The 111,624-nt window shown below is 40.0% G+C and overlaps 2 protein-coding genes across 24 annotated transcripts in view; both read left to right on the top strand.

Moving 5' to 3' along the window:
- The first annotated feature begins 3,353 nt into the window (after window positions 1–3,353).
- CCDC15 (coiled-coil domain containing 15) lies at window positions 3,354–83,611 on the top strand. 19 transcript variants are annotated; one of them, XM_025465073.3, is made up of 17 exons: window positions 3,355–3,574; window positions 3,833–4,021; window positions 8,805–8,954; window positions 9,463–9,654; window positions 15,808–15,921; window positions 20,522–20,644; window positions 21,124–21,729; window positions 22,292–22,414; window positions 22,662–22,784; window positions 24,379–24,453; window positions 24,773–24,895; window positions 25,349–25,471; window positions 31,947–32,039; window positions 33,754–33,857; window positions 81,026–81,199; window positions 81,346–81,494; window positions 82,883–83,611. In XM_025465073.3, exons 2-17 carry the CDS (start codon window positions 3,842–3,844, stop codon window positions 83,002–83,004), a joined length of 2,574 nt encoding a protein of 857 aa, XP_025320858.2. In that variant the 5' UTR covers window positions 3,355–3,574; window positions 3,833–3,841; the 3' UTR covers window positions 83,005–83,611. The 19 variants fall into 19 exon arrangements, 16 of the variants coding, with proteins under 16 accessions (XP_025320856.2, XP_048965761.1, XP_025320863.3 ...); XM_025465067.3 differs by having other exon boundaries at window positions 3,355–3,609; XM_025465072.3 differs by having other exon boundaries at window positions 3,358–3,471.
- An 18,596-nt stretch (window positions 83,612–102,207) lies between these two features.
- SLC37A2 (solute carrier family 37 member 2) overlaps window positions 102,208–111,624 on the top strand; it is a 22,553-nt gene continuing 13,136 nt past the window's right edge. Inside the window, exon 1 of one of the 5 annotated variants that reach the window (XM_025465063.3) lies at window positions 102,208–102,254. In XM_025465063.3, coding sequence (XP_025320848.1) covers window positions 102,223–102,254 — 32 coding nt within the window. In that variant the 5' untranslated portion in view covers window positions 102,208–102,222. Of the gene's footprint in view, window positions 102,255–102,824; window positions 102,982–108,241; window positions 108,286–110,396 lie in introns of those variants that run through there. The other 4 variants (XM_025465062.3, XM_049109790.1, XM_025465060.3 and 1 more) reach the window with 4 other exon arrangements.

Raw genomic sequence — 111,624 nt, 5'->3', positions numbered from 1 at the left:
TTTCCACCTACTTTATGCTATAAGCATGCAACTGAAGAAAAATGCTCAACCATGCTGACTAGTCTCAGTTGAAATTCACAGTCATGAATTTTATATGGGTCCTTACTCTTCCAGACAACTATTTTTTGTACATTATCTTCCTTCCTCAGACTGAACATCTCTTCCTCTATATTATTAATTGATTCCTACTTGTATTAGTTATCATTTTTCTGTGTAATGGATTATCTCCGAATTTAGTATGTTAGAACAACAAACATTATCCCACATAGTTGCTGGGTGCGGAGTCTGGCTCGGGGTCTCTTATGGTTGCAGTCAAGCTGTTGGTTGCAGTCAAGCTGTTGGCCAAGACAACAGTTTCTGAAGATTTGACTGGGGCTGGAGGATCTACTTTCAAGATCATTCAAAGGGCTGTTGGCAGAAGTTTTCAGTACTCAGTCATGTGGGCCTTTTGATAGGGCTACTTGTGACATAAATGGCCTCAGAGCAAGTGATCTGAGTGATAGTGAGAGCAAGAGCAAGAAAAATGACAGAGAGAGAGAGAGAACTCAGCATCTTTTACAACCTAATCTCTGATGGGATATACCATTTCTTCTGCCATATTCTATTGGTTACACAGACCAACACTGGTACAAAGTAAAAGGGGACTACACAGGGTGTGAAGACCAGGAGACCATGAGAGGCCATCTTGTAGGCTGGCTACAATACAATTTTATAGAGAAAATGCAGCAGTCGGAAGAGAACTTCCACAAGTTGTCACCACTATATTACCCAATTACCAGTGTATAGTCTACTTCACTGGAATTGTTATAATGAACCTTTCTTCCTGCTATCTGAGGCCAATCCTTCCCCTTGTTCACTAGATCCCTTTCCTTCTGGTCCACTTAAGTTCATAGTGCAAACGGTCTCCCATCTCTCTCTTGCATTGTCAGTTTTCTCCTGTCTACTGGATAATTCCCAACAACCAAAACCATGTGCTGCATTCTTAAAGAAAAGAATCATCCTGTGATCCTATCTTTCTTTTCAGCTACCCATTTCCCTATGTCCCTTCACAACAAAACTCATTGGAAAGGCTGCCTAAAATTGCTGTCTCCAATTCCTCCTCCCCTCTTTCTTAAGTGCACCCCATCAGGCTTTCACTTTCCAACTACTTCAAAAACACTGCTCTTTTAAAAGTCATCAATGACCACTTTGTTAACCCAATAAGCCAATTCTTAGTCCTTATCCAATTTGAGCTATCAGCAGGATTTAACATGAATGGTCTCTTCTCTTCGATGAAACATTTCCTTGATTTGGCTCTCAAGCTATCACACATTCCTCGTTTTTTCCCTTAGCTTACTAGCTGATCCTTCCTCCTTCTCAGCCTCTTTACTGTTGGAATTCCCCACAGCTCAGTCCTTGGTCCTCTTTTCTTATCTGTCTATAATTCAGTGGCTTGATTTAATTTCATCTCCTGGCTTTAAGCCTATAACCTAACAACTCCCAAACTCTTATTTCTAGACCAGAACTCTCTGCAGATACTTTTATCATATTATGTTCTTGGATGTCAATTCGAAAAACAAAATCTGTCTCAAACTGAATTCCTGATCTTCCTCCCAAACTTATTCTATCCACCATTTTCCCCATCTCAGGAAATGGCAATAGCGACTCCATCCTCTCAATTGCTCAGAACAAAATCGCTAGAATTTTTCTGGACTCCTCTCTCTCTCTCTCTCTCTCTCTCCACACACACATATACACACACACACACTCCATATCCAACTTTCAACAGGTCCTGAAAGTCCTGCTTTCCAAATATATCCAGAATCCAACGACTTCTCACCATCTTTACCACTACTTCTCTGATCCAAGACATCATAATCTCCTATTGGAATTATTGTAATAAATAGTCTCTTACTTGGCCTACTACTTATTTATACTCCTGCCTCATGCAGTCTATTCTCAATACAGCATCCACAGTGATTTTTTTTTTAACAATTTAAGTCACATTATGGCATTCCTTTGCTCAAAACCCTCCAGTGGTTCCCCATCTCAATGCCTTTCCATGGCTTGCAATGCTTTATGTGATTGCCCACCCCCTAACTTTCGACTGCCTACCCCAATACTCTCTCCTTCTCTCACTCCACCAGTCACACCAGCCTCCCTGCTGTTTCTCAGCTACTTTGGAGCAATTGTGCTTGCTGTCCTCGCTACCTGGAACCCTTAACTCTCCTTTGAAGGTGACAGTAGCTTGTTCCATTGTATCATGGGAGTTTGCCTCGAAGCCTTTGCTCAAAGGGACCTCAGTGGGGGCGCCTGGGTGGCTCAGTTGGTTAAGCCACTGCCTTTGGCTCAGGTCATGATCTCAGGGTCCTGGGACTGAGCCGGGGGCTCCCTGCTCAGCGGGGTGTCTGCTTCTCCCTCTGCTCCTCCCCCCAGCTTGGGCACTCTCCCTCAAACAAATAAAATCTTTTTTTTTTAAGTACTTCAATGAAATCTTCTCTAGTCATCCTATCTACACATTCATTGCCTCTCCCCACACTTCTTTTCTTGCTATCGTAGATCACGCTTTTCTTGGGTGCTCAATAAACACAGAAAGACGCCCACAACGCTATCTTCCTTCTTTGCTTATATCAACGATATTCATCAGCACCAAGACACATTTACTTATTCATGTGTTTATTTGCTTACTTCTTCTCGTTAGACTGCAAATTCCACTAACAAGGGCTGTTTGTTTTGTTCACTGGTGTCGATTTCCAGCGCCCAGAACAGTACCGGTATGTTAAAAAGCTCCCAATTATATGTGAAATGAATGAATGCATGGGTATTTCACAGGGATAAGGAGGTGTCCCCAGAATCCCAGTAGAGCTTGGAGCAGAGAGGGTGACCTCTCACGATGCTGCGATATTCGAATTCAAGAAACTAGTAAACAGTCTCATAAAGGGAACGAGGTGTCCCCAGGAGCCGCAGCATCCACGGTTAGCTCGTTCCTCCAGGACGCCCGGCCAGGGCCACCCTTTCCCATCCTTTTCTCCTGCTTCCCTCCACCGGGACCCCCGCCCCTCCCGGTCTGCGCTCCTCAGCTCCCCCCAACCCTCTCCGGAGGGATTTTCGGGCTGGTCCCTGCGCCAGGACCACAAAGGCACCTGCAGCCGGCCACGCCCCGGGCCCCGTTACCCAGCAGCCCCGCGAGCCCACTCGTTCCCGCCCAGTCTCCCGCGCCTTCACAGGCCCCGCCCCTTCAGCCGGCCACCAAGCGGAAGTGACGTCCATGCGGAGCCCGGAGTCCCGCCCCGCACGCTTTCCCAGCCCCGGGGCGGGGACTCAAGACCGGAAGGGGAGGCTACAAGGCCGCCCGGAAGGGCAGGGCAGGGCGGGGCGGGGCGGGGCGGGACCGGGCGGCCCTCCCGAAAGTGGCGGTTTGCTGGAGGCGGTTACCGTAGTGTCCGGAATAGTTGGAATCGGTGGCGCGCTTCCCCCCGTAGCGGGACACCGGTTATTTGGGCCCTGCCTCAGACTCCGGTTGCCGGCCCCGTTCCCTCGGGCTGCTGCGGCCCGTCCTCCCTCTCCGGGCGGGGCCACCCGTGGGCCGCTCTAGGTTCTCTCCCCTCCGATCGCCATTCCTTCCCGGAGGCAGGCTTTACACTCTCCCTCTTAATTTCTTCCTACTCCTCTTTCCCGTCCTTCCTTCCTTCCTTCTCCGGGATTGTTCTTCCACCGCCGCCTCTCGAAGGCTTCTCTGCTTTCCTGGCGCCTCCGCAGCAGGCTTGCGGCGGGGGGCGGGGGGCGGGGGGCGGGGTGGAGCTTTCCACGCCGTCCTCGGAGGGTTTTAAGCGTTAACTTTCTGCTTGCCCAGGAGTCGCAGATGCCGGGAAGTATGGCCCCCCTCCAGAAGCCTCGCCACGCCACGAGGATGCCCCTGGCCCTAAACCCCCTGAAGAGCAAGGACGTGCTGGCGGTGCTGGCCGAGAGGAACCAGGCTGTAATGCCGGTTGGGGCCTGGGTGGAAGCGGCCTCGCCAGATAGTTCGGAAGTCCCCGCGTATGTGAGTGTCAGTTCGATGCAGGTGTAGTGGGGCCTCCCCCCCGACCCCCCCCCCCATATTAGCCCTCTCTAATCGGTGCTTAGATAAACATGAACAGTCCTTTCCCTTCTGTTGTAAAATGAGTATGTTCCTGAATTAGGATTGCAGAACGCACAGGTGTCTGCCAAAACTGTCTAATTCACAAAGTGTAGACTGCTTGCTAGGCACAAGACGGAGGCACTGGCTGTATCTTGCAGACGCCCTCCAAGGTAGTAGGGATGACAGTTGCCACAGTTGCCACACTTAGTGTGTGTAAGTAACATTAATGGGTTCTTTTTTTTTTTTTTTTTACATTAGTTGATTCTTAAAGTTACAGTAAGTGTGTAGAATCAATAAGACTCAGACGCAGTAAGAGAGTAAGGGAAGAAATATTAATTCTGACTGGGGTTATTCTGAGAAAGTTTTGTTTTTTGTTTTTTTAAAGATATTATTTGTTTATTCATGAGAGACAGAGAGAGAGAGGCAGAGACACAGGCAGAGGGAGAAGCAGGCTCCCTGCAAGGTCCCCGATGTGGGACTCGATCCCAGGACCCCAGGATCACGACCTGAGCCAAAGGCAGACCCTCAACCACTGAGCCGCGGAGGCGCCCAGAGAACGTTTAACTATAAGGTCCAAAAGAAAAGGGACCTTTATTTTTTGTTCATTTCTATCCTGTCATATAGTAAGTCTTTAAGGAAACACTCGTTGAATGAATGAATGAGTGAATAGATGTAGAATAGACGTAGAAATACAGTCTATGATAGTCCTTAAAAATGGAAATGTTATAAGTACAGACGGTAGGGAAGAGCATTTCAGATGAAGGGAAACTTCTGCAAAGTTTACCTGTGTGCCTGTTTACCTAGTAACTCCCATATGTCACCATTAACACAGGAGGACAATTTTGTAAAGAAGATTGTTGATAGTCTTTCACTATACTGTGCCCCTTAGCTCTTTGTTGGAATTTTGTTGTGGCATTTACCATGTTATATTCATAGTAAGTTGTTTACATATCTGCCTTTCCTGATGGAGTGTGAGCTTCCAGAGCACAAGGAAAAAATCTTATTTATTAACCTGCCCCCAACTTCATTTTAGTGTCTAATAAGTGGAATGCGCAAATTGTGTGATTGTCTTCAGGATGTGTAGACAAAATATTGAACATAAGATGAAAAATATGAGTGGTCCTTGATCTCAGAGAAGAAATGAGACCTGTTTAAAGTAAATCTTAAGTAGCAAAGCAATGTCATATGTCCATTTTATTTTTTTGTATACACACACACATTCATTTATTCCTCTTCTGCCTATTTCCAAAAAAGGGTATTGTCTAAGTAGTATATGATTAAGTGCTATGACTATGATACTTAAAGAAGAAAGATAGGACTTTGGGTTGATGTGATACAGGCAAGTTAATGAAGAATTTAGATGGTCAGAGAAGGAGGATGATTCTCCCAATTAAGGAGAATGGGGAGAGTGGGAAGTGAGCAAAATGTTTTCTGGATTCTAAGGGTAGATTAGATGAATTGGAGTGGGAAGCTTCATAGGGATATGGTGGTTGATAGGATTGTAAAAAAATAGGAGCAATAGGAACCACAGGAAATTTTGGATAAGGGATTGATCTCATTGTTTAATATTTGCAGATGAATTTAATGATAAAACAGTGTTCTGATTAGGTTAGTTGCTTCAATTCCTTTTTTTTTTGTTTTGTTTTTTGTTTTTTGTTTTGTTTGTTTTGTTTTGTTTTGTTTTGAGGTAAGGGATAGATTGGCTCATGGGAGACAAATTAGGATGTAATTATAACAATTTAGCCATGAAGTATGTATGGCATCGAGACTTATTTAATGGTAAAGAATAAAGAGGGAAAGCCCTAAAAAAGGGAGGTTGAAGTAGGAATGAAGAGGAGTAAAGGTAAGAAATAAGCCAGAAGAATTGATAAGATTTGGTACAAAGATATTTTGATGTTTAAGTTAGTGACACTTCTTTTTCATTGCTCAAATTATGACACCTTGATCATGTAGTAGCAAAATGCCTAAAAACCACCAAAATTTTCTTTTTCTATGTTAGACAATTGAATCTCATGTTCCCAAATATTAACTCAAAATATTAGTCTTGGAAAAAAATATAAACATGTCTCTTTTCCCTCATTTAAAAAATTCTGATCAGTACCAGTCAAAGGCAGTTTGATCAAGCATCTCATAGAACTCTACTGATTTAGCACATACTGTCTTGGGAATCAACCCTTATTAACAGATGCAGCTCTTGTCAGCTCAGAATAAATGCTGAATAGTTACTTCTAGAGCATGGTAGACCTAATATGGTTATTCTAAAGGGAAACTCCTAATCATTTTGTCCCGTTTCAGAGCCATCAAGATTCCTAAAAGTACTATAGTTTCAGACCTCCCCTTCCATTAAGTAAATTAGCATCAAAAGACACTGCAGTTCTATCAGCATTTTATGGCTATTGCATTATTTTATATTTTATCTGTTTGTGTAACAAACCTGGATCCTAGTGGCATAAAGCAAAAGATACTGTGTGTCAGGATTTCAAGCAGTTGTCTGCAACATTGCATCTGAAGCCTCACTTGGGACAGCTAAAATAGTTGGAGATGTCTGGGACAAGCTTACTGGGTTCTGGCTGTTTGTTGGTTTTCTTGGTTCTTCTTCATTTGGCATCTACTGGGCTGTAATGTCCAAGATGGCTTTCTTATTCACATACCTGGCACTTGGGCTAGGATGACTAGAATGGCTAGGGGCTTGCTGGATGCTTTCTTTTTCCACACGATCTCTCTACTTGGCTAGCTTGGGCTTCCTCTCAGCATGGTGTCTAAGGGTAGAATTCTTACATGGTGGCTGGTTTCCCCAAGGGTGAGCGCTCTAAGGCGGTGGAAGTGGAAGTTGCTTTATGACCTTGCTGGAGAAGTCATGGAGCCAATTCTTCCTCATTCTGTTGGCTATTCAGAGCCCGACTACAGTCAGTATGGGAGATTACTTCACAAGAGCATAAATACTGGGAGGTTTGGTTCACTGTGGGGAGAAGGGAAGATCATCTTTGGAGACTACTGCAAAATCTAAGTATCAGTTCCATCATATGTGAATTAGGCAAAAATGTCCTTTGGTTGTTGTGAGAAACACTTCATCCTTTATTGTCCCCTTGGATAGTCCTTAGGATTCAAAAGGTCTATGAGGAGTTAGTTGTACAATTGAAACAGTATGTATTTTTGCTTAACTCAGTATTCCTCAAATTTATTTGACTCTGGGAATCTCCTAACATTCCAAACATGGGACAATGTTCTTGGGTTTTGGTGGCCTTATACAATGGTGTTTGCTAAGAAAAGTATGTTTCTAAAATGTGGTATACTCTTATCTTTGGTTTACAGTTGAGATTCACAGTTAAAATCAGTCATATACTTCAGTAAGATGTTTGATAATCAAACAGCATGGGGTTAAAAGAGGGAGCTGACAGATAATGAAAGTAAAAGAAGCAGGATGGCTTTAATTTTCTGGGACTTGAGTTACTTTCGGTCAGTTGTTCAGGCTTTACTACCTGTATCTTTCCTTTGGAATTATTTTACCTATAATTGTTCTTTGATATTTGTTTTATACACTCCTAGATATATACTTGTGTAAAATATGAGGTAGATTCCTTAGAAAATTTAATTTCTAAGGAAATTAAATAATTTAATTTAATTAGAAAATAATTTAATTTTAATTGGAATTTAAGTTCATTTGATTTTGAGAGTTAATGACTTGTGATATATTTGAGCACCTTCTAAACTAGAATTTGGAATCACTGTGTCAGAAGAAGGACTCAATAGGAGTATGATTTATTTAATTTGAAGATTCTTTTTGAAAGAGAAACATAGTCAAGAGAAAAACAGTACAGTATAGGGCATACGTATTGGAGTCAGAAACTTCTAGCTCTATTACTTGCCAGCATTAGGATCTCGGGCTACTACTGAAGATGAATCTTTCTGAGCCCCAGTTTCCTCTTCTTTAATATAGGACAGAGAATGCTTTCTATTGGAGGTAGTTTCCAGGATTCAGTGATATAATGTAGTTAAAAGTGTTTGTCTTGTAACAGATCTTTAGTAATGGTAACTGCTTTTAATTATGATGTACATGGTTGTTATTCAGGGCACTCAGAGGAAGGGAGTAGTGATCAGGGACTCAAATGGGATAAAATTTCTGGATTGTTTTGACTATGTTTTGTGATTGAGCATTACATAAATATCGAGTACCTTTATATTCAAGGCTCTCTGTTATATACTGTAGAGGCAACAAAGGAGAATTAAATACATTTCCTGCCTTCAAAGTATACCTAATCTACTGGGGGAGTTAAGAAGTTTTGCTCTCAATTAACATTAATAAGAGTGAGAGATACTACAGCATGGGAGAGCTCAGAAGAAGAATGGATTGTGGAAGGTCCTAGGTGGTTGGGTATTAGATGATCTTAAAGAGTGAAAAGGCCTTTACCTTACTAGATGGAGATGACAGGAAGGGCATGCTAGGTTAAAAATGGAGCATAAATCTGAGCGCGAAGCTATTTTACAATAGGACATATTTAGTGAGTGATGAACAATCTACTGGATTTGGACTATTTTACTCATTTTAGAAAATGTGTGATATAAGATAGGTTTGAATTGGTTCATTAAGAATTAATGAAGACAACTTTAGTTGTCAGTTCAATGAAAAATTAAGATTTGATTTGAGTGCCCCAATGGGCAAAAACTGCTGACATTTACATTTATTTTCTATCTTTCATCTTTTAAGACTTCAGCATATATAATTGAAGAAGAACTAAAGGAGCAGCTAAGAAAAAAACAAGAAGCTCTGAAGCATTTTCAGAGACAAGTCAAACAGCGAGTAAATCAGCAAATCAGGCTGAGAAAAAAGCAACAGCTTCAGAGATCTTATGAAGCAGTAAGTTCAAAAGTGAACCTGAGTAACGATCGAATGGAAACTGTGTGTTATGAGATAAGCTATTAGGCAGTAACAGAATCACTTTCTTTGGATTCTATGCTTTGTATAATTGTTAGGGAGGGCAGTAGATTTGTATGTAGAGAAACTTGTGTTTCTGTGTTATTCTGACTCACAATTTTTTTTTTTTTTTTTTTGCTTTCACCAAATAGTTAAAAACAATGTCAGAATTTTGGATTGGGTTGAATTTTGGCTTTGCTGCGTGGATTGTAGTTTCTTCATCTATAAAATGGGGCCATGATAGTTGTCTCATAGCATTATGAGAATTAGATATGTAAGTTATTAGCAAATAGTAAGTACCTGGCAAATGGTAGTTTCTTTGCTTGCTGAAGCTTTCTTCTTTCTACCCTGACTCTGATTTAAAATCTTTGGGGCTGCTTATGGGCGTTATTTGATTGTGCTGGCTTGGAGTAGAATCTCACTAGAAGAATCTCATTCTTCCTTTGTGTAGGCAGAAAAAGAAAGCTCTATAGCCATGCAGTCTTCAGATCCAGCACATTTAACTCCTAAAAAAACAAGTGTTTTTTCAAACAACTTGAATGCTGCTATTGGAAGTGCTAGGTTACCTCCTTCTCAGATGCTTGGAGATGGAATAGATGATAGAGAGAATCAGAATGAATTATTCCAACAACAAGCCCAGGCGGTAAGTATATACTCATTTTATGTCTATGATTTTTTTTACTTATATCTAAGGTATGAAGTAGCGATTAGGAGGTATCACATTCAATTTCACTTTTAATTACCTTTGTAAAGTGGTGAATAGTGAAATGATGTTTATTTTTTTATAGATATTTTTAATTTATTTATTTTTGGTAAGACAGTTTAGAATCATCTAAAGGAAGGTGCCAAAATGTTAGAGTCAAACCTTATGAGAAAGAGCTTTAGGTCAAGATCAAAGATTCCCCCCCCCCCCAATTATACTGTAATTTTGTTATGGGTAAATTATTCTGTTTGTAGCATATGGACAGAACTGATTTCTAACCTCTGTTGCAGAAAAGTACAGTACATAGGGCATATCATTCATCATTTTTTTTTCATTCATCATTTTTGTCTCATTTTTGTCTTTCCTGTCTTTTAATCTGATTATCATAATAAATCTATAGGTCAAGTAATAATAAATCCTCAACATAATCAGAATTTTTTTAAAAAGTAACCTATCTAGAAATTGATTTTACATGTTACTTATTAATTTATCAAACATTTATTTTTTTGTTTTAGAGAAAGAGCTGGGAGGAGGACAAAGGGAAAGAGGGAGAGAGAATCTCAAGCAGACTCTGTGCTGAGCTTGGAGCCTGGTGCAGAGCTGATGTGGAGCTTGATCTCATGACCCTGAGATTGTAACCTGAGCTGAAACTAAGAGTTGGACACTTAACTGTCTGAACCACCCAGATGCTCCTTACATATCTGTTATTTAAAAATTTGCATAAATGATGAATTTTTGAAAACTACATCTGAAACTAATGTACTGTATGTTGGCAAATTGAATTTAAATATAAATAAATAAATAGATGGATGGATGAATGAATGAAATTAACTACCATGAGTAGGTTTATCCACTCAAATCATTTGGCATCATACATTCAATTCTCCTTAGTGTACATGAGCTTTTTTGTCCAGTTGATACCATATTCTTCAACTCTGCTCTGGGAATTATACTTCCTCTTATTTAAAATGTATTTCTAGGAATAGTGAGAGAAGAGCAAAAATGTAGAAGTAGTGGTAGTGCCCGGGTGGCTCAATTGATTGAGAGTCTAATTTTTGGTTTTGGCTCAAGTCATGATCTCACTGATCGTGGGATCACACCCTGTGTGGAGCTCTGTGCTCTGGGGAATCTGCTTGAAGATTCTCTCCCTCTATCCCTTCCCCTGCTTTGGCTTACTCTCTCTCTCTCTAAAATAAATAAATCTTTAAAGAAAAAAAAAAAACGATTATGTGAAAATAAAAGCTTTGCAACTGCTTACATGATCAGTCATAAGTATGAAGCAAATCTAATTGTGTTGTTAGTATCAATAGGGAAAGCTTTATACAAGCACGTGTTATATTGAGAAACTTAAAACAACTTTTTTCCCTTTGCCCCAAACTATGACTCTATGACTTTTTCCTGCCATTGCTTGGTTTGTAGTAATCATTTTATAAATCGTTTTTATTTTCCTTTTTAAGATTATGAACAATTTCTTGAGCAAGTATTTATTGAGCTAGATACTGCATAAAGTATAAGGGATAGAACATTGATGAAGACAGACACAGCTGTTGCCTTCATGGTGCTTCTAGCTGTAACCTCACTGTAGTGTGGATTTTACTTCCATCTGTACAGTACATGAATAGAATACATCAGTTCACAGATCTTTGAATATCCTGTGTTTGTTAAACATTATACGGATACCAGTGAAATGTGAAATAGGACCCTTTATGGGTTTATATTTCCAAGTAGAGATATAAAGCTAACAGATCCCAAACTATTAGATATTAATATAGAGACATTTGCTCTATTTGATTGTAAAGTTGTGCTATTGGATTTCAAAAATTTTTAAATCCAAGGAAACGATCGTGAGAGAGTTCCTGGAAGATGTGGAATTGATCTGTATATTTTGAAATGATAAGGTAAATTGACTGGTTATATTCAAAAGAATTTTGAGATGGGGGAACAGAGTATATGTAATGAGCTTGGTATATTTGGGAATAAGTGATGGAACCATTCTAATTGATAGTTTACAGAGGAGAGCATAATAGAAAATGAGGTTAGATAGGTAGAAGGAAATCAAGTTATGAAAAGCCTGAAATGTCACAAAATTTTTAAAAAGTTTTTTTAAGGATTTTATTTATTCCTGAGAGATACAGAGAGAGAGGCAGAGATATAGGCAGAGGGAGAAGCAGGCTCCTTGCAGGGAGCCTGATGCAGGATTCGATCCCAGACTGGGATCACTCCCTGAGCCAGAGGCTGACAGATGCTCAACTGCTGAACCACCTAGGCTTCCCTAAAAAGTTTTTATACCCTGCTTTTTTTTTCTTTAAAAGATGAATTAGATGAGCAACCTGGGTCGCTCAGCGGTTTAGCGCCACCTTCCGCCCAGGGCATGATCCTGGAGTCCCGGGATCAAGTCCCACATCGGACTCCCTGCATGGAGCCTGCTTCTCCCTCTGCCTGTGTCTCTGCCTCTCTCTCTCTGTGTCTCTCATGAATAAATAAATAAAATCTTAAGAAATGAAAGAAAGAAAGAAAGAAAGAAAGAAAGAAAGAAAGAAAGAAAGAAAGAAAGAGGAAGAAAGAAAGAGAAAGAAAGAGGAAGGAAAGAAGGAAGAAAGAAAAAGAAAGAAGAAAAGAAAGAAAGAAAGAAAGAGAAAGAAAGAAAGAAAGTACTGAAGAATGTTCAGTGAACTAAACTACTTTTAAGCCTATAAACTTTTGCCCATACAACATCATGACAATAGATGCTTTTTAATTTTGCAATTTCTGTTGCAGTTTTTATCCACTAGATGTCACTAAGAACTAGACAGTGAGATATTGTTCAAGCACTAACTCCCTTGGTTTATCTAGAAGTGGTTGAGTCAATGATGAATGCAATTCACTTTCTGAATGTTCGTGGACTTTTCAATTTTCTTGTATTGCAGAGTGATAGAAACATAGAATCCTGGTGTTGGAGGGTTTTAAATGTTCATCTGATATATTGAAATACTTAAGGATGAAATGACTTGACATCTGGCATATACTTCAAAATAACATAAGGGTGAGGTGAAGTAGGGCATTATAGATAAAACAAGATTGCCCAGGAATTGATAATGTTAAAACTGGTTCATATATATATATATATATATGCTGGTTGATCCATGTGTGTATTATAGCTTCTACTTCTCTGTATGTGTGAAGTTTCCAATATGCTTGAATTTACTCACATTTTTAATTAAATGTTGCAAAACCAAAGACATTGTCTAGTCTAACCTTTCTTTCTTTAAGGAGTTCTTTTTATAACCTCTCTTATATAAATGGCCATCTAGTTTTCTGTTAGAACATTGCCACTGCTGAGCAACTGAATGCTTCTTAGACTATTTCATTTTTAGAACTCTTGAAATTACTATAAGTATTGTTTCAATGGGGGGATCCATGGGGGGATCCCTATCTCAGCGATTTAGCTCAGTGTGTGATCCTGGAGTCCCGGGATTGGGTCTCATGTCAGGCTCCTTGCATGGAGCTTGCTTCTCCCTCTGCCTATGTCTCTGCCTCTCTTTGTATATGTCTCATGAATAAATAAATAAAATCAGCTTTTTATTTGTTTCTCGCTGAATCTTTTATTATCTTGTTTTTTACTTTTTTTCTCTCTATAATGCATGTTTTCCAGCTTTTTCAACCCTGGAAATAACAATTCATTTTGGCAGTTAAGAAAGGTTTAAGCAGTATGAAATAACCTGTTAAGTTTTCTGTAATCTATCATTGGCAAACTATTGTTTGAATTAGGCTCTTTGACTGCAAGAATTCCTTTTATTTTAAGAATATGTGTGGACCCCCAGTCCCCAGTCAGGTGGTCAGGACTACCACTCATGCAGCTCTTGGGGAACCAAAAACCAGCACTTAAAATAAAGCTGAATGACGGAGAAAAAAAAAAAAAAAGAATATGTGTGGAATAATAAAGGCAGAATCAGAAACACACAAATCTAACCTCTTTTAAGGAGTCTGTGGCTGGATAGTTTTTCTGAATCTGAGGTAGCTCTGGTGATCACACAGCATAGGATCTTTGATCTTCACACTATTATTTAATCATTAACAGTTGATTCAGTTGTTCTCATAGGGTGACACACCTTCCCTTCTCTGATGATCCGAGACCTCCAGTGCTAAAGCTGGGCAGTTCTAGGCAAAGTGGGAGACTCAACTACTGAATCACCCAGGTGCCTCACAAAATCAGTTTCACTGAGCTGAAATCAAGGTGTCAGCAGGGCCCCTTCCACAAATTCTAGGAGAAAATTTGATCGTTGACTCTTTAGTTTTTGGTGTCTGTTGGCATTTCTTTGCTTTTGGCTATATCATACCAATCCCTGCTTCCATCTTTACATCACCTTCTCTTCTTCTGTATGCCAAATCTTCCTCTCTTTCTCTCTCATAAGGACAATTGGGATGGCATTTAGGGCCAATGTGGATAATCTAAAATTATCTCAAGATAATATCTCTAAAGGCTTGATATCTGCAAAGGCCTTTTTTCCCTATAAAGTAGCATTTACAGTTTTCAGGGATTAGGACCTGGTCTTTGAGTGTATATTATTATTCAGCCTATTACAGTCCTCATGGCTGGTCTTTGAAAGGGTCTTTAGGTTGAGGTTTGATGAAGGGTTATGGTAATGATAGAGAAATTGAAAAACTATAATGTATATTTCAGCCGTTGGACCAGTTGAAATATTTTGTTTATGGGACTAAAATCAATCTGTGACTCTAATAGAGTTTTGGAGTTGATGGGAGAAGAAGATTATCCTTATTTCAGATCTGTTACAATGGGTATTTTGAATCCTTAGTCACATTTTGCAAGCAATAACATTTACCATACTTGGTAATGAGTAAGACCAGACATATGTGTGGCTCTGTATTTTCCATAACCTCAGCTGCACATGTATCTCTTTTTGCAATAAGATTATCTCTATCTGGACCCCTTTAGCCACTCTGCTAACCCAATTTAGAGGTCCTCCTTTTAGCAGAATAAAGAGTAATGTTTCAGGCTGATTTTTCTGCCTGGAGATGTAGACCTTTAGAAGCAAGAATGAAACAGAGGTGATACACTGTAAGTAAACTGCACTGGTAGTGAGAGTGTTTTTATCCCTAGCTCACTATTAGTAAAAATCAAGGTGTTTATTATTTATAGTTGTAAATCATGGTTATGATTTGCCTTCAAGGGAGAATTGGTATCATTAAACTTTTACTGGATGGGTTAGAACTGGTCCTGGTTTTGCCATAATTTTACTGAATAGTATAGTAGGGATATGCTTTTCTTCCACATGATATAGAGCTCAGCCTAAAAAAAAAAAAAATCATACTTTGTTCATTTCTGTATTTTCTTTAAGGGAACATTTCGTGCAGATTTGTGAAAAATAGGTAGGCTATGATTCTCTGAAAAAATCAAAATAGGTGCTTACTAAAATTACTAGATAGAAGGAATGAACACAAAGTCAATGTATTTAATATTAATACTTATTATCAGCTGTTACTTGGAGTACTTGAAACAAATGGGGTGAGATGTTTGAATTTGTGTTCTGAATTAACTTAGAAAGGCTTTCTGGAAGAAGGGGGATTTGAAAAAAGACTTAAGAGCTACAGTCTTCCAGTTAGGGGTGAAGAAGGGATTCTTGTAAATAGGAAAAAAGAATTTAGAGGGACTGGGAATGGAGTCTTCTGGCAAGGAGTGACCAAAGTGATTAGGCATGCAAGGACTAGTTGAAGAAATAACTCCTTATTGAGAGCATGAATGGAAGGTAAGGAATGTATCTGCTCAATCATTTCTAAGTTTATTAATTCAGACTTTTTATCCTGATAAAGGTTCTGATATTTTTGTGTATACTCTTAATACAAAGTGTATGTTGTTAAAAAAATTTTTGAATAACAGAACTTAAATCAAGTTATGAAATACAGTATTTTAGAGTAATGAAAATCATGTTGTAAAAATACTATCAGCAGACAAAGTCTCCTTTGCAGATAATCCTCTTGTCTTAGGTCTGGCTTTTTTTAATAATAGGGGCCTGTTTTCCTGTTGGAACACTTGGTGAATTTGGTATTAAAACTTTAGCCTGTTTTTGTTTGCTCTTTCTTCCCTTTGCCTGGCAGCTTAGTCAAACCATGAAACAGGCCCGTCACCGGCTGGCATCCTTTAAGACTGTGAATAAAAAAAATGCATCAATGTTCCCAGATGGTAGAAGGAAAACCTTTCCCCCTCAAGAGGTAAATTCATTTCTAATAAATTGTTTTAAAAAGTACAGATAAAGATTTATTTATATCTCGACAGTATTGAGAACTGTAAAAATTGTTGGAAATAACCTGAAATATCCAAATAGTAGGGAATGGTTAAAAAATTACAGTGTATCTATGTATACCCATTTTAAAAATTATCATGCTTCAGAGAATATATGAAAACAAGGGAAAGTGTGGTACAAAGTTAAGTGAAAAAAGTAGGATACAAGATTATATACAGTATATTCTCAATTGAAAAAACTTTATTCGGCCAATATTTATGGAATGTCTATAGTTGCCAGGCATTGTTCTAGAAGCAGGACTTTTAGAATGGAGAAAAGATAGACAAAGATCGCTCAAGGAGCTTCTGTGCTAGTAGGGAAGCAAATAATAAGCAAATAAATGTAGAATATAATTTCAAATGATAAATGCTATAAAAAAATAAAGCTAAATAAAGAGATAGGGACTGATGCTATGTGCAGAGATGAAAGCCTGGAAAGAAATGGACCCAGAAGTTAATACTGATTATTTCTTGTTAGCACTAATTCAAAATACAAGGTTAGAATGAATAATTGGAACCTAAATGTGGAACTAGACTTAAAAGGATATTTAAGGGTATACTTGTAAAATGCCATTGTTCTGTGCCTGTTTATTTCAGTGTTCACAAATTTGGATGCTAAAAACAAACTCCTGTATTTTCTTTTTTTTTTTTTTTTTAAGGATTTTATTTATTTGAGAGAGAAAGAGCACAAGCATAGTGTGGGGGGTGAGGGGGAGGGAGAGGCAGAAGGAGAGGGAGAAGCACAGAGTAGGGAGCCAATATGGGGCTCAGTCCCAGGATCCTGATATCATGACTCAAGCCGAAGGCAGATGGCAGACACCTAACTGCCTGAGCTACCCAGGCACCCCCAAACTCATGTATTTTCCCGTGGTTACTCATTTTGGCATTAATTTCAAGTTTTGATAACATCTAGTAAAATGGACCATTTCATCCTTTTTGCTCTTTTTTTTTTTTTTTTTGGCCATTATCACCTCTGTCTCTTATTTACTTCTTTCTTAGTTTTGCTTCCTAAATATGTATATATATAGTTATATATATACATACATATGTAACTATATATATATAGTTTTTTCCTTACGTGTCTCAACAGAACCATCAAAAACATTTGTCTCTTATATGTTTGCAGTTTGTAGAATACTAACCTATAATGCTTCCCTCTTCAGTGATAATTAAGACATTTATAGTTAAATATAAAAAACAAGCGGGCATGGGTGTATATTACATATGGCATTTCATCCTAGATGCATTTAGTATGGTTACCTTTTTCTAGCATTGCCTTGTTATGATTCTCAAGATAGAGTTTCTTTTGTACCTAAATTCTTCTAAATGGCTTAGTTTTTTTTTTTTTTTTTTTACAATTTTCATACCTGTGGTTTTGGCAACTACATTTTGTGCCATTGGACTGACTCCAGAGTATGGTTAGATGAAGTGATTGGACACATTCTAGTAAACCAGAAAAAAAAGGGTTATCAGATCCTAGACACTCCTATTTTATATTGTGTGGAACATTTTCAAACCTTTCAGTTGATGTTTTTCCAGAAAAAGTACTGTTTACAGGTCTGACTGAAATAATCATTCAGTAGAAGGGAAAAGGATTAAGTCTAAGATAACATCCTGTTTAAACCAGTTTTGTATGACAAAGATGCCATTTAAATGTAGTTCATTATGATGATGGTGATGATCAATTCAGACTCACTGCAGCTTCCAAAGAATGCATGTGTATTTTTCAGCTAACACATTGGAAACAAATCTATTCCATAGAAATGAGAATGATCTTATTTCTTATATCATGTATGTGGTCTTTCCCTTAAATCTGAATAGTTTTCTAGCCCCTCAGTTGTGTGAAGTGGAAATCTGCCAGTCAGAAAGGACACAATCAATAACCTGGTTGAACTCTGGTTTCATTTCCTTGTTAGACTTATTTTTACTGACCTTAGAATCTGTCTGGTTGTTATTGTTATTCCAGATTTAGAGATACAAATAGAAGATACAGTTGCTTGCATACTGTTAGGTCACCAAGACAAAATCATAAGCCTCCTAAAATTGTCATTGGTGGGGATAGGCATAAATTGTCATTTATAAAGTTAATATATTCTCTTACCAGTCTATTTTACTCCATGTTTGATGTGTGAGTGATTTGTTTGTAAATCTGAAGTAGACCTCACTATTTGTTTTTCTTTATTCTTTATTCAACCACTATAATCTGCTAAAATCATTCCAGATCTTCCTAAAAACTCAACTTAGTATCATGAGCATATTACTTTCTCTAGACCATTTATATTTGTATTAATTTTTTTTCCAGAAAGCACTTTGTAGTAAACCATCACCCCTCAAATATAGGAACAAGAGGACAGTTGACCTTTAGGTCCATCAAGATCTTTGGTCTTTTCACTACTTTGTATTACCAGAAATTTGTAGAAAATCAGGAAAGGAAATGTAAAGAATAGAGGGGAAAGATAATGGCTTGTTAGAGCCATCTACAGCTAATTAAGTTTGGGTTTAAGGGTTAAGATTGGTTTTTTTTTATGATTTTATTTATTTAAGAGAGAGAACATGTGCAAGAGAGCGAGATCAGGAGCAGGGACAGAGAGGGAGAAGCAGACTCCTCACTGTGCAGGGAGCCCCAATGCAGGGCTCAATCCCAGGACCCAGGGATCATGACTTGAGCTGGAGGCAGATGCTTAACTGACTGAGCCACCCAGGCACCGCTAAGGGTTAAGATTCTAATGTCCAGTATTGGTTTTTTTCTAAGTTTTGAGATATAATTTATATATCACACAATTCATTCATTTAAAGTAATACATTTCAGTGATTTTTTTGGTATATTCACAGGTTTATACAACTGTCCACATAATCTAATTTAGAACAATTTCTTCACCTCTAAAAGAAACCCTATCCCCATTAGCTATCACTTCCCATACCCTCCTTTCCCTACTCCTAGTCCTAAGCAACCACTCATCTACTTTCTGTCTCTATAGATTTGCTTATTCTAAACATTTCATCTAAATGGAAACATATAACATATAATATATATTTGAGACATTTTGCCTGGACACTTCCCTCGTCTCCATTAATTATTTCATTAATAATATATATAATAAATCATATAATGGTCATTTGTGACTGGCTTCTTTCACTTTGCATAATGTTTTATGTTGTCGAATATATCAGTACTTCATTCCTTTTTATTGCTGAATAATGTTCCTTTTATGGCTATATCACATTTGGTATATCCATCCATCAGTTGATGGCTTGGCTTTTATGAATAACTGCTACAAACAGTTGTGTACATGTTTTTGTGTGGATATTCATTTCTTTAGTAATAGAATTTTGGGGTCATAGGCTAACTATGGTTAGTATTTTGAGGAACTGCCAGGCTATTTCCCATCAGCAATATATGTGGGCTCCGATTTCTTCACATCCTCTCCAATACTTATTATTGTCCATATTTTTTATTATAACTGTCCTACTGATGTGAAGTGATATCTCACTGTATTTTTTTTCTTAAAGATTGTATTTATTTATTCATGAGAAACACAGAGAGAGAGGCAGAGACACAGGCAGAGGGAGAAGCAGGCTCCATGCAGGGAGCCGGATGTGGGACTCGATCCCGGGTCTCCAGGATCATGCCCTCGGCTGAAGGCGGCGCTAAACCGCTGGGCCACCAGGGCTGCCCTCTCACTGTATTTTTGATTTGTGTTTCCCTGATGACTTATGATCTTGAGTATCTTTTCACATGCTTATTGCCCATTTACATGTCTCTTAGGGAGAAAATGTCTATTCATATGTGGTGCTGATTTTTTAATTGGGTTATTTGATTTTTACTGAGTTATAAGGGTTCTTTATATATTTTGGATACATGTCTTATCAGATAGATGATTTGCAAGTATTTTCTTCCATTCTGTAGGTTGTCATTTCACTTTCTTAATGCTATCATTTCTGAAAAATTTTTAATTTTGGTGTAGTTCAACTTACCTATTTTTCTTTTGTTGCTTGTGCTTTTGATCTAGTATCTGATAAACCATTGCTTAATCCAAAGTCATCAATATTTTCTACTATGTGTCCTTCTAAAACTTATAATTTTAGTCCTTAAACTAAGGTCTAAAACCTATTTTGAGTGAATTTTTGTATGCGGTACTGAGGAAGTATTTTAATTCTTTTGCATGTGGATATCCACTTGTCGCAGTACCATTTGTTGGAAAACTTCTTTCTCTGTTGGATTTTCTTGGCACTCTTGTTGAAAACCAGTTGACTGAGGGTTTTTTGATGTCTTAGTATTATCTTCTGAGACCCATAAACATGGGATGCCTTTCCATTTATTTAGATCTTTTTAAATTTCTTTCAACTGTTTTATAGTTTTCATTATATAGTCTTAATGCTTCTTTTGTAATGTCATGTTTTTATAATACTTGATTATATTGACCTACTAAATTATCCTAATAGTGTGCTGAAGCCTAAGATTTTATTGTAATCACATTGTTTCTACCTATAATAGATACTTTTTTACTGTTGTTGATTGTGTGTTTGTAGGAACCTGACTCTGAGGAATCTTCATCTACTACGGTAGATAAGAGAGAGAAAGAAAATTTGTTTTGGGGACAGCAGCAGGATCTCCTTTCTGAAGACAGGGAGAAACCTTTCAGCAGAGTTCAGGTAAAGCAGAGTGAAAGGAGATAGTATAATAGAAATTAAACTAAGTGTGATTTAGACTAGGGATGCCATATTGTTGTACTGGTTTGGGATTATAGATTTAGGTTCTGTTAAGTCAAGCAAAGATTGTATTTTCCCATTTTATTTTAGTAATTTGTTTGACTATCATATTTTTTTTTTAGATTTTATTTATCTATTTGAGAGAATGAGCACAAGAGTGAGAGAGAAAGCACAAGCAAGGGGAGGGGCAGAGAGAGAGGGAGAAGCAGACTCCCCACTGAGCAGGGAGCCCAATGTGGGGCACAATCCTAGGAACCTGGGATCGTGACCTGAGCTGAATGAAGGTAGACACTTAACCGACTGAGCCACCCAGGTGCCCCTGACTACCATATCTCTTTGAGATTATTTTAGTAATCTTATGGAGAACCTATAGTATGGCTACTACCTGGCTTTCTATATCTGGTGTTTATGTTCACTTTTAGAAAGTACAGTTCAAAAATCCATTATTTGCTGTGATGAAAGAGGAAGAGCAAAAGCAATTAGATCTTCAGGACCTTCAGGATATTCTGCCGGAAGCCCAGGATTATCTTGCAGAAGCCCAAGGTGATCTGCTGGAAACCCAGAGTGATTTGACAGGAGTCCAGAATGTTGAGCTAGAAGCTGAGAGTGTTGAACCAAGGCTCAGTATCCAGCCTATTGATCCAGAAAACCAAGCTGTTGAGCCCGAGGCCCAGGCCATTGAGCCTAAAGTCCAGGATGTTAAGATAGAAACTCAGGGTATTTTGCCAGAAGCCCAGAATATTGAACTAGAAGATGAGAGTATTATGTCCAAAGTCCAGGATTTGCTACCCAAAGAACAGTCTGTTCTTCCCAAAGACCAGAATATTCTACCCAGATGTCAGGACCAGGACTTTCTACTTAAAGACCGGGATTTTCTACCCAAGGACCAGAATATTCTACCCAGATGTCGGGACCAGGACTTCCTACCTAAAGACCAGGATTTTCTACCTAAAGACAAGAATATTGAATCCATATTTCAGGACCAGGATTTATTACCCAAAGACCAGCATTTTCTACCCAGGGATCAGGTAAAATAGAGTGGAAAGGAGATAAAACAAAAAGAAATAGCTACTTAAATTTTGGAGTGGGGTTTGCAAGCACTAAATTACAGCTGATTTGGAGTCATAGTTGGGAAAAATAGTTTCCTCATTAATTTCTCAGAAGTCTAGGGTTCTTATTAATTGTTAAAGTATTATCAGTAGCACATTACCCCTGGCCATTTACTTTTTTTTTTTTTTTTTTGACCTTTATTAGAAAAATATTTCTGGCAGCCATTATCTGCTTTGACAGCTGAAAGATGGAAAAAGGAGTGGCCCACAAGTGTGGGGCAGTATTTTTTACTATTCAGGTTCCAAGGCCAGCCCTCCACCAGAGATCAGCTAGGCCAAAAATAAGAACCAAGGGATCAGCAGGAAGTAAATTATGGGCTTATGTGAAAAGGAGTCTACTGTTTTCTTTTCTTTTTATATCATGTTCAGTTGTATTCTGACCTCAGTTAATGCCAGAATTCTCACTGCAGCCTCAAGTATTACTGGTTAACCTGTATTTCTTAACTGAACAATTGATATCTTGTGTTTGTTCTTTCTTTAGAAAGCAGGTTTGAAGCAGGGAGCATCAATTTTGTTAGGCCCAAGAGAGAGAGAGGCATTTCCTCTGGCTGTCCATCAGGACCTTCAACACAGGCATCAAGATCAGGCCTCCATCATGGACAAGGTAGAACAGAAAAAGGAGAGAGACCAGCAGGAACTGAATTGTTCAGGGTTTAGTTGGGAACTTGCAAAGGTTGTTCTCAGCTAGACTTTGGAAATGACAAAAAGTATGGCTTTCGGTTTTATTCCATATTTCACATTATCTCGAGTTAAAAAAATTACTGTAAGGCTCTCAATAAAGCCTATAGCACTATTACTATCGTATTATTGCTGCTGGACAATTTACAGTCCGTGTTTTTGTTTTCTTTCAGAAAGTACGCTTCAAGGAGTCATACTCTGATATGTCAAGTGAGGAAGAGAGGGAAGGCTTTTCTGTGGCAGGTCATCAGTATCTGCCTCCCAACCTCCAGGACCAGACCTTCATCAGAGATCAGGTAAAGCAGAATAAAAAGGAAATAAACACGAAATAAAATAACTGGATTGTACATATTCTCGGTAATAGGTAAAGTGTAGGGACAGGTGCAAAGACCCTGGTCTGATGACCTATACCAGTCAAATCAATTCTGTCATTCAGAAGGTTGATAAATCACATTCGTATTCTCTTATGGAATCAGACTATTTTAGCTTACTAAGATTATGCTACAACTTCTGCTGGAGCCCACAGTATTACCACAAACCCACTGTCCCCACACGAGCAGTGTAGGAAGATGTGGCAAATCTTAAATTACGAAACATATGGGGAGTTTGTTAAGACTGTTCTGTACATGGCTTAGGAGTAAAAATTCAGGTCTACAGAGTTGGGCTAAAAGTGTTACATCCTTAAAAAAATAGCATAAAATAAAAACATTATATCCTTGTTCAAGTTAAAATGTATCAGAATATCTCACCTGGTACCATTTCCCTGGAGTTGTCATTGAGACCTACAGTATCCTAGGTAGTATGTTGCCCTGGTCAGACAGTTTGGTTTCTATTTTTATTCCTTTAGAACTTGTTTTTCAAGCAAATGGCATCTTTTATGAGAGCAGAGGGAATAAGTGATGAATTGGCTCTGGAGTATCAGCAGTGTGCTAAACCTAAAACCCAGGACCGAGCCTCCCTTAGAGAGGAGGTAGAGCAGAATACAGGGGGAACACTGTCTCCTTCATAAAAGAGTAACGGAGGTGAAAGTACTTAAGATTCGGGTTGGAGCTTATCAAGCTAGTTTACATGTAGGCTACATAGAATTAGAGCTGCCAGAGTGAGGCTAAGAGCAGAACATCTTCAGTTATTTCAAAATGTGCCTGAACCTAAAGTCTGTCCAGGTGGGAAAGCATATATCTGTCCTTTGGGTTGACCAAGAGGCAGGGTTTGTGTAATACTAATTGGTTAACAGCAAATCGTTCTGCATAAATTCACATCCTGGAGCATACTTGGCTTTCTGCATTTAGTCTTATGAATACTGAAGGGCTTCTAATCTTGGCCAACTGAAGCGATACACCAAAACCAGATATGTAGTTTGCAAACCAGTTATGAGGAAGGATAAAACAAGCTGTTGACCACCTCAGAACTGCCTCAACTCTACCACCTTTAGTGTTCGTGTATGGAATTATTGGGGACATTTCATAGGATCCATGTGGAAATGACATAAGCTTGTTTCCTGGCTGTACCTTGGGAAAATGCTAGCAACATGATAAAAATACTACTTTGCTGCCTTACTTCTTCCAAACATACTATTGAATAAAAGTTACCCTATACAAAAGAAAAAAAAAAAAGTACCAGAATAATCTGGGATTTGCTTTAAAATAGTCCAGGAAAAATTGGGAAAAGAGACAGATGGAAAAAAGTGTTACTAATTATTGAAGTTGGGGCATGTGTATCTTGGGATTCACTATATTTTCTTTCCTACTTTGCTTTATATTTGGGGATTTTGTATTAACACATGCAAGCACACATGCACGCCAACTCTGTTATGTTACCCTCCTATAGTAGTATTTTGGAGTTGTCACTAATCATTTCTGCTTAGACAGTTTTGTATTTTGTTGTTCCTAGAGCAAGTATATCAAGCAACCCTCATCTTTTGAGAAATGGGAGATTGAAAGAAGACTGGCTTTTGGAGTACCACCGGTATGTTTCACCCAGTGTTTAAGATCTTGCCTCTCTTGGGGAATAAGTAGAGCAGAGTATAGTGAGGAATAAGTACCCCAGAATAAATTGCTTAGGTTTTGGCTCAAGTTTAACAGGGAAATATAGTAACTACTTAAGGGTTTAGTGTTAAGGCCAGTAAATAGTGAGCAAAACTATCCTGTTCTCCAGTTCTGTGATGTATCATACCATTCTGACCTGTTGAAACTCCTTCAGGCCTCTTCACTGAAGCTCTTACCATTGCCCTGGCATGATGCTCCTGCTTCAACAATTGTTATTCAATGTTTATGTTGTCTTTTAGCACAAGAACTATGGGCAGGCCTTACATAATATGACAGAGGAGAGATGGAGAAAGGAGTTATTTCTGGAGCCTCATGAATATGTTTTACGTGATACCCATGATCCAGGTTCTGCTGGACAGCAGGTAGATCAGAGTGTAGTAAACAGTAAATAGCAGAAAGTAAATTAGTTGGAGTTTGATCTGGGCTTGCTTCTAACAACAGTGCTACAGCTGTTAGTGTTATCTCTTGTTAATACTGTTAATAATATGAAAGCTTGCGTTCATTAGGCACTTTCTATAACCAAAGTTCTAGAACTTTGTATTCATTGTCTCATTTCTCATTCTCACAATATCTGGGGAGATAGACACTATAATTATCCTTGTTTTAGAAATGAAGAAACTTATGATTGCTTTGTGGATACAGCTAAGATCCCTAATAGTGGCAAGGAGTGTAAAGTCTTTTTTTATGCCATGATGTATCAGACTATTCTAATAGACCTGTATAGAGTATGTCAGGGCTGTCACTGCAGCCTATAGTATTTTTACTAGCATTATGTCACTGCTCACACCTTGGTGATTGCTTTTGTATTTTTTTAGAGCTTATGCTTCAGGCAGCAGCCATCTGTTGGGACATCTGAAAGATGGCAAGAGGATTTGCGTCTGGATGACCATCAGCATCTGCCACCCAAGCACCAAAGAGAGGCTTCCAGCAGAAGACAGGTAGGGTATGGGTAATGGAATTTATTTATTTATTTGTTTTTTTTGTGTGTTTTTTTTAATTTTTTAAAAAAGTTGAATTTGCCAACATATAGCATATAACACCCAGTGCTCATCCTGCCAAGTGCACTCCTCAGTGCCCATCACCCAGTCACCCCAACCCCCCACCCACCTCCCCTTTCACTACCCCTTGTTCATTTCCCAGAGTTAGGTGTCTCTCATGTTTTGTCTGGGTAATGGAATTTAGACAGGATTTTTGGCACCTACTGAGCTGGGAGTGGTAAGGCTGAGCAAAAAGCAGATTTCTTATTTTATGTCATAGTGTGTAAGATTTACCCTGACCTAAGATTACTTTAGTGCTTTCACTGAAACCTAGGATATTGTTAGGAGCACTTGCTGCCTGTTGGAAAATGTATGTTCTTTTGTAAGAGGTATATTTCTGATGGCCGGTGTCTTTTATGGCATGAGGGAAGAAGAAATGAGTGGTTTCTATGGGAGAGGGGTCAGGAAGATCTTCCACCCAATGGCCAGGCCTAGATCTCCGTCTGTAAGCTGGTAGAGCATAACATGGGATCACCAAGAAATAAACTGTTCAGAGTGTAGCCTGGAGCTTATTAGGGTTATATTGCCTAAGCTTTGATGTACTGAGCTAAGATCTATAGTTTTTCAAGAAAATGTTATAATAATGTGGCCCTCTGAGATTCCTCCATGGCTTAACTGAAGTCTAGTTTATTCCCACTAGGATTTATCACTGTCTGGATAATTTCTATCTTATGATTTTATGTTATTTTAACAACAGAGTCTTCAGGCAACCAGTGTTGTTAGGATATATAAAAGAGCTAAAGAGACATTTCCTCTTGGCTCTTTTAAGAGAGCAGAAGAAAAGGAGCATCAAGACAGAAAGTAGGATTTGGGCTGAGGTTTTCAGGACTGAACTGTAGCTCTCTGTCATTTTTAGCTTGTCTTTATGAGGCTGGCCTGAAGGTATGCTGTCATACATTGTCACTTAGATATCCTGGAGTATGCCAAATCTGTTGCATATGTCTTTTCCTTTCCCTGGATAGCCTTCTGTTTTTTAGTTCACAAAGCCAGTCCCTTCTCATCCTTCAGATTTCAGCATAAATGTTACGTCCTTGGAAAAGATTGTCCTGACCACCTTATCAAAAATAGGTCTCCTCTCTTCTGTTTTTCTCTATCCTTACATTCTCTTTCCTTCTCAGTGCACAAACCAATTTGTAATAATTTATTTATTTAACATGTTTTTCCACTGGTCTATAAGCTTTATGAAGAGAGATACCTCACCTAACGTGTTTACCAGTATGTGGGCAGCCTGTAGAGTACCTGATAGTCTGGTGCCTGGTACCTGTTAGTCTCTTCTTAAATATGTTTTGAATGAATTAATCAGACATTTATTCAACACCTTGTTAGGTGTTAGCCATTGTTTAGGCACTAAATATCAAAGATACAATTGTAAATCAGCCATAGAACTCAAATTTCAGAACTCAAATTTTTTTTTAAGTCTACAGAAGAGGGACTGATACATAAGCAGATAATTATGAAGCAACATAATTAATGGTAGAGGATGCATAGGGCATTAACTGAGCACAGAAGAGGCGTACCTAACTGTGATTGAGGGTGCTGCCTTGGTGGTTGGAACCTCTTCTTGTTCTTCCACCATACAAGCCCTGATTTCCTGGGTCAGTACTTTCCCTTTTTAGGCTCCTGAAATAACCCAGCCTTATCAGGAAAAACACGTCAATAGTATAGATTTAGATCATAGTCATACTCGGTTTACAGTCACAACTGCTTAGTCCCCTGTGCTGCTCCTTATCCTATGGCCCACACTAATGATTGTAAAGCTTAGATACCTTGTAAAGTTCTTGCTGCATCCTCATACTCAGACTTTCATGAAAAAAATAGAAGCCATCATGTGCTAATTCCCTCAGCCATTTGCTTTTTTGGCATTCTTACATATTCCTACTATCTCAGAAGAAGAGTTGTCTGTCTTTGGACCACATTCTGGATTCTCTTGCCATCCTTTCTTCTGTGTCCAATTTTGAATATTGTGAGACTCTGGCCTCTCTTGAAATCCTCTAAAGAATGTTACACTTTTTGTTTTGTTTGTCCTAGCAGGCAATCAACCTGGTTAAGTTTATATTATAAGGTCTTTCTCATCTTCTCTGAACAGTGGCTTGAATGTTAGTTCAATTTTCAAAGCCTTCATTATACTCCATTAGGTCCATCTTATGCAAGAGCAACTCCGAGGTGATTTGGGATTTTAAGCCAATTCATACACAGAGTTAAGGTATCCACTTTTCTAGCTCATTCCTCTTCAGGACACTCCACCCCTACGCTCTCCACTTAACTGCAGGCCACATTTCCTGGAATCTTTAGTTAGAATCAATGAGACAGACAGGCCCATAGTGAGCTTACTCCTTGCCCAGTGCTGAAAGTCCAGTTTCCCTTACTTTTTTGAAAGCAGAAAATGTTTTCATTTTTATTGTAGCAAAAGTAAACACAAAAAAATAACCCAAAATTCCAGAAAAAAACTACCATCTGTCTCTGCTATGTATCATTTTCAGATTTTATCTATAACAAATAATTTTAAAAATGAGGTATGCAGTCAATTCTTGTTATTTGTAGTAGTATATAAAGTTGCTACAAACACTGAATTGGTGAATACTAAACCATTGTTCCTAGGGGAGATACAGAGTTAGGATTTTGTGAGCCTCTGATCATGTTTTGGTCATTGACTAATACCTGACTTTATTTTATGTGAATTTCTGTTTTGTTTTTGTTTTTTTTTTTAAAGATTTTGTTTATTCATGAGAGACACAGAAAGAGAGGCAGGGACACAGACAGAAGGAGAAGCAGGCTGCTCAAGGGGAGCCCAATGCGGGACTTGATCCAGGTACTCCAGGATCACCATGCCAGAGCCAAAGGTGGATGCGCCCAACCACTGAGCCACCTAGGCGTCCCTGTGAATTTCTGTTTAAAGACATCTTATTGAATATATAATGTTGATTCATTAACATGGACTCTGAGCCAATAACACTATAGATTATTCCTGAATGAGCTTATTTAATATAAATATTTTATCTATAAAACACATCATAACCTTTTTATGCTTAGGAATACTAGATAGTACTTCAACACTGTGCTTGGGAGCCATTTTATCTTATTATATTTTTTATTTTTATTTGTTTTAAAAGATTATTTATTTTAGAAAGAGAGTAAGAGACCAAGCTGGGAGAAGGGCAGAGGGAGAGGGAGAGAAAACCTCAAACAGACTCCCTCCTTGAGCAGACTCCCCATTGAGCTTGGAGCCCAATTCGATGTGCGGCTTGATCCCAGGACCCTGAGATCATGACCTGAGCCAAAATCAAGAGTAGACTCTCATCTGACTGAGGTGCCCTGGAAGCCATTTTAAGTAGTGAGTGAAATCACCAACAAAAAAAGAGCACAAAAATGCAAAAACTTTGGCACTAAATAGACCTTGGAAAGAATACTTGGTTACAGTATGAAAGCTGAAACAAAAAGAGCAGAGCATCACTTTGTTCAGCCTCAGCTGGCAACATTCTTATCTGGTGACTCAAATTTCTCACAGCTCTGTACATGTCTATAAATGACCATAAAAGCATCACAAGTGTTAATTTTGGGATTACAAATAAATTTTGGTGAATAGGCAAATTCACAGATAAGGAACATAGAATGTTGAGGATTGACTCCGAATGATATAATCTATTTAAGTGTAAAAAGCAGTATTTTTGTATATTCAAAGTGTTGTGTAGAGTTTGCCACAATGAGTTTTAGAACAGTTTCATCATACCCTAAAAGTCCTTACTCATTAGCAGCCAATTCCTTTTTCCTCCACCCCTCAACCCTATGCAAACTACTAACCAATTTCTCTATAGTTGCCTTTTCTGGACATTTCATATAAACGGGACCACGGAATATATGGCCTTTTGTGACTGGCTTTTTTCACTTAGTGTAATGTTTTCAAAGTTCATTGACCTTGTAGCATATAGCAGTACTTTATCCCTATCATTAGATAACATTCCATGTTATACGTATAGCACATTTTATTTATCCACTCATCAATTAATGGACATTTGGATTGTTTCTACTTCTTGGCTATTATGAATAATGTTGCTTTGAATATTTGCGTACAAGTTTTTCTGTGGATATGTGTTTTCATTTCTCTTGAATATACTAAGGGGTGGAATTGCTGGGACATATGGTGACTCTATACTTAACCTTCTGAGGAACTGCCAAACTGTTTTCCAAAGCGGCTGCACTATTTTTCATTCCTTCCAACAATGTATGAGGGTTCTAATTTCTTCACATCCTCACTAGCACTTATTATCTGCCTTTTTATTTTATTTTTTATTTTTTTTTATCTGCCTTTTTAATTATGGCTATATTAATGAGTGTGAAGTGGTATCTCATGGTTTTGATTTACATTTCCCTGATGGTTAATGGTGAGCATCTTTTCATGTGCACATTGGCTATTTGTATATTTTTTCTTTGGAAAACTGCTTATTAGATTATCTGCCCAATTTGTAATTGAGTTATTTGTCTTTTGTGAATTCTTACTAGATTTTACATGATTTGCAAATGTTGTCTCCCATTTGGTAGACTTTTTGTTTTCTTGATGGTTTCCTTTGTAGCACAAAAGTTTTTAGTTTTAAAGAAGTCTAAGTTTACTTTTTCTTTTGTGGATTGTGCTTTTGATGTCATATCTAATAAACCACCTAATCCAGGATCATGAATATTTACTCTTTAAGAATTTTATATCTCTTATATTTAGGTCTGTGATCCATTTGGAGTTGATTTTCATATATGTATATGGTAGGAATCAAATTTTATTCTCTTACAAGTGGACATCCAGTTGTCCCAACATCATTTGTTAAAATGATTCTTCTTACCCATTGAGCACTCTTGCCAAAAATCAGTTGATTGTAAATATAATGGTTTATTTCTGAACTATCACTTCTGTTCCATTGATCTATAAGTCTATTCTTTTTTATTTTTTAAGCCTGTTTTTATGCCAGTACCATACCATCTTGATTACTGTAGTTTTGTAGTAAGTTTTGAGATTGGGAAGAGTGATTCCTCCAACTGTGTTCTGTTTCAAAACCATTTTAGCTATTCTGGGTCTCTTGCATTTGAATTTAAGGATCACTCTGTCAACTTCTATAAAAAAGTCATCTGAAATTTCAGTGGAGATTGCATTAAATCCGTTGATCAATTTGGAGAGTACTGCCATTCTATCAAGTCTTCCAACCCATGAACAGATGTCTTTTCATTCATTTAGACCTCCTTTAATTTCTTCCAACAATGTTTTGTAGGCGTCAGAGTATAAAATTTACACTAACTTTGTTAACTTTAAGTAATTTTTTTATGGCATTTTAAATGGATTTTTCCATTAATTTTATTTTCAAGTATAAAGAAGTACAATTGATTATTGTATGCTGATCTTATATCCTGCCACTTTGCTATAAGATACATAACTTTAAACTAAACAAAAAGTAATATTAAGGGCAACCTGGGTTGCTCAGTGATTTAGTGCCGCCTTCAGCCCAGGGTGTGATCCTGGAGTCCTGGGATCGAGTCCCATGTCAGGCTCCCTGCATGGAGCCTGTTTCTCCCTCTGCCTGTGTCTGTGCCTCTCTCTCATTCTCTCTCTCTCTCTCTCTCTCTCTCTCATGAATAAATAAATAAAATCTTTTTAAAAAAGTAATATTAAGCTTACATTTCTAAAAGTTAGAGGTCATACTTTGACCAATAACAAAGTAGGTGTACCAAGTTATGTCATAAGGCTTTTCTAGTAACATGGGGGGCGGAAATTAGCTAGTTTTAATCACTTGATGTTATAATATTTTCAGATTCTTATTTGAACTCATACCCACCAAAAGAGTTATATAAATTGAAAATGATTAGATTTGAGATAATAAGGAATCTGGCTTTATATCCTGGATTCAATCCTAGGCAAACTCAGATTTCAAGTGGCCACTTTAGAAGAACTTTTATTCTGAACTTTTTTTTTTTTCCTAATTTATTTGTGAGAGACACACAGAGAGAGGCAGACATAAGCAGAGGGAGCAACAGGCTCCCTGCAGGGAGCATGATGTAAAACTTGATCCTGGGACCCTGAGATCATGACCTGAGCCAAAGGGAGACACTCAACCACTGAGCCTAGGTGCCCCTCATTCTGAACATTTTGATTTGTTATTAATTGATCCATGTTTTTGACCTGAGTCATTTTCTTTAGTTTATTGGTTTTTATTTGGTTTATTCCTTCTGAATCTGTTTCTTTCATTCTTTTAGAATTTATTTTATTTTATTGATTTTTTATTTGTTTTTATCCAATTGAGGTTAAGGTTGAGGGAGAAAATCAATTGGTGAAGATATCAAAAGCATGTATAGGACTAACTTTTGGCAGTTTAGTCACTTTGTGTGACTGGACTTCTAACAGGTTTATGATGAATATCAATCAAGATTGAACACTGAATTCCAAACTCCCCTGACATTTCAGTCTGGAGTAGATCAAGAAGAAGACAAGAAAGAGGTATGTAATGATAATCGCTCTTGGACACCAATATTTCTACTATAATAGTACATGTGAAATTGGGAATAATTTCTTGTGTTCTTGCACATTAAGAGCTAATACTGCAAATTCCATGGATAAAGGCAAAGAAGTTACTTGAATCATTGTAATGTGTTGAACTTTTTTTTTTCAGGCTTCTAGGATTTAGGATACCTTAATGTAAGATCAGAGATCTGATCCTAGCGAATTTTTCCCATTAGTATGTATTTATCACAATAACTTAAAGGAAGAGTTTTAACTTATGACTTCCTTTTCATTTTTAAGATTTTATTTATTTATTCATGAGAGACACACAGAGACACAGGCAGAGGGAGAAGCAGGTTCCCTGAAGGGAGCCTGATGCAGGACTTGATCTCAGGACCCCGGGATCACACCCTGAGCCAAAGGCAAATAAATGCTCAGCCGCTGAGCCACCCAGGCATCCTGACTTCCTTTTTTTCCTCCTCAATCTAAAGTTAGTTAAACCAGCAGTTTTTAACACTGCCCACATGCCAGAATCAGATGTGGAGCTTTTTTCGAAATACAAATGCCTGGACCCAAACAGATCTATTAGATCCGTATGTGCAAAGGTAGGTTTGGGGCATCTTGTGTTTTTAAAAAACACCACTGATGCTTGTGTTGGCCTCAGAATTAAGAATCAGCTATTATACTTTTAATAATTTTTACCAGAAGGACATAAGCTACTCAGAGGGCAAAACCATGTCTGTATGTACACTAGTGCCCTTTGAGTAGCTCGTGTCCTGCGAATGTATAAACCCACAGGGCAATAGCACTTGCTTTTATTATATTTGTTCCTCCGCCCTTTTTTTAGAAGTGGGACAGAGGGAGAGGGAGAGAGAGAATCCCAAGCAGGTTCACGCCCAGCATGAGCCCAACATGGGGCTTGATCTTACAACTCTGAGATCATGACCTGAGCTATAATCACAGAGTAAGTCATTTAACCACTTAAACTATACAGAAGCCCCTATACTTGTTCCCTTTTAAAGTATGGTGCTCAGATATTCCTCAGTCCTTCTTCCTTCTTACTATATTAAGCTAGGCTTAGAGTTTACTTTTGTGTTGTAGTTTCAATTTTGAGAGGCACCTGGGTGGCTCAGTGGTTTGAGTGTCTGCCTTTGGCTCAGGTCATGATCCCAGAGTTCTGGGATCGAGTGCCACATCCGGCTCCCTGCAGGGAGCCTGTTTCTCTCTCTGCCTATGTCTCTGCTTCTCTCTCTTTGTCTCTCATGAATAAATAAATAAAATATTTTTTAAAAATTTCTTTTTGAAAATTTAAAGTGACTATTGTTTTTTTATAAAATACCTGTCACATTCTTTCCTTGGCCCTGCTTCTTTGGTACAGATTACTTGGGAACACAGAGTAAATATAGTAACATATCGTATCAAATACAGTTATTTCCTCAAGTGCTCTTGACAAAGGACTATAGTGAGGGCAAACTAAATTAGTACTTCTTTCTCTGATTTGTCTGTAATGTTTAATAGCTATGTGCTTGAGAATATAAAGCTCTTGCTGTATGTGATATTATCCTAGGTCACCATAAAATGGAAGGAAGTTAAGGACTTAATTTCATGTGACTTTTGTATCACATAGTATGTCTGTGGCACAGGCGTATTGTCCTTCCTGGGAAAGTCCTCTGAGAGCCGAATCTTAACAATTTTAACCTCTTTTCTTTAGCGTCAAAAGCAATACCTGAGATATAGACGACTTTTCATGGATATTGAGAGAGAACAAGTAAAAGAACAACAAAGGCAAAAAGAACATCAGAAGAAAGTTGAAAAGTAAGTTCTTTGATCCTTATTGTGAGCCTTAAATTACTAATTAGGATGATTATGAAAGCTAAGTTTTAAAAATAATCAGGCAAAAATAAATAAAAATAAAAACAATCAGGCAGTGGTTTTGTCTTTTGATCCTTAGTAGAAACAACTTTTTTCATATGGATAGAAGTATGAAAAGGTAATAAAGGTCTATGGTTTTTTTTTTTTTAAGATTTTATTTATTTATTCATGAGAGACACAGAGAGAGAGAGGCAGGGACACAGGCAGAGGGATAAGCGGACTCCATGCAGGGAGCCTGACGTGGGACTCGATCCCGGGTCTCCAGGATCACACCTTGGGCTGAAGGCGGCGCTAAACCGCTGAGCCACCTGGGCTGCCCAGGGCTATGTTTTTTTAATAGACTTTTTTTTTTTTTTAACTGTTGTAAGTTTATAACAAAATTAAGCAGAAAGTACAGAGATTTTTATTTACCCCCTTGCAGTATACATGGTCTGCCCCCTCCACTGTCAACATCCTGCATCACAATGGTACAATTGTTACAACTGATAAACCTCCATTAGCACATTATAATCCATATTTTACTTTAGGATGCACTCTTGTTGTTATACATTCTTGTAGATTCTGACAAATATATAATGACATATCCACATAATATAATATCATACAGATAAGTTTTACTGCCCTAAAAATGTTTTGTGTTCCAGCTATTCATTTTTCTTCTTCCCTCCCCCCCCAGCCCATGTCAACTACTGATCTTTTTGCTGTCTCCATTGTTTTTGCCATTTCCAGAATGTCATACAGTTGTTATACAATATGTAGTCTTCTCAAATTGTTTATCTTCCACTCACTAATATACATTTAAGTTTCCTCTAATACCTTTTCATGGTTTGACAGCTCATTTCTTTTTAGTTCTGAGTAATATTCTATTATCTGGTTGTACCACAGTTTATCCAGTTACCTTCTGAAGGACTTCTTGTTTCTTTTCAAAGATATGGCAGTTATAAATAAAGATGTTTTAAATATCTATGTGCAAGATTCATGTGGGTGTATGTTTTCATGTCATTTTGGTAAATACCAAGTAGTATGTTTGCTGGATTATATGGTAAGAGTATGTTTACTTATGAAAGAAACTACCAAACTTTATTCCAAAGTACCATTTTGCATTTCTGTCAGCAATGAACAAAAGCTCCTGTTGCTTCAGATCCTCTCCAGCATTTGGTGTTAGTGTTTTGGATTTCAGCCATTCTAACAGTTGTGTAGTAGTATCTCATTGTTGTTTTAGTGTGCAATTCCCTAATAACATGATGTGGAACATGTTTTCATATGCATTTTCTTTGGTGAGGTGTCTATTTAGGTCTTTGGCTCATTTTTTAATTGGGTTGTTCTCTTATTCTTGAGTTTTAAGAGTTTTTTGTAGTTCTGGATAATTGTCCTTTACCATTTTTTTTTTCATAAGTATTTCCCCTCATCTGTGGCTTTAATTCACATTCTTTTGACACTGTCTTTTGGAAAGCAGAAGGTTTTAATTTTAATGAAGTCCAGCTTGTAATTTTTTTTTATGTATCATGCCTTAGGTATATTATCTAAAAAATTATTGCCATACTCAAAGTCACCTAGATTTTTCTTTTTTTTCCTTAAGATTTTACTTATTTATTTGAGAGAGAGCATTGGGGTGGTAGAGGGAAGGTCAGAGGGAGAAGGACAAGCAGGCTGCCCCCTGAACAGGGAGTCCAATGTGGCTGTGTCCCAGGACTCTGAGATCATGACCTGAGCCGAGGGCAGGCGCTTAACCGACGGAGCCACCTAGGCACCCCTCACCTAGATTTTTTTGTGTGTTGTCTCTTAAGAGTTTTATCATTTTGTGTTTTACACGTAGCTCTATGATCCATTTTGAGTTAATTTTTATAAGGGGTATAAGGTCTGTGTCTGGATTCATTTTTCTGCACATATTCATTTGTTCCTACCCCATTTGTTGAAAAGACTATCTCTGCTCTATTGTATTGCATTTGCTCCTTTTTCAAAGATCAGTTAACTATATTTATGTAGGTCTATTTCTGGGCTCTCTGTTCTATTCCACTGACCTATTTGTCAATTCTTTTGCCAATACCACACTGTCTTAAAAGAGAAGTGATGCATGAGAGACTCACTTTAGCTTTAAGGACACATACAGGCTGAAAGTGAAGGGATGGAAAAAGATACTCCATGCAAATGAGCACCAAAATAGAGTGGGAGTGTCTATCCTTATATCAGACAAAATAGATTTTCAGTTGAAAGAGTCACAATAGACAAAGGAGGTCGTGTATAAAGGGGTAAATTAATCAAGATGATATAACAATTATAAATATTTATGCACTCAATATCAGAGTATCTAAATGCAGTGCTCACTTTGGCAGCACATGTAGAGAGTACCTAAGCAACAACAAATCCAAATAGAACTGAAAGTTTCATACCTTAAACAATGGATAGATCATCCAGACAGAAAATTAATAAGGAAACATATGTTTTGAACAGCCCTATAGACCAAATGGGCCTAACAGACATATGCAGAGCAATCTATTTAATAGCAGTAGAATACACATTCAAGAACATTCTTCAAGATTGATCATATGCCACTTTGGCCATGACACAAGTACTTTTTTTTTTTTTTTTTTTTTTAATTCATAGAGACACAGAAAGAGAGAGAGGCAGAGACACAGGCAGAGGGAGAAATAGGCTCCACGCAGGGAGCCCGACATGGGATTCGATCCCAGGTCCTCAAGATCACACCCTGGGCTGCAGGCGGCACTAAACCGCTGCACTACCAGGGCTGCCCCCATGACACAAGTCTTAACAAATTCAGTGATACATTGAGTATAATACTCAATCAGTGTATCATACTGATTGAGTTGTAGTTGTTGAACCTTCCTTGCATCCTTGGAATAAATCCCACTTGATTCCAGTATAAGATCCTTTTAATGTAGTGTTGAATTCAGTTTGTTAGTATTTTGTTGAGACTTTTCACATCGATATTTGTCAGGGATACTGGACTGTAATTTTATTTTCTTATGGTGACCCCATCTGGTTTTTGTATCAGGGTAGACCTTGCAATGAGTTGGAAAGTATTCCTTCCTCTTCAGTTTTTGGAAGAATTTGGAAAGGACTGGTATTAATTTTTTAAACGTTTAGTAGAATTCACCAGTGAAGCCAGGTCCAGGGTTTTTGTTTAATGGGAAGTTTTTGATTACTGATTCAGTCTCCTTACCTGCAGTTGGTCTGTTTAGATTTTTTATTTCTTCACATTTCAGTCTGGATATGTTGCATGTTTTTAGAAATTTATTTATTTGAGTCCTCTTTTTTTTTTCTCCTGGTTAAAATAACTAAGCATTTCAATTCTGTTTATCTTTTCAAAGAATCAACTCTTAGTATCATTGATCTCTACTTTTTTCCTGTTCTCTATATCATTTATTTCTGCTCTGATATTTATTATTTCCTTTCTTCTGGCTAACTTTGAGCTTAGATTGAAATTATATCCAGTTTCTTCCAAACACATTGGTATGTAAGTAGAAATTAGTAACGAGGAAAATTGGAAAATTCACAAATATATGAAAGTCCTGCATTAACAAAATGGAAGATAAAAATCATGTGATCATCTTAATAGATGCAGAAAAAGCATTTAACAAAATTCAATGTCCATTTTGATGAAAACTCTCAAGAAACTGATATAGAGGGAATGTACCTCAACACAATAAATCCCTACATGACAAGCCTACAGCTATTACACTCCACGGTGAAAAGCTGAAATCATGGGGTGCCTGGGTGGCTCAGTTGGTCAAGTATCCAACTCTTAGTTTTGGCTCAGTTCATGATTTCATGGCTCTTGAGATTGAGCCCCTGTAGGGCCCCACACTCACTGGGGATCTGCTTGAAGATTCTCTCTTTTTGCCCCCCCCCCCTTACTCGCCCCTGTGCTCTTGTTCTCTCTCAAATATTTTTTAAAAAAAATAAAAGCTGAAATCTTTTCTTTTAAGATTGGGAACAAGACAAGGATGCCCACTCTCCCTACTTATATTCAACTTCGTACTGGAAGTCCTAGCCAGAGCATTTAGGCAAGAAAAAGAAATAAAAGACATCCAAATTGGAAAGGAATAATCAAACTGTAACCATTTGCAGATTACAATATTATATATGGAAAATCTTAATAACTCTACAAAAACTTGTCCGAACTAATAAATGAATTTAGTAACTCCTGTATTTTGTAGGATACAAAATCAATTTACAAAAATCAGTTGTGTTTCTATATACTAACAATGAACTATCAGAAAGAGAAACTAAGAAAATAATCCTTTTTAAAAAAATTTTATTTAGTTATTCATGAAAGACAGAGAAAGAGGCAGGGACACACACAGGCGGAGGGAGAAGCAGGCTCCATGCAGGGAGCCCAACGTGGGACTCGATCCCGGGTCTCCAAGATCGCTCCCTGGGCTGCAGGCAGGGAGCCATCCAGGCTAAACCGCTGAGCCACCCAGGGATCCCCAAAAATAATCCTATTTACAAAACTTCAAAAAGAATAAAATACTTAGGAAAAAATTTAACCAAGGAAGTGAAAGATCTATATACTAAAAGCTGAAACATTGATGAAAGAAAGCAAAGATGACGCAAATAAATGGAAAGATATTCCTATCTCATAAATTGGAAGAAATAATATTGGTAAAATGTTCATACTTTCTAAAGCAATATACAGAGTTAATGCAGTTCCTATCAAAGTTCTAGAGCAGAAACAGAAAAGACCATGCCAAATCTAAAATCTGCATGGAGCCACAAAAGACCTTGAATAGTGAAAGAAATCTTTTTTCTTTGAAGATTTATTGGTTTATTTTAGAGAGAGAGAAAGAGCACATATGCATGTAAAGGGTAAGGGGCAGAGGGAGAGAAAGAATCTCTAGCAGACTCCCCACTGAGTGCACCCCCGCCCCCAACATGGAGCTGGATCCCATAACCCTGAGATCATGACCTGAGCTGAAATCACAAGTTGGATACTCAACTGCATGAGCCACCCCGGTGACCCAGTGAAAGAAGTCTTGAGAAAGGAGAACAAAACTGGAAGTATTACACTTGCTGATTTAAAGCTGTATTACAAAGCTGTAGTAGTCCAAACAGTATGGTAGTGACATAAAACAGATACACAGATCAATGGGACAGAATAAAGAGCCCAGAAATAAATCAGTAAATTTACGGCCAAGCAGTCTGGCACATTTCCCTTACAATGGCAAAAGGATAGTCTCTTCAATAAGTGGTGTTGGCAAAACTAGATATCCACATGCAAAAGAATGCCCATAACTTACACCATCAAAAGTCAACTCAGAATCAATTAAAGACTTGACTATAAAACCTGAAACTATAAGACTCCTGGAAGAAAACATAGGGGTATGCTTCTTGACATTAATCTTGGCAACGATTTTTGAATATGACATTGTAGTAAGTACAGCACCAAAGCTAAAAGAATCAGGTGGAACTGTATCAAACTAAAAGACTTCACTCAGTATAGCAAAGGAGATAGTCAACAAAATGAAAAGGTTACCTGTGGAATAGAAGAAAATGTTTGGAAAGTATGTACCTGATAAAATGTTCATATCTAGGTTGATGAGGAACTTACAGTTCAATAGACCCAATTAAAAAATGGTCAAAGGACCTAAATAGACATTTTTTCAAGAAGACATACAAATGACCAATAAGTACTTAAAAAAGTGCTCAACATTACTAATCAAGGAAGTGCAAATCAAAAACATAATGAGATATCACATCATTTGAATGGCTGTTCTCAAAAAGATAAGAGATAAGTGCTAGCAAGGATGTGGAGAAAAAGGAAACTTGTACACTATTGGTGAGAATGTAAATTGGTGCAGTCACTATGGAAAAATAATATGGAAGTTCCTCAAAAAAGTAAAAATAGAACTACTGTATGACCCAGCGATCCCACTTCTGGGTATATACCTGAAGGAAATCAAGTCACTGTCTCACAGAGGTATTTGCACCCCCATGTTCATTGCAAGATTATGCCCAATAGCTAGGACATGGAAAACTTTTTAAGTGTCAACAGATGAATGGATAAAATGTGGTACATATAAATTGGAATATTATTCAGCCATGAAAAAGGGAAATATTGCTGTTTCTGCCATGGATGAACCTTGAGGCTTTATGCTAAGTGAAATAAATCAGAGAAAGAAATATGTTATGACCTTACTTATGTGGGAAACCTAAAAAAATGAACTCATAGAAACAGAGATAGATTGGTGTTTGCCAGGACCTGGGGAGTGGGGGAAATGAGATGGTGGTGAAAGGCTGCAGACTTTCAGTTATAAAGGAATTCAGGGATCCAATAATGTACAGTACTATATCATATACTTGACATTTGCTAAGAGAGTAGATTTTATATGTTCTTATCACACACACAAAAGGTAAGTGTGAAGTGAGAAAAGTTTTAACTAATACCGTGGTAATCAGTCCACACTTTATATGTACATGAAATCATTGATATATATTGTACACCTTAAAGTTATACAATGGTTTTGCCAATTATTTCTCAATAAAGCTGTGGGGGAAAATGTGAATTCCAGAGCAAAGACCTCACTTCTGATCCATCCCTGAGAGTGATTCTGCATTTATTCAGCAAACATTAATGTGGCATTTTTCATATCATGGGACTGTCCTAGGCATAGGCAGTACAAAGATAAATATAATGTAGTTCCTCTTCTTGAGGAATCTAAGGTGGATGGGGGAATAATTGTATATAAACAAGTAGTATAATTATTACAATAGAAGAATTAGGAAAAAAAATAGAAGAACTAGGTACAGAGTCCCTGTGAATACAGAAGAGGGATTACTGATTCCATCTGGAAAGTCAGAGAAATTACTACATTTCTGTTGGCCTAGATGGATAAATATGTGTTCATTGGGGAAGCAGATAAGGATGGTGAAGTAGAAAAATAACCATAAACTGAGAGTGGAAGCAAATAATCGTATTCATACAGAGTTTTATAATTTAGAAGGGCTTTCATACATTATTTCATTTGGTATTTTCCAACAATCAAACATTTATTAAGAGTATGGCACATACCGGGTAGTGCATTATATGCTGAGAATATTAAATACGAATATGTGGTAGGATAGTGGTTCATAGCATAGTCTTGGAATCAAATAGCCCTAGGGTTAAATTTACAACTTGTTAGCTGTATAACCTTCAAAATGTTTCTTTCTTTTTTTTTTTTTTTAAGATTTTATTTATTTATTCATGAGAGACACACAGAGAGGCAGAGACACAGGCAGAGAGGGAAGCAGGCCCCGTGCAGGGAGCCCGATGCGGGACTCATCCGGGGACTCCAGGATCACACCCTGGGCTACAGGCGGCGCTAAACCATTGCAGCCACAGGGGCTGCCCTGTTTCTTTATTTCTGAGATTCAGTATTTTTAATTATAAAATGAGGATTATAATCCCTGGCTCCTAGGTTGTTGCTAGAATTAAATGGAGAAATACATGTAAAATACTTAACATTGTATTTGGCACTTAATAAAAACATGATAAATAGTACCTTTTATGGCCATGATGATGATAGTGGTGGTGGTGGTGATGATGATGATGATAATGATGGTGATAGTGATGATAATGGTGGTAAATAGGATGATCACCAAAGGAGGCCAGACAAACAGAAAAGAGATGAAAATAATAATTATAATGCTACATGAGAAGTAAGGCAGAGACAGTCTCAGGAGGTCAAGAAAGGCTTTATATATAGATAGGTTAATACTCAAGCTGGATCTTGAATCATGAACTGGAATTTGCTAGATGGTTATAGAAATTAGTATGAAGTATAAGATATGTGTGGCAAATGGTATGAAAACTGGGGGAGGCTAAATTGGTGGAAGTAAAGGGGCAGAGGGGCTATCAAAAGGCTGTTGGAAGATTTTAAGACTAAGTCTTTTGTCAGATTTGTGTTTTAGAAAGATCATTCTGGTCAGGAGAGGACAGAAAACTAAGGCAGAGTCTAGTTAGTAAGTTATTTTAGTAGTTAAGGTAGGATATGATGGAGACATTGGGAACAGAGTCATATATTTAATAAAATTAAAGAAATAGAATCCATAGGACTCAATGACCAGTTGGGTTTGGTGTTGAGAGGAGTCAAGGGTAGTTTCTCACTTTATTCTTGGATAACTAAATGGTAGGATCATTAACAGGTATGCAATGGCCACAGAAGAACTAGATTTGACAGAAAGCTAGCAAGTTCAGTTTAGGACATTGAATGTGAGAAGCCTGTGGAACATTAAGGGAGGGCTGACTTACACACATTTGGGAATAAGGAACTAGAGTTCTGGCAGCAATGAGAACTTAAGATTTCTTTAGGAATTTTCAATATTTGTTTCAACATGAATTGGGACTAAGCACAGAGCTACTTCTGAGGGACAGATAACCAAGAGGAGCTTTCGTTGGTCTTTGGGCACTGAATTAGCAAAATTGGAAACTTTGAGGAGTCTCAGACACTTGGTTAGTTTTCTCCTCAAGACATTTGCCAAATCTAAATATGTGCAGTAAAGAAGACTAAAGGTCTAAGTTGAAAACTTCTGGGAAGCAGAGAAAAATTTTCTATAATGTTATAGTACATCTGGAGTTCAGGACCCACCAGGGTGAAAAAGGGGAGCTTGGACCCAGTGAATATCCCAGTTTTCAATCAAAAAGAGACTGAATAGTGGGCAGCCCAGGTGGCTCAGCAGTTTAGCACTGCCTTCGGCCCAGGGCGTGATCCTGGAGACTCCGGATCGAGTCCCACGTCGGGCTCCCTGCATGAGCCTGCCTCTCCCTCTGCCTGTGTCTCTGCCTCTGTCTTTCTCTCTGTGTGTCTCTCATGAATAAATGAATAAAATCTTTTTAAAAAAAGAGAGACTGAAGAGTTCTACAGGAACATGGAGAGTTCTACACTAACAAGATGGTCTAATGGTTCTAACCAACTGTAGAATAAGCCTTACCTAAACTCTAAAGCAGCCTTGATTCTGCTGAGTGCCTGACTGGAATAAGGTGATGAACCCCGCATTCTCTGCCTAGCAGAGATAAGGGTGAGCTTTTTCTGGTCATAGATAACATCATTTGGAGTTTCTAAATTTTTTTTTTTAAGATTCTATTTATTCATGAGAGAGAGAGAGAGAGAGAGAGAAGCAGAGACACAGGCAGAGGAAGAGGCAGGCTCCATGCAGGGAGCCCGATGTGGGACTCAATCCTGGGACTCCAGGATCATGCCCTGCATTGAACACAGGTGCTAAACCACTGAGCCACCAAGGGATCCCCTCTAAATTTGTTTTAAAACAACATTCAGCATTCAATCAGAATTTTTTAGGCATGTCAAGAGATAATACCAGATGACCAAAAGCCAAAAGGAAAAGAAACAACAGAAGCAGACTCACAGATGATTCTGTATTGGTATTAGCAGACAAGGACTTTAAAACTGTTGACTAATATACTCAAGTAAATAAAGGAAAAGATGAAGAAAAGAGATGAAGATATGCAGAATTTCACAAAAGAACTGGAATCTATAAAATAGAATAAAATAGAAAGTCTGGAGTTGACAAATATAATCTTAAAATAGGAACTCAGTAGGTACACAATGAGATACCACTTCATTCTCATTGGAATAGCTTTAAAAAAAAAAAAAAGAACAACGAACTTAACAGTACCAGATATTGGCAAGGATATAGACTAGTTATAACTGATGTATTGTTTATGAAAGTGGAAAAGAGCATAACCCCTTTGGAAAACCATTTAGTATTTTATATAGTGCAACATACATCTACTACTAGATATTTCCTCAAGGAAAATGAAAACATTTATGAAAACACTGAACAATGATAAGAATATATTCTTTTTATGTGTCCATGGCACACTTACCAATATTGATTATTTCCTGGGTTATTTTTCAGAGTATATTCTCTGACTATAGTGATGTTAAGTTAGAAATTAATGAGCAGTACGTTTTAAAAGAATTCTGAGTCAAAGATAAAGTTACAATGGAAATTATTAGGAAATGCTTTGAAGGGCAGCCCCGGTGGCGCAGCAGTTTAGCGCCGCCTGCAGTCTGGGGTGTGATCCTGGAGACCCGGGATCGAGTCCCACATCGGGCTTCCTGTATGGAGCCTGCTTCTCCCTCTGCCTGTGTCTCTGCCCCTCTCTCTGTTTCTATGAATAAATAAAATCTTAAAAAAAAAAAAAAGAAAAGAAAAAACGCTATTTAAAAAAAAAAAAGGAAATGCTTTGAAGAGAATAATAAGGAAGGTAAAACATATCAAAACTTGTCAGATGTAGCTAAAGCAGTGCTTAGAAGGAATGTTGGAGCCTTTAATTGCAATTATCAGAAAAAGTAAAAAGACTAAAAATCAATGTTTTAACTTTCCATCTCTAAAAAGCTAAGAATAATAGCAAATCATACAGGAAGAAAGAAGTCATAAAGAGCAGGAATCAGGGGCACCTGGGTGGCTCACTTCGTTAAGAGTCTGCCTTTGGCTGGGGTCATGATCCCAGGGTCCTGGGATTGAGCCCTGCATCAGGCTCCCTGCTGCTCCCTGCTCAGCAGGGAGCCTGCTTCCCCCTCTCCCTCTGTCTGTCACACCACCCTCCCCCCCCCCGCTTGTGCTCTCTCTCTCTCTCTCACTCTGTCAAATAAATATATTAAATATTTTTAAAAAGTGTTTTTTTTTAAAAGAATGGAAATCAATGAAATAGAAAACAAATGTACAATAGAGAAAATCAGCAAAGCCAAAAACTGGTTCTTTGAAAATTTAGTTTTGCCAGGGATATACCACCTTTACTAATCAGTGAAAAAGAAAAGATGGGAAATACTACCAATATTAGGAATGGAAAAGGAATCATTGCTACAGAGCCTAGAAACATTAGATGATAATAAGAAGACATATGAACAATTCCATGCTAAAAAAAATTTGATCATTTTGTTGAACTAGACAAACTCCTTTAAAAATAAAAAACCAAACATGGATGCAAGAAGAAATAGAAATCTGACTCATCCCATATCACTTAAAGAAGAAATCAGGGACGCCTGAATGACTTAGTGGTCGAGCTTCTGCCTTTGGCTCAGGTTGTGATCCCAGGGTTCTGGGATCGAGTCCTGCATCGAGCTTGCCTCAGGGCATGCTTCTCCCTCTGCCTATGTCTCTGCCTCTTTCTGGGTCTCTCGTGAATAAATAAATAAAATCTTTTTTAAAAAAAGAAAGGAAATGAGTTATTTTTTAAAAAAGATTTTATTTATGGGACGGCTGGTTGGCTTAGTGGTTGAGCATCAGCCTTCAGCTCAGGGCATGATCCTGGTTTCCCAGGATCAAGTCCCACATTGGGCTCCCTGCATGAAGCCTGCTTCTCCTTCTGCCTATGTCTCTGCCTCTCTCTTTGTGTGTCTCTCATGAATAAGTAAAGTTTTTTACATAAAATATTTATTTTTTTGAGAGATAGGGAGAGCTCACATGCATGTGAAGGGAGGGACAGAGGGAGAGGGAGAGAGAGAATCCCAAGCAGATGCTTTGCTGAGCAAGGAGCCTGATGCAGAGCTCAGTCTCATCACCCTGAGATCATGACCTGAGCCAAAATCAAGAGTCAGACTGAGCCACCAAGTGCTCCCAAAATTAAATCAATTATTATAAGATCTGTCCAAAAAGAAAAATTGATGTTCACATCCAGGCTCAGATATCTTCACTGGGGGATCCTTGCCAAATATTTAAGGGAAAAAACAAGTTTTACATAAACTATTCTAGAGAATGGAAATGGAGAATTCTTCCCAAATAATTGTAGAAGGCAGCATGATCTTAATACCAGTCTGACAAGGACATTACAAGAAAGCAACATTACAGACTGATTTCTCTCATGTACAGAAATGTAAAATTACAAGTGAAATAGTAGCCTACTCTCCTTCCAGGGGCCCTCTTGTGTTCTCCTGCCCTTGGAACTTCTCCCTGGGCTCCTGCCTCCTGTCCCAGAACAGCTTCTTGAATACCCCTGAACTTTTCCCAAGCCATGGATCCAATGGAAACAAAGCTTTTTATAATACCAATGATGATGAAAAAAATGTCTAAAATAAAACATTCCAAGATGTTTAAGAATTATCTTTGAATACTGGAAATATTTTTTTTCTGTTCTTTATGTATTTCATAATTTTTCAAATTTTTTATCATTAATATATTTGACTTTGAATGCCAAAGCAATATCTGCAGCAGCCCCCTACTAGTGAATATACTGTTTATTTTCTAATAGAGGACTTCTGAAATGTTTATGTGGCAGTACACTGGTGAGAATGGTTTCCTTTGAGGTGTTTAATAGTTTCTTTTTTTTTTTTTAATTTTTATTTATTTGTGATAGTCACAGAGAGAGAGAGAGAATAAGGCAGAGACACAGGCAGAGGGAGAAGCAGGCTCCATGCACCGGGAGCCCGACGTGGGATTCGATCCTGGGTCTCCAGGATCGCGCCCTGGGCCAAAGGCAGGCGCCAAACCGCTGCGCCACCCAGGGATCCCTAATAGTTTCTTTAGTATGTTTTTATTCTCACATGCTTTTTCTCCCCCTGAGATATAATATTATTGTCTTAAAAACAATTTGACAAAAATGACTGCAATGAAAAAGTGTGTGTATGTGTTTTGAATTGAGGTAGAAGCTTGGAAAAATCCCCATGATGTTGTCTAGGATAACTTTCAGCAGGATTCTTTTTAAATATTTCAAGGATCTTTTCTTAATGTTCATTAGGACCATAATTACATAATCTCCCTGGATAACAATTTCAGAATCTAAGGACGTTGGCTCTCAGGAAGTTAATTCTTATATGTAGGCCAGATTTGTCTTACTATAACCTAGTCATTTAGCCATAATTAGGATCTGATCTGCATCAAAAATTCTTTCAGTTTTCTAGTGCCCATGTATGTGTTTTACCAATTCATCAAGCAAAAGAACAGAAATTTAGTTCAGTTTATATAACTGAAGCGAAGACATCCCTGCTGTGGGTGTTTTATGTCTAACCTAAATCTTCTTATGACATGCCTACCACATGGCATAGTCAGTGGGGAATTCTTCTTTAGCTATATGCTGACCTTCTTTGAAAGCTTTTCTGCTTAAGGCTTTTGTTTTATTGCCATTTTCTCACTGGATAATCTTTTTCTTCTTTGATTTATACTCTTGACTCCAGAAAAAATAGGAAGGCCTCTGTCTTACAGATGGCATCAGAAAATTAAATCTGCTGTCAGTCGTTTGCAAATAATTAAAAATTATTTTTTTGCCTTTTCCTTGTTGAAGAAACTAAATCATATATGCCTTTTTTGCATGGAGGATATGATTTAACTTAAGGACAAAACCACTTTAACAGCATTCTAAAATGAACATACATCTGTTTTCTAAGCAGGAATTAATAATAACTGCTTTACCTCACTCAGTTGTTATAAAAATCAAATGATAATGTTTTCATTCATTAATTTAGCAGCAATTTATTGAGTATATTATTTTTTTGAATATATTTATTGAGTATATTATTATTTAGCAGCAAATTATTGAGTATATTATTATTTAGCAGCAAATTATTGAGTATATTATTTTTTTTAATTTTTATTTATTTATGATAGTCACAGAGAGAGAGAGAGAGAGAGAGAGAGGCAGAGACATAGGCAGAGGGAGAAGCAGGCTCCATGCACCGGGAGCCCGACGTGGGATTCGATCCCGGGTCTCCAGGATCGCGACCTGGGCCAAAGGCAGGCGCTAAACCACTGCGCCACCCAGGGACCCCCTATTGAGTATATTATTAATTGATATACTTGATGGCTAGACTTAGGGTTGTAAAAAATGAAAGTCTGCTCTTCAAAGATCTTACTAGATAGATTTCACTCATGAGTGAGGAAGCAGATAAAAGGATAGATAAAAGGATAATAATAATACCATATTTTAAGTATTACAAGACAACATAGCATGTTGTTAAGAACATTCAGAGATATGTGTTCAAGTCCCACCTCTGCTACTTACCAGCTGTGTGACTTTGGGAAAGTTACCTCAATAAGCCTCAGTTTCTTCTAAGACAGGGATAATAGTGTCATAAACCTCATAAAGTTGCTGTGAGGATTAAATGAGGTAACATGTAAATGTGTGTAATCTGGCACAGTGGCTGCTCCATAAATGTTAGTTGCCAAGTGTTTAAGGAAAAAATAACACCAAGTTTTACATCATTCCAGAGAATGAAAAACCGGGAATACTCCCTAAATAATTATAGACACCAGTATATCCTTACTGCCAGCCTGTTAAAGACATTACAAGAAAGCAGTGTTACAGACTAATTTCTCTTATCAACACAGGTATATCATTAGAAGAAAGAATTGCAAGAAAATATTGGATTGTAGAGACTGTTTTGAACTCAGAATTGGGGATATGGTTGTAGCAGAAGGCTACAACCTGGGCTGAGTTTTGAAGGATTAGAAGCAGTAGTATGAGACAAAATTGTAATTGGGTTGGAGAAAAGAGTGGATGGGAATCTTAGGTAAAAGGAATAACATTGTAAACGCAGTGACTTGAGAGAATATGATACTTCTGAGATGGATATGATTAGAACTAAAAGAATGGCAAGAGGTGAGTCTTAAGAAATAAAGACAAGATCATAAACAGCTTTGTATGTCACAGAAGGGATTTGGAGTTTATCCTGAAAACAGGAGCCACTTAGGGCATTTTGGGGAATAGATAAGGTGACTCAGACTAAGTGTTAGGAGATTATTAATAGGGTAATATACTTGGGCAGCCCGGGTGGCTCAGCAGTTTAGCGCTGCCTTTGGCCCAGGACGTGATCCTGGAGACCCAGGATCCAGTCCCACATCAGGCTCCCTGCATGGAGCCTGCTTCTCTGTCTGCCTCTCTTTCTCTCGGATAAATAAAATCTTTAAAAACAAAAAACAAAAAACGGTAATATACTTAGAAGATGAGAGGTGAAATTGTTTGTTTTTTTTAATTATTATATAAAGTCCTTACTTTGTGTCAAGTGCTTTACAAAGATTATTGCCTCATTTAATTGATACACAGTTCGGCAGGATAACGGTAGCTGCCATTCATTGAGTGTTTATAATGTGCCAGGCACAGTGTTGTTTTAGAGGCGTTAGCCCATTTATACTCACCTCAGTAACCTTATGAGGCAAATAGTATTATTCTATAGAAAATGAGCCCTAGAGAGGTTGAGTAATTTGCCTAAGATTAAGATCACACTTAGCAATGGCAGAACTGGAATTCAATCTCCCATTTATTGGATTCTATCACCTAACCTCTTTGAAGCCTGTAACACCACCTTTCATATAAGCCAGGGCCAGCGAGGCAATACAGAGGAGGCAATTTTAAGAGCATATGATAGATAAGATTTTGTCAGCAGAGAATTCAGGGTTAAGCCCAAGGTTTATGGCTTAGGTCACCAGATAAAATCTAAAATAGATCTGCCTGGAAGGAGGTAGATGTGGAGAGGATAAGTTTAGTTTGGGGGCATACTGGGTTTGAGGTGCTTAAAGGAAATCCAACTAGAGAACCCAGTAGGAAGTATTATGTTATTTTTAATAATGATTTCAGAAATCACTAAGGAAGAATTCGTATCAGAATCAGGAAGTGAGCAGACAGAAAGGTTGAACAGAATAACAGGATCAACAAGCAAAGATTTAGACCTGCTAGATTAGACTTTAATCCTGTTGTTCTAAAGAGGAAGATTTCTTTCATGTCTTTGAGATCTAACAGGGCACCTCTTTAACCCCTGAGATAAACCTGTACTTTAATCTTACAAGCAGAATTCCTTTTATTTGAACATATTGGGGTTGACAGATTTCTGGTTTGGGAAGACAAGAGTCCATAGAGCCAAAAAGATAGGCCTCATTTTTAGTTTAAGTCTGTATTTTAGTTTTAACTTTGTAAAGGATTAGCGGTGTGGCCTTATCATATGGAAGGTGACTGAGTGACGAGTTTTTGAGTTGTTGCAATTATAAGACTTTTTAAATGCAGTTTGCCTGTTATATTATCTTTAGGATTCTTCCCAGGATATAAATGTTGACCTATACTTGTTATTTAGTTGTGCCAACACATAGCATAGCAAATTTGCCAATAGCATAGCAAATTTACCAACCAATTTGCAATGGTTGGTATGTTTTGTTTTTCCTCTCTTTTATTGAAAGTCTGTACTAGTTTCAGAATATCTTTTGGCATAACTGCTTATAGCTGCATTCACTTCAGTGCTCTGGAAAAAAACAGTACATTGATATGTTGATTTCTGACCTAGTTTAGTTTCTATTGTGTATCAACTGAAAGTTATATTTACACAAAGTTATATATATATTTTTAATTTTTATCTATTTATGATAGTCACACAGAGAGAGAGAGAGAGAGAGAGAGGCAGAGACACAGGCAGAGGGAGAAGCAGGCTCCATGCACCGGGAACCCGACGTGGGACTCCATCCTGGGTCTCCAGGATCGCGCCCTGGGCCAAAGGCAGGCGCTAAACCGCTGCGCCACCCAGGGATCCCCCACAAAGTTATATTAACACAAGTTGTATTTACAGCTTCTTAAAAGTGTCAGAGAAGAATGAGAGCTTGTTTATAGAATAATTGTTTATATCAATTTTGTAAGTTAGCTTTGTCATTTTTGATTTTATGAACCTTTCTGAAACTACTATATGGCAGTAGTCCTTAACCTGAGAATCTGACCAAAGCTGTGGGTTCTTTTCCCAGAAAAATGCCTTTGAGACATTCAAATGGAGTTGTCAGACTGGCAGGTAGTTAATAGGTTTAAACCTCAGAGGAACTGTGATGGAGTTGTAGCTTTTACAAGGTACAGGTATTAGTGGGTGGTAACTGATGCAGATGGCATACATAAAGTCACCTGGGGAGAAGTTATAGCACCAGAAGTGGAGAATGCCTAGGTATATTGCATTTCTGCTTATGTACTATGACTTTTGGAGGGCCACAGACTATTTTTAATATCTAATATTTTTTGCTCTCTCAAATCCGTTTTTGCTACCTTGGGTACAATATTGCTCTCATTGAGAATGAATGTGCTAGATGGATTAAATGACCTGTAGGCCACTATTGACCTTTGAGAGAGTTGTTTTGGTGGAGTGATTGATGGGCCTCAAAGCCACATTGGAGTAGGTGAGGTGATCAGGAAATAGAGACAAAAAGTCCAGACAACTCTTACAAGATGTTTGACGTAAGGAATAACTAGGGAGGTGAAGGTGCTGAGTCCATCATTTCTAGTAACTTCTGTTACCAGATCTAAAGTGTCAACATTTGCTGCTGACGTGTTTCCTTAGTTCTTAGTTTACTTGTTTAGAGAATAATTGGTATAGACAATTATACCAGTAACTAAGCTTTTCCATTGTCATTCTCTTGGTTCCATTTAAATTTCACCATTGAAAACCTCAATTTGATTCATTACTTACAGAAAAATCTTTTACCACTTGCCATTTTCACAGCATAAGGAGTTATTGAACTAAGCAAATATAAATGTCCTCAAAATATCACTTTTCTTTACTGGCTGTCTTTGGAATCCAATCTCTATGTAGATCCCTAGCCAGGACCACCTTCATGATCTTAGGCTCATCTTTTAACTTTTGTACTCTTCTAATCTTTTCCTGTTATTCTCTTGCTTATTTCACACATTATATTTTAAGTGAGCAAGTTGACATCTATTTTAAGGTCAGTTGTGAATGATGAGTATGTGCTTGTTTTGGCCTTCCACATACTATCTTTCTCATATTCTCATTACCTTTCTCCTAATCCTGCTACACTGTCTTACATGCCTTTAAATCTTCATTTTCACTGATATGAAAACGTCTCTCTACCCAAGTTGCAATATTGAGACTTCTTGCTTAATAACTCTATTATGGTTTTATTTTGCATTTGAGTTTGAATCATATGATAAAGAAAGATATGTTTATATTTCATACTTGAGGGATATTCAATTTAGACCTACAGTTAGAGCTCAGCAAAGAATGGCAAGTGTGGGAGAACACTTGTAAGAAAATCCTTTTTTTCACTCTGCTAGAGATGGCCATGATTAGTGGTCAGAATCTGGATGGATTGAGTTCCATATACAGTACGACTAGAATCTCTTGTACTTTTCCAATGCCTGATCTTTTGGCCTTTGTAGGATGGTTTCCTGGTTTTTAATACATACCTGTGTTAATCTAACTAAAAGGAAGGCCATAATAACTCCTGGAGTAAATAGCTTGCCACAAATGGATAGAAGCCCAGAATTTTCAGCAGTCCTTGTATGAGTGTGAACTGGCCTCATACTACTATTCAGAAAACAATAGTTCTTTGTTTCAGAGTAATTTTTAGCAATTGACATCAGCATGTATTTAAAAGTTTTAGTCTTGAATCAGTCCTATATTTTAACAAATGCTCATTACTTAGGTTTTCTGATATTTTTCTCCATGAGCTACTTATTTATTTCCTCTCTACTTGTTAGGTGGGCTTTTAAAAAAATAAATACAATTAGTGTTCAATAAACTACACATATTTAAAGTATAAACTGTGATGTTTTCATATGTGTGTGTGCATGTGTGTGTGTATATATATATATACCATAGTCAATATACTGAACATATCTATCATCCCCAAGAGCTTATACTCATGCCCTTAGTAACCTCACGTTTTTCTCCCTCCCTGTCTCCACTTCCCTAGGCAATCACTGGTTTGTTTTCTGTCACTATAGGTTAGCTTGCATTTTCTGAAATCATGATGATTCCGGTCTCCAAGATCAGGTTCTTGAGTCTCAATGTCCTAGAAATGAACTTTGAACTGGAGAGAAAGAAAACAGGCAGAGTTTATTGGAGATAGCTTGGATACAAGGTAGCTGATAAGAAAGAGGAATGTTACTACCCCTCAAGGGGTACCATGTATGGTTCTGAAAGGCACTTTTCAGGCATGAGGGGCTAGGGCTGGGGAAATGTCCTTTAGTCTCTGGATCATTATCTTCTGGTCACTCTATAGTGGTCACAAGACAGTCATAGGATGCCTTTTACCATGGTCAGCATTGTTCAGGGTACCTGAAAAATAGAAATACTTGTGCAAGCCAACTTTAAATTGTTACTTCTGGGTAAACTGTTTCTTTTGTTTTTGTTCAGCCAATCATTACTCACTAACAGTTGTTACTTGCTTATTTGTTCTCTTTCCCAGAAGGAAGTATTTGTCTTTAAGTGTATGGAATACTTAACTCTTGCTTGAGACCAATGGCTTTATAGGAATTTTCTCTATACTGCCTCAATATAATACTGTACTCAATACTGTACTCTTGTGCCCATCTTATTTTATTCAACATAATTATTTTTAGATTGATCCTTGTACTATCGAGTGTTCATTCCTTTTGGTTGTGAAATAGTATTCCATTTTATGGATTGACCACACTTTTTCCATTCATAGCTTGATGGACACTTGGGTTGTTTCCAGTTTGGGTCTGTTAGAATAAAGCTGCAATGAACATTCATGCACAAGTCTTTTGAAATATGATCCTTTTCTCTTGGGAGTATACCTGGGAGTGGAATGGTTGGATCATATGGTAAGTATATGTTTAATTTTTTAAAAAACTGTTGAACTATTTTCCAAAGTGGTTGTACCATCTTATTTTACCACCAGCAGTATGAGAGAGTTCAAGTTCTTTTATCTTCATCAGTGTTTGGTATTGGGTATGGTCAGTCTTTTTTTTTTTTTTTTTTTCTTTATTACACATTTAAAAAAAAAATTTTTTTTGGAGTTCAATTTGCCAACATATAGCATAACACCCAGTTATCCGAAGGTTGTGGGTTATTGTTAAGCTGGTCAGCCTTTTTTATTTTAGCCATTTGATAAGGTGTGTTGTGGTGTCTCGTGGCTTTAGTTTGCATTCCTATATGACTGAAGATGTTGAGCATCTTTTCAAGTGTTTATTTATCATCTGTATATCATTTTTGGTGGTATGTCTGTTTAAATCCAAATTTTTTAATTGTCTTATTATTGAGTTTTAAGATTTCTTTAATGTAATCTGGATATGTCTTCTATCAGATATATGCTTTGCAAAGATTTTCACCCACCCTGTGAAACCCTGTGGTTTATCTTTTTATCTTAACATTGTCTTTCAAAGAGTAGAAGTTTTAAATTGTGATGAGGACTCATTTTTCAATTTGTTGTTTAATAGATTTTTTAAGAAATTGTTGTCTAACCCAAGGTCACAAAAATTTTCTTTTTTGTTTCTTCTAGAAAGATTATTCTTTAAGATTTTATATTTAGATCCATGATTCAGTTTGAGTTAATTTTCATATATGATATGAAGGAGCTTTTTTTGCATACATATATACATTTGTCAAAAAAGCTGTCCTTTTGGGATGCCTGGGTGGCTCAATTGGTTAAACGTCTGACTCTTGGTTTTGGCTCAGGTCCTGATTTCATGGCTCATGAGATCAAGCCCCACCTTGGGCTTCACGCCCAGTGGAAGTCTGCTTGTATAGTCTCGCCCTCTGCCCCTTCCCTGGTTCCTGTACACTCTCTCAAATCAATAAGTAAATCTTAAAAAAAAAAAAAAAAAGGTTATCCTTTCTCCACTACACTGCCTTTATGCATATGTCAAAAATCAGTTGTGCAACAAACAAAAGAGAAAATTGATAGGCTGGACTTCATTAAAATTAAAACCTGTCAAGTGGAAAGCAACTCCAGAATAGGAGAATATATTTACAAATCATATATCTAATAAGAGACTTTTATTCAGAATATATAAAGAACTCTTACAACTCAGTAGTAAAAAGCAACCCAATTAAAAAGTGGACAAAAGGAGGGATCCCTGGGTGGCTCAGTAGTTTAGCACCTGCCTTCGGCTCAGGGCGTGATCCTAGAGTCCTGGGATTGAGTCCCACCTCGGGCTCCCTGCATGGAGCTTGCTTCTCCCTCTGCCTGTGTCTCTGCCTCTGTGTGTGTGTGTGTGTGTGTGTGTGTGTGTGTGTGTGTTTCTCATGAATGAATAAATAAAAATCTTTTAAAAAAAAGTGGACAAAGGATTTAAATAGAACTTCTCCCAGGAAAATATATAAATAGCTAATAAGTACTTAAAAGGATGTTCAACATCAAGAGTTATTGGGAAATGCAGATCAAAACCACGATAAGATACCATCTCATACCCAAAGTATTACTATTATAAAAATAACAAATAGTAGCAAGTGTTGATGAGAATATGGGGGAATCAGAATTCTCATACACTGTTGGTGGGGATTGTAAAGTGGCATAGTTGTTTTTGAAAAATAGTTTAGCAGTTTCTCAAAAGGTTAAACAGATTTACTATATGACTCAGCAATTCCGCTCTTGGATATATAACCAAGAGAACTGAAAATGCACATCCCAACAGAAACCTGTATACATTTTCATAGTAGCATTATTCATAATAGCCAGGAAGTGGAAGCATCCCAAGTGTCCAAGAACTGATGAATAGATAAATAAAAGGTCGTATATCTGTACAGTGGAATATTAGCAATAAAAAGGAATAAAGCATTGATCCATACTACAACATAGACAGACTTTGAAAACATCATGCCAAGTGAAGGAAGCCAGTCACGAAGGCCACATATTGTGTGATCCCATTGTATGAAATGTCTAGAATAGGCAAATCTACTAGGTCTGGAAAAGAGAGTGTGGAGAGTGACTGTTAATGAATACAAAGTTTCTTTTGAGTATAAGATTTCTTTTGGGAGTGATGAAAGTGTTCTCAAATTATATTATGGTGATGGTAAGCTTTATAATAATTCAAGCTGTATCTTAGTAAAGGTATTTAAAAAGTGAGTTGTCCATATATGTATTGGTTTATTTCTGGACTTTCTCTTCTGTTGCATTGATCTATTTGTCTAAATATTCCTACCATGCTGTTCTGATTAGTGTAGTTTTGTGGTAATGCTTGAAATCACATAGTGTTAGCCCTCCATTTTTTCCCCCAGATCTATTTTGGCTATTCTAGGCCCTTTGTATTTCCATATAAATTTTAAAATAAGTTTGTCAGGGGATCCCTGGGTGGCTCAGCAGTTTGGCGCCTGCCTTTGGCCGGGGGCGCGATCCTGGGGCCCCGGGATCGAGTCCCGTGTCGGGCTCCCGGCATGGAGCCTGCTTCTCCCACCTCCTGTGTCTCTGCCTCTCTCTCTCTCTATGTCTATCATAAATCAATCAATCAATTAATCAATCAATCTTTAAAAAAATAAGTTTGTCAATTCATACAAAAAGCCTTCTTGGATTTATTTTATTTTATTTATTTATTTTTTATTTTTTTTCTTGGATTTTTAAAAAAGATTTATTTATTTATTTTAGAGAGAGAATAGGGGGTTCAGGGAGAGAATCTCAGACAGACTCCCCAGTGAGCACAGAGCCTGATGTGGGGCTGGATCTCATGACCCTGAGATCATGACCTTAGCTGAAATCAAGAGTCAAATACTTACCTGACCAAGCCACCCACATGCCCCAAGACTTCTTGGATTTTGGTTGTGATTGTGTTGAATCTATAGATAATTTGGGGAGAATTGGGAAGAAATAGTTAATGATAATTGAGTTTTCCAGCTCATGAACAAGGTATATCACTCCATTTATTTAGCTCCTCTTTAATTTTTCTCGAAGTTTTCAGTGTATAGGTCTCTCATGTCTTTTGCCATATCTGACCCTAAATATTTCATATTTTTGGTGCTATGTAAATGATATTTATTTTATTTCAGTTTCTGATTTTTTATTGTTGTGGGTATGTAGAGATGCATAATTGATTTTTGGGTATGGATCTTATACCCTTATTAAGCTCACATATTCATTGGAAATTTTTACATGGTGATCATAACATCTTCAAAGACAGTTGTACTTCTTCCCTTAAATCTGGTTGGCTTTTATTTTTCTTTATTGCCTGATTATACTGGCTGGAACCTTCAGTACAAGGTTGAATAGAAGTGCTCAGAGTGGACAATCCTTATCTTAGGAAAGCATTTAGTCATTCATCATTAAGTATGATGTAAGCTGTAGTTTTTACCTGGATGCCATTTATTAGACTGAGGAAGTTTTTCTCCTCCTGGTTTGTTGAGAATTTTTATTAAGAATGGATGTTAGGTTTTGTCAAAAAAATTTTTCTCTAGTGAGATGATCATATTAATTTTTCTTTTTTAGTTTGTTGATGTAGGAATAACATTGTTTGGGACACCTGGGTGGCTCGGCGTTGGGCTCCTGCCTTCGGCGCAGGGCGTGATCCTAGTTTCTGGGGTCAAGTCTCGCATCGGGCTCCCTGCAAGGAACCTGCTTCTCCCTCTGCCTGTGTCTCTGCCTCTCTCCCTCAGTCTCTCATGAATAAATAAATCTTAAAAAAAGTAACATTGAAAAAAAAGAAAAAAAAAAAGAAAAAAAAAAAGTAACATTGTTTGATATTTGGATGTTAAACTAACTCTGTGTTCCTGGGGTATACCTCAGTTCGGTGATAATGTATAATTCTTTTAATTGATTAGATTTGCTTGAAATTTTGTTTAGAATTTACATCTGTGTTCTAAAAGATACTGACTTGAACTTTCCTTGTAATATCTTTGATTGGTTTTGGTTTCAGAGACTGATAGAATAAATTGGGAAATATTCTCTCCAATTTTTTGGCAAGAGTTTATATGGAATTTGTATTATTTCTGTCTTAAATGTTTGGTAGAATTTGCCAGTGAATCCATCTAGTTATAGACTTTTCAATTTGGAAAGGTTATTAACAACATTGTTAATGTTGATAGTAGAGCTATTTAGATTAGCTACTTTTTTTTCTTGAGTAACCTTTAGTAGTTTGTGTCTTTTAACGAACTTGTCATTTCATCTAAATTGTCAAATATTTTGGCATAACTTTGTTCTTGGTATTCTTCTATTATTCTTTTAATATCTGTAGCATCTGTAGTGATGTTGCCCCTCTTTTTCTTTATCTTACTAATTGGTATCTTCCACGTGCCTGGGTGGCCTAGCTGGTTGAGCACCTGACTCTTGATTTCAGCTCCAGTCATGATCTCAGCGTTGTGAGATACAGTCCCATGTTGGGCTCCATGCTGTATGTGGAGCCTGCTTGGGATCCTCTCTTTCTCTCTCTGCCCCACAATAGTTGAATGTACATGTCCTCTCTCAAAAAAAAAAAAAATATTATATCTTCCTTTTGTGTGTGTGTGATCCAGGTACACTCAAGATTTATCAATTTTATTAAATTCCTCAAAGACCTAGCTTTTTCTTTTCTTTTCTTTTCTTTTTTTTAACTTTCCTGTTCCCTAGTTCATTGATTTCTGCTTCAATCTTTATTTTCTTCTGCTTACTTTAGGCTTAATTTTCTTTCTCTTTTTTTTTTTTTTTTTAGTTATGTAAAAGAGTAGGTCATTGATTTGATGTTTGTGTTCTTTTCTCATATAGACAATTAGTGCTGTAAACTTACTACTCTAGCAGTACCTTATGACTTCATTTCCATTCAGTTCAAAATACCTGTTAATGTTTCCTTAGTTCCTTCTTTGATCATGGGATATTTAGATATCCCATGTGTGTTATTTGATTTCCAAATATTTGGTGATTTTCAGCGCATCTTTCTGTTACTGATTTCTAATTTAATTTTATTGTGGCTGGAGAAATATACTATGCATGTCTTGAATCTTTCAAAATTTATTGACACTTTTTTTTCATGGCACAGAGTGTGACTTGGTAAAAGTTCTAAGTTTAATAACCTCACAATCAAAGAATGTATATCCTGTTGTTTTATAAATGTGTATTCTTCTATTGTGTAAATGTTGTGCAATGTTCTATAAATGTCCATCAAGTCACATTGGTTGAGGATGTTGGTCAGGTGTATATCTTTGCCATTTTTATGCCTACTTATTCTATCAATAATTGAGACAGGGCTATTGAAGTCTCTGTAACTATGGATTTGTAACATCTCCTTATAGTTTCATCAGTCTTTGCTTTGTGTATTTTGAAGTTCTGTTATTAGATGTGTAAATGTCTGGAGTTGTTATGTCTAATTTTTTGACTCCATAATTATGAAGTGATCTTCTTTATCCCTGAGAATTTTGTTTCTCTGAAATCTACATTGTCTGATATTAATATAGTTACCCAGTCTTCTTTTAATTAGTGCCAGCAGGGTGTATCTTTTTCCATCCTTTTATTTTTAACCTGCTTGTTCCTTTATATTTAAAGTGCATTTCTTGTCAGCAGTATATAATCAAGTCTTGACTTTTTGTCAGACCTGACTATTTCTACCTTTTAGTGTTTTAGACCATTTACCTTTAATGTAATTATTGATAAGGTATGATGTCAGTATGTCATATTGCTATTTGTGCCTTTTGGTATTTGTTCCCCTTTTTTCTTTTCCGGCCTTCTTTTGAATTACTTTTATGTTTTTATAATTCCATTTGATCTCCTTTGTTAGCATGTTAGCTATAACTTTTTTCCTGTTGTATTATTTGTTGTTCTAGGGTTTATAGGACACGTCTCTAGCTTTTCCACTGTATACCTTCAAATGATAGTAAACTACTTTCCATATAGTATAAAAATCATAGTATAAGAATCTTGCAAGAGTATACTTCCATTTATCCTACTCAGCCCTTTATGCTATTGTTGTCATGCATTTTACTTTTATGTCAAAATACATTATTATTTTTGTTGAAAGTCTATTGTTATTTAAGATATGTAAACAAGAATTGTTTTATCATAATATATAATATATAATAACAAATATTATTTTGCAACCTTTAACATTTCTTGTAGGTCTTGGTTTACTGGGGATGAATTCTTTCAGCTTTTGTACGTCTAAAGCCAACTTTGTTTCATTTTATTCCCATTCATCTGTTCATTTATTTATATGACACTTTTTTAAGTGTATGGTTTAGTAGTATTAATAAATGTGTTATATGCACATTGTCATGAAACAGATGTCCATAATTTTTTCATCTTGCAAATATGAAACTTTCAATTCTTTTAGATATAGACCCAGAAGTAGAATTCCTAGATCATATGATAGTTCTATTTTTAATTTTTTGAGGAACCTTCATTTTGTTTTCCATTGCAATTGTGCCATTTTACAAACCCACCAGGAGTGCACAAGGGTTCTAATTTCTCACATCGTTGGCAACATTTATTTTGGTTTTTTGATAGTAGCCATCCTAATGCGTGTGAGGTGATATTTCATTAAGGTTTTGGTTTGCATTTTCTGTATTATAATTGTTGTTGAGCACTACCTCCACTAGGTGTGGAGCCCAGTGCAGGGCTTGAACTCAGGATGCTAAGATGAAGACCTGAGCTAAAATTAAAAGTTGAACTCTTAACCGACTGAGCCATCCAGGTACCCTGAACATCTTTTTTTTTTTTTTTAAAGATTTATTTATTTATTTGAACAAGCGCAGGGTGAGGCAGAGGGACAGAGAGATGGGAAGCAGACTCCCTGCTGAGCAGGGAGCCTGATGTGGAGCTTGATCTCATGACCCGGAGATCGTGACCTGAGTGAAACCAAGAGTCAGAGGTTAACCAGCTGAGCCACCCAGCCTCCCCTCAACCCTAACCCCCAAGCATCTAATATGCCTGATGGCATTTACAGATCATTTTGGAGAAATGTCTATTCAACATCTTTACCCATTTTTAATTGGATTGTTTGTTCCTTTTTGGATTATTGTTTTTCTGTACTTTACTTGAAATAATTTCTATTGTTATGCTTTTATATTTGGTTCTTTTAATATTTATCTGCTGGTAATCCCATCTAGTGTATTTTGTAAAATTATTTTTATAGAGCAGTTTTAGGTTCACAGCAACTTTGAGAGGAAGGTACAACAATTTCTCATATACTCCCGGTCCCTCAACATTCAGAGCCACCTTAGTTACCAACATCCTCCACCAGTGTGGTACATTTGTTACAAATGATGAACCTACATTGACACATTATCATCTCCCAAAGTCCACAGTTTACATTAGATTAGGGCTCTCTTGGCATCGTACAATTATGGGTTTTGACAAATGTGTACTGACATGTATTTATCTTTATAACACCATACAGAATAGTTTTACTGCCCTAAAAGTCCTGTATGCTCTGCCCATTCATCCCTCTAACCCTTTCCCTCCCCTGCTAACTTTTGGCAACCACTGATTTTTTTCATTGTTTCCATTGTTTAGCTGTTTTTTTATTTTTTATTTATTTTTTATTTTTTTTAGCTGTTTTTTAATGCTATTTACAGATTTCCCCCACTATCCAAAAGTGGAGCATGTCTGTGACACCTTTCATAAACTGAAATGGTAAAGCTAAGAAGCAATTACCATCAATTGATGCAAAAAATGTTTTGAGCATTTCCAGACCTAAAAAATAATCTCTCATGCTTTTCTGACACTCTAGAACACATCTTGCTAATGGATACACAAAATAATTCTAGATGAAGCACAGATGCTATCCGTTCAGAGCTGTGGCAGCTTGATGTTGAGACCCCTGAGTGTAGCTCCCAGGGAAGGAGCTTGGCGGGGCTGCTCATGCTGCCTCTATAATGGCTCACTGCAAAACAAATGCTGAACACTGTTTCACTTGTCACTTTTTTTCATAAAAACAAAAATCCTCCTCAGACTTTCTTTGAGTTAGCAAAAACAGGTACAAATATACATCTTTCATAAAAGCAAAGTGGTATAATGCAAACTGTTGAAAAGCTGAGGCTACCTGTAGCTGGAATTATGTAGTATGTAGCCTTTTCAGATTGGCTTCTTTCAATTAGTAATATGCGTTTAAGTTCCTCTGTGTCTTTTCATGGCTTGATAGCCAATTTCTTGTTAGAAATTGGCTGAATAATATTCCATGGTCTGGATATATCACAGTTTATTTATCCACTCACCTGGTGAAGGACATCATAGTTTCTTCCAAGATTTGGCAGTTTTGAATAAAGCTACTATAAACATCCATGTGCAGGTTTTGTTTGGATATAAGTTTTGAAGTCTTTTGGGTAAATACCAAGTAGCCTGAGTGCTAGATAGTATGGTAAGTGTTTAGTTAGTAAACTGGTTATACAATTTTGCATTCCTGCTAGCAATGAATGAGAGTTCTTGTTGCTCCACATCCTTGTCAGCATTCGGTATTGTTAGTGTTTATAGATTTTGGCCATTCTAATAGCTGTGCAGTGGTATCTCATCGTTTTATTTTGCATTTTCCTGATGACACATGATGTGGAGCATTTTTTCATTTACTTGGTTGCCATCTGTACAGTTGACCCTTGAGCAACATGAGGGCTAGGAATACTGACCCCCCTGCACAGTTGATAATTTGTACATAGCTTTTGACTCCCCAAAAGCCTAACTACAGATAGCTTACTATTACCTGGAAGACTTACCGGTGACCTAAGTCGTTGATTAGCACATATTTTGTATGTTATATATATTATATACTGTATTCTTACAATAAATTAAGCTAGAGGAAAGAAAGTGTTATTAAGGAAATCATGAGAAAGAGAAAATATATTTACAGTACGGTACTGCATTTATAAAAACAAAACAAACATGTATAAATGGACCTGTGCAGTTCAAACCCATGTTGTTAAGGGCCGACTGTGTATATGTTATATGCAGATATGTATATGGAGAGAAAAATCAAGCAAATGTGACAAAATGAGAACTGGTGAATTTAGGTGAATCGTATGCATGTTCATTGTATTATTTTTTCAACTTTTCTGTAGGTTTGAAGTTTTCCAGAGTAAAAAATTCGGGGAGAAAGTATAGGATTAAAGACTCTCAGAATCAGCTCCAGCATGAAATGGCTCTCCCTCACACTTAGCAGAGGAAGTCCCTAAAATCCTAGGGTTTTGTGAGGGAAGCAGCTGGTTTACTAGGGACTGCTTTTCAAGCAGCTTCCCAGTGTGGCTGGATTGAGCCAGCTAATTGTGGGATATCAAGCCACAAAAGGTGGATAGATTCCAGTCTGTCTGATACGGAGAAAAAAATAGGTCCTATATCTTAGCCCTGATAAGAGGCCTCCATGGATATGAGTAATGGTCAGACCCAGGGGATGAACTGGGGCTAAGAAAGCTGGACAGCTGGAAAAACTGGAGCACCATGACAAGGATGTTCTCTTGAATTGCCTTTTCCTATTGAGATAAGACAGTGCAAAATAAAGCACTGGGCTCAGAAGTGCTGGCACTCAGAGCTGAGCTAAAATAGGTGAGTGCCTGCCCCTGTCAGCACCTGTGTGGTCTGCAGAGGGTTTTCTCTGGCCTCCTGTGCAGGTCAAAGGCATTGACCTCAGAACTAGAAGGCCCGGAGTAAGTCCTTATCCCACCACATGCAAGCTGTGAGGCTGAGTCCTGTTATTCTTGTTCACGCAAAAGAAGTTTACTTCTCCACCTTATTGATGGGCTGCAAAAACTGAAAACAAACCATGAAAGGACCTTTTTAACTCCTAAAGGCCAGTGAGATACCTGTTGTTATTACTTTCTAGGCATGAAGCAATTCATTTTGCAGCTTTCCCCCCTTTTTAGGTCAAACTCAACTAGATGTTTTGAGTATATTTTCATCATGAAGTTGGAGGAGTATAGCTCTTTGAAACTCTCCTGAACAGAGAGTGGCAGAGGATGATACCCCTTTTGAAATGCCTTCATGGGGACTTCAATCCCCATAGGCAAGTGGTGACTCACCCACACTATCCACAGTGCCAGCGTCCTAGCTGAGCAAACACTGGCCACTCTTGGCCACAGTGCTGCAAGGGAAGGGAATTGGGACCTCCGCTCAGTCCAAGATGTCAGCCTCAGCATCTCAAGGGCAGTGGAATGGAACTGGCAGAGTGGAAAGGGAGCAATGCCTTTGGTCTTCAGGAGGAGAGGATTGAGTTAGTGGGGATGTGCCACAGAGAGTTTAACTCCGTGCAGGGAGAACTTTCATGTGGCCCTGTCCAAGTCATAGTGGTTGCATGGAGCCCCCCTATACTATAGTTAATTCTAACAAACTCCATCACCCCTCCTTGAAGCGGTTTTGGGGGAGATACACCATTGACCAGAGTTGGATCGGATGATATGCTAGGGTTCTTCCAACCTTAACAATATGTCCCACTTTTATCTAGCAATTAATTTGGATTAATCCATCCTCTGTTGACCAGCCCTGTGACCCTTGGACATATTTATCAGCCTTTATGAGCCTTAGTTATCTCACTATAAAATGAGATTAACATCTACCCTGTGTCTCTCACAAGGTTGCTCTAAGTATCAACAGAAATAAGAAATGATGGAGTGGTTGGATGGCTTCATCAGTTAAGCCTCTTACTCTTGATTTTGGCTCAGGTCATGATCTCAGGGTTGTGAGATCAAGCCCCACATTGGACTTCAAGCTCAGTGGGGACTCTGCTGGAGATTCTTTCTCTCCCTCTCCTTCTGTCCCTCCCTGCTTTCTCTCTCTCTCTCTTTCTGTCTCTCTAAAATAAGAAACTAAATCTTTAAAAAAAAAAAAAGAGGGGATCCCTGGGTGACTCGGCAGTTTGGCACTTGCCTTTGGCCCAGGGCGTGATCCTGGAGTCCCGGGATCGAGTCCCACATCAGGCTCCCAGCATTGGAGCCTGCTTCTCCCTCTGCCTGTGTCTCTGCCTCTCTCTCTCTCTCTCTCTCTCTCTCTCTGTGTCTATCATAAATCAATCAATCAATAAATAAATCTATCTTTAAAAAAAAAAAGAAAGAAAGAAAGAGAAAGAGAAAGAAATGATTCCTGGTGAAATCATAAATGTTTTCACCTCACTGTCGGTACTCTGCCCACAGTTCCAAGGTGACCAAGTGACCCTGGACTGGCTGTCCTATGGTTCAGGGCAAGGATCACATGTGCTCAAGGGGTCAGCACTGAATCAGATTTCACTAGCCATCCTCCACGTATGGCCCTTTTTGTCTTCCTTATATCTTTGTCTTCTCTCTTTTATATTCATTCAACTAGCACTTTCTGATAGGCTGCTATGTCCCAGACATCTGCTGGGCCAGGGGGAACATGTAAATTATTGCCAGTCCTGCAGGTGTGTCTTGCCTGGTGCGGGGAGAGCACAGAGAGGGGATGAGGTAAGCAGTGCTTTAAGGGAAGCAGTGTGCCACAGGCTCACAAGATGCAGTCCTTTGGCAGGACAAGGCTGGAGGAGAGGAAGCTGGACAGGGCAAGGGTTCACTGGGAAGAAGACATTTGGACCTGTCTTTGAAGAACAGATGATGACTTTTTAAGTTGAGAAGGCCAGGGGAGGGCATGGAGAGCACGTGGATGTGAGCATTGAGCCCCGTGGCCTTTGCTTCTCTGCCCCTATCCTTAACCAGCTCCTCTCCAAGTAAAAAAATTTAAAAGCTACAGATGGTTTTTGGAAATACTGCTGCGTGCTCATTGGGGGCTGCAAAATAATACTATGAAATAAAGACGGTGCCTCTCAACCCTGGCTGTGTACTAGAAGCTCTCGTGGTTTGCTTTAGTTCAGGTTTCCTGGCCTCACCTTTCATGTATTCTGATTTAGTAAGTCTGGGGCAGGACCGCTGAAATTAAAATGATCTGCTTTTACAGACTTAGAGGTGGAAGTATTGTCGTATCATCTTTGTTGTTCCAGTTCCTTGCTAAAGACTACACATGTTTTATTGCAGGACATGCACTCAGTATCATTATCATCTAGTAAAGATTCTCATCTAGCTTCAGTTTTCTGAGAAGCCTAAAGGTTTAGAAGTTTGAAAAAGTGAAGGAACTGCTGTGGGTGAGATTAGCCTTTTTTTCCCAGGGGAATGAAAATGGATAATGAGCAGTCCACTACTTATCTTCACTGGGTCTCAATTTCCTCATCTGTGAAATGGAAATTGAAACAGTACTCATGTCATAAGATAGTGGTGAGGATTAAGAGAGCACAGACAACATAGAAGCACACAGTAAATGCACAAAAATGATGGCTTTTGTTATGGGGGCAGCAAGGCCTGACTAGTGTTTAGTAGTGTGGGCTCTGGAGCCAAACTGCCTGGCTCACAACCTGGCAGCTACTCTCCGTATAACTTCGGTGACTCAATTCCCTTCTCTGGACAATAGGGGTGGTCGTGACTTCCTCACAGAGCTCTTATTAAATGTTACTAAATGAATGAATAAGTGCAAGGTACTGAGATCATTGGTGGGCAAATAACATCAGAGAAATATTGTTACCATTACTTCTGCTGTGACCTCTCACTGCCTTACGGTGTCACTGTTGGACATGGGTCCTACCCTGTGAGCAGCTGGTGCTTACCAGCTGCTCCTAGCAGTCTTTCAGGCCCAGCTGTGGCCCTTCAAGAAGGGACCTCCCTTTGCTAACCGTAGCCAGGGGTACCCTGACTTGGTCTCCTAATATAGCAGTTCACCTAAGCAGCATCTGCCAGGATACCAGCTGGCCTAAAATGCTGAGTGAGACCCAGTTACAGCCCCGCCAGCCAGTGGAGCCAGAATCTCCATTCTCTCACCTTCTTACCCACGGAGATCCACTATAGGTTCTACAGCTTTTCTTGACCATCTTGGACCCCTAAAAGTTCTGAGTACTTCCCTGTCCCCAGTGAGGTTTGTCTTTTAAAGATGAGTCCTAGGGTCCCCACATCCCTTTTGTTCAGAAGGCTTCCTGTCCTCTGTGGGACCAAGTGATTGACCCTCATTAGGGATATTCTCCAAGAGATGACCAGGTGCTAACATATAATCTGGTGGAACCATTGCTGGGGATTTTAAGGTACTTTTTTGTGCTTAAAGAAGGAGGTGAAACCCACACATCTAATCTCTGCTTGGAATCCATATTATATGTTAATTTTTTAAAATCCCATGCATGATTCTGATATTCAGCCAAGGTAGAGAATCACTGGTATAAGAAGTGTGAGGTGTAATGGTTACTAAAATTCATCTATACAGGGCAGCCCGGGTGGCTCAGTGGTTTTAGTGCTGCCTTCGGCCCAGGGTGTGATCCTGGAGACCCGGGATCGAGTCCCACATCGGGCTCCCTGCATGGAGACTGCTTCTCCCTCTGCTTGTGTCTCTGCCTCTCTCTCTCTCTCTCTCTCTCTCTGTGTGTGTGTGTGTGTCATGAATAAATAAATAAAATCTTTAAAAAAAATTCATCTATACAAATTGGGAGGCTGTGAGCTGACTCGCCCCAGCCTGCCGCACACTAGCCCAGGCAGTCTGCTTATCATCAGATTCTCAAGTCTCACTGATTTAGTACATCTGGGAGTAGAGGAGTGAGGAGGAATCCCAAATCCTAGTGAAATGCCAGGGGAAGAGACCTGTGGGGAGGTATGGACAAAGTGGGTGGAAGACTGCCTACAGTTTGCCTAAGCAAGAAGTTGTACAAGGCAAGAGAGGTATCTCAAGTAGGTAGGTGTCATCAGAAGGTAGAAACATATTGCGGCTTTCAAAGTTATATCTCCAATCTCTTGCCAAATAATATATCCCCTGTGTGGCTATCAAGGCATATTTTCAGATGTGGAAAATGTATGTCCAAAGTAGGAATCCCAATATCAGAAATCTCCATGGGAGGGAGGCTAACCCTGGGGAATGCAGGCTGGAGAAACAGCTGCTGGCAGTGGTCAGCTGGGCAGGGCTGGCTCTCATCACCTCATGTCTCTTTTGTCACTAGTGACTGCCCTTTGTCCACCTCCACCCACAGATACATCAGATAGATGAGAATAGGAAAAAATGTCCTGCCCAGGAAAGCATCCTCACATGTTCCTGCCACCACTGCTTTCATTTCCCAAATGGCCAGGGAGGTCAGGCTGAGCAAGTCTGAATGAGGTCAGTAGGAGCTCTCTCTGGAATTTTTGAGAAGTTTAAGGCAAATGCCTGACCACACCTTGAGTTCTCTTTGTGAAACCTTTAGCTCTGACAGTTCACATCACATTTGCCCCCTGGATCACTGTCCATGGTTTTGTTTTTCAAGCAGTGCTCATTGTGAGAGGTAAAGTATTTCCTTCTGGCCCCAGAACAGTCAGCAAGGAAAGCCTATCCATCCAGGAATCAAACCAAGCTCAAATGCCACAGCCTCCAGAGCCCACAGCTCAGGAGTCGCTCCCATTCCTCTTTATTCTGGCAGTGACCCTAACATCTCCTCACCCCCCAAAAGAAGTCCTTTGCTCACGTGGTCATGCTTTCAAACCTCTGACTGCTCCCCAACCTTCCTTGGCCTCCTATTGGGCTAATATTTGGGAGCTTAAACAGTAGCCTTCCTGAAGCAGTGATGAGCAATTACTGGAAAGTCATGTGATTACCTGAGTTGAACCAATTTGTCAAAGACCATTTTCCTTTTCACTCATCACCTTCCCCACATCCCATGATGAGAGAGTCCCCAGAGCACAATAATCCTTTCCTGAGATACAATGTAGAGGCACCTAAGAAAAGGAACAAAAGTGAAGCTAATTTTGGCTTTTCTGGGACCAAAGAAAAGAAAAGCAGGCAGACAGGTCAGGCCCAGCTCAAGGAGGCTGGGGTAGGCCTTGTTTTGTAGTGCCAGGGTATCTGCTCAGATCACCAGGGGATTTGGAGAACAATGCCTAGCAGTGGGGCTGGGGAGTGGGAACAGAGTCTTGGCCCTGACTGCAGTGACCAAAGCCTTGTCCAGGCTCTTAAGAGTTCTCTAAAATTACAGTCTATGGTTTCAGACTTGATTTAAAAAAAAAAAGAAAAACAACTCCGTTTCACTCCTCCCAAACTAATTAATAATGAATTAGGATTCAGGGATTTCTTACAGATCCAGCAGTCGTTTGTGCTCATTACCCCTTAAAATTGTAGGCTAATTTTGGTATGCATCAGCACTTTTTTCTTGGCTTTCCTCTGATTCTCAAAGGCATCTGCTATCCAAAACTGTGCCCCTCTAGGAGTGTCCATCTCCCCCTCCTGTCCCAGCCAGGCAGGGCTCCTGTCCTTAATGCCAGTGCTGGTCAAATTTCAATGTGCAGTAGAATTAGCTGGGCATCATGTTATTTTTTTTTAAAGATTTATTTATTTATTTATGATAGAGAGAGAGAGAGAGAGAGAGGCAGAGACACAGGAGGAGGGAGAAGCATGCTCCATGCTGGGAGTCTGACATGGGACTGGATCCCGGGACTCCAGGATCGCGCCCTGGGCCAAAGGCAGGCGCCAAACCGCTGAGCCACCCAGGGATCCCCATGGGCATCATGTTAAAATAAAGATTCTAATTCAGTAGGTCCGGGTGGGGCTCAAGAGTTTGCATTTCTCACAAGCTCAAGGTGATGAGGAGGCTGCTGTTCCTGGGACCACACTCTGAAGGCAGAGCTTGATGACAAGCAGTGATTCTCTTACCCCAAGCCTGGATCATGGTCACAGCCTCTTAAGTGGTCTCTAGACCACTCCCTCTATGGCTGCTGGAGTGATCTCAGAGCACAATTCGAATCTTGTTCTTCCCCGCCTTTCCCTTCTGTGGCTCCCCTCCCCCGCCTCTATGTTCAATAAAGGCACCTCAGAATCCATGAAAAAAATTACATGATTTGTCCTCATCCTATCTTTTCTTCCAATATACCTGTTGCTCCATGAATAATTAATTCTGTGCATGCTGTACTACATGAGAACAAGGACTGAGGGGTGGTGGGGGAGGGCATGAGTGAGACCAGTGTCTGAATCCTGTTCCTGCCGGTTCCAACGTTGTGGCCATCCGAAATCCAGTTTTCTCATATATAGAATGGGAATAAAAATACCTCCTTCATGGAGTTAACATGCGGAGCAAATGAGATACTGTCTGTAAAGCATTTAGCATAGTTCCCACACATAGCCACTCCTCAGTAAGCAGTTGCTGTTGTGAATTAATCATCATATGCTCTAGAGTTTCCACTTGTCACATGATTCCCTGGTTGGATGGTTCTCTTAGTTCCCCTTCTCTGCTACATCAGATGTCACCCCCTCCTCAAATCCTTCCTGACCCTGCCCAATCCCTCAATCACCATGGGGTCTTTCACCTCAGTTCTAACACTGTAGGTCATTTCTTTCTATATTCTGCCTACAGCAATGCCCAGCATGGTTTGGGGCTCATTAATAACTGTCACTAGAAAAGTTTTATGAAACTGAATTGTGTTATTTCTTTTTGTTGTGTATGTGTTGTACATACCTGTAATGCCTACTTCTTAGTTACAATGAATATATATAATTCTATAATTAGATTTGTTTGGTTATTTCTTTTTTTCTTCTAATTTAATCCTCAGTAATGAGCTATATCTGCCCTGACAAGTTGCAGGTCTCAAGAGAGTATGGGATTAGCATGGGCACTAGCTTACATGGAAGTCAATTCATTCAACAAATATTTATGGACATCTCCCATGTACTAGGCACAATGAATGACCGTAGTGCAGATCATCACGTTTGGTTGGCAGCAACACAGTGTGTAGCTTTCCTTAGGAGGCATTGTCTCTGGGACAGCTTCTGTCACCCAGGAGAGAACAGGGTCTGTGCTGAAGCCTTCCTCAATAAGCCCCGTTGTACGCCCTCAGGGAACCCATAAATACTAGGGATGTTCTCCTGTAGACCTAGGCAAGGATCCCTTGAAGCTATTTCTCAACTCCAAAGTGGTTTGGTTAACAGAATATTCTGCTTCTCTGAAAAGTCAATCCTTTAGAGTATTTGTACTCCTATCCAAGGCTCAATTCCCTAATAAGGCTCCCCACCCAAGCAGTCTCTACAGCTTACAAAGATCCTTCTCACGTACATTAGTGAGACTGATCTCTGTCACAATCCTGAGAGGTAGACGGGGTGGGGTTCTAGATCCCTGTTTTTAAGTTGAGGTGCCAAAAGCTCAGAGGAGTTAAGGGATAGACCCAAGGTCTTGTAGCAAGACCAAACACTCAAAACCCCCATCCAGATCTGCTGACTAGGACCAGCAATTCTTTCTGTTGTGACTGAATCTTGGGTCACTTACCCAGGAAATGATGAAACAGAATATAGCAAAACCTCCCTTCTGCTACTTGCTTTCAATGCATTTGCTGAAAGGGGAGGAGGGGACCAGTGTGTGAGACAGCTGTGGGAGATGTGGGGCTGCAGAGAGGGTGGCCCTTTCACGTCAGCAGGAGAGGAAACTTGAATGTACAAGATGGACCTTAATCTGATTCCTGGCCTTTCTCCTTGGCTCTGACTTCACAGACTGTGATGGGCCTCATGGAACTTTCTGGTCTGCTGGAAAAAGAAATGGCCTTACCATGTGGGTCTAGGCATAGAGGCAACCAACCAGCCTTCCTCTCAGAAGACAAATGAACTAAAGCAGGAGCAGATTTTCTTGTTATGTGTGACTTTCTGTGGCTACTTTGCATCAGTTGTCCCTTTTAGCAAGGCTAAAATTTAAATTAGAGGTCTTGTAGTTGATAGCAGCTTGATGTAGCACCTGTGATTAGTGAGATCGCCAACGTCAGGGTGATTCTCAGAAAGTTAGTCAGTATGTGGTCCAGCTGCTCTCCTGCTGTGGAAGTGTCTCTCCATTGTGACCTTTGGGATCTAGGATGATTTTTATTGCGGAAACCCAAGGTTTCCACAGATGGGGGAGATAGAGATTCTCTAAGTCCCTTCTAGGTACTTTTCAGAGATTCAGGTTCACAAGCTTTGAGGTCCACTTCTAACTATGCTGCTAACTAACAGTGTGTTTGGGCCAGTGCCTGCCCCTGAGCCTCTGTGCTGAGAGCTGTAAATGATGATGGGCTAAATGATTTTAGCTTTGAATGCACATTTGAATCCACCTACAGAGGTTTCTAAACTATATCTAAGCAGGGACTCCACCCTCAGATCCTTATTCAATTGGTCTGGGTGAGGCAGGGGACTGATAGAGTTTACAAGATCAGTCATATAGTAAAGGTAAAGAAATGGGATGGGTTAATTTCTGAGCTCTCCTGAAGACGTGGGGGGAGAGTTCAGGTGTCCATCTGGTCCACAGTCCACAAGGCACCATGTGGCCGTTCTAGTCTTTAAACTCAAGGTCATGAAGACCAGAGCAGAAAGCACTATACAGAGGTCACTGAACAAGTCCTCCACCCGCCCCTTTTTAAAAAATTTATTCAGAGAGAGAGAGAGAGGCAGAGACACAGAGGGAAAAGCAGGCTCCATGCAGGGAGCCCGATGTGGGACTCGATCCCGGGTCTCCAGGATCACACCCCAGGCTGCAGGCGGTGCTAAACCACTGCACCACCGGGGCTGCCCCCAAGTCCCTTATTTTAAAGTGGCAGGCCCCCTGGGGAGCACTATGTTCCAGAAACATAGTAAGGTAGAGCAAGCAGGTGTCCAGGCATTTGGCTCCCAAGCCCGTGGCCCTGTCTTAATGCCACACAGCTCTGAAGGAAGCCAAGGGAATTATTGGAGAGCAAAATAACACTTTTGCCCAGTTTCCCCTTTGAAGCCTTTCACCTAATGGTGTTTTGGAGTTTAGTGAATATTTACTCATTCCTTTTGCACTTAGTAACTACATGTCTCAGTTCCAGAGAAGCGGATTATTCTTATCCACAGATGAAACTACAGGTGGAAAGATTGAGACTTGCCCTGGTCACATAACATGATAATAACAAAAGCTGTGTAATGGAAACAGAAGCCCTTGTTTTCCTGGAGGGAAGATCCCTTCCTTTCCACCTTGACTTAGCTGTTCAGTAGCAGCAAGTCTCAGCTTTAGTGAGCTCCATTGAGAACAGGGGCACTCCTCCTGTCTGAGGTGCTCCTGCCCAAGAAGAGAGAGGGTTCTAGGCAACACTTCTCTAGTGGGGCAGCTGTACTTTTGGCGCCTCGGTATCTCTCCCTTGTTTCCCGAGCCCTGTCACATTCTGTCCACTGGTTTTCTCTGCCCTTCTGTTCAGGACAAGCTGTCTAGGCTGTTCCAAGCCACGTCATTCCATCTGGAAAGGAAAATGGCAGGAAAGCTCCCACCAGGGGATGTAGGAGGTGATGAGAAGGAAAAATGTTAGGCTTTCAGTTGTCCTGCGGGTCAGCAGAATAACTGCAGAGGTGCTCCAGCATGAAACCATATAGTGTGCCAGAGCAGAAACTCCTGCTGGCTCCTGCAAAGTGTTGCATGTCACTGCTTATCCTTATTTATGGCTGTTTACAAAGAGTGGAGAGACTATTTTCATGTAAATCTACTATGTCAATATAGATTTCTTTTTAGCCTTGCTCTATGGAGAATCATTTTTGAAGCCCTGCTGTTGTTTCACTACCCCTTCCCACTCAGCTCTAAATTCATTAGCAGCCACAGAAAATGTGCATCCAGAAACTGTGCATCCCATAGACATGTGTTGAGCAAGAGTTTATCCAGCCCAGCAAAGCAGCTTTGTGTGGCTTTGCTTTGAAGATCCCATCTAATGCTTCACTTTTGGGAAATTATAAACTCTCCACCCATGGAAGGTTATTGGATTGGGTTGATGACAAACCTGATAGACCAAGAACAGCTTCTATTAGACCCCACGGCTAGAGTAGCCAGGACAATGAACCACCTCCGTTAGGCTTGGGCCTCTGACAGTTGCCTGCGCTTTAGTGTTCTGTCAGTAGTGATCTGATCTGGCTTTAACTGACCTCTGTCATGCCAGATGCAGCAGCCAGCCTCCAAGGTGGCCCTTAATGATCCACATCTCTTGGTATTCACACCTTTGCATAGTCCCCTCACACAATGAAGAGACTGACCCATGTGACCAATAGAGGATTGCACTGATGGTGTGTGGCTTCCCAGGCAAGATCATTAACAGAAATTGCAGCTTCCACCTTGAGCCCTTGCATTGCTCACTCTGGGAAGCCAGACACCCTGTTGTGAGGACATTCAAGCAACACTGTGGAGATCATGTCAGGAGGAACCAACTTCCAGCATGAACTTGCCAGGCACATGAATGAGCCATTCATGGAAACAGGTCCAATCTCAGTTAAGCTTTCAGATGATTCTAGCTCCTCAGCATTTGAGTCTCAGCTGAGGCCCAGACATCATGGAACAGAGATAAGCTGTCCTCACTGTCCTTTGTCTGCATTCCTGACCCACAAAAACAATGGGATAAGTATTTTTTGTTGTTTCCTGCCATTAAGTTGTAGGGATGATTGGTGATGCAGCAACAGATGACTCTAGCCTAATTGTGTATGAATGTGAGCCATAATAAAATTGTATCTGCAAAATACATCCCACTTTATCAAGCAGTCATTCAAAGGTAGATTCTTTTACACCTACTTTCTAAATTGTATTCATGTAGTCAAGTATTCAAAATAGAAATGGGTTCACCATTTACAAGTACCAAGAAAGGCTCAAATGCACCTTGCTGCTGGAGGGGAAATGCAAAGTCAACACTCTTACTCCTCTCACCAAGCCTATCTTTATCCACTGGGATCTGACTTCAGTGTCTGCCCCTCCTTTGGAGTCATCCTCTTCTCAACTTCCAGGGGCCTCTTCATCTATAACACCAGGAGCCTATGTCATAACTCTCCTGTAGCTTCTTGATTTACCCCCTCCTTTCATTTCCCTGATACCAACCTACTGCTTCCTCCATTTTACTGGTTAATCTTCCCCCCTAACTCCCTTTTAGTCTAGCCTTCTCTCAAGAATCAGCCTTTTTTTCTTTCAGACTAAAGAGAAATGGGCAGATTATGAAGCAGTGAGCTTCCCGTCCCTGTAGGCATTAGTAGTTACAGGGTAACCGTCTAACAGGGATGGTGTGGGAGAGATTCCAGCAGTGGTCTCTGAAGCACTAATCAGCAATATCAACCTATAAGTTGTGAAAAGAATAGGTGCCAAGGTACCTTTAAGAATATCAGAAGCAGGACTGTTATAATCCCAAAATTCAGACTCATCGTAGAGTCAGAGCTGGTTAGGATCTTTAAAATAATCTACATGGCCTCATTCACTCTAAAATTTCAGTTCTCTGTAGAGATGACTCCCATTGCTTTCTCATGACTAGACCTGTTTTCCGAGAACTAGTCCTAAGTTCCCTCCAGGAACCTATACATGTGCCCCTGGGTGTATCCTATGCCTTTCAAACTCAGGCTGGGTATATCAGATGCACTGTCTCCTTCAAACCTGTATATCTTCTTCACTTACTTATCTCAACCCCATTGTCCTCTGGCTGAGTTTCCTTGTCTCTTTTCCCCATCCTCCAAATTTGTATTTTATCAGTTGCTGAAAGGTATTCTTTCATTTTAATGTCTCTCTCATTCTTTCCCTCTATATTAGTCAGGATTCTCCAGAGAAACACAACTGATTGTGTGTGTGTGTGTGTGTGTGTGTACATATATGCTGTATATGACATTAACAGTCAGTGTACATATAAACTATGTGTGTATAGGATTTATTTTAAAGATTTGGTTCACGCTATTACTGAGATTGGCAAGTCCCAAGATCTACAAGCTGGAGACCTAGGAGACTTAATGGTTTAGTTGCAGTCAGAACTGGGAGAGCTAATGGTGTAGTTTCCATTCAAAGGCTGGCAGGCTTGGGGGGCTTGGCTGGCTCAGTCAGTAGAGCATGTGACTCTTGATCTCAGGGTCATGAGTTCCAGCCCCATGTTGGTGTAGAAATTACTTAAAAATAAGTAAATAAAAAAAAATGTAAATAGGGGAATCCCTGGGTGGCTCAGCGATTTGGCACCTGCCTCCAGCCTAGGGTGTGATCCTGGAGACCCAGGATTGAGTCCCACGTCAGGCTCCCTGCATGGAGCCTGCTTCTCCCTCTGCCTGTGTCTCTCCCTCTCTCTGTGTATCTCATGAATAAATAAATAAAATCTTTTTTAAAAAAGTAAATTAAATAAATAAACTTTAAAAACAACAACAACAAAGGCTGGCAGGCCTAATATTCACGAAGAGCCAATATTTCAGTTTGAGTCTAAAGTCAAGAAAAGGCTGATATCTTAGCTCAGGCCAGTCAGGGTCCCTCTTACTCTTGGGAGGTTCTGCCTTTTTGTCCTATTCAGTCCTTCAACTGATTGGATGAGGCCCACCCACATTAGAGAAGGCAATCTACTTTATGTCATCTACTGATTTCGACGTTAATCTCATCCAAAAACATCTTCATGGAGTTACCCAGAATAATGTGCGTCCCGTGATCCTTGAAATCAAGTTGAGACATAAAAATAACTGTCACGCCCTCCTACCCATCCTGGTAGCCTCTGCCCTGATTTGGGCCTGTATTAATTTGCTTCCCCTACTAGCACTCTTAGTTTCTCAACCTATAACTAGACTCAAGTCCCAGTAGGCCCCAAGGGAGGTACAAAGTGTGACCTATGAGGAGCTACACTACACTCTAAGAAAACTACATTATTTTTCAACTTATACATAGAGAAATCTGGGGAGTATGTGTAGACTAGGTGATAAAAAGGATAGGATCATGGTGGATGGAATATAAAGTTGAGTCAGACTTATTGGTATGGGCCCACTCAGCAGAGACTCCAAATTCAGAGTTTAAGATTGAAGGGTTAGAGGTCTTTAACAGTTTGGTTGGTTGACTAAACCATATACCCAAAGGTAACCTACACAAAATGAAGTTAACTGCCAGAACAGCTTTGGCATATTGTAGATGAAGGTATCCGAAAGCTTAGGGAGATTGGTATGTTAGAACGGACTTAGATAAGATGTGTTCCCAACTCTAGGAGGATCAAGAGGAATTACATTGCCACTGTGAGGAATTTGTGAGGGGAACTTCAGCATCCTTGAAGAGTTCTGTGACCATTCTTCTCTGTAATCCAAACATTATAATAGGAACTGCAACGATCAAACTGGGATCCCTGATGCAGTAGAGATGGTGTGGTTCTGGCGTGGTAGGACAAGAGGAATGTGGTTACTATAACTGGACAACAGAGCCAAAGCAATAATCACAGGAGTCTGACTCACAGAGACCTGTGGCATCTGGCTAGTAGATTAACAGTATAAAATTTTGGCAATGTAGCAAGGTCCTTTCTCAGGGGAGCCTGGACTCCACTTCATTCAAGAGGTTCTCATTCTGTAAATTGGCTCAAGTCTGGGAATTGCTTGAATGGCCATTATGACTGTTTTGGTGATCTAAGATCTATTACCATTCACTTAACCTAAACTTTTATGCTTATAGAAAGGTAAGAGTTCATGTTGATCCGTGGGCTGTGGTCAGTGGTTTGGTTGAAAGGAATGTTATTAAAAAAAAAAAGAAAAAGAAAGGAATGTTATTGGAAAGTTGGTGAAAAGGTCTGGGGAAGAGGTTAATGTACAGACCTTTCTGGGCAAAAGATAGGAAGATATTTGTATTCCATATTAATGTTCACCAAAGGGCAACCTGACCATTCAGTCAGTCAGTCAGTAATTCACTCACTGTCTCATCACGAAGGCACAATCCCATAATCGTAGGACCTTTGAACAACATGGGAGTTAGAGGCAGTTATATTCTACACTGTCAGAAATCCACATGTAACTTTTAACACTCCCAAGACTTGACTGCTAATAGTCTGTTGTTGACTAGAAGCCTTCACAATTACATAATCAACATAGCTGATTAACACGTTTTATATAATGTATATTATATACTATATTCTTACAATAAAGTAAGACAAAAGAAAATGTTACTAAGGAAATCATAAGAAACAGAAATAAAAAGAAATCCACATGTAAGTGGATGCATGCAGTTCAGACTAGTGTTGTTCAGGGCCAACACTGTATTCTTTGCTGAGGTGTCTGTTCAGGTCTTTGGCTCATTTTAAAATCAGATTTGTTTTCTTATCATTGAGTTATAAGAGTTCTTTGTATTTTTGGTTAATAGTCTTATCAGATATGTTCTGCAAGTATTTTCTCCCAGTCTGTGGCTTGTCTTCTCATTCTTTTGACGGTGCCTTTTGCAGAGCAGAAGTTTCTGATTTTTTTTTTTTTATTGGAAGTTTCTGATTTTAATGGAGCCTAGCTTAACAGTTATTTCCTTTATGGATCATACTTTTTTTTTTTTTTTTTTTTTTTTTTTAATTTTTTTTTTAAGATTTATTTATTTATGATAGACATAGAGAGAGAGAGAGAGAGAGGCAGAGACATAGGCAGAGGGAGAAGCAGGCTCCATGCACCGGGAGCCCGACGTGGGATTCGATCCCGGGTCTCCAGGATCGCGCCCTGGGCCAAAGGCAGGCGCTAAACCGCTGCGCCACCCAGGGATCCCCTATGGATCATACTTTTGATGTTGTATCTCAAACATCATACACAAAGTCATGTAGATTTTCTCCTAAGTTATCTTCTAGGAGTTTTGTAGTTTTGTGTTTTACAGTTAATTCTGTGACCCTTTTATGAGTTAATTCTGTGAGGAGTATAAGGTCTATCTATGTCTAGATTCATTTTTTGCACATGGATATTCAGTTGTTCCTGCACCATTTGTTGAAGAGACTGTCTTTGTGCCATTGCATTGCCTTTGCTTCTTTGTCAAAGGTCAATGACTATATTAAGGTGGGCCTATTTCTGGACTTTTTGTTCCATCCTGTTCTATTTGTCTGTTCTCCCACCAATACCACATTGTCTTGTTACTTGGCTTTGTAATAAATCTTGAAGTTGAGTAGTGTGTATCTTCCAACTTTGTTTTTTCCCTTCAGTATTATGTTGGCTATTCTGGGAATTTTGCCTCTCCATATAAACTTTAGAATCAGTTTGTGAATATCTATAAAATGACTTGTTAGGATTTTTATTGGAATTGCATTGAATCTGTAAGATCAGGTTGGGAAGAACATAGACTATCATGTCATCTGGAAACAAAGACAGCTTTTTATTTTCCTTCCCAATCTGTTTCTCTTGTATTTCCTTTTCTTGTCTTATTGCATTTCAGTAACACTTTCAGTACCGTGTTGAAAAGGAATGGTGAGAGGAGACAGTCTTGCCTTATTCCTGAGTCTAGTGGGCAGGTTTATCGTTTCATCATTTTTTTTTGAGTATGATGTTAGCTGTAGGTTTTTTTTTTTTTTTTAAAGATTTTTTATTTATTTATTCTTGAGAACATAGAGATAGGCAGAGGGAGAAGCAGGCTCCACACAGAGAGCCTGACGCGGGACTCGATCCTGGGTCTCCAAGATCCTGCCCTGGGCTGAAGGCAGTGCTAAACCACCGAGCCACCGGGGCTGCCCTAGCTGTAGGTTTTTTGTAGATACTCTTTATCAAGGTTAGGAAGTTCCTTTTATTTCTACTTTACCAAGAGTATCACAAATGGTGATGGATCTTGTCCAATGCTTTTTTGCATATATCTGTAGGGCCATGTGCTTTTTCTTACTTAGCCTGTTGATGTGATAGATTACATTGTTTTGTTTTGTTTTTTTTTCTCATGTTGAACCAGCCTTGCATTCCTGGGATAAGTCCCATTTGGTCTTGGCATATAATTCTTTTTATACATTGTTGGTTTCGACTTTTGAGAATTTTTGTCTCTGTGTTCCTGAGAAATACTGGTCTCTAGGTTTTTTTTTTTAAGATTTTATTTATTTATTTGAGAGAGAGGCAGAGAGAGTACAAACAGGGTGCGGGCAGGGGGAGAGGAGAAGCAGACTCCTCATAGAGCAGGAAGCCCAATGCGAGGCTTAATCCCAGGACCCTGAGATCATGACCTGAACTGAAGGTAGACACTTAATTGACTGAGCCACCCAGACATCCCTCTAGTTTTCTTTTCCTGTAATATCTTTGTCTGGTTTTCTTATTAGGTTAGTGCTGGCCTCTTTATAGAATGAGTTAAATATTCTTTCTGTTTCTGTCCTCTGAAAGAAGATTGTAGAGAACTGGTATAATTTCTTCTACAAACCCATGTGGGCCTGGTGCTTTCTGTTTTGAAAGGTTATTACTTCTTGATTCCATTAGATATAGGCTTATTGTCCTGTGTATTTTTCATTTCAGAAATTGTAGTTTTCACCTCAAAAAGTTTGATTTGTCTTTTTTATATCTTAACTTTTTGAACGCATAAAATGTAGACATAATAACTGTTCTAATGTGTTCCTGTGTTAATTCTAATAACTCAGTTCTAGGTTGATTCCGATTGGTCATTTTTTTTTCCCGATTGGTTATTCTTTTCATTATGAATATGTTTTCCTGCTTTTTTGCATGCTTGGTAATCTTTTTTTTTTTTTTAAGATTTTATATATTTATTCATGAGAGACACAGAGAGAGAGAGAGAGGTAGAGACACAGGCAGAGGGAGAAGTAGGCTCCATGCAGGAAGCCCGATGTGGGACTCAATCCTGGGACTCCGGGATCACACCTTGAGCCAAAGGCAGACACTCAACCACTGAGCCACCCAGGCATCCCAACATGCTTGGTAATCTTTGATTAGATGTCAAGCATTGTGAATTTTACCTTGTTGGTTGCTAGATATCTCTATATTCTTACAAATTTTTCTGAGCTTTTGGGGTGCAATTAAATTACTTTGGGGCTTTGCTTTTATGATTTACTAGGTTGTGTCTGGTGCAGTGCTCAGCTGAGGACTAATCATTATTCCCCACTGTGGAGGTAAGATCATCCTGAAAACTCTACCCAATGCCCTGTGTATTATGAGTTTTTCAAGTCTGATTGGTGAGAACAGGCACTATTCCCAGCTCTGTGTGAGCACAAGGCTATGTTCCTTGTTACCTGTTTTGATGATTCTGTCCCTAGCCTCAGGTTATTTCCTCAAATAAGTCAGAGTACTCTGCTGTGTATTAGAAGGAGACCCTCTACAGATCTCCATGTTTTCTCTCTTGAGCAGCTCTCTCCTTTCTAGTGTTCCCTCTTATGAACTCTAGTTGCCTTTGTGTCCCTGGACCTTCAGCTCCATCTTCATAATTCAGGGAGGCTACCAGCCTCTACCTTCGCACTCTCACCTTGTACCGCTGCCTGGAAACTTTCAAGGCAATAGGCTTGGGCAATTTTGGGCTCACTTCATTTGTTTACCATCCATCAAGAATCACTATTTCTCATTGCCTGATGTCCAGAGCCATAAAAACCATTGTTTTTGTGTTTTGTCTGGTTAGTTGGTTGGGTTGGTTGACTTACCTATTTATTTGTTGTTTAAGGTAAGAAAGCTTTTGTACTTGGATTCTTACAGAAAAACTTTTTTATATGTAACCAGTGGTCATTGGCATTTGAGAGGCTGTATATTTATGTGAGCTGTAGAATAAATTCAGATAAGCCAGCAGGAATTTCTGAGGCTATTCTAAGGGTGTTACACTGGTTTCCTGACTCTTATCTCTGGGAATTCCTTGAATCATTTGGGTCTAGAAGCTAATTCTCAATAATTATTTTATGAAATTCCTAACCATGTTATGATTTTATTCTCAGAATTAAGAAGAAAAAAGAGCAGCAGCGTTATGCTGAAGAACAGAGGATACTAAGAATGAACTTTCATGAAGAGCCATATTCAGAGAAGATGAGTGAGATACTAGCCCAGCTACAACTTGAGGAAATAAAAGGAGCCAGAGAAAAACAACAACAGAGAGAAAAGGAATGCCAAAGGTATTTTGAAAAGTTTGGCATAAAGTCTTTGTATTGGTATGGAGATGTGAAATAGTATTAACGGTTAAAGCCGGTAGTAAAATAGGAACTCATGCTCATTCTCTTCCTAGTGGTTCACTTTGCCTGATCAAACTGTATCTTTATAGATATATGGAAGCTCTGCGAGCCCAGATCCAGGAGAAAATGCGACTGTATAATATTACTTTACCTCCCCTCTGCTGTTGTGGTCCTGACTTTTGGGATGCTCATCCTGATACCTGTGCCAACAATTGTATTTTCTATAAAAACCATAGAGGTAAGCTTCTTAAAGGAATGATTGAGCCTGATGGCAATTAAAAAAAAAAAAAAAGACTAAACAATAAATGTAGTGATAATAGGAAGTTAGCATTTATTGGGTATTTACTTATATCAGAGACTGTTATAACCCCTTATAAAACAACTCTGAGGCAATAAAAACAATTATAGTGAGTTATAATCCTTTTTGAGGTCTGCTATCTTCTTGTCTCCATTTATGCTAGGGAAATATTTCCACTCCACTGTTGGGAGACTTGGATTCCAGGTTCTCCTATAAATGAAGAAATTAGAGCTTTTTTTTTTTTTTTAAGATTTTATTTATTTATTCATGAGAGACAGAAATATAGGCAGAGGGAGAAGCAGGCTCCATATGTAGAGAGCCCGATGTGAGGACCGGGAGCACGCCCTGAGCCGAAGGCAAATGCTCAACCACTGAGCTACCCAGGATTCCCTAGAGCTTCTGTTTTATGGCCATCTAAGTTAGGCCTCTGTCCAGTTGAATTCCCTGTTATCGAAAATTTTCATGACACTTAAGATAGACTTATTACCATCCATATCCATGTTAGACTCCCAGTTATGCCGAGTGACACTGAGGAATATGAGGACCCATATAAACTCTGTATTCAGAAGTTCCAGCTTGAGAATACAGAGTCCTTCTTATTAGCACTAATGTTTCTGTTTCCAGGACATCCTTAAATATATTGATGTACATAGTGTAGAGATAATACAGGCTTCATGTACACACCAAAAATACTGCCAGTATTTGTACTCCTACTGCCCCATCCGTGTGATACAAGTTTCTCATCAGTTCCATGAGTTAAATTTTAAAAACACAAATCTTATCATGCCCTTCCTCTATTCTAAAACTTTGAGGGTTCACTATTACAGTACAAAATGTATGCCATATTGGCATATTTTCTCTCTGGCCCCAGGTGACACTCGAGCCTTATCAAACTTGCTATTTCCAGTACATATCACTTTTTTATACCTTTTACACTATGTATTTTTCTGCCTAGAAGGCCTTCTTTCCTTTACTCTTATTAATCCTTCAAGACCATCCTAAATGTTACTACTTCTGGAAATCTTTTCCATCTTTTCCTAGATGTATTTTTCATTCATTCTGAACTTCTTTCTGTGATGATATTTTGTATATGCCTCTAGTTTGAGAGTGTTACACTGCAATTTAATAATTTGTATGTTCATTCTCTTCATTATCTTTTCTGTCCTCATGGAGTGCTTGGCGTGTACTAAGTGCTCAATAAATATTTATTCAATGAATAGACAAAATACCTATGAGACTTGGTAAAGAAGCAGTACTAATGGGAAGGAGATTGGGAGAGTAGTTTAGAATCTGATTTCATTCATCACTGTGCAAACCTTTATTTGCAGCATATACCCGGGCACTGCATTCTGTCATCAATTCCTGTGATATGCCTGAGGGGACCTCAGCTCTTCGAGTCGCCATGCATAATTTGGCTTCTGCACACAGACGGACTTTGAAAAATCTGTAATGAGAATCTGAATCCAATTGTTAGTGTTTCACTCTTCACTTAAAATCAACCCTGAGAGATTATTTAGGAAAAGCTTGTTAAAATGTGTAATCTGGTAAGAAGGACTGTCACATATGACAGTCATCTCTATAACTAGATCATAACCATTGTTTCAGTCTCTGCTTGTAACTGAAATTGAAAGTTGACCTCCAAACCTGTGTTTTTGCCATGAACTGTATGGAGTCCATTGTTTTCAAATGATCAGTCAGACCAATAGCTCTGCTCTGGTCAGAAGAGATCATGAGAAATCTTTGAGATTCTCTCATTTTGTCTTTCTTAAAGTCTTGACTTTGAGTCTTGACAAGATTGAAAATGTCTAGATAAAGCCAAAAAGAAGATGATGAAATGAGTTTCTGAGCATCAGTGGCCATCTGTATTGCTGATAGCTTTTCTAGTTGTATATAACAATTAGAAGTGAGAAGAATCTGAATTTGATGTACATTTTTTTCTCAAGATTTTTCTCTCCTGGCTTTTAAACTTAGTACCTCTTTCCCTACTCAATGACATTGGACTTAAGACTTTTTAATTTTATAATTTTCTATTGTAAAAATAAAGTGAATAAACCCTCTGTCTTTTGAGCATCTTCTATGTGAAATCATTATCCAAAAAGTAAATCTGGGGATGCCTGGGTGGCTCAGCAGTTGAGCATCTGCCTTCCACTCAGGATGTGATCCTGGAATCCAGAATCGAGTCCTGTATCAGGTTCCCCGCAGGGACCCTGCTTCTCTCTCTGCCTATGCCTCTGCCTCTCTGTGTGTCACTCATGAATAAATAAATAAATGTTTAAAAAAAAAAAAGTAAATCTGAAGTCAAAGTGAGTAAAGTCCTGCCTTATTTATCCCTATCTTTTAAAAATCTGGTGAATGGCATACCTACAGTGCAGATAAAATAAAAATTGCTATTGTTAGCATGAATTTATTTCTTCATAGTATTTCCTGATGCAAAATATGAAAAAGCTTAGTATTGAATTAAAGATACTGAGAATTCCTTTTTCTTTTTCTTTTTTTTAAAGATATTATTTAGTCATGAGAGACACAAAGAGAGAGAGGCAGAGACACAGGCAGAGGGAGAAGCAGGCTCCATGCAGGGAGCCTGATGTGAGACTTGATCCTGGAACTCCAGGATCACACCCTGGGCTGAAGGCAAGCACTAAACCACTGAGCCACCCAGGGATCCCAGATAATTCCTTTTTCTTAGTTTTCTCTAATAATTAGTGTTGAAGAAGCACTTGAGTTATGTCTCAAAAAACTCCTAAACATCTAGCCAGGTCTTTGAAAATAAGAGTCAAAATTTACCTGTATGACAAGATTGACTGGTTATTTACCCAGATTAATAATCTAGTTCAGTCAAAATCTTTAATTATATCAATGATTCAGCATTAATGAGTTGTATTTAACAGTTTTATTGAGATATAATTCATATACCATGTAATTAACCCATTTGAAATGTACAATTTAGTGGTTTTTAGTATATTCTAGGATTGTGCAACTATCAGCCACTGTCAAATTTTAGAATCATCTTGTCATTCTAAGGGGATGCCCCCATAATCCAGCAATCCCACTTCTGGTATGTATCTAAAATAATCGGAAGCAGGATCTTGAACAGACCCTTGCATATCCATGTTCATGGTGACATTATTCACAATAGCCAAGAAGTGGAAGTAACCCAGTGTCTGCCAGCAGATGAATGTATAAACAAAATGTGATGCACATACAGAATGGAATATTATTCAGCCTTAAAAAGGAAAGAAATACTAACATGCTATAATATAGATGAGCACTAAGAATAAATATTATGCTGAGTGAAGTAAAGTCACAAAAAGGCAAATACAGTATGACTCCACTTATATGAGGAACTTAGAGTAGTCAAAGTCACAGAGACAGAATAGTCATCGCCAGGGTCTGAGGGCAGGAGGAAACAGGAAGTTGTTTAATGGGTAGAGTTTCCTTTTTGCAATCTATGTTACAATCTGTTTAGTACTATCGGAGATCTATTTTACAATGATGTGGAGACCTATTTTACAATCATGTGAATCTACTTAATACTACTGAACTGTACACTTAAAAACAATTACAGTGGTAAATTTTAGATTATGTGGCTTTTTTTAAACCACAATTAAAAATTTTAAGGAGGAAAACTCTACACCTATTCCATTCCTGTTCGCTCCACCCACAACCTTAAGCAATCACCACCCTATTTTCTGTCTCTAGAGATGCATCTGTTCTGGACTTTTCATATAAATAGAATCATACGATATATAGAATTTTTGGTGTAGTAGAATGTTTTTAAGATTTTTCCATGTTACAACATGTATCAATACTTCATTGCTTCTTTTTGCCCAGTAATACTCCATCCACTCTGTGGATAACACATTTTATTTACTCATTCAGCAATTGATGAACATTTGGGCTGTTTCTATTAATTGGCTATTATGAATTCTGCTGCTATGAACATTTATTGACAAATTTTTCTATGGACATATGTTTTCATTTCTCTTGGGCATGAATACCTAGGAGTGTATATGCTGGGTCCTGGTAGCTCTATGTTGAACATTTTGAGGAATTGAAAACTTTTCCAAAGTGGCTGCACCATTTTATATTCCTGCCTATGGTATATAACGGTTCAGATTTCTTCACATTTACCAACATGTGTCCTTACCTGTCTCTTTGATTATAGCCATCCCACTGGGTGTAAAGTGGTACCTCAACTTACACCAACTGGGTGTAAAGTGGTTTTAATTTGCATTTTCCCAATGGCTAATAATGTTGAGCATCTTTTCATTTGCTTTTCAGCCCTTTGTATATCTTTGGAGAACTATCTTTTCAGATCCTTTACCTGTTTTGTAGTTGGGTTATTTATCTTTTGATAATTGAGTTACGAGGGGTAGTATATTCTACATACAGGCCCCTTCTCAAACATGATTAGCAAAGATTTTCTCCCATTCTGGAGCTTGTTTTTTTCACTTTTTTGATGATTTCCTTTGTGGCACCAAAGCTCTTAATTTTGATGAACTCCAATTCATCTGGCTTTTCTTTTGTTGCTTTAACCACTACCTAATCCATTACCAAATCCTAATACACTCCTATGTGTTCTAAGAGTTTTAGCTCTTGCATTTAGGTCTGTGATTTATTTTGAGTTAGTTTTTGTGTATAGTGTTAGGGGTCCAACTTCATTCTTTTGTTGTCCCAACACCATTTGTTCAAAAAACTTACCTGCCCTTTTGAATTGATGTGACACTTGTCAAAAATTAACGGACCATTAATGCAGGGGTTTATTTCTGAGCTCTCTGTTCTGTTAATCTATGTGTTTATTTATTTTAATTTCTTTCAACAATGTTATGTAGTTTTCAGAGCATAAAATGTGTACTTATTTTGTTAAATATATTCCAAAGTATTTTATTCTTTTTGATGCTGTTTTAAATAGAATTGTTTTGTTAATTTTATTTTCAGATTGTTCATTACAAGTGTATAGAAAATATAATTGATTTTTGTATCTTGATCTTGTATTCTGCAACCTTCCTGAATTATTTTTTACTTTTTTTTTTTTAACATTTTTTTTTAAATTTTTATTTTATGATAGTCACACAGAGAGAGAGAGAGAGAGAGAGAGAGGCAGAGACATAGGCAGAGGGAGAAGCAGGCTCCATGCACCGGGAGCCCGACGTGGGATTCGATCCCAGGTCTCCAGGATCGCGCCCTGGGCCAAAGGCAGGCGTGCTAAACCGCTGCGCCACCCAGGGATCCCTATTTTTTACTTCTAATAGTTTTTTAGGAGGTTTCTTGGGATATATATATATATATATAATCTTCTTACTTGCAAATAGAGATCATTTTTTCCTCTCCAGTATGAATACCTTATTCTTGTCTAATTGCCCTGAGTAGAACAACCAGTACCATGTTGAATAGGAATGATGAGTGACACCCTTGTCTTGTTTCTGGGCTTAGGGTAAAAACATTTGGTCTTTCATTATTATGTATGATGTTAGCTGTGGGTTTTAATAACGGCACTTTTTTTAGATTGAGAGTGAAGTGGGGTGGGACAGTGAGGGCTGAGGGTCAGAGGGAGAGGGAAAGAGAGAATCTTAAGCAGGCTCCATGCCCAGCACAGAGCCTGACATAGGGCTTGATCTCACAATCCTGAGATCATGACCTGAGCCGAAATAAAAAGTTGGACGCTTAACCCACTGAGCCACCCAGGCAGGTGCCCCAGTAATGGCTTTTAATAAAGGGTTCCTGAATGCCCATTATTAGTTTGGGGAAGTTGCATTCTGTTACTAATTTGTTGAGTGTATTATGAAAAGGTGTTTATTTTTGTGGAATATTTTTTGTATTAAGATTATTGTGGGTTTTTTTTTTCCTATTTAACAAGATATATTACATTAATTGATTTTCAGATGTCAAGACCAACCTTTTACTCCTATAATTCTAAGTTGTATTGGCTCTTATTTGTTTGGTTTCGTACAAGATTTTGCTTATTCTCTTTTTTTAGTTTAGGTATCTGAGATAGGTGAATTAACTCGTCTGACATCAATAGTGAAATAATGATGGGATTAAATCCTGCATAAGATTAAGCAGCTTTCAAGTCTTCTTCCTCTAAGTTTAGTCTATGAACATAAATCTCACTTGGGTATGAGTATGATTTTGCATTGTAATTTGGTAATATGTAAACAGTGTTAATGATTTATTTTTGTGGGGTTCGAGAATGCTAGGATAGCTAGTAGCTACCAAGGAGTAAGCCTGAGTTTCATGATCCTTACTGATCATGTGTGGTGAATCCTGTTTGAATTGGATAGGTGCACTTTGGAAAGAAGCCTGGAATCCAAGAGTTTGCCTGAATTTACAAGTCTGTGAAATCCCAGTTGGGAGGAAACATTCTATAAGTTTTCTAAATGAGCAGGGACCTATAGAAATGAAGAGGCCTGAGTGTAAGAAGTGAGCCTTGTTGAGATAGATTTTGATTTCTGGGGGGGATAACAGGATTAAATTTGGGCCCACTATTTAAAATAGGGTAAATGGCAGACATTTCAGGTAAAAACCAACTGAATAAGAATGAAGGCATTCCTAAATAATTATTCCTTTATTCTCCTTAAACTTCCTCTAGGTTTTCCCTTATACTCACCAGTTGGTGACAATGCTTCCTTTACAACTGAAAAGACAAGCAAGTCAAAGGGGAGGTTCCCCAAGTTCCCACCACCATATCTACCTCCCTACCTACCTGTGTAGGTAGATATATAAAGCTACTATAATTTCTTCCATCTTTAAAATCAACCAACTGAGAGAGAGAGAGAGAAGAAAAGAAAGCTACCCTTCTTTACCCGCCTTCTCCTTCACCTACCACCACTTCTCTTTATGACAAAACTCCTCGAGTTGTCTGTACCTCCTCCTCCTGTTTTCACATTCTCTTTTTTTTTCTTTTTTTTTTTCACATTCTCTCTTGAATGCATTCTAGTAAGACTCTTTGCCTTCACCTCTCCAAAGACAATACTTTTTTCAGAGTCAGAGTCACTAATGACTTCCACATAGCTGAATCCAATGGTCATTCATTTTCAGACTCCTTTTCACCTATCAAAAGAATTAAACACAATTGATCACCCCATTTTGTTGAAGTACCTTTTCACCTGGCTTCTACAACACCAAATCTTTTGATATTTCTTCCAACTCAATTGGCCATTGCTTAGTTTCTTTTGCTATGTTTTTCTCATGTCCAGTCTTTCACTATTAAGCTGTCCCAGGGCTCAGTCCCGGGACTTCTTTTCTATCTATGCTTGTTCTTTTGGAAGGTCTTTTTCCTCTGATGATTTTAAATGTTCTCTGCAAATTCCCACATTTATATCTCTGGTCCAGACCTCTCTGTAAAACCAAACTTATAACCCTGACTGCCTACTTGACATTTCCATGTTGTTGGTTTCCCTCAAATTTGCTCTTTCTACACTCTTTCCCATATCAAAATAGCAGTCCCATCTATTTATGCAGGCCAAGAAACTTGAAAAAATCACTGACTTCTCTCTCTCTCTCTTTGATCCTTCATCACTTCCTCAGCAAATCATGTCAAGTCTACCTTCAAAATATACCTGTAGTTCACATTACTTATACTGGCAGATGCCTGGTCCAAACCACCAGCATCTCTCTCATGGATTATTGTAAAAGTTTCCTAAGCAATCTGTCTGCTTGTACTTTGTATGCCTTCTCAGTACAGAAACCAGATCTAAGACACCCAAAAGCAAACCTTTGGTCTCCACCCTCTACACACACATACACTTCCAAAAAACAACAACAAAAAAATCTGTTCTCCAGTCTTTTCCATCTCAGCAAATGAGCGCTTCATCCTTGTAGGAGTACTGGCCAAAAAAGCATAGAGTCAACCTTCACTCTTGTCTTTCTTATGCAACCCATATTCACTTCTTGTTGGCTCTGCCTTGAAAAACATATTCAAAATACAATTACTATTCAGTATCTGCCTCACTACATCTCTGATCTAAGTCATCATCATGTCTGAATTATTGTGGCAGTCTCCTAGTTGGTTTTCTTGTTTCTATATGTGCCCCTGATAAACTATTCTTAGTACCACAACCAGAGCAGTCCTTTCAGAAAAAGTAAGATCATATCACTTCTCTGCTCACAGTCCCCTTGGCTATTCAGGAAAAGCCAGAGTCCTTATAATGTCATACAAGGCCCCATAAAATCAAGGCCCCATACAAAGTCACTTCTGAGGGTTTATCTCCTACTGCTCTTTGCTCTTGGTCATTCTGGTCAGCGTTTCTTTGGGACAATCTAGGAACACTTTTGCTTCAGGGCTTTTTAAGTTACTGTTTGTTCTGCCTGGGGATACTTTTCTCCCTCAGATAATATTTGGCTAACTTTCTTAACCTCCTTTAAGTCTTCACTGAAATGTGTTTTATTAAAGGCCCTTCCTGGACCATCTTATTTCAAAATGTGACCTTCCTAACCACCTCCACACCCAAGGACTCCTTATCCCCTCTCTCTACCTTTCTTCATGATATTTCTACCTATGTGTCTATATATTTTACTTAATGCATTCTCTCTTTTCCTGTTGGATTGTACACTCCATGAGGATAGGGATTTTTGCCAGCTTTTGCTCAATGGTGCATCCCTAGTTCTTAAAACTATACCTGGCACATAATAGGCTCTTGGTAAATGTTAAATGAATGAGCATATTTGTTCTTTAAAAATTCCAATTATTTTGGGACACCTGGGTGGCTCAATGGTTAAGCATCTGCCTTCAGCTCAGGGTGTGATCCCGGAATCCCGGGATTGAGTCCCACTTTGGGCTCCCTGCATGGAGCCTGCTTCTCCCTCTGTCTATGTCTCTGTCTTTCTCTCTCTCTGTGTCTCTCATGAATAAATAAATAAAATCTTAAAATAAGTAAAAAATAAAAATTCCAATTATTTCTACACGATTAGTAGTTTTACCTAATGTTTTTGATCTTTACTCAAAAGGTCTTTAGACATCACTTTACTTTGTATTCTATTTTCTCATTGCCACTTAATTTGGCACAAATAATTTCTCTGGGCTACAGTATTTTCTTTTATAAAATAGAAGGGTTATTCTAAGTGACCTTTAATCTCCCCTGTAGCTCTAACATTGTATGAATTTATTAAGTATGATGTGTACTTTTGACCTCACTCAAGGTTTCCATTTCACTTGCTCTTCATGCTGAGCTTGCACTAGTGGTAGGTTTTACCTGTGGATAGTGAGGTAAGGGTGGGACGAGTTCATTCTCTGCTCTGACTCCACCATTGATCTTGTCAGAGTAGATGCAAGTTCAGTAAGTCACAGTGGAATAGAGAGCAGAACAGGAGGCTGTACATTCAGCAAGAGGGGCACAGTCCTAGGGAAGCTCAGCTGTGCTGGTCCCCAGAAGGGAACTTTATCAATTATGGAATCCATGCCAAGAGATGGAACTCACGTATGATAGAGGCCATTCCAGGGTTATGGTCATAGCAGAGGATATCCATGTACTAGTTTTCCTGCAATAAAAAAGTTGGTGCATGATATATTTTCCTAGGCGGTCTAACCAAAACAGCTTGGTCTAATTGGTTTAGTAAACTCTGTGTCCTCCTCCCTGCATTGTTCTAGTATATTGCTTTAGTATAATACTTAATTGTCTAGGCCTCACCCTTACCTAGTTAGCCCTTTTATGATGACAGGAATGAGATTGTCAACATCTTTATTGACTACCCACTGGGTGCAGAGGCTAGAAACTGCTGCTTTCATATCTTCTAACCTTTTAAAGTGCAATAAAGGAGTTATCTGGGATTACTTTACTGTGTTTACTTAGATTATGTTTTTGGAGGCAAAATATTTCTTTTAATTTCCCTCTAGGTGTAATGAATGTAATTTGCTTTGTGTTCTGTCTTGCGTGTTTCTCAGAAAAAAAAAAAAGATTTAGGAGATTGGAAATAGTATACAGGAAGATAAAACAAATGTTCTGGCATGCTAGGCCTATTCTGATAGGCAAAAGACTGAATATGTTGACTTAGATTTTAATTTTAATTTAATTTTAATTTTTTTTTTTTTACTTAGATTTTTAAAACTGTCTTAAGGTGGAAATGAGTGGTCCATTTCTGGTCTTGCTCTCAGTATTATTGACATTACAGTATTACTGATAGTGGGGTATGCTAAAGAGAAGTCAAATGGATTTCTTTTGAGTAAGGCAGTTTGGTAATACTGCATGCATCATCATCCCTTTTAGGCCCCAAGATGAGATCGGCCTTGGTAGAAGTTATCACTTAATTCTTGGCTTAGGTTCCTTGCCACCTTTAACCCCCTCCCTCCCACCAGAAATCTATAGCAATCATTAATGGATGAACCTATTAGATATTGTCATCATCTGAATCTAATTCATCCTCACATCATCACTACAAGTGAGAGAAGCAGATATTGTGTCTTCTGGTACGATGTAGTATGAGGCATATGATGCCTTCTGTAAAGTATTTTTGCCTCCTGAAAGTTGAAACCGAATATAATCAACCTTTAAGTGCTTTTCATCTGGGTTCTAGGAGAAAATTAAGTCCCCCTGCTCTAAGGAATTCACTGTATAAAAGAAAGTAACTTCTATTCACTTAGGATGATGCTATGAACCATACAAGGAAGAATTAAGAGAAGAGCCACTCAAGCCATTTTCTGTGTTTCTGGTTTAGATGAAGACAAAATGTAAAGAGAAAAGGAGGGAGGATTCCATTTATAGGAAATAGAAGGGGGAAAAATTATACTATGAGAAAGCAAAACTGGGAGGATGAGTCATTTGGAAGTAAACTGACAATTCCTTTAACAAATTAATGACTTTAATTTAAAAAATGGGAAGGTAGCTCTAGATGAAGACATACTTATAGAGATAACAACCACCAAATATAATGTATGGACCTTGTTTGGATCCTGATGTGAAGAAAACAATCTATCTTTGAAGCAATCAAGAGAACTTGAATAGAATCTAAGTTACTCATTTTGGTAGGTAAGATGGTATTATATAAGAAAATACCTATACAGTTATGGATACTGAAATATATAGAGATGAAATAAAACTGTGCTTGAGGTTTACTTTAAAATAATTCAACAAAGTGTGAGAGAGAGATGGAATAAGTGTAGCAAAAGTTTGTGACTAGTGAATCTAGATGATGGGTATGTTGGGGTCTCATTATGCAGCCAGCCTATTTTTGTGCATGTTTGAATTTTCTTAAAAACAATTTATTTTAGAAACCTTGGGCCTGAAATAACCTTGTTAGCATTTGTAAGTGTCCTCCTCACTCTCTCTGCCTTCCCCCCTAAATAATAAAAGGTTTAGGTATGAAAGTAGTATCCCTTAGTAGTGAGACTTCTAACATAGTACATATTATCTGCTATTATTAGAACCTAGAGGCTGCAACATTTTGTGGCCTTTCTATAAGAAGGAGTGATTAAAAATAGAAATTAGGTCCATTCCAGCAGGCCAGATATGTATGGAAGTTCCCTTAACATAGCTCAGATCCTAAATAATCAGATAGGCTCCTAGTCACCCAGTTTTATAATCTGTTGAATTCCCGGACATATAAAAGTTGTGAAGATCAGGAATGAAAGACCACGGAGAACATGAGAGTAAAATGACAAAAAAGCACGAAATGGTAATTGTAAATAGAGCTTTGAAATATTAGGGAGAGATGAGAGTAAGAGAATATTTATATAGCTCAACTCAGGGATAGGAAAAATCACTCATATTTCTTATCTTCCCTCTGAATAGAGCCTTCTAAAGATTGAAAAATTGCTCTTTGTTGTCAAAGCGCTTTCTTGCTCTGTCTTTAAAGGCCCTTCTACTCTGGGATAATTTGTACAGTGGCTAAGATCACAGTCACAGTTTAAATCCTGGTTCTACCACATACAAGCTGTGTGCCCTTAAGCAAATTACTTAAACTCTCTGTGCCTTAGTTTCATCATCTACAAAATGGGAATAATAATAGTACTTACTTCATAGACTTGTAAGATTGTAAGAATTCAGTGCAGTAGTGCACATATAATAGTATAGTGCCCGGCACATGTTAAGTTCAATTAGATGCAAGGTCTTTGTTTATACTGGCTCTTCATGGAATTCTGATGTTTCAGATATTTTAGCCAGGTACATATAGGAGCTAGGTACATATAGGAACATAGGACCCCTATTTGACCTTGTAATGCCTAAGAGAAAACGTTTCTATATGCCGAAGTCATTATGATATTTATGTTTGATTTGCATGTAGTTATTTGATTTTATTCATTGTTCCATCTTACACTGAGCTTTCATACCACTAAAACCAGACTTTTTTAAAATTGGAGAGGAGAATCAAGGAAAGAATATGCCTTGTTGCCAAGTGGTTGGGTGTGTCATTTAAATTGCAAATTAGCACACCTTCTTTATTACTCAACCAGAGGTGAGATGATGCCTACCTTTAAATCCTTCCTGCTCAGAACTGTAGATACTCTCATCTGACAGGATCCACCCACCTTATCAAGATTGGGTTATGATTCAGCTGGAGGAGGGACATGCCTTAACCCGCTCTCCTAAGTGGGCACTGTGGTTTTTTTCTAAGGCGTTCAGAGCAATTGCCATAGAGCAGACCAACTCATCTTTTTCTGTCATTAGTACTTTATGTCCAATACATAAACCTTGGCTGTCATACAGCTCTTCTAGGGTTCAAAGTCAGGAGGTCTTCTTTTGCATAAGATGAATTTGTTGTCTTTACTGTACCAGTCACTTGGGTCAGGCATAGAGCTTTGAAATATTAGGGACTGGGAGGGGATACTACACAGACACAAGGCAAAAAACAGAACTGAGACAAAGATAAGCAATGGAAATCAAGGGAAAAGAGTTTGAAGTAGAACAGGATTGGAGCATGAACCAACACAATAGGAATCAGTAGGTTAACTAGACATGGGTCTCTGAAAAATGCAGAACTGTTTGTTACTAGTTAGAGTGACAGTTAGTGGCCTACACTATAGTGTCTGTAGTAACAGCAAAGCTATTTAGTAAGGCATAGACTTACATATCGTGGCTCAGGCTGGAAAATATATTTGTGAAGTAATGTCATCTGACACAGGTAAACAGTGATACCTGAAAAAAAAAATAGTGATACCTGGAGACTTAAGTTAATGCTCTATTGCATATACATTTTCCTACCAATTCCATTTTCTAAACTCCTTACCTACCTCTTCCTCTTGACTATTGGCAATATGGAAATATATAGTCCCAGCTATTAATGAAACTTGATTTGACTCCAGAAGTAAAATGCAATTAGATCCATATAACTACATCCCTGACCTACCGAGGCCGTAGGAGATAGGGAGTTTGTTTAGGCTGTCATATAGTTCTGCTATATGACATATAGGAAGTAGGCTGTGATGCTAATTTCAACACTGATTGCTTTGAATTAATGAACCAGTTATGCTAGTCACCATGATTTGCCTCACGTTCCTGTGCTTGCTGGGAGCCCTTGCTCAGCTGAGCAGTTGGGACTGTAGATCTTGTTAGGTAGGATGATACCTACGCAGATTCACTGAGATTGGTTCCAAATAGGGTACTGACCCTACACAAATCTCCTAGGTTGAGTCTGGCCTCTCCTTGGGAGTCCAGGATGCTGGGTGCTGGCTAATAGCGTAAAGGTTAAGTCCCTTAGGATTAACAGACCTCTGGTCATTTGAAATGCCCTTCCTTTTCTCAGTCCTAAAATTCTATTTACTAGGCAAAGTCCCAGTACCACCTACTCTATGAAAAGTTATTTGATTTCTCTCCATTGGAAGCAATTACTCCTCCTGCCCAACCATAGTATACTACCTTTAACTCTATGTATAAACACATATGTTTTCTGCCTTAAATGATAATTATTTATATATGTTAAAAGATAATTTTTTTAAAAAAAGTAAATAATGATCGTCATGTAGATATTAAATGAGTGTATGTTGATTTTTTTTTTTTTTTTTAGTGTATGTTGATATTAAAATGAATGTGTGTTAAAGGCTTTATTACCCATGAGGGAATAAGCAGAAGTTATAAATAGTTCTAAGAATAAGTAAAAGAAAAAATACTCCTATGGGTGAAGGAATGTTGAACTGAAAGTTCAAATGAAGGCATAACTGATCTTTTTCATAGTTACTTATGATTTGCAGAATTGTAAATTAGATCAGCTATAGACTAAAACCAGATAACCTGGAGGGCAGTTATCTAGACAATGGGTAATTTTCTACTAAAGCCCAAAATGTTTTCTACCATTTCCTTTGTTTTGGTCAAGAATAGTCTCAAAGAAAGACTACTCTTGATCACAAACTAAGGTTGGCCCTGTTAGATTGTTGTTTTGTTTTGTTTTTTTAAGATTTTACTTATTTATTCATGAGACACACAGAGAGGCAGAGACATAGGCAGAGGGAGAAGCTGGCTCCCTGCGGGGAGCCCGATGCAGGACTCGATCCCAGGACTCTGGGACTCTGGGGTCATCCCTGAGCTAAAGGCAGATGCTCAACCGCTGAGCCACCCAGGAGCCCCGGTCCTGTTAGATTGTATCTGATTATTTATATAGGTGCAACAAGAGTGCTCATTTACCGTACAGTCTTTTTTTTTTTAATTTTTATTTATTTATGATCGTCACACAGAGAGAGAGAGGCAGAGACACAGGCAGAAGGAGAGGCAGAGACACAGGCAGAGGGAGAACCAGGCTCCATGCACCGGAAGCCTGACGTGGGATTCGATCCCGGGTCTCCAGGATCGCGCCCTGGGCCAAAGGCAGGCGCTAAACTGCTGCACCACCCAGGGATCCCTACCGTACAGTCTTTTTAAATTTGTCTTGCTGGAAGTTTCTCTAGGGAATTTCAGATTTTACTTTTAAAATCTTTGTTAATTAACTGGACTGTTTAATTCATCTGTTTTTAACCTGATTGGATTTTTTTGTTCTGAGGTTTGTGAGTATGTGTCTTTAACTTCATTTGGTGCAATAAATAGACAAGGACTTGGTAAGTCTTGAAGAACTGGACAAGGCAACACACAAAGTCCTGAAAGAAACCAATGAATTTTCTGTTTTGTTTTGGTTTTGTTTTTTTTTTTTTTTCTTGAGAGGCCTGGGAATATCCCCCTCTCTCTGGCTCATAAACTAAGACCCTGTCCAAGTTTATTGTTGAGAAGGGGAAAACAAGGTTTAGAAACAGTGCTCAGTAAATAGAAATGATTAGAACCTACCTTGGCATACAGTGAGCATATGGATGATATTGATTCTGGAGAAGGGAAGGCTTGGGATGGAGATGAGTTTCTCAAATGGTCTAGAATTAGGATTCTGTCCCTTGGAACTTCAGCCTGGGACTTGATTCTTGCATTTAGCGACCTGTTTGTCCTTCATGTATTCTACAAGGCATGCTGTAGTAACTAAGGGCCAGGGATCTGACGCCAGTACTCATGAGTTTCAGGGAGAAATTCTAGGGTGAAGGTATTGCTGGGCCAAAGGAGATATAAGAGAGGTTTTCAAGATGTGAGTCGTGCCTTGGGTGCCACAGACATCTAGGGGTAGCAGGGATATCTTCAGCCTTTATTGCGTGGCACTGGCTTGTTTGCTCAGACCTTTCAAAATCTTGCTAGGAAAACTTCCCTTGAAGACCTTCCAGTACCTGCCTGTGAAAAATAACATGAGTCTTTGAAGTCACATGCTCCCGATCTCTAAACCAAATTTCCAATGTTTATTTATCCAACCTGTTCTCCCTGTTTCATTCCTCTTGCTTCACAGTGTCACAATAAAAATGTATCCCCAATTGTGGACATAAGTGGGGAGGCACTCCTACACTTACCCCAGGGGCTAAGAGGGGATTTGATTTTACAAATGGACTGGTCCTTGGGGAGAGATGACACCTCATCTTCCTACCACCATCTCTGCCTGAACCAGGCACGCCAGTTCTCTGTGAGCCTGAATTTCCATGTGTGAGGAATGGGGAGACATTTTATCTCCCATCTAGTGGTGCAGAGGAAGGTGTGAGATGAGAACAAAGAACTTGGGATCTGAGGAACAGTTCTGCAGTCCTGCCTGACATTCACTTAACTTGCACAGCTCATCCTGCTGCGCCATCGCACCTCCTCAAAAGAAAAGATTTATATTTGCAAAGTAAACTTCTCATTTCTCCTGTCTCCTTTTCCTAGATTTAGCAAACTGAGACCTACCAGAAGGAAGTTGAAAGTTGGTGAAGAGCTGCTTTTTTTTTTTTAAACAAAACTTATAAAATAATTATGCAGGAAGTTGCAAAAGTAGTTCAGATAGGTCCTGTGTAGGCTCCACCCAGTTTCCCCCAATGGTTATATTTTATGTATCTATAGTATAATATCAAAACCAGAAAATTGACATTGGCACAATATGTATGTATAGTTTTACGTGTGCCCTTTCCACATGTTGATTCATGTAAATACTGCCACAATCAAGATCCAAAATGATTCCATCACCACAAAGATTTTGATTTCAGCTCTGGTCGTGATCTCAGAGTTGTAAGGTTAGGTCCTGCATTGGGCTCTGTGCTGAGCTTGGAACCTGCTTAGGATTCTCTCTCCCTCTCCCCACCCCCACCAAAAAAAAAAAAGACAAACCCCACAAACCATAAACCCTCCTGTTATATGCTGCCCAAAGGATAAAATCCCAATCCCGTAACAGACTTTTTAAGGCTCTTGAGTATTTAACAACCAGTAACGACAGGGGCACCCGGGTGGCTCAGTTGGTTAAGCGTCAGCCTTCAGCTCAGGTCCTGATCCCTCTGGTGCACGTGCACTCTGCTGCTCCTGTCCCCTCTTCTCTACTTGACAGTCACCGAGCTATACTTAACTCCAGTTCTGCTTCTTATATTACCCGCTGTGAAGCCTTTCAAGACTTTCCCAGTCAGTATCTGATCCCTTCTCGGTGTCACCATAGCAGAATGAACATAATTCTACAAGCTATTTCTTGCTTGAATTGATTTATTCTCCTGGAGCTCTTTGAGGTGGAATTAGGGCTCTCTGCATCTCTGTCCCATTCAGCCGTATGTTCTTTGAGGTTAGGGGTAGTACCTGTCCTATTTATCAATGTATCCCTAGCACAGAGTGCTGCACCTGGCAGATAGTTGCCACGTAACAAGCATTTATTAAATGAATAGATGAATGAATTGTTACTTTCAGATACTAGAACAACCAAAAAATTGTCCTCAGCTTGTATGACGAGGCTGCCTGAGGCTGCCTCACTTTTTTCATTACCATATCTTCTTTTTATTTCTGCCCACACCAACAAAATTACTTCAGGAGACTAGTAATCTAGCCACCTCCCCAGTCTGCTCCTTTCTTCCCTGCTCTCATTCCTCACATATATTCGCTACCATCACTGGCTGACCATTTGAGAGTCGGGCTGCCTCCTTGCTTGGCTGATAGTGGTCTTCAAAGCCCACTCGTTAGGCCAGTATGAACCATCCGTCCTGCCTTGAATAGAGTGAAGCCCTTACTTTTGACCAGTTGTATCAAGCCCAGGACTTTCTTTGTCTTTCCTTGAAATAAAATCTTTTGGGATACATAGTCACTTTGCTTATCTATCTTTTGATTGTGTTGGCTGGGAGAAATTTAGTGAAATGTCAGCATCTGTCACATTTGAGATAATAATAGCTCCTTTCGTTCTTTCCGGCATTTTCCTCTACCCATGCATCCATCCTTGTCAACCCCAAATTATTCAACATGTGTTGTCATGATGCTTACAATAACGTCAGTGAGTAAAGTCATACATACGTAAGATACCAACATTCATGCACATTCACACACATACATGTCTACGCACATAGGATATTGAGGATATATAGGTTAAACCTATTCAGCTATACTCACTGGTACTTTTTAAGGACTCTGATCTTGAACCTATATTTTTTTATGATTTATAATGGCCATTGGTGTCTATCCATTGTAGTCGGTATCTCATGCACATATGATTGCTCCACTTACCAAACCTGCTTTATATGGCCAGGTGCTTTTTTTTTTTTTTTTTTTTTTTGATTTATTTATTTATTGTAGAGAAAGAGAGCACAAGAGGGAGGGGCAGAAGGAGAGGGAGAGAGACTCTCAAGCTGACTCCATGCCCAGTGCTGAGCCCAACGGAGGGGTTTGGGTAGGGGGACAGGGCTGGATCTCATGACCCCGAGATCATGACCTGAGCCAAAACCAAGAGTTGGACACTTAACTGACTGTGCCACCCAGGCCCCCTCGGTTTTTTTTTTTTTTTTTTTAAGAGAAGGTTGGGAGAGGGGCAGAGAGAGAGAAAGAGAGAGAAAATCTTAAGCAAGCTTCACAACCAGCATGGAGCTCAACTTGGGGCTCCCTTCTCACAACCTCACAATGATGACCTGAGCCGAAATCAAGAGTCAGACACTTAACCAACTGAGCCACGCAGGTGCCCCTGGCCAGGCACTTTTTGTATGCAGAATTTTTTATTCTTATAGCCACCCTGCAAGGGCAGATATTATTATGTATGTTAGAGGTTCAGAGAAGTAGTAGTGTTTGGGTCAGGATGGGCTCTGCCTCAAAGCTCGTGTTCTTTTCACTACAACACTTGGCATCTTAATTTAAAAAGCCTAATATGAAATTGAATCTTTAAAAGGTCAAAGAGTCTCTATCTCCCCTAATATCCCAACCTCTACTCCATTAATCAAGGGTCTGGGTCTTGATTCTATCACAAAAAAACATGCCATTCTCTATTTGGTAAGTCAGAAGTGGGAGGAGGGAGAGGTGTTCAGAGAATCTGGCTTGTGTGTGTGCAGGGATTTTGGACTACTGTTGACTCATAGCTTATTCTCATGACACTTGTTCTCATTAGGCCTTCTCAAGCCTTTGGTCCCTCGATCCCTTGGAAAAAAGTAGGGAGGATACTGTTACCATATCTAAAAGGACCTATACAGATCACTGGCTACCCAGAAAGTCTTGTGGGTGATCAGTAAACCAGTAGGAACTAGGAACTCCTACCCAGCAGTAGGAGCTGGCATTTGATGGGCAAGAGGCCCATTAACTGCCAGCTTCTGTCCTACGGGTGTCTGATACTCGACCATAGTGAGCATTTGGGACAAATGACAGGGCCAGCCACAGTACGAACTGAAGAGCCTTTCCTTTATTCTTAGATTTGGTGACTCCTCCCTCCCTTCCTTATTTCCTGAGGAGTGTGTGTAAGGGGTGCCAGATAACAGGAAGGTGAGTCAAGGGTAGAGAGCTTGTGTAGGTGAGTGAAAGGAGGATCTGAGCCATAACATTCTCTTTGTCACTCCTTCAAGCTGCAGGAAGCAAAGAGACTGTCTAGTCACCCCCAGGAACAAGTAAGGAACATTGGTAAGAGTGTTCCGGTGTCATCCTGGCCCCTGAACAGGGATACAAGGCTGGAATTCACAGGAAGTAACGGGAACAAGGCAAAGACTATGTCAGGACTGGCCGGGCTCCCAGCCACTTGTTGGCACCCGGTGAAGAATAGCCATGCCACCTGAGGGCATGCCATTAATGTCCCTTGGGGGTTCCAGCCCTGGGCCAGCGGGGTCCCCTAAGAGGCACAAACACAACATCTCCAGAGAAGCACGTGAAGCGAGCAGGCCTAGGTCTTATTCCTGGACTTCTTGCTGTCGCAAATGGAAAGACAGGAGGTTCCACCCTCCTCAAGTCTGGGGAGCGCCTCTGGATCCTTGGTGACGGTCCCTTCCATTCCTCTAGGACTGTCCATGGACCCCTCCCGGGGAGCATCAAGTCCAGTCAGCGGCTTTCTTGGTTCATTTGTATTTCAACTTTCTCCTCCTCTTTAGTACCTTAGAAACAAATAGCTGTCTTCCTGGGGATATCAGCTGATTATTCTAGTTTGTTCTCCACCCCTGACCTTGCTGGCTTTTAGGCCTCATGTCTACTGGGTGTTACTGACCCCAGAACTGGTCCTTCGTACATTCTGGGAGAGTGGAATTTTACCTGGGATTGTCCCAGGTAAACCAGGACTTAGAGTCGCCCTTCTCAGACGGGTAATGCCCACCTCACTGGCTTGTGAGAATGAAATGAATGTGTATCTGGGCAGGGTGAGTGAGTGGGTGGTGAGAATTCAGGATGAAGCTAGCTGCTGTTCACCATGCTCTTCCTTTGGTTGCTCGACCTCTCTGTGCTGCACCTAATCTAGCACTGGTTCCTTCCTCCCATCTCCTTCCTTCTTTCCTCTATCCCTTCACCTCCTGTCCTCTGCTTGTTGTTGTCTTCATTTCTGCGACCAGACCTCTGCCCCCTGACACCTGGCATTAACGAGGTATTACAGCTCTGCTTACCCTCTTTGTGCTTGATTCCAGGGCAGGGAACAGCCAAGCCCATCATTCTGGGCCCCGACCTGTTGGGCGGATTTATTGCTCCATCTTTATGACCTTGCTCTTCAGGCCTGGGCCCTCCTAGGGGTTCGGGGTAGGGTGGTGTTAGCGCTGAAATCAATTTGCACGGACATGTTCCTAGTTTATGTTCTATTAACAACTTTACTCTCCAGGTGAATGTTTCCTTTCTGGCCCTGTAGAGTTCACCCCTCTTGGGTTCAAATCCAAAGATCTCACAGTATCTTCTTTTCATAGGTGGCAACATGCCCTGGAAATCCTCGGGCTAGAGGCCTTGAGGAGCACTTTCTAAGGGCACAGAATTCTGTGCTGCTTCCCTGCTGCCTGGCTGCAAGCCCGTCCCCGCAGGAGTAGATGGGAGGCCAGTCTCCCTGGGGAGGGGGCAGGTAGAGGCCCGCCTGGCTCCATAGGGAGCCTGGAGTCCCAGTGGGCCGGAGGGATTTGTCTGGGCCGATACTGTAACCCGCAAAGCCTCCTGCGCTCTCAGGGTGCCCGAGGGTGCACCCCCCTCAGATCAGTGCGATGCGCGGGGTGGGGTGGGGTGGGGTGGGGGGTGCGGGGGGCACCGGGTGTCATGTCACTACCCCCCCCCCCCCCCGCGAGCCTCAGTTTCCCAGGACAGAAGGACGCAGGCGGCCGCAACGAGCTGCGGGCAGCGGAAGGTCGGAAGGTCGCCGAGAGCCGACTCGGGGCTTTCGGTCCCGGCCCGGGCGGGAAGTGAGCGGAGCGGAGCGCGGAGGCAGAGGCGGCGGCGGAGGCGGAGGCGGAGGCGGAGGCGCTTCCAGGCGCTCCGAGGGCGGCGGGTCCCTCGCGGGGCCCGAGGGGAAATGCAGGCGCCGGGGGTAGGGGGGTCGGCGTGCGCCGGGTCGGACCCCGAGGGCCTGCAGGTGCGAGGGGGCGGGGGCTGCGGGCGTCGGGCCGCCGGGCCGGGGCGGGCCGGGCCGCGGGGCATTTAAACGCGGCGGCGGCGGGCGAGGGCCACGCGCCGGCTCCGCGCCCTCCTGCGGCCGCGCCGTCCTCCCGACCTCCGGCCCTGCCCGGTCGCGGCCGCACGATGCGCTCCGCCTTGGCGCCCGGCGTCTGGTTCCTGCGCACCTTCTCCAGGGACAGCTGGTGAGCGGGGCGGGGGCGGGGGGCCGAGCTCGGGGGTCCTGGGACCCCGCCCCAGGGACGTGGGGGGGCACACCTGTGGGAGCCCGGGGGCTCCTCTGCGGACCCGCCCCCGCCCCCCGCCAGCCTGTGCTTCCCTCCTGCCCGCGGGGGCCTTGCCCGTCGGGGTGCGGGGGGCGGGGGGCGGGGGGCGCGGGGCGCGGGGCAGGGCGGCTTCCAGCCCCCTCTTCACCGCCGGCCACGCACTGGAGCAGGTCTCTCGGTCCGCACAGTGTGTGTGTGTGTGTGCGTGTGTGTGTGTGACCTTGTGTCAGTCGCCATCACTTAACAATTTGTAAACGGTCCTGTAAATGGCCAGATCCCTGGCCCCTCTTGAGAAACAATTGAGCCACACCAGGCCCAAATTCTCAAATTCTATTACTCGGGTGGAGAATCCCCTTGAGCTAGCGCGGGTGCTCTCAAGATGACCACCTTACTGGTTTCAAGAGGTAAGAAAGAGCCTGCACGCTCAGCCCCCTCGGTCCTGGCAAATTGGGACGGCTGGTCTGTCACCCACAGCGCTGGGCGAGCAGTGACCGCCCTCACTGGCGACAGCCCCCCAGCCCTCCGTCACTCCCAGCCTTCTTCACTCTCCTACGGTATTTGATCCTTCTTGAGTTCTAGGACTATTAAAAGATACTTTTCGTAAAAAGATGAAATTATGACTGATAGGATATAAGAAATGAACACGTGTTAAAGATTTTCATTTTATTGATCCTAAGGGAGGCAGAAGATGTTATGATCAGTTAGAAAGTCTTAGGAAGAGGGGAAGAGGGAGCCGATGTTTCTAATGGGTGTGGAGTTTCAGCTGGGGACAATGAGAGGTTCTGGGGATGGATGGTGGTGACGGTTGCACAGCAGCTCGAAGGTGCTTCATGCCAGTGATCTGTACGCTTCAAAATGGTACATGTTATGTATATTTTAACCACAATTAAGAAAGAATCTGAAGAACTTGCCCATTTATAGATCAGGAATATTAAGACCAGACTGGCTTTTCCGCAGGTTGGGAGAAAAGACTATTCATTTGAGACTGTCATTTCTTACACATGACTTGTCAGTGGCCTGCCACTCCAAAGAATTATAAAATAGTGCAAAGTCAGTGAAAGGCTAGAATCCGGGTGACTGGAGGAGTGTCCTCTAGACAATGCACAGTTTTTCAGGGAGTATTTTTTTTTTTCTACAGTCTCCTCTGCTTTGGTCAAAAATAATTGCAAAGATTATTCTTGATCACAAAATAAGGCCGGTCTCATCAGATTTGATCTGATTATGTATACAGGTACAGCAAGAGTGTTCATCTACAATACAGGCCTTGTTAGGTTGCTTCCCTGGAGGTTTTCATAAGAAATCTTAAATTGAACTTTTAAAAGCCTTTATTTATTCAATTCATTTATTATTATCTGTATTATTTACTGTTTTGAGATTAGAAAGCCAAAACACTAGTTTTACCTGCTGTTACCCATAAATGTGGGCAAATTCCTCCTTTCTTGAAGTCCCCAAAATATCCCAAGTGTACTGGGCCTGCCAGGGAAGGAACACAGTAAACAGTTTTCTTGGGAGGGTTTTATTAGTATTGGCTTCATGCAGTCAACCTTAGTTCCTTAAAAGGGGCTGGTTATATCTGATTCAAAGATCATCGTTGTCAAATATGACATTCCAGGTAAGGCCTTGGTTATATAATCAATTTTTCTAATTACATCCTGGTTAAAAAAAAAAAAAAAAAGGACGGGGTGCCTAGGTGGCTTAGTCATTTGGGGATCTGACTCTTGATCTTGGCTTAGGTCTTGATCTGCCTGTGGTGAGTTTGAGCCCCTCGCTGGTCTCCACACTAGTTGTGGAGCCCACGTAAACAATAACAACAAAAGGACAATTTCTTATTAAACTTTTGCTAATCACCATATGGCTATGAAAAGCAGGAAGACTCAACAAAAGTTTCTGAATTTGGAGGGTGGGGTGGCCAGGTAGGGAGAAAGAGATATTTGCAAGTGTTTCATTTTAGTTTACAAAAACAGAATCTAGTAAATTGTTATGGGTTATACACAGCTGAAGAAGAAATTGGTAGGGCTTCTTTATATTTCCAGAAAATTGAACACTATGACATCCACAATATTCCAAACAGCAATGATGGCCATCCCTCATCAGTTCACTTGGGCCTATGCGATTCTTATCCCACCGAATCTTGGGTTAGCAGTCTCATAAACCTGTCCGCTTCTTCACTAGAGTTCTGGAAATCCTGACTCAACCCACTGGGTATGTTCTTAAAGATGTATAAGCAATGCCATGAGAAGCCCATACCCAAGCATAAGTGCCTGGAACAGTGCTTTTTCGAGATAGTTCTTGCTTGATAAAAACAAAACTTTTGGCCTCTAGCTGATTGAAGAAACTTTAGGAAGCATTAGAATGAAACAAAAAACTTTCTGTAGGTAACAGAGACCTAAAGAGGCATGAATTAACTTATTACAATAATTTTCAAATGTGAGCAACCTGATGAGAATTCATGACAAGAGTGATGTGGCTAATCAGAAAATTTGATTGTTCCTAAGATATGCAAAACAAAATCAAGCCAATTAAAAATCTAGACAATGCCTAAAAACGTAGTAAGATAAATTCAAAGGAGATAGTGGACATTACATCTTAATTTATAAAAATGGGTGAACACAATTTTTATAAAGAAGAAAGTCTTGAGATATTTAAAAATCTTGAGATATAATTTATATAGTATACCAGAGATATATATACCAAGAACATCAGTTGAAGGGATTGAGTAAATATGGCATAAGTCCTACACATCTATATTTTATTTATTTAATCTCTGCACACAACGTGGGGCTTGAAGTCACAACCTGGAGATCAAGAGTCACATGTTTTTCCTACTGAGCCAGCCAGGCACCTCTACACACTGTATTTCAATAAAACTCCAAGGAAAGTCCCATGTACATCCCAAGTTGAAAATAGAAGATATTAGATTCAAATTAAAGAAGTAATATTGCAGCCCAGGTAATATTTTATTTTATTTTAAAGATTTTATTTATTCATAAGAGACAGAGACAGAGAGGCAGAGACACAGGTAGAGGGAGACGCAGGGTCCCCACAGGGATCCCGATGTGGGACTTGGTCCCAGGACTCCAGGATCATGACCTGAGCCGAAGGCAGACGCTCAACTGATGAGCCCCCCAGAAGCCCCCCCTTTTTAATTTAAATTCAATTTGCCAACATAGAGTATACCAGGTGACATTCTAAATCAGACCTGAAATCGTGACTGGCTGTGCTGTGCTGTTCTCACACAGCAGAGCAACCCTGGGATGCTGAGCACAGACCCAGAGGGCACTGAGAAATCTGTAGGAATTTCTCATATGGCATATAGTTTGTGAAATGCTTATATAAATAATAACATTTTACCTTTGGAAATTTAACCTAGATTAGGGTGAGTGTCTATTCTGATTTCAGTTATTTCCACACAGCTGGTCAATAGCAACATCTCAGATAAACCTAACCATTTGCAGCACCTCTCTTTTTAAAAAGTGAAAAAACAAATCTTTGTGATTTTCCAGGGGCCCTCTTGAATATCTCATTGATAGTTTGAGGTATGAAAGATATCCAGAAAGTTTTATTTTATGTTGCATTTAGGACTTGATTTTGGGAAGGCAAAAAAAAAAAAATCAGAGGTTGTTAGGACATTTGAATGCTTATCATGAGTACCTAAGAAACCGTTCTTGTCTACCCATTTGAAAGTGACCATAATACATTAAAAAAAAAAAATTGAAGGTAACATTGTAAAGAAACTTAGCTATTTCCTAAGAATCTTTGTTTTTTAAAATAATGGAAAATTATTCTGTAATATACTGGATTTTTGCCATCTAGGCAGATTACCCAGGAGGTGAAAGAGTAACATTTTATAACTTCTCTTTAAGCAGACCAATAACCAACATTCAAGAAAATTTTGTCGTTTTAACAGAGACAGAGAACACCAAATTCTACTTTTGCATTGATGTATTTGACACTAAAGGAACCCTAGCCTTGTTGTGAAAATAATATGAAAAAGATGAAAACTGAGGCAGATTTTGACAAAATTTTAACATAATTACTTATTTTCAGATTCATTATTTGTGCATACTGTAATCAAATTCTCTTTTCACAAACCTTCTACAAATTAATCCACTCAGGTTTTGTCCTTTACTGTCTTCTTTCTTATTCTGGAAAGACCAGTTATTTTACTTTAAGATAACACTTCTCTTTTTTTCTTCTTCATTAAAAATATATATATATATATATCATCACCATGTATGCCAAATCATACCCGTCTGCTGCTATTATTCCTAATAGAGTTTCATTCATGTATATTAATTATACCCTTTAATCAGAGTAACTTCTATTTTAGAGAAAATAGGATTGAGGAGGTTAGCATTTTAGAAGAGCTCATGAAAACACATGGCACCACTTTCTACAACCACACACATCATTTACACACTTTTTGAAGTGTGATTCCAACTACGTACTGTTGTCCTCTAACAGCTCCCAGATTTAAGACCGATCTGGATTGAAATCCTTTCACCACCATATGTCTTATGCACTTAAATTCATTAAGCCTTGGTTTCACCATCAGTAAAAAGAAGACAGGTGGGTTCTGGAGGATGGACATGGTATCAGAACATTTTTTACTTCCCGTGGCCAATGAAGGGCACTCAGTACATGTCCTTTTATTTCTTTCCTGCTGAGTATGGGTTTGGACTCCTATCAAACACTAAACATTAATGTGCCAACGGTAGGCCCATTATTATTTTGAACCCGGTGGCTTGCAGTGATGATTAAGACCTGGTCCTAGTTCCGACAACTAAGGATCAAACTCTTATCGGACTTACTGCTTTCACGTGTCCCCAAGGAGGGCGTTCAAGCAGAAGTGAGCAGAAGAAAGCAGACTTAGCTCAGCCTTCTGCGACTGGGACACCAGAGGGTGGATTTGCCCTGAACTTTGGAGTCCTTGTCTGTCCAGTGGGGAGACTAGCGGTCCCTACCTCACAACACTGTCCTGAGGGTCACACGAGGTACAATGTGTAAAGTGCTCAGACCAGGGCCAGGCTCATATTAAGCACTGACTAAGCCTTTTTTTAAAATTTATTTATTTATTTATTAGAAAGAGAGAGCGAGAATGCACAAGCAGGGGGAGCGGGAGAAGGAGTAGCAGGTTCCCCGCCGAGCAGGGAGCTTCATCCCGGGACCCCCGAGATCATGACCTGAGCCGAAGGCCGACGCTTCACCAACTGAGCCACCCAGGTGCCCAAGCCCTGGCCAAACCCTAATTATTGCCAATCATTCTACTTGCTCTTTCTACTACTTTGTGCCAGACACTGTTTATTTGTGGTTCACCGCAAGGCGACGATTTGTTTCCCCGCTGCACATGTGGGTATACTGAGGCACAGAGAGGTTGTGTAGCTCGTCCAGCCCCACATCCTTAGTACAAGGCTGAGCCGGAGTTTGCATCCAGGTTGGTCCGACTCCCAGGCTGAAGGTCGTCCTGCTGTCGCCGATCACAGGGCCATCTGGCCTCGCAGAAGTCACGTAATGCCTTTGAGCCTCCAGGTCCTCGTCTATAAACTGCAGATGGCACTGAGCCGCACCTCGGGGTGCGGGTGAAATGAGAAGACCCCGAGAGCCAGCGGGGCCCAGCCTAGGGTTAGCCCTTGGTCATCGCAGGGCTGCGGTCGGAGGGAGGGAGCAGCCTCGGCAGGAGGATGGGGTGGCCAGTGACCTGCAGCCCCAGCGCAGAGGCACAGCCAGCAGAGGCACAGAGGGGGACCCGGGTGGGTGGAGGGGGACCAGGGAAGGTGGCGGCTGCAGCTGGGGGAGCCTGAGCGGGCGAAGTCACCTGAGAGCTGTCCCCTGTCCTCCCCCGTGGGTCGCTTGCGCGGCCTGGAGGTCCTGCGGGCCGTGGGGTGTGTGTGTGTGTGTGTGCAGGGGTGGCTGTGGCTGCTGCTCATGGGCTGGGTGCAGGCCCGGGTGCTGTGCGGGAGAAGCACCCAGGACAAGGAGGCGGGGGGAGGGAGGACTGGCCGATCAGGGCCGGGTGGGGGGCAGGAGCCGTGCCCCCCCATGACTGTTGGGAAGGCCGAGGCTGCATGTCCCCCCAGGGCTGGTGGAGGGCTCGCCTGCAGGTATCACGCCCACCCTTCCAGTGCACCCGAGAACCTGCTGGACGCCGGGCGCTTCCACACCTGTCATGTGTCACTCAATCCCGTGATACTAGGTGCGGAGTGCGGTGTCTGACTTACAGAATGGCACAGCGCGGTCAGAGAGGCCGACAGCCCCAGGCCCCTGGGGCAGGACTCAGCCTCTTCCCGCCGAAGAGGAGGAAGGACCCTTTCCCTGTCCTGCCCTGGCCCCCGGCCTCCTGGCCTCCGATCAGGGCCCCCGCCGCCCAGTAGCACCGTCTGGTCTGACTGTCCCGGTAGCGGCAGAGACGTGGCCGTAAGGGCCACCGAAAGGGCTCCTTCGAATGAGCGGTGGAAAAACAGAGAGGAAGGCAAACCATGGGAGATTCCTCACTCTGGGAAACAGACAAAGGGGTGCAGGAGGAGAGGAGGGTGGGGGGATGGGGTGACTGGGTGACGGGCACTGAGGGGGGCACCTGATGGGATGAGCACTGGGCGTGGCGCTATGTGTTGGCTTGCAGAGCTGGTCACAGAGCACATGACCCTGGGGTGCTCCTCTCCCCCCTCCCCTCCCCCCTTCCCTCACCCCCCTCCCCAGCTGCCTCCTGCTTCCTCTTCCTTCCTACCGTTTCCTCTTTCCCTCCTTGCAGGCGGCCTTGGGGAGGGCGGTCTGACTTAGGGCCCCGTGGACGGGTCTGGAATTGTCTGTGCGGTGGGTCAGGGCCTGACTTCTTCAATTCAGACTGTACCACGCGAGTGCTGGGGTCTGAGTGCAGCTACCCTGAAGGGACAACAGAATTGAGGACAGGCACGGGGTGGGGGGGTAGAGTCTCTGAAGCCCACGACCCCCCATCTGACGGTGCCTGAGTTGGGGTGTGTGTTGGGGGGGCCGTAGTGCTGTTCTCCTTCTGGCTCATGCCTCGCACCCTGGATCCTTCGAGCTCAAAGGAAGGGGGATGAGGCTGAGGCGGGGGGGACTGGGCCTCTAGAGAATCTTGAGAGGAAGGCCGTCCTCTCACGTTGCTGCTGGGACCCCAGCTCTGCCACCATCAGCACGTCCCCCCCCCCCCCCGCCCCCGTGCTGTTTGCATAGCGTTGACCACCTCTTCCAAACTCTTCCAGAGGTTGGCAGCTGCCTAAGCAGAACATGGTGCCGTGGCTTAAAGCCATGTCTTTTCATCACTGTAGCTGCGGGCTAATGGCTCCCTTTGCTGGACGGGATCTTGGGACCAAGCTCTGAGTCAAGTTGATCTCTCTGAGCAAGCTCCTGAGTCCCAGCAGGAGGAAGGGTAACGACTAGAGGATTCCTCAGGCTGACTTTCTGCCCCCAGAGGGCTCTGTGCCCTCTGGGACTTGGCCTGTCCCTGCCCCATCCCGGGTGCTGGAGGCCGGGCTCCGGGCTCAGCGCTGTGCTGTCTGTTCCAGGCTGGCCTTTCCCTCCCGGGGTGTCTGCCAGCCTCCGTGGAGGATTTGGCAGGGGGTGGGGCACTCCCGCCACCGGCCTGGTCCTTATGTTCCCAGCCTCTATCCTCTTCAGATCTGCTGAGTCCCACAACAGGCACATCCAAGGGCAGGTCACCAAGTCCATTTGCTCAGGGCAAGGGCCAAGCTCACCTGCAGCCACAGCCAGCCCAGCCTGTCACATGGCTACTGAGCAGCCCTGGATGGGGTTGGAAGCCCACCCCTGGCACAGGGGGAAGGGGATGGCGACGAGGGAGCTTAAGTCCCCACTGGCCTTACAGGGTGGGCAGCAATGGGGTTGCAAAGTAAGAAAGGAGGATGCAGGTCCTGGGGGTTGACTGGGGAGAGGAGGCTCCTTTCCATCACCTCCTAAGGCCGGCGTCCCTCTCCTGTGCTGTTCCTTGTAGTTTTGGGTTGTCATCCTGGCAGTGGTAATAGGTCCTGTGCGGTTTTTGTTTGTTTTTAACCCGTTGCTGCTTTGGGACACATCGTTCCCTGTCCTTACCTCAGGAAGTCCTAGTGCAAAGTCTTAATAAGGTCGATAGTTGGACTGTCTGCTCATAGTTAAGAGAGAGCTGGTTCGCGTCCCTATCTAACTTGGTTACTGAGTAACCAGTATTGGGGTGAGGGAGGGGGGACTCTAAGAAGTGCCACTTTCTGCTAACAGAGACTTGGAGGGTCACGGCGGCAACTGGCCTCACGTCAAACAGTCCCCGGGCCTCACGGCACACAGTGCCTCTGTACCTGGCCTGCTAGCCCAGCCCTGCCCAGCACGCGGGCTGCCGTCCCTCCCCTCACACCACAGGGGGCCAGCTGCTCCCTTCCTGGGGCCCCTTATTCTGAAGAAAGGGCTTGAGAGAAGGGAAGTGAAACCTGTGGTTCTCCACGCCCAGAGCCCCTCAGCTGTCTTTCCTGTGAGAGACTAAATCTGGCAGCCTTGGTGTCAGCTTAGCTCAGCCCTTCACCTGATCAGTGACCCCAGGCCCCTTTGTACCATGGCACC

The sequence above is a fragment of the Canis lupus genome, chromosome 5 (assembly GCF_003254725.2).
Source record: "Canis lupus dingo isolate Sandy chromosome 5, ASM325472v2, whole genome shotgun sequence".
Classification (NCBI taxonomy): domain Eukaryota; kingdom Metazoa; phylum Chordata; class Mammalia; order Carnivora; family Canidae; genus Canis; species Canis lupus.
Note: the sequence above shows the minus strand (reverse complement) of the source record. Positions and strands in the feature narration are given on the sequence as shown.

Bases quoted from the DNA above. Each gene is read 5' to 3' on its own strand.
- CCDC15 (XM_025465073.3), top strand. From the start codon at position 3,842: ATGCCGGGAAGTATGGCCCCCCTCCAGAAGCCTCGCCACGCCACGAGG. The intron at 8,955-9,462 runs GTAAGTTCAAAA...TCCTTTGTGTAG, and splicing joins TTCAGAGATCTTATGAAGCA to GCAGAAAAAGAAAGCTCTAT. The intron at 81,495-82,882 runs GTAAGCTTCTTA...CTTTATTTGCAG, and splicing joins TTTCTATAAAAACCATAGAG to CATATACCCGGGCACTGCAT.